At 40.6% G+C, this 144179-nt stretch overlaps 3 protein-coding genes across 5 annotated transcripts; 2 read left to right on the plus strand and 1 right to left on the minus strand.

Annotated features, from left to right (window-relative positions):
* Positions 1-17853: 17853 nt before the first annotated feature.
* LOC147613074 (serine carboxypeptidase-like 26) lies at positions 17854-56964 on the minus strand. Its single transcript, XM_086782372.1, has 10 exons — positions 56556-56964; positions 53223-53330; positions 52949-53044; positions 46293-46385; positions 46121-46209; positions 20504-20776; positions 20087-20217; positions 19260-19355; positions 19033-19138; positions 17854-18256 (listed from the first exon to the last, which is right to left on the minus strand). Exons 1-10 carry the CDS (start codon positions 56854-56856, stop codon positions 18104-18106), a joined length of 1446 nt encoding a protein of 481 aa, XP_086638498.1. The 5' UTR covers positions 56857-56964; the 3' UTR covers positions 17854-18103.
* Positions 56965-82539: 25575 nt separating this feature from the next.
* Positions 82540-87723, plus strand: LOC147613075 (putative inositol transporter 2). 2 transcript variants are annotated; one of them, XM_086782374.1, is made up of 8 exons: positions 82540-82562; positions 84622-84815; positions 85379-85449; positions 85535-85870; positions 85999-86106; positions 86189-86383; positions 86461-86856; positions 87065-87723. In XM_086782374.1, exons 2-8 carry the CDS (start codon positions 84668-84670, stop codon positions 87515-87517), a joined length of 1707 nt encoding a protein of 568 aa, XP_086638500.1. In that variant the 5' UTR covers positions 82540-82562; positions 84622-84667; the 3' UTR covers positions 87518-87723. The 2 variants fall into 2 exon arrangements, with proteins under 2 accessions (XP_086638500.1, XP_086638499.1); XM_086782373.1 differs by lacking the exon at positions 82540-82562 and adding an exon at positions 82864-83425.
* Positions 87724-127732: 40009 nt separating this feature from the next.
* LOC147613076 (V-type proton ATPase catalytic subunit A) lies at positions 127733-141154 on the plus strand. Of its 2 annotated transcripts, XM_086782376.1 has the most exons (21): positions 127733-128012; positions 128803-128929; positions 129013-129068; positions 129176-129232; positions 129403-129514; positions 129590-129627; positions 129722-129823; positions 129982-130038; positions 135537-135608; positions 135727-135828; positions 135950-136012; positions 136266-136398; positions 136791-136897; positions 137572-137766; positions 138007-138093; positions 138198-138302; positions 139101-139198; positions 139284-139362; positions 139514-139602; positions 139978-140113; positions 140506-141154. In XM_086782376.1, the coding sequence occupies exons 1-20, from the start codon at positions 127935-127937 to the stop codon at positions 140090-140092; spliced, it is 1872 nt and encodes a 623-aa protein (XP_086638502.1). In that variant the 5' UTR covers positions 127733-127934; the 3' UTR covers positions 140093-140113; positions 140506-141154. The 2 variants fall into 2 exon arrangements, with proteins under 2 accessions (XP_086638502.1, XP_086638501.1); XM_086782375.1 differs by lacking the exon at positions 140506-141154 and having other exon boundaries at positions 139978-140331.
* Positions 141155-144179: the final 3025 nt, after the last annotated feature.

Here is a 144179-nt window from a genome sequence, read left to right on the forward strand (position 1 = left end):
ATTCACTTATAAAAATCCAGATGGAATCTCTGTTGAAGATTAGCAAGATCAACCAACAGATCCATATAAAAGAGCCATGGACTCATCCGTTGAGGACCAGCAAGGTCAATCAACCAAATCCATGCGCGGTTTCAGAAAACAACTCTTAGTCCTTGTTCCAATATCTTCTCGACGCACGTGTGGGTATCTTCAGTATCTTCCTCGACGCGCGTGTGGGTATCTTCAGTGACCCAAAGCCCGAGCACCGTATGGTCAGCACCCTCTAAGATCCTTCTTCGCAGGTCACCTATCTCGTCACTCATAGGCTGCTTCCTTGGTCCCTCATCCACCGTACCAGAAGCTCACCATTTAAATCGAACCGAGGTTGGTCGAGACCTTGCTACGCAAGACGTCCTCCGTTGACTCTCTGTCAACTGTTGTAACTTTATCAGTTAGGTCTCCATGACCTCATTCACAAGACGGTCAAAATGCTTCCCCGGCATTCTTGACATAAGACAGTCATTTAAAAACAGGTCATAAATATAGTTTCTATAACGAACTCTCGCGATCAAAATGCTTCCCCAGCATTCTTGACATAAGACAGTCATTTAAAAACAGGTCATAAATATAGTTTCTATAACGAACTCTCTTCTTTCCACATCGTTCGACATCAATCCACATTCATTTCATATGTATTCCCATTCTCATCACATCATTTTCCATCTCATCACATCTTTCTTCATTTATCCTCATCAGATCTCATCCACTCGCATCTACCCATATCCACATCTCATCACATCATATTTATTCACATCACATATCATCCATTCACATCTATCCCAATTTACATCACATCTCATCATATCCGTTTCACATCACATCTCATTCATTCACATCCCGATTCACATCACATCACATCACATCTCATCCATTCACATCCTGATTCACATGACATCACATCTTATTCATTCACATCCCGATTCACATCACATCACATCTATTCACATCCATCACATTCATTTACATCACATCCATTTACATCCATCACATCACGTTCATTCATATCCATCACATTCATTCTCATCACCATCCCATCCCATACATTCTATCCACATTACATCACATCACATCTATGCACATCATGTCTCATTCATACACATCTCATCTCATTCATCCACATCCATCCAATCGTTCACATGTACGACTACCCACATCTATCCATACACATCCACATCCACATCCATTCTTTCACATACACATCCACATCCCTTTATATCACATCACATCCTTTCACATACACATCCACATCCATTCTTTCACATACACATCCACATCCCTTCTTTCGCATACATACCCACATCTATTCTTTTACATACACATCCACATCCATTCTTTCACATACACATCTACATCCGCATCCACATCCACATTCACATCCATTTACTTCACATCTCTCCCTTTCACATATCCTCTGAGCTCATTCTCATCTCATCATTCTCATCCACATCCATTTACTTCACATCTCATCCCCATTCATTTTCATCACACCACATCCTATCACATCCCATTCACATCTTATCGCATCTTATTTTCATCTTATCACATCCATTCTCATCCTATCGCATCCCATTTACATCTTATCACATCCATTCACATCCTATCGCATCCCATTTACATCTTATCAACATCCATTCACATCCTATTCCCATTTAGAAGTTTTTACTACTTTGATACTGATAATGGGACTTTTTCTAAATTTCTACCAATTGCTTGGCCTAGATAACGGTTCTTTTTCTCGATGACTATTTCCATATTCTTTCTCAATTTCTCAAATGAATTATATTCAATATTCCTCTTTTGGAATAGAAGAATTCATGGGATTTACAAAAATCAATTCTACCCATATTTCCACTTTTGATAAATAATCATAAATTGAATTATACTAAAAATTTCTCTTTTTCTCATTTAATTTCTTGGACCTCAATTATCATGGGAATTTCTCTTTTTGCATTTGATTATTTGCATTCCAATATCATGGGAATTTCTCTTTTATCATCAAATATTTCTCATAAAATAAATTCATCAAAAATATCCATTAACTCAATATGCTAGGAATTTCTCTTTTCCCATCTAAATGATTGAATTCCAAATGTCATAGGAATTCCTCTTTTACCATTTAAATATTTCTCATAGATAAAATAAATTTATCTAAAATTCATCTTTGAATTTAAATAAAATATCCAATAATTCCAATATGCTAGGAATTTCTCTTTTCCCATCTAAATGATTGAATTCCAATTGTCATAGGAATTCCTCTTTTACCATTTAAATATTTCTCATAGATAAAATGAATTTATCTAAAATTCATCTTTGAATTTAACTAATATATCCAATAATTCCAATATGCTAAGAATTTCTTTTTTCCCATCTAAATGATTGAATTCCAATTGTCATAGGAATTTCTCTTTTATCATTAAATATAATTACCATAATTTTTCTCATTTCTTAATTATTTAATTACACATAAATTTAAAAATTAGTTTTCCATTGAATGTGACAAAAACCATTCTTTGAACCTAGGATATTCAATCCTAGAATATGATAGGAACTCCTCTTTTCACGTTATGCATAAGAATGAATTATGCATCAATTTCTTAAGAATTTTACCATAGCTTCGCTGCCTGCTATTACTGGTGATTTTTAATTTTTATGAAAAGAATAAGACATAGTAAAATAATTATGATAGTATAACTATCTTTTAGCATTAAATATAATTTATGGATTTATCCCATAATATTACCATATTTTTCAAGCATATAAGTATAAAAACCATTTTCTTAAACCTCTAGCTTCACAAGCCTAGAGTTTGATTTGTGAATAGAGAATTTCTCCATGAGAAGCATTAATTGAATTTAGAATAGGTCATAGGAATGACCATTCTTTGGGGGGGAGAGAGATATGCTTAAAAAATATTTTAATTTAAGCATAGATGAAAACTTTATGTGTTTAATCACTAAAATCCATTAGAGAGCTTCAATTGCATTAAAGAGCCATTCAATTGAATACTTCTCAAGCTTGAGAGGGGTTGAGAAGTGAATCATTTAGAGATTAAGAAAAAGACCATAAATCACACTTTACCTCTTATTTTGCTTGATTCTTTAGTCTAAGGAGAGGCTCCCAACCAATCAATTGGTTTAGTATATTGATGAAGACTCCAAAGAAGGTTGAAGAGAGAGAGAGAAACTCCATTCTCTCCAAATTATAGAGGATTTTTAGAGGATAATAGAAAATATCATTATTTCAGTATAATACTGCCATGGTATAGTTCACATATTTTTTTACAAAGGTCTAAGGATCTATTTATAGGTGAGGGAGGCCTCTAACCAAGTCCAACTAGTTTTTAGAATTTTCCACGTTCAGTTTGGCTGAATTTGGACAAGATTTGGACCAGTTTGGCTCCCTTTTTGATTTGGTTTGATCCCAGGAGAGAGGAGAGATAAAAATATCTTATTATTTTTGAGTTTAAAACTCCTCTACACGTGAAATAGGTGCCTCCTTGAAGAGCCCCCTTCTCCTTATACCAAGGTGTCAAAAATGTATCATTATACCCAAAATATCTCTTTTTTTAAAAGTAATATTCATAGTTTTTTACTAATAAATCTTGTACTCAGTCAACTCTTCATCTTATATGGGCATTTACTCATTTTTGGGTATTTTTTTTCTAAATTGGATTTATCTCCTCCCCACACGTGGATTGATCTTATTGGCCCATAGGAAACTTAATTGGACCATAATCCAAAAATTTCTCAAAATCTAAACCCTTAGGCTAAGGTCCTTTATACCTATTTTCAATTAATTCCAATTGCACATTGGAAAGTTCTTTTTGAATTTCTGTTTCAGGAGAAACCATTTTAGACACTAGGAGGATTTTTATATCCAAAAATATCTCAATTTTGGATTACCTCCCTCTAGAAATTTTCTCTCTCCAAGCCAAAACAGGGTAAAAACAAGATCTTTCTTTTATTTCAGAGAGGGGAATAATTATAAGATCAGAAGTGGAGGTTCTTACACTTGTACACCTCAAAAGCTGGAGGGAGGAATCTTACAGTAGTGTAGGTTTAGGTGATGTTATCGAAGGTCACTTTATTTGATGATCTGGCATCCCTCATGTCCCTCATTCTCTAGGTATGTCTTCTTGTGCATGCCTGATTGCTCTCTGGCAGCTTGCCTCCCATGCCCATATGAGAGGTTCTTGAAGCCATCTATCAAAGAGTAAAGATTATTTTTTTTTACATGCTTCCATTACCTTTTTTGGAGGTAGATGCATGCTCATAAGCAAAGTAATCACATTTAATGTGATTTTTAACTTGTGAGGTTGTGGCAATGTGCTTGTGTGTGGCATGGAGAGAGGATTTTCACAGGGTGTGAGACTACTTGACTCTGAACCCATAGGTAGTATTTGTATGTTCCCACCACTAGAATTAGGTAGGTCTTAGTGTGAAGCCATTGTTGGCTTGTTTTGAGTTCACAAGGTTTCCTTTTGGGGTTCCAAGTTACTAATATTGAATTTGGATTGTTGTAGTCTCTCTATTAGAAAGTCTGTGAGAATATGACATATATTGAAATATTTGAGCTATGAGAAGATGTCCTTAGGAACCCATACTTGATGTGTTCACTTCAAGTTTGGTTCATAAGTTCCAATTGGGTTCTTTTGACTAAAAACACAATTTCTTTTGGTTTGGCTTTTGTGGGAAATTTATTGAGGTCGGCCTAGGTTTGTTAGCTTTGGGTGCCCAAATCAAATCATTAGGATGATAGATTTAGACTAAGTTGTTAGGTAGCCAAATCAAATCATTAGGAGGATAAATTTGAGCTATAAGAAGTTGTTTGGGTAGCCAACATTGCGATTTTTGAGCCTAGGGCTACCTATAGCCTTGCCTCATCTAGCTTTTCCAGCTCTACCAATTGTTTAGATAGATCATGTCCATCAAGATTGCCCTTAATGTAGGGACTAATTAGTTAATAAGCATGAGATCATCTAGGCCATAAATAAGGTAGAAAGATGTTAAGCTATTTATAGTTTATAAGTTGTATGCAATAAGCCCAAAGAGTAGCTGAAAGATTTTGTTCCCAATCTATTCATGAGGCTTCAATTGTCTTTGTAAGGATTGAGAAAAGGACCTTGGTACTTTTAACTTGTCTATTTTCTTGTGGATAATAAGGTGATAACTTCTTAGGGATTACCATGAATTTGTCCAACATGAATGTTTACTTGTGGATTACCAGGAATGCCACCACCTCATTTAGGAAGTGCAAGCCTCGATCACTAACAATATCTAACGGACTGCCAAATCTGGTGATGATATTTTCGTACAACAATTTGGTTACTGATCTGGCATCAACTTTCATTGTTGCCTTGGATTTTTCCCATTTGGTACAATAGCATGTGCCCACAATGATGTGGTGACAAGACTAATGATTCCTACTATCCCATTCAGCAAAAGGCTATAAGGACATAATAAAAGTCATAGGCATACAATCTCTATTTTGAATCACTAAAAATCTATGGCACACATCACATCTTTTGACAAATTTTACTACATCGCCCCAAAGTGGGTAGGCCACCACATACTAGCCTGTAAAATCCTTCATTCTATAATTTCTATAGTAAAGTGGCCTTTAAAGATCTATGCATGGGCTTCCTCTCTAAGATCTTTATATAACAATCTTCATGGATGCAAAGCCTCAAAATGTTATCCTTACCTTGCTTATATAAGTTGCTAACTATAAGAGTACATAGAGTGGTTGCCTTAATCAACTAGCGGGCATGATCAAGAGTGATTTCTTTGTCCAAGGGAAAACCTGTCGATAAAAAATTATCTATCTCATGACTCCAATTTAGTAATACGCTTAAGTGAAATAAATAGGCATTAGGCAAGCCATCTTCCATGGAAACCTATAGGAGGCTTACCATTAGGAATTCAGGACAGGTGGTCAGCCAAAACATGCTGGAGCCAAAACCATTAGGAATTTAGGACACAAGTGGTTAGCCAAAACATGCTAGAGCCCTTCTAACCATGATCGTAAACTCAAACTCCAATAAAATCAATAACCATCAAAGGTGATACGGCCTATGATGATGCAAGGTTTGTTTACCAAATATAAGACGGATTGGTGATCCATGAAGAACATAAATTTCTTGGCTAGAAGGTAGTGTTTAAATTTCTTTACTCCTTGGACCATAGCCAGACCATAGCCAAACATTGTCTTTTTGTGGTTGTGTAATTTGTTGGTGAGAAGGTAGTGTGTAAATTTCTTCACTATGTAGACCATAGCTAAACCTTATCTTTCCGTGGTTGTGTAAATTTTCTCTGCATCATTGAGTTGTCTTCTTGCATAGAACACATGAAAATTGTTGGAATTAGGGTTAGGGTTGCAACAATGCACACACACAAGATAGAGAAGCTTAAGAGCACACAAACTCATTAGATTAGAGTGAACAAATGTGTGCCAAATACAAAAGATAAGTACACGTCCCAAAATGAGTAGATAAGAGGGTGTACATACGCACGGGGAAAAAACCTCCTAGTGAGGGAAAACGTACCCCAATGGTCCTAAGTGTGTTTACACACATCACTACCATATAATGCTACAAATCCTCCTTGGAGTGATGATGTGAACATGTACATGGTATGGCCGATCAATCCTGAAAAGGCAGTACGCCCAAAGCTTTATGAAAAGCTTCACACTTTTCATGAGGAAGAGCCTTCATGATAAATCTGCCATGTTGTCATGTGTAGGCCCATAGACCAAGCCGATCTCTGCTGTAGAGAGTCTTTCCCTGACATAGTGGTAATGCACCTCAATGTTCTTAATGCGAGCATGAAACAATGGGTTTCTCGCAAACAACTGCTAATGCGCTCTGGCTGTCAGTGAAAATCATAGTGTTAGACGACTGTCCAACACCCAAATCAGTCCCATAAGATGTCTGAGCCACACACACTCAACTGCAGCTATAAAAGCTGCCATGTACTCAGCTTCACAGCTAGAAGTGGCCACTGTAGGCTACTTCTTACTAAGCTATGATATACATGAATCACTAAGGCGAAAGCAAAACCCACTAGTGGACACTCGTGTGTCATAACATCCAGCCCAATCTAAATCACTAAAAGCATGCAGATGTGACTCACCCCCCTTTGGATAAAATAATCCAAAATACTAAGTGCCCCGTAAAAATAGTGAAAAACTCGCTTAATAGCCTGCCAATGCTTTGTACCTGAGCTATGCATAAATCTGCTCAATTGTGAGACCGCATACTGTATATTTGGCCTCATGTTGCACACATAAACAAGGGATCCAATGGCCTACTGATACAAACTAGCATCAAAAGAGTCTCTTGCATCTTGAAGACTAAGTTGAGTACCTGTCTCCATAGGTGTAGCCACAGGTTTACAGTCTTCAAGATTAAACCTCTTTAATAGCTTCTATATATATTTAGACTGCAACATAACAATGACATCATTGCGCTGCATAAATTGAATCCCCAAATAGTAATGCAAGGGCCCCAGATTTGACATCTCAAATGATGATTGCAAATCATCCTTAAAGGCTGAAATATGATCTATATCGGGTCCCGTGAGCAGCATGTCATCAACGTATAGTACGATGACCAAAAATGTGTCCTTACTCCTCTTCATAGGGTACTCTCTGTTGGACTGTTGCAAAAATCATTTGCAACCAAGTATGTATGAATCTTCTCATACCATGCTCTAGGAGCTTGCTTAAGGCCATAAAGAGCCTTTTTCAACTTGCATACTTTAGACTCTTCTCCCTTTCACAACAAAACCAGGAGGCTACAATACCTACACCTCCTCGTGTAAATCACCATTCAAGAATGTAGTCTTAATGTCCAATTGATGTACATTCCACCCATGATGTGCTGCCAAAGCAATGAGACACCTAATGGTAGTCATACGAGATGTGGGTACAAAGGTCTCATCATAATCAATACCCTTTTGCTTGGCATACCCCTTTGCAACAAGTTTGGACTTGTAGCGATCAATGATACCATTTGTTTTGCGTTTTAACTTGTAAACCCACTTAGTACCAATGGCCTTCTTGCCATGCGGTAGATCTGTCAAATACCAAGTGTTATTCTTGAGTATAGAATTATACTCATCCTGCATAGCATGCATCCAATGATCATCATCCTATGCTTCCTCAAAGGAAACAAGTTCCTCCTCATTACATAAAGTAGAAATGAGAACATGATCCACATGAGAATAATCTGCATGATGAGAACCTGCACAAGTTCTGCTAGGTAAAGAAGCTGCCAACTTGCTATTCCTCAATGTCTGCACAAGCCATTTTGGCATACGCCTAGATTCTTCTATGGCTGCTCTCTCCTCGTCCACTACATCCTCAATAATTGCCTCATAAAAAGGCTACTTTGCAGGCTGATTTTGCACCTACAAAGGTTGAATTTCAGCACTTGATTGAGCATTCAATTGCTCTACATATGGTTGCCCTCCATTAAACAAAGGTAGGAGCGAATCAAACATGTCCTGTAAGCATACATTCTACTGTTTTTTGTATGAAAGCATGGGCTGAACTGAGTTTTCGACAAAGACAACATCTCTACTTACCAAAATCCGCTTTCAGGCCGGATATCCCTTGCTTTCTGAAATGTATCCAACAAATATGCATTTAACTGCCTTATCATCAAGCTTACTGCATTGTTGCTTAGGAACAAGAGCATACGCAAGACAACCAAAAACACGCAAATGAGCCACATAAGGCTTCGTGCCATGCCAAGCTTCATAAGGAGTTTTAGACTGCAACGCCTTGTTGGTAGGGCATTTGTTCAACACATAGTTTGCGCACATAGTTGCCTCTAACCAAAAACCATGAGGTAAATCTTGGGCTTTCACCATACATCGTGCCATCTCCATGAGAGACATGTTCTTCCTCTTAGCCACACCATTTTGTTGAGGTGTGTATGGCACTGTGTACGTTGATACCTTATGCCTTTTTCAGCCATATATGCATGAAATTCCTTGGACATATACTCCCCCCCTCGATCTGAACGAACGGTGCCAACTTCACATTCACATGCATTTTTAGCCATGGATACAAAGTGCCTAAAGCATATAAAGACCTCTAACTTTTGCTTTAATGGATACACCCAACTATATCTGGAGTAATCATCAATAAAAGTGATGAAGTCGAGATATCCCCCAATAAATGGTGTCCTCAGAACCACATACATCACTATGTATAAGCTGTAATTTCTTAACAGCTCTCACAGATCCATCCTTTGGAAGTGATTCCCGATGCATTTTACCAAGAATACACCCCTCACATACACGTCTAGCAGGGGTCTCAAGAGTTGGCAACTCAGACACCATATCATGCCTTTGAAGGCGTAACAAACTGCCATAATTCAGATGGCCAAATTGTGCATGCCATCACTACTGCCAACCATGACTGTCTACCAAATGCAAGGTCTTTCAACACACTCCAAGTACTCAGTATTCACTAAATGCAACCCTGGATGGCTGCCAACTAACTTAATCACCTGCAAAGTGTATGAAAATAACACAAAGTAGAGAATAGAGTGTTATTGGTGAAAGTATGATGGTTGATGTTGTTGAAGACACTGTAGATGCTGCTGCACACCAAATCTTTGCCCGCTGCATAGCCCACCCAAAATCAAGTAGAACCAATCCAAAATGACATCTCTCTAGAACGTTTGCAGAAACCTTGCGGTGCCCAAAATGTGTCCGAATCATGTCGCTCGCGGACCCCAAAAATTCTCCTAAGAGGGTATCTCAATCGGAGACACAAAAACATGGTCGTGAGGAGGGAGGCAGACTACTAGATCAAGTCTCAAGGAAGCTAGCTCTGATACCAATTATTGGAATTAGGGTTAGGGTTGCAACAATGCACACACACAAGATAGAGAAGTTTCAGAGCACACAAACTCACTAGATTAGAGTGAACAAATGTGTGCCAGATACAAAAGATAAGTACACACCCCAAAATGAGTAGATAAGAGGGTGTACATACGTACGTGGGAAAAAATCTCCTAGTGAGGGAAAAAGTGCCTTAGAAACCCTAAGTGTGTTCACACACATCACTACCATATAATGCTACAGAAATACATATTGCATAGAAAAAATAAAAATCCATATTGCTCTTACATAGTTGTGCGAGGATACATCCTATGGAACATAGAGGCGTCAATGTGCACATGAAAAATTACTTCCCATCTTGGTGGTGGTGGCCTAAGAATGGGAGATGAAGCTAATGATTTTATTAGCTTCTTGAATGACTCCTCACATTCGTTAGTCCACACAAAAATAATTAGTAACTTGTAGTATCCACAGTGACCCAGAAATCTTTGGACACCCTTGAAGCTTAAGAATGACCTTGATCTTACCCTCATCAGCAGGAAATACCATTCCTAGATATAATTTTTCCAAGGATTATACTATGGCACACCATGAATTGTTTTTTTTTTTGGGTTAAGAGAGATCTGATACAGCCTGCATAGCTCAAGGACTTTTCTTAAGCAATCTATATGTTCTTTTCGGGGGGGATTCACATAGACAGTCCATGAGCACTTCTAAAAATTTCCAAAGGAGATCCTTCAAAGTTGTGCTCATAAGTCTTTGAAAAATGGCAAAGCATTAGTAAGTCCCAAGGGCATGACTTTGTAAGTAAAAAAGTCCATTTGATGAATTGAATGATGTAAAAAGAAAAATGATGTTCACAATATGCTTTTAAAATTCACACCTTTGTGATTATGCATGTTTGATGTGAATACCTTGAGACATAGGCAACTCAAACATGTTGATTAGAATTCTAGATTTTTAAGGATTGCACCCATCCCCACCAAGAAATCTAAGCATTGGGTTAACTTGTTATTTTTTTTAAAGTTTTTCCTTAGATTGTGAACTATATACTCACCATTGAAGTTTTTCAAGTTACTATCCATAACAATCTCTCTTTAATATATGATAAAGATTAATGATTATCATTTGTAAGCATATTAAAAAATTATGGAGATGATTTAGCACTAACCTTGTACTTGGCATTTTTATAAAGATCAAGGGAAGATGACATTCATGAGGGAAGATGAGATTCATCCTTGTGTTTTGTTTCTATCGAGAAAATGGGAAGATGGTATTCATCCTTGTTATGTTCTATTTTCTATCTAGAAAAAGATCAAGGGAAGATGATAATCATGAGGAACATTAACATAGAATCTTCCTCCAAGCACTATAAAAGCAATCATGGAACATGTAACTACATAATGAAAAAAAAACTCCATGAAAATATATAATTAATAGTATTCTCTTTCTCCATGAATACTAGAACATGGTGCAAAATTTTAAAACAACATAAGGAAGACAAGGATGCCCAAAATGATTAGGGTGAAAAGGCAATGCATGATGTTGATTTTCTAGGTCAAAATATAAAAAGTTATATTTCTTAAGTTCCCAAGCAAGGCTAGAATAAGATAAAGAATCTATCTTGGGTAAGGAAAACTCCAAGAAAACTTGCAACTAGAAATCAAACTACTTGAAAAAGAAGATGCAATAACCTTTGGTGAAACCATGGTAAGGTGGACCAAAAAACAATGTCCTAGACAGAACTGCTATTTAGTAGTAAAGCACTCTTAATTTGAATTTATAATACTATCTATACAAATTAAATGGAAATAATCTTTAAAAATGTATTATTTTCCTAAAATTACATCCTTAATACACAAAATGTGTTATTTAATCATAAATATTAAGTGTTTTATGAGTGCTATTTATGACAGCTAGAAGCACAAAAAGTAGTCCACCTTACCATGCTTTCATCCATAAGCATTATAACATATGCTACAAAAATAAAATAGGTTTGTGGTAAATTGGTAAAGAAATAACAACTCAAAATGAAATCATTACAATGATCAGTTTTATGGTTTGGTGTAGGATATGTGAGCTTAGCTTGACTCGAGAAATAGTGATACATAGGATTAAACCCTCCTTTTTTTGAGTTGTTATTTCTTTACCAAACCATAAGTGATCATTATAATGATCACTTATGGTTTGGTGTAGGATATGTGAGCTTAGCTTGACTTAAGAAATAGTGATACATAGGATTAATCCCTCCTTTTTTTGAGTTGCATTGAATCATCATTGATGAGGATGAAGAAAAAAAAGAAACCCAATTAAGGAAAGGTAAAACACATGATCAAGTCATATTTTAGAAAGTTTAGTTTAATGAGATGAGAGGGAAGACTCTCATACATGATGCCTCACAAAGTAGAATAAATGCAACAACTCAAGGCAATGGTGAAAATTGATATGAGCACAAGTTATATAAAAAATGTAAATTTTATGCCTTCTATAACAAAAATACCTATTTTGAGCTACTGTTATAGTCAAAAGCATTACAAAATAGAGTATGAATGAAATGGGTGCCTCATAAAAAATAGAAGATGAGGTTATCATGTTGTTCCAAAAAATAATCAAAAAGGAAAAAAATTCCCAAGTTGGATGTTGTATTAGATAATTTATAAAATAGAAATGGAAGAACAAAAGCAAATGTCTTCTCTTAAGTTTAGATAAAAAGAAGTTATGGACACCTTGATTTCTAAAGGTCTCTTAACATACATTTTCATGGGGATTTGAGCTTTGCATAATCATTTGGTTATGTAAACCTTGGTGATTTCATAAATAAGCTAGGCAAAGGTTCAATAGATCTCAACATTAGGAACCTTGGATCTCATATTGGGGGGGCCAACTCAAGTATCTTAAGTTTAGATAAGAAAGTTAAGGACACCTTGATTTTTAAGTTTTTCTTATTTTGACATAAAATTTCATGGGGACTTGAGCTTTGCATAATCATTTTGGTTATGTAAAGCTTGGTGATTTTGTAAATGAGCTAGGCAAAGGTTCAATATATCTCATACATTGGGAACCTTGGATATCATAATGGGGGCTAGCTCAAATCCCTTCTTTGAAAACTTCAATATGTTTAGTGACTTTTATTTATTATTCCTCTTACGTGGGCATACTTTCAAAAAGGGAAATATGAAGTATTTGAATTTTAAGAATGTAAAGCCATGGTTAAATATAAATTATTCCTCTTGCATGGGCAGCTTAAATCCCTTCTTTGAAAACCTCAATATGTTTTGTGACTTTTATTTATTATTCCTCTTACATGGGCATACTTTCAAAAAGGAAAATATGAAGTATTTGAATTTTAAGAATGTAAAGCCATGGTTAAATATGAATTATTCCTCTTACATGGGCATCTTAAATCTCTTCTTTGAAAAGTTCAATATTTTTTGTGACTTTTATTTATTATTCCTCTTACATGGGCATACTTTCAAAAAGGAAAATGTGAAGTATTTGAATTTTAAGAATGTAAAGCCATAGTTGAAAGTATCTTAATTAGAGAGATAAATTAATGTATCTCAATTAGAGATAAAACATATGCAAAAAACACATCCATTAGAACACCTCATCAAATAGAGCAAATGCATATGTTAAGGGTTCAAGGACTTGACATTATAGTTTACTTACAAAAAAGCACACCAACACATATGCCTTGAGAGTACTTGAAAGTACATGTGACCCTTTTTGAGAAGATTTCAAAGGCCATAAGCCCACAATGGGCCACTTATATTTGGGAGCATTGCATATTCTCATGTAGCAAATGACTTAACACAAAACATAACATTGACTCTAAATGAGCATTGCAAAACATTTGCCACATGAGCATTGTTATGCTCATGTGGCAAATAACTTAAAACAAAACATAACATTGACTTCTAAATAAGATGCACTCCTATGGGTTATATTGATTTTAGAAAGAGTTACAAGTTGTAAAACCTTGTTAAAAGATAAATACTTGCATCTAGAGATGTTATTGTTGTTGATGACTATGGTGGCTAGAAAGATCTTTCATCTAAATAGAAAAAGATCATAGCAAAAGATTGTCTTACCAATGTCTACCATTGTTTCCATGATATTGAAGCCACAAGTAATATGGAAGCATATACTTTTAACAGTCATGCAACAAAATGAACCAAATATGTATGAAGATGACAATGGGTAAAAAGAATAGAAGCATGTTAAGGAGGATAAAATGCATGAACTAAACAAAAATTGAACTTGAGAGCTACATGATCTCTTGAAAGGAAATAAAGCTAATAGATTTACATGGTATACAAAATCAAGTATAATAAAGAAGAAGAAAAATTGGGGATCTAATGCAAGACCTGAAGAGGTAAATTGCTTTCTTAAAAAATTGCCATTGACTATGAGGAAAACCTATGCTCATGCTTGCAAAAATGATCGTTAGGCTTCTCATTTAAATGGATGGATGTTAAAAATGCATAGGTAAAAGAGAGTGACTCTTTTATATATAAAAAAAGCATAACCTAAGATAGATTATAAATAACCACATAAAGTTAAGGGAGAATTTCATTTGAAAAGGCCATGCACTTTTAAACTTTTCACATTCAAATATCTAAAGATGCTTTTTGGTGCACCCCACTAAAAACTAACATTGTACCAAACTATTCACATCATTTCAAACAAGAAAAATCAACATATATTTAACTTTTACATTTGGTAGATTTACTCCCTCTTAACTTCAAATACTACTCCCTCTTACCTTTAAAGAGATTGGAATTTACTTTTGTATATACTTTAACATGGTAGCAAAAGATCATATGTAGAATTTTAAAAAAGCATAAGCAAGTTACTTTTGTTGTGAGATGAAAATGGAAGTGCTTGTTTTATAAAGATAAACTTTAATAAATAATGCAGTGAATCCAAATCCTTCATTTTAATTCTATTATGAGAGTTGTTCTTTCATTTGAAATACGATATTAGATAATCCATTTATCATGTAGAAAAAGTCATATTCGAAGGTAGACTTATTACCACATAAAGTTTAAGGGAGAATCTAAATCAAAATGACTATGAAAATTTTCATGATTTAATCATAATCAAGGCCTTGATATTTTGTAATATTCGAATATCTAAGCACACTTTCTCGTACAACTCCAATGGGGCAATTTAGGAGACCCCATACATTATTCCAAACTCTAACAAGAATCCCACATCAATTCAATATTTAAGAAAATCATCATGACCCAAACGTCTACATTTGGTAGCTTCAAATAATTCTCCCTCTCATCTTAAAGGAGGTTGAGATTTGATTCCATAAGCAACAAATGGTCATATGCAGTACTTTTGTTTGTGAGATGACAATAAGGGTGTTTGTCTTTGAAAATATAATTTCCAAGAAATAATGCAATGAACCCAACTCCTTCACTTCAGTTTATTATCAGAGTTGTTCTTCCATTTCATCAATTAAGCTTTCTCTACTACCATATTAGATCATCCATATATAAGAGCACTAAACTATATCATGTTTGCATACATTATAGTAGATGTGTATTGCTTACATTGACTCTTCTTACACTGACTGCTAAAAAATGTTTCTTAATCATTCCATGCTATAATCTAGTATTTATTTAACACTGAAAAACAAGTCAAATTATATTTTCCTTCTACTATATAGCATGGGAATTGGACCCACTCTTCATCTAATTTTTTATTTACAATAGAAAAAATAAGTAATAAAGTCTTATAACTTTAGCTTGTGGAGATCTATGCGGATGATTCTTGATTGAGCTATTGTCATGAATCTTAAGTCACATCTCTCTTGTGATAACATAGTATTAAGAGTTTAAATTTAAGTATTAATAATTTTATTCTCTTAGTCCTCTTAAACATCTTTAAATGCCTTACATTGCCATAAAGTACATCTTAACATTTGGAAATACTAAAGAGAAAACACTTTATCTTTAGTATTAGGAAAACACCATTTAAATGCCAAATATCTGTTGAAAAAGAATTTTCTCAATACTTTACCCTCGTGTTGTTACTATGGGTGACGGATGTACTTGATTTTGTAAGCCCCCTATACGAGGAGTAGTCGTTGTAGTGAGCACAGACAATGGATGGTGGCTAAATGTGACCACATGGTTAGGAGACGGCTTATCTAGACTTGGCACTGTGCCATGTAGGATGCATGCTTGTGTGGATTATGTGACCACAATAGTGAGTGCTAGATAGCAAACCGAGGCCAACGACACATTGTTCTTGGGTTGTGAGATCTATCAGAGGGTCTAGATTATCTCAAATGGTCGTGGAAATTGTGCTAAGTATCTATTGGATGATGTTGTAGTTTAATATGGTCCTATTCAGATGATATGGTGGGTTGGTAATTTTTCAAACCAAGTTGTCATGGGTTGGTTGACATGGCCAACCTACGTCTAGCACTCTTGTAAGCAAGGCATTCTCCATCTCAATTCTCTCTAATAAACCACCATCAATGCCTCCTTACCTAGAGCACACAAGTGCATGAACAGCCATTAATTTAAACAATGTTTGCAAGTAGTAATGTTGTTTACTCTTCACTTCTTTTTGCAATTCAATGTTTTGTATTGTGAAGATCTTGCTATCGCTATTGTGTTTTCTCACAACAACCTTGTGAAGTTAGTCCTCCTTGTTTTTCACTCTTCCAACAAAGTTCTTGTAACATAGGGTACATGCACATCCCACATGTTTAGTGTCATTAATTAATAAAGATCATTCTAAATTTGAAATTGGATAGACATTGAAGATCATGATGACACATGTACCAACATCACTCTTTCAAACGCTTCTTAGTATAGGGGGTGAAAAGTCGGTACTCTCTTACTTCCAACTTCATAAAATCCAAGGACTATTTCTTCCCTTCTCACATAAGTTGGTATCCTTTATATACCATAAAATACATGGAGACCTAAGTTTTTCAAATGCCAATAATTTTATCCCTTGAATGAGGGAGTTTCTATTCAAGTACAAAAGCAAAGCAATTTAGATGCTAAGTATCCTTGCTTGTTTTTAGTTTTTCAACACAATTCTCCATTTCATAGGGTGCCTGCACACCTCACATAATTAGAACCACAAATTAAAAATGAAAAAAGATAACACCCAAACAAGATCAATATAGAGGAAATTAATGTGGTCAATGTGTCAATATCAAACTTTCAAATGCTTGTCTATAAATACATGACAATGGTTAGGGATGGGCGGCTGGTGTGTTTGCTCTTGAACTTCATAGAATCCTAGAATGGACCCTTTTCTTCTATAATTTGAGCAACTAACTTTAAGAGCAACACTTCTGTAACTAGTAGCTTCCACATTATTGCAAAGAATATCTTAAGAACGCAATAAAACATCGCATGTGTTTTGATTCTAAAAGCGTGTTTAGGTTTAATTCAATGATTAGTCCCTACCATCAAGTGGGGATCTCTTGACCTAGAACTATGTGGAGCATGCATTGCCTCGTAACTCCTTAAAATATTTCTACACAATGTTTTGTTACAACCTTCCATGATGGTATTTTCTAAATGCTTTGCAAGCATAATGCAAAGTAGATCCAAAAAAAAGGGGGATTTGCTTAACATTAGCCTTGATTTGCAAGCAATTACCATTTTTGACGGTGGATGCCGTCATTTACTTGAAATCCTGGATTTTTTGGTGGGTTTGTGATGATGTGTTAAAAGTGGTAACATAAAACACCTACTGTACTTGAAATCCTGGATTTTTTTTGGTGGGTTCATTACTTAGTATGTTTACAAGTCATTTCAAACATAAACAAAATCAAAATTGGAAGCAGTGGTGCAGATGCTTCGATGTTTGCATGCATAGAAAAAGCTTCTAGACACATAGCAGTGCTGCTAAATACATAAAATCAAAACTGGAAACTAAGTTAATTTGAGCTCTAGTGTCCACAAGGGCATGAGACATGTTGACTAATCTCAGATGGAGCATTGCCTTGCAGCTAGCGTAAACCTCGCTATAATTGCCCCCTGAAATATTATTGAATACTTTTGAGTTACAACAAATTGATGTCCAATGAATGAATGCCCCCTGCAGTACTGAAAAGCAATGGGTGCAGCACAATGCATTAATTTTGTACTATCAACTATCCGTACATGACATTTAAAACTATGAGCATTAATTTTATACAGGGCTGCTTCATTTGGGACACAAGAGTTTTATTTTCTTGGCAAAAGTGGCTCGTCCTCGCTTGCCAAATAGGACTTAATCAATACAAACCCTCTTTCAGGCTGAGTGTAGGGAACTTCATGTCCTGCATTCCTTATGGTCACCAAGGAAAGCCCATAATAGGCTTGGCAACGACCCCCAACCTGCCATTGTGAGAGTGAAAAATGACAGCAGCATAAAAGGATAACAAATGTGTGTGTGTGTGTGTGTGTGTGTGTGTGTGTGTGTGTGTACGGATCCTAATGAAGTCTGGGCCATCGGAGTCCATGGAGGATAGCCCCTGCTCGCAAGTCAGATGTCTACATCCCAACTTGATAGCTAGTCTTGCCTCCCCGTCCAGCTAACAACTGGTACATTCTAGATGGGGAAGGAGGCCCTCTCATGTAATTACTAAGGAGACCTGTGTGTGTGAGCGTGGTGGGTGAATGGATGGGTGTGTGTGGGGGGGTGTGAGCGACTAAGTGGGAGGGGGTGAGTGTGTGTGAGCGAGTAAGTGGGTGGGTGGGTGTGCACGCTTACTCTCTCTCTCTCTCTCTCTCTCTCTCTCTCTCTCTCTTTGCACTAGTGTTCCTACGAGAGAGTGTGCATGTGTAGTAGAGCAGGGGCACCTTGGCCAGAAGAAGGCCAAGTAGAATGCCAAAGAAAGTGGGATAATATATGCTAGGTGGGATGCACTAGGCTGGGTTAGAATGAAGAGTGTAGTTTAGGGGGATGCTGTGTGTGTGGGCTGCGAGAACGTGTGCACATCTGTGTGCATGTGTCAATAAGTATGCTCATTGCTTACATGCCTAGATACTATGTATAAACCTATATACTATATGTAATTACTTGAATTTACATGCACATATTTAATGTGATTATGCATGTATGCATGTCTATAATCAAAGTCTCACAGCTGTAAACAGATTCGATTACTTACTTGGCCATCAACATACCATGCGAACCACTTTTCTTTCTTCTTAAGATAGAGATGCTCAACTCCATATCTAGTTCCTGTTACCGGCACCACCGCATCCACATCCCCACTGCATCCAAATAATTACAGAGGGTACCATTTGAAAGAGCACAGTGAAATAGAACTGCAAAGCAATCATTAGTTGGTAAAAACTTCTTGGTCCTGCAAAATCCAAGAGTAAAGCCAGTTACCTGAAGAGCCATATCTTAAAGCCAGCTGATATGAGCTCCTTATACACTGGACGCACAGAATATGCTGAATCTTGCCAGTTGTCAAAAAGGACATTGCTGTACATACAGAAAGGGTAGCTCATCAATCTCCACACACAATCCTAACACAAGAAACCCTCTTGAGCGATATTAGATTTTTGTACTCACAAATTTAAAAGATCTATTGAAACTAATGACTCTCTGAAGACAATGAATGACTTAAAGTGGTGACCTTTTAGGGAATGAAATTTATGTCAACTCCAGGCATATGAAAGTTATGTTACCTCCATGGCAAGGAAGCCATGAACCATAATCCTATAAAAATCTGGGTTACTAGTAGGCAGTGGGCCTATATCCAAGAATAACTAAGTGACAAGCCTGGATCTGGATATAATCTAGCCCTTTGATTTATGAATACTAAGGTGGTTACTGTGCATGCAGTGGGATGCAGCTGGTGGATGCCCACAAGCAAGATAGTCTAATATCTAGAGGCGTCATACTCTGAAGTTACATCCAATCTAGCTCTCCTATGCTCGAAGGTGGACCAAAACTGCTGAGAGGGTGTTGGGTTGGTGGTGACTTGCCAACTGCTTTCTGTATGTCTCCGGAGTTTACTATTCAAGAACCTGTATATCACATATATTTATATATGGTATTTTATAAAACCCCTTGAAAATCTTGGCTTCTATAAAATAATTTCTTTTCCTTCACAAACTTCCAAGTTAGAAAAAAATTGAGTGAGAGTAGACAAATTCAATTGAGAGAGTACTCCATAAAAATCCAAGAACCATGGCAACAACACGAGGTACCTGCATCCAGTCCAATTATATGAGATCCCTGTTGTATTCGCATGAAGAGCTTTTTGTACATCTGGATGGTTGAAATAGATCTCCGCATAATTCTCAGAACACGGATCATATCCAGCCGCATGGCGTACCGACTGCACTAGGTAGGGCAATATCAGATATGATGACACACACACACACACTATGATGACAAGACACGTAAAGACTTAGAGCATGTGCACGCACACAGATAGAGCATGACGGGACAGATTAAAGTCCTCAAACAAAAACTACTCAAACAAAGGCTTGCATGGTTCTATACAGGGTTACTCTTCGATCTCCTAGCTGCAAGTTTTCGCACGCATGCAGATAGAGCATGACGGGACAGATTAAAGTCCTCAAACAAAAACTACTCAAACAAAGGCTTGCATGGTTCTATACAGGATTACTCTTCGATCTCCTAGCTGCAAGTCTTCGGCTCTGCGTGTTGGTTTTACAAACGGGAGTGTAAATGCTGTACGGGTCGATGTCTCCAAAATCGACGTTGAAAGCATCGTCTTCGAGACGAATACACAATGCCGACAAATTTTCCTTATGAAAGTCACAAGCTGCATGAATGGCACGGTATAAGGTGTCTGATATCAATGCATGATCCCACCAATACTCAATAAGCCCCACGTTATCATAGTAGCCGTCCATCACTCCATTTCCCACCTGCAAATAGCAGAGGCTGTTAGCTGGAAGCATGCAAAACAAGACCACCCACCTAACAAGGACATGCTTGAATTTAAACTTGGTATGCATGGATGCATGAAGGTATGGGTGCAGTATACCATGTTACATGCATGAAATTAACATGGGTTCAACATGGATACAAGATGGCTTTGCATGCTGTGTTGACATGCATATCCTAAAAGTTACAAAAGTCCAATGAGCAAATAAACTTGTGAAGAGGCATCCACTTGTAGTTTGAAAAGTTCATCAATCTTAAGCAAGATTTATGGGGCGAATTGATCCACGTCCAAGCTTGTCAACCCAATGCTAATAACCAACCAAAGATGATTGTGTGGCTAGAAAAACAGTTGAGAAAGCTCCAAACCTTCATCGAGCAGAGCAGGGTTGCACTCAAAGATGGGGTAACTGAGTGGTTGAGGTTGTAGGTGTAGACCATCTAATTGGACCATCTTACCATGGTACCCTCTTTGGAGCCCGCCTTAATGGATGAGCCGTCCTCATTAAGTAGTGCTAGCCCCACATTTATGGAGACCAAGCAATTGCACCCCAGCTGTCCAGAGAGAGCTGGGCTCCAAGGTGAACAGGTAGAGGATCCTCCTGCGCCTTGGGAGCGATGTCAGATGCACATTGTAGTGGGTGCCACATGGACATGCTTCTACTTTATTTGGGGGAGGTTTTGGGGCTGCTAATCAGCCCAAATTCAACTTGGATGATTCACTTTGGATGTATTGGGAGAACGAGTTGGTAGATTGTTAGAGAGACATGAAAGCCCTAGAAGCGCTTTGGCAACAGCAGATTATCACCATTTGGTCCTGACACCCTGATCCTAACCAGTGTCCAGAGAGGCTGGACAACCAAGTGAATAAGTGCAAGCTAAGTGAAAGGGAGACTATCCAAAGCATTTTATTGCATGGCACACCTGCAAGCCTTGAACTTTGTTTGCATGAAATGTTTTATTACCTGCAAGATGTCAGAATATGCAGCGGAAATGATAACCAAACTTGGGTAGACAAGAGCAAGTAGACTGCAGAAAATAAACAGCACAAGAAACACAGAGAGATAGGTGTGTAAACTCTTCTCTATACACAAGATCCCGGAAAAACTGAATATAGACAGGAGATGACTTCTAACACCCCCTCTCAGCTCCTGGCTGTGAAACCTACCCAAGGGAGCTGGAGTGCCGCCTGAGAGTAGCCTGAGGTAGAGACTTCGTGAAGAGGTCCGCCGCATTGTCCTCCGTCGAACAATAAAGTAGCAAGATGTCACCAGCCAAGATCTTCTCACGTACAAAGTGATACTGTATCTCTATATGCTTGGTCCGGGCATGGAAAACCGGGTTCCGAGCAATAGCTATACAACTCTCGTTATCGCACTGGATGACTATGGACTCCCTCTGAGGAAACCCAATCTCGCCTAGCAGCCTCCGCAGCCATACAACCTCACAAGCAGCACCACAAGCAGCCCGATACTCTGCCTCTGTCGAAGAAAGGGCAATAGTTGGCTGCCTCTTGCTGCTCCAAGAAACTGCTCCTGAGCCGAGGGTAAAACTGTATCCTGAAGTAGATCTCCTCGTGTCTGGATCTCCTCCCCAATCTGAGTCACTCCATCCTTGGAGCTTGACTCCATTCCCTCACGTGTAAAAGAGTCCCAGATCCTTTGTACTCTGCAGATACCGCAAGATCCGCAATCCTGCGTCCCAATGAGTCTTCAATGGCGTCTGCATAAAAGAGCTCAACAGCCCCACGGAGAAGCTCAAGTCCAATCTGGTGTTCAGCAACCAGATCAATGAACCAACCAACTTCCGGTACTGCGAGGCATCAACTGGCTCACAAGGATCTGTAACGGTTAACTTTGTGTTCGGGTCCATCGGCGAAGTAATAGGCTTGCAGTTCTCCATCCCAAAGGCCTCAAGCAACTCATGAACATACCGCTGCTGAGAGACGAAAAACCCCCTCTGGGTCTGCCAGATCTCCAATCCCAAGAAGAAGTGGAGTAAGCCTAAGTCGGTCATCTCAAACTCCTTTGACAAGGCAGCCTTCGTCACTCCAATGTGCTCCACATGACCGCCGGTGAGAATGAGATCATCCACATAAAGGATGATAAGTGTGACCATGCCGCGTTCCCGAAAGAGATACAGGTTCGGATCTGCAACCGATCTCTGAAATCCAGTCCAAATAAAGAAGGAATCAATCTTCTGATTCCAAGCCCTGGGAGCCTGCTTAAGACCATACAAGGCCTTACGTAACCTGTAAACCATCCCCTCCGATCCTGGAACAATAAAGCCGGGAGGCTGCTCAACGTACACCTCCTCCTGCAGCAGGTCACCATTAAGGAACGCAGATTTTACATCCATCTGATACACGGGCCACCTGTGAAAAGAAGCAAGGGCAAGAACGGTCCGAATCGTGGTCGTCCGCGCTGTTGGTGCAAAGGTATCCTCGTAGTCGATGCCTGGCCGCTGAGCATAACCTTTAGCCACAAGCCTGGCTTTGTGTTTGTCCACCGACCCATCAGACGCGTATTTGGTCTTAAAGACCCATTTGACACCAATGACTGACCGCTTCGACGGCCTCGGTACCAACTCCCAAGTGTTGTTCTTCTCGATGGCATCAAGTTCCACCTGCATGGCTTTCCTCCAAGTATCTTGTGAAAGGGCTTCCTTTACGGAAGTGGGCTCTTTGTCCCGCATGATACGAGACATCAAGGCATAGTTCACCTGAAGAAGCTCCGCCGTGTTGCTTTTATCTCGGACTCGATGTGATCTTCGAGGGCCGTCCTCTGTGGTCCACTCGGAGGGTAGCTCCGTGACACCTGACTCCCGAAGGGTGTCTAACAACCACCTAGGTACTCGAACAGATCGTGGAGCCTCCTGTGGTTGCGGGGGCTCAACTCCAGCTGCGGGCTCAACCTCCTGTGATGACTGAGGTGGATCAACTGGAATGAAAGACTGGGAATCATCATCAGACTCCCCTGGATCTCCAAGAAGTGGCGGCTCCTCGACAGTGGATGCTGGAACATGCTCGTCAAAGACCACATCCCGGCTGACAACAATCTCATTCCTCTCTGGATCATACAACCTGTATCCCTTGGAAAGAGAGTTATACCCCACAAATACCAGCTTGCGGGACTTGGAGTCAAGCTTCCCCCTCTGCTTCTTCGGAATATGTACATACGCGTCACTCCCAAAGACACGGAAGTGCGAGACATCGGGTTTCCTGCCAAAATATGCCTCAAATGGAGTCATATGGGGTACAGAAGTCGTCGCAAAGCGGTTAATGGTATGGACAGCCGTTGCCACAGCCTCACCCCAAAGTGGACGAGGAAGATCACGATGCTCCAGCATGGTCCTCGCCATCTCCACCACAGTCCTGTTCTTACGTTCAACAACTCCATTCTCCGAAGGCGATCCGGTATTGGCCAATTCCCTTTTGATGCCATGATCTGCACAAAACCTGAAAAATACAGTCGAGGAGAATTCACCTCCTTTATCAGCCCTAAGAGTCTTAACCTGATATCCAGACTCTTTCTCCACCATCACGTGCCAATCCTTGAACTGAGCAAAAGCCTGGTCTTTCTGGGAAAGAAAGTAGACCCACGTGAATCTGGTACAATCATCAACAAGCAGCATGAAGTAGAGAGATCCTCCCAAGGATGGTATCTGCTGTGGTCCACACAAGTCAGTGTGAATCAACTCCAATGGTTTGGAAGCCCGCCTGGAAGCCTGCTTCGGAAAGGATTCCCTGTGTTGCTTACCACGTATGCAAGAACTGCAGCGTCCTTGCCTATTACCCACATCTGGCAAGCCAACCACCATCTGGTCCCGGAAGGCGCGCCGCAAAGCATCCACATTTAAGTGGCCAAAACGAAAGTGCCACAAATCTCCGACCTGAGAGCCTGTCAATGAGGAGAGTGCAGAGAGCTTGTAGATGCCATTCTCCACACCGCCTTCCCAAACAACTTTGCCTGTCTCACGGTCCCTTAGAGCAACTAAATGCTCCTCAAATTCCACCCGAAAGCCAGTCTTGCATACCTCATGCACTGACAGAAGATGAAAACCCAGAGCAGGGACATAAAGAACACGGGAAGCATGCTTGCCCCCCTTGCTGTCGGGAATAATCTCCATCCGGCCCTCACTATGTATCGGAATAGTGGAGTTATCGCCAATAAAGATACGACCTGACTGCCGTTTCAGATCCAGAAAGAAGTCACGGGATGGAGTCATGTGCCTGGAAGCACCACTGTCGAGAATCCATTCCCGGGTATCCTTCGCGGTGAAGCCAACTGCCTCCTCGCTCGAAGATGATGAAGCATCGGAGTCCACCATCTCTAAGTGCACAAATGCCGGAGTCTTTGCAGCTGAGGCTGAGGAATCAGCACTCTTCCCTGTCCGCTTAGGGCACTTCCTCCAGTAGTGGCCTTTCTCGCCACAATCATTACAAGATCTTTCGGCCTTCAGCTTCTCTCGTTCTGGATCAGGCTTCTTCTCAGAAGACTTCTCCGGTGAAGCCTTCCCTTTGCCCTTGTTGGAATTCCGGCCTTTCGACCGTTGGCCAGTTAAGGCCTCCGAACCTCCGCCGTGAGGAGGGTTCGTGAAACGTTCCTCCTGGTCCAAGACCATTGGCACAAGCTCCTCCCAAGTAATGGTGCTGAGCCTGCCACTCGTGATCAACAAGGAATAGAAAGCAGAATACTGACCAGGCAAGTGGGAAAGCAAAGTGATGGCCATATCTTCAGATGATATCTCTTTCCCAGAAGCTTGTAGGACTTCCTGCTGAAGGGCTTGCAGCTTGTTAATGTGTTCCTGCATCGTCGAAGACTTTGCAGGGTTCATAACCCGCATCTGCACTTCCAAGGAGATCCGCTTCATGGGTGACACCCTGTTATACAAAGAAGCCAAGTGCTCCCATATGCCTCTCGCCAGCGTCATGTGCTTCACATGATTGATCACTTGTGGTGTTGTGCAATTGAGGAAAATAAACGACCGGACCCTGGCGTTGACACGGTCCCACATATGTGCATGTGCCTCTCGGTCCTTCCTCGTCGAGAGTAACTCCCCTTCCTCAGCTTCCGGCCGTGGCACCCCAATGATGATAAAATCAGCAAGGTCATATGACTCCAGCACTGACTCCATCATGACCTTCCACATGCCGTAATTGGACCCGTCCAACTCATGATCCACTGGGAACGTGGGGAGAGTCGGAATCTTCACGTGCTTCTCAGCCATCTCTAGTAAATCTGCCATCGCGGAGAGTAACCTGAAAGGGTGGGTGGGTCGGAAAAAAAAATCTGAAAATCTGCAAGTGGCTGTCCAGCATCTTAGCCCGCCTTCCTCTTGCACCTTCTCTTCCCGTTCAGCCCAAAACAGTCCACCAATCAGCACCCTAACGCTCCCCCTCTTGCTCAGAAAAACGCCCAAGATCTGTTTAGAGCCTAGGGCTCTGATACCATGTCAGAATATGCAGCGGAAATGATAACCAAACTTGGGTAGACAAGAGCAAGTAGACTGCAGAAAATAAACAGCACAAGAAACACAGAGAGATAGGTGTGTAAACTCTTCTCTATACACAAGATCCCGGAAAAACTGAATATAGACAGGAGATGACTTCTAACAGATCTGTATGTCTAGTTTACAGGTAGGGGACGAACTATGCAGGTGAATCTGTTTTCTAACCTTGCTTGTGGGCTGTAGTCAAGCGGTAGGTATGACTCTAAACTCTTTTTATACTGTTTTGCAAGTTCAAACTTCATTAAAGTGTGGGCAGACAGTATATAAGTGGGTTTGGGCCGGCCATGCAATTAAACAGGGGCCCCCTTTTAATTAATGATGGTGTGAGCACCTAAATGGGCACCCTCTCACTTATGGAACGGTGTGGCCTCATGTGAGGTGGACCAATTGGACACCACCTTCCTTATGAGCCTCACGACTCTCTCTCTCATTGACAGTTGTACATTGATTTGTCTCATAGGTCGAGTTCGGCCTCTAGTAGACGTTAATACACCTTTCTTTCTTTCTTTCTCTCTCTCTCTCTCTCTCTCTCGGGCATGCGCGTGACACATTATTATTGATAATCCATGGTTGCTGGCTATTTATGACAAGATGGTTATTTATAGCGGAAGTAGTCACTATATAAGTGACTTATGGGTTATTGTGTTTATGAGACTATCATACTTGATAGTTGGTCTCTGCCTGGACCAAACTAGTCTTACTCTTGCCAAGGACATGGCGGTTCACGGGCGGTCTTGCAGAGGGTCCCTTAGGACAGACTCTGGTGATATGGGACATCAAGGCTGACTGTCTTGGCCTGTGGGAGTGGAACCTTAGCCCCTTGACTTGGGGGAGATTCCGGATGGAATCTACACTTGGGAGGTGTGAGATGGCCAAAGGACGAAAGGACCAGATGTATGAGAGATCAAAGCAAAACAACCCAGCATGAAATAGGTGAGTGAGTCTATATATAATGGTGAATGAACATATGTACAAGAGTCCTCTGATGTGAGGTGACTCTGAGTAGAAAGACCAGTGCAGAAGCAGAGATGATGATGGAGCTGAAGCACGGTCGATGATGAAGACTCGCGTCGATGTGAGGCAAAGCCCTCCGAGAGGTGGTCGGTGTCGAAGGCTCGCGTCGGTGGATGCAGAGGCACTCCGAGGTGGTAGTGGCAGCGAAAGATGAGGTGATGCAGGCTCTGGTGACAAGGGTGCTGCGGTATCTGAGGTGGTAGATGAAAAGCAGAGAGGGCTGCCGTCCCCAGTGGTGTGAGATGGTGAGCAGACAGTGGGCTGCTGTCCCAAGGTAAACTGTAGAAGACAAGCGATGATGAATTGTAGCAGAGAGTGGGCTGCTGTCCCAAAATATGTACTGATGATAAAACGCTGAGGTGCTATACTGTGTAGCAGAGAGGGCTGCTGTCCCATGAACTGAAGATAAAAACGCTGAGGTGCTGTATGTAGCAAAGAGGGCTGCTATCCCTGAGGTAAAACGATGGTATGCTCTATTGTAGCAGAGAGGGCTGCTGTCCCCATGAACTGATATGAAACGCTGATGTGCTGGAGCTGACAGTCGAGGATGATGAATCAGATGCAGTGTAGGCGCCTGCAGCAGATCAACTAGTAGTACCTGATATGGTCAATGGAGTGGTACCATCTGATGTGGTGAAGAGGCAAAACTATATATGGTATGTGGGGTTTTTGGTCGGCCAGGCGAGGGGCTGTCGCGGCCAGCAGAAAGACCCACAAAATACAAAATAAAACCAATAAAATCCAGAATAATCCCCTTTTTAGGGCTGGACGAAAACCGTTTTCACACAAGGTGAGTTTGTCTGCACCCTTCTATGTGTTCTAACCTTGTGCGTTAAGCTTGGGTATCAGGTGATATTATGGAGGGAGCTTCACACCCCTCTCCCCCCCACTCCCCCCGGGTTCTCCACATGCTTCCATTTAATAGCCCGCAGCTTGGACTCAGTGGACTGAGTGTACCTCAGAGAAGAACCAACTGTAAAATTCAGCTCCATTTGAGCTTAACAAAAACTGAGCTTCTGTTTTTTTGGCACAATCTCTTTGCAGATAGTGGTCTTCTCTTGACAGTACCAGGGCCGGGTATTTACATGCTCCTACACAGCTCTGAGTAGAGCTAAATCTCAATGGAAATGAACTCAACCTTGATCTCAGTACCCAGCTCAAAGGCGGCCATTTTGTAGTAGGTTCTGGTTCAAACTGCAGCATCTTGGTGGTCCTCCCTTGGCACAGAACAGACGGTCTTTCTTATAAGCTAAGGGCAGCTCTGAGTGAACTGAAAGCAATCAACAGAGAGCTCACTAGTTGAGCTGAGTCTTCAGCTCATACTTCACCTCTGTGTGAACCTCATCTTCAGCATGAACAGGCGGGTTCAGCTCAATCTGGCGCATTTCTGAAGCTCCACGACTGCTGGTTTGCACTCGTGTACCTGCAGTTTGCTGCCTTTCTGTCAAAGCCTTGAATGCTTCTCCTTGGTGGAAGCTAGAGCTCAAATCTCAACCAGAGATTCAAAGGCAGCAGCTGCAACGTGCAGATTTGCAGAGAAAACATCTCTTCTTGGGTGGCCTGCAACAGCAGCAAGTGGGCTGCCTATTTTCATCGCTGAGTAGGTGCAGAGAATCCAAAGTCTTCCCCCCTTTTTTGCCTCCTTGAAAAGAGGGAAGTAAGGATCATCTACACCTTGTGTTTCAAACTTTATGAACTTTGTGATATTTTGGGCATTTAAACCTTTGCGTAGTGCTTAATTTTTTGTGAACATCAAATACCTTGCGATATCATCTTTGTGAAGATCAAGCTCCTTTGTAATATCCTAAAATTATGAAGGGCTCTCCCGTTGTGTATGCTCAAAACCTTTGTTACTTGTGGCATTTATACTTGGTGGTGTTTACCTTTGCGAGTTCCATGGTGACCTTGTCCCTTTCATGTGTGAGATGGAGTTACACTTGTCACCATCATCAAACCTTTGTGAAGACGTTTTGTGGATCCTTTCCTATGTGCAACACTATGTGTGACCTCAAATGCATGGTGGTATTTCTTGGCTCTAATGAGAGCACATACATACATTCTTGGTGGACCTTATCTTCATTGGCATGAGTAGCTACATGTCGGCTGAGGATGTATCATCAACCTCTGGGCTTGTTTATTGTCGACTGAGGATGTATCATCAATCTATGGGCTTGTGAGTGTAACTTGGTTGAACACAATTTGGTTGAACACAATGCTAATCAATACACTTAAATACACTAAGATTTGATGGACACTTGCTCAAATACAAGAAGTAATTTGCTGAATTGACAAGAGACACACAATGAGCCGGAACGGCCGACCCCTCCCTCAAATAAAGTATATGTATCTTGGGAGACACAAGTACATAGTGTCATGGGCATTTCTGACCAGATTTCCATACCAATGCATATGAATACAGTATTGGGAGACACAAGTACATAGTGTCATGGGCATTTCTGACCAGATTTCCATACCAATGCATATGAATACAGTATTGCAAACAAGTGGTGGTCGATGTAGACTTGCAATCCACACTACCCTCTCAAGTGCCCATGTTCCCTACCATCTGCTCTCTATTGTTCCACCAACACATGGTAGCAACAATCTGCAAGAGAGCACGTAGGACAAGAGAACACTACACAGGGTATGTGATCTTGTAATCCGGTTCCTCCCTTCTGCTACTTGCTTCCATATTTAAGCATTAACGCTTACCAATTGCAAGTAGAGTCGATGACAGCGGAAGTCTTCGCGATGGAAGTCCTTGGAGTGAAGAGATCTTCGATTTGTCGCATTTCTTCCCGACAAAAGTCTTCAAGAGGATGAAGGGAACCTTGGGAAAGCTTCCCCTATGGTTCAACTTGAGAAAGGAGGGCTGAAATTAGGGTTTTCAGTAAAAAGACCAGAAATTACAGTAATAAAGAGAGCTGTTTTGCTAAATTTCAGTCATTGGGAGTGTGTAGGAGAATGATTAGCATCTGGAAACACTCTTGGAAGCTTGAGAAACACCTTAGCAAGCTTGGAAATGGAGTTGGGAAGGAGAAAAGTGCAGAAAATGCAGCCCAACAGTCCTCATGAAGGAGGTGCCAATCTCTAGAGAGAGGAGGAGGAGTGAGGTGGTGAGTTGTCCAGTGTAGGTGGCAGGCAGGTGCTTTGTGGAGCAAGCTAGAGTGGACACATGGCTGGTTACTCCCTTTGTACAAAGGGGTAAGGTCTGGGCGGTGGACATTGGGTTATGTCCACCTCAGTGTGTGTGAACATCGGGCTGGTCATAATTTATAAGTGAGTTTTGGTCGCCCAAAACTTAATGAAGTGTGTACACACTCATCTGTAAATTAGTGCTAACTCCTAAGGCTAGGTTTATGACCAATACTTACCACATGTCACATGCCACATAACCATGTCAGCAGATAGTTTCACACGCACGGTTCGCGGGCAGGTGTCCCCTTACCCAGAACTACACATTGGTCAAGCAAGCATGAAAACAACATGCACTTTCAATTGCAAGCAAGCACATAAAGATGCTATGCAATGCAGCATTGGTATGGACAATCCCCGTTCATGAGACTATACCAAAATAGACGTGCTCCAGGCAAATACACGAGGTACCAAACTCAATGGAACACCAATTCCACCAGGCATTTCCGGGCATGTACACAGCGGTACAAGTCCCAACGGAAAGCCAAGTCCACAGTATCACATGAGTGGCATCAATCCCTGGCATATACAACTACCATGGACACTAGTCCAATGTACATACATGATGAGAAAGCATGGGTGCACCAATTGGGTGGCCAAATGGTGACAGTGAGTATACACACATCCCCAATTCCATTGGTGATACCACTTGGTGGGTTTCTACTCTTGGTGGCTTTTATTCTTGGTGATTTCTTCATTGAGAGAGCATGGGTGGCAACATGGCTTATCCCAAGATCTATGTGATTATTTCCTTGACATGGCATGGGAGGTAACAAGTCATTGAGGTTCTATGTGGGTTTATTCATTGACTTAGAGAAGTGAACACATTCACTAAGTCACAGATTCACTAAGTCTACTAAATATTAACTCAATGAATGAATATTTACAATGACAGCTCGAATCTGGACTAGATTTGGGCTCTTGAAAGATGTGCGTTAACCTAATGCATGCTCTTGTGAGCATGCTATACACGGTAGATACACTCTGTGCACATGACACTATGTATATATGCATCCATAGGGTTGGTTAGCTTGTCGATGGTCGGTTGTGGCTGGTCAATTGTGCCAACTGGCCAACTCTTTCCATGCTTGGACACTTGGCCTTGGGATGCTCTTCGGCTTTTTGAATGGTGTGACTACCCAGCCTCTAATCTTACCCTTAAACTTGCTGACCATGTCCACGTGGCACTCATGTAGCACGTGACAAGCAATCCCCAAGGCAATGGCGATGTGTCTCCTGAGAAGTGCCACATCGGCCGCAAGAAGCTGGCTGAGTCACAATGGCCAACCATAACGTGCCTAAGGCTAGGCTCCTGCATGGTGATAACAACCAACAACCAATTTCTTTCTTCTCCATGTTTACCAGACACGATATCCTCGCGGCGGCGGTCCATGGAGTAGATGAGGACAGTGGTCTGCTCACTTTTTCTATTGGTTCCCAAGGCAGACTAGAGAGATCAGAGCTTCCCTTGGAGGATTTCAAAGGCTGCACCTTGCAGAGGGTAAGGGTGATTGGCACATAGATCTGGCACTAGAGAGAGATCAAAGCTTCCCTTGGAGGATTCCAGAGATTGCACCTTGCACAGGGTGAGGGTGATTGGCAAAGAGATTAGAGCTTCCCTTGGAGGATTTCAGAGGAGGCTCCACCTTGAAGAGGGTGAGGGTGATTGGTTTTCGGACACAAGAATGGCACATAGATCCAGCACTAGCAAAGGTGGCCAGGGAGAGACTATGGCGGCTATGGATTTGGGAGTGCCAACCTCTCATGCGGCTGCAATGGGACCCAGGAGAGTGGACTTGGAATGATCTTGTGGATCGGGAGGAGACTCTGGATGCCCCCTTCTTTGCATGTATAGTGTGGCTAGGCCGCAAGATCTAGATGCCTGAGATAGATGGCACACTGGCAACAACAGCACATTGGTAGTCACAGGGCCTATCACAGCGCTTCCTTTCAGATTTCTGCAAGAGGCTTTGGGACAGCTTTCGGCCTAGAAAGATCACACCCTTTCTTTGGCTGATGGCACACTGGAGTTTGGCGGTCGGTACTTGGCTAGCAATTGGAGGTCGGTCAGCAGCTTGTCCGCGGTGCGGCCACCATCAGGAGTCTCAGCGACATTGCCTTTGGGATTGCCCGAAGGCTCAACAGATTTTGCAGCGGATGTCACCAACCTGGACAATTTCCAGTATGAAAGAAGTCTAGTGGACTCCAGGATGTCTAAATATTTGGAAAGTACAAGCTTTGGGATAGGTGGTATTGGACATAGGTTGCCTTTATAACATTAGGCGTACAAGGTTTAGGAATATAGGTGTTGTTACATTGAGATTTAAAACAATTTCTCATTGGAGTTAGAGACTGATGCAAAGTTAGCCTCTGACTCTTTGTTAGGACATTTAGAAGTGATATGCCCCGTTTGTTTACACTTGTTACATTTCATCTTGTTGGGATATTTGATCCAACAATTATTTGCCAAATGACCTACCTTTTTGCAATGGGTACACCTTACTTTGCTCACTTGATGTGACAAAGCTTGTTCGATATTCAATGAAGTCGATGCATTTGAAGATTCAGCTCCTCCCTTTGGCCTCTTTTCTTCATCAAGGCAAGATTGAATGACTCCTTCAAGGGTAGAATTAGGTATGTTCTTCAGGGTGGTGACTAAGGTGGGGTACACCTTCTTGACTGCTTTTAGCAAAACAGCCACTGCATCATCTTCATCCATTCTCGCATTCACTGATGCAAGTTGAACCATAAGGTCCTTCAAGTGTGAGATAAAGGCTCCAATACCATTAGTGTTTAAGAAACACTATTAGTACTTAAGAGCACCTTTTTTTAGTGTCAAATGACACTTTCATTGGTGATTAGCTTGTTGATGTCGAGGCCTATGAACCAATCAATGGTGAATGCCCCATCACTTCAAAACATTGACCAAAAGCTTAGAAAGGCTTGAGAAGAAAATGTATGGATGATTAACACTGATTAAGAAGAATATTAGTGTTAAACAACACTATTTTGAAGCTTACAAATGGCTTCAATGGCATACACCCCGGGATTTGTTTGATTCACTTCTTCTTGGCTTGAAGAAGTTCTGCTCCTCAGCCTCAAAAAGAATGCCTTTGAAGATTATTGCATAGAGATAGTGTTTAATAACACTTTAGTGCTTTAAAAAAACACTAATTTTGAAGCTTTTATAAAAGCTACCATGGAAAGCACAGACCCAGGCCTGGTCTTTTGGCTCTAGCCCTCGCGTCGGTGGATCATTAGGACTGAGACTTGAGTAGAAGGGCCTTCACACCATGGGCTTCAAAAGCCCTAAGGTCTTGGGGCTTATGATTCCACGCACAAGAAGAATGACGATACGGAATCGACGGCAGCCAGAAATCTGTGCCGGTTTGAACCAGTAGCAATGGTGTGGCTCCAAGAAGCGAACCCCACTAATTAGTGGTACGAATCAGACCGCCATGATGTCCTTAACACTTCCTCTGTTGAAGGATCGCAACGATTCGGCTTCCACAGGATGCTAGAGCTCCTCCACTCGCAGGGGGTTCTTCTCCACAAAAAATGAAAAGTGGATAACCTAGTCTACACCAACCAAAATGTGACCAAATCTACCCAAGCTCTAGATACCATGTTAGAATTCGTGGTGCTCATGCTAGATTCAAACATGTGGAGGAGAGAGACCCTAAAATACAAGAAGAGATCTTGCTTATTAAGTTGCTTAGAAATACAACTTGGCTTTTGCACCCCTTGCCAAATGCCTTCTAGCTTCACCTTTAAATAGGTGAGCTAGTGGACCATAAGTCCATTCACACACACACCCTTCTCCTACCCTTTTACATGACCTTAGTCTTTTAATAAATCTGGCGTCTCCCGTGGGGAGAGTAAGGCTCTCAAAGCTTGTACATGATATTATTCTCCTTGGATAATAAAATACTCCAAGGGGGGGGTCGGCCCATTCTGGCCTCTATGCGGTGTCACTCGTGCAAGCTCCATTTTCAGCATTTGTGGATGTTTTGTCCAGCTTTATGTTTTATGCAAAGTGATGATGGATATGTGTTAAGGCTATGGCCATGTTTAAATGTTTTAATATGCATTGATGGTATCAACAAGTGTGTCAAATGTCAAATCCCCACGGATCTTCCCTCGTGATCGATCTTGGTTCGAAACTCGAATCCTGCAAACAAACGAACAAACAAACAAGCAAGGGGGTGCAGGCCTGACTCACCTCCCAACCATGACAGCCGTGGGTAAGCCCACAATCTTGGCTGTCCCCACCGAGCCACGAGCTGAGCTAACTAGGATGACGTACCGACCAATCTCCTCCTCGCGACGTCCCATACCGCCGCGAAGCTGCCCTCGCGGGCCTCGAGATTGCTGCCGGCCTTGGCTGCATAAAGCAGGTGCACGTCTGCACTAGATCCAGGCTCCAAGACCATAGAGCTCTCACAAACTCGCGAGACTCTCTATCATACAATAACTAACCTTGGCCACCCTTTTATAGGCTCTTGGCCGGTCATCGGGCGTCCACACTTGGCCGCCCACCCGTCCATACTTGGGTGCCCACCCGTTAGTATTTCCCTAACTCAGCTCGTCAATCAGCCTGCCTAGTTCCAAGCTTCCCCAAGCCTCGAAACTAGTCTTGCATGCGTATAGCACACGGTTGTTACCCACTGTGCACATGACATACTCCCCTTCCTCTAACAGCTCACTCCTGAGCTCACTAAAAAGCCAGGGTAATCTCTCTGAAGAGAAGTCAATGTCTCCCATGTAGCGTCCTCCTCAACACGATCCTTCCACTTGATCTTGTATTCCGTGATAAGCGTATGACGCAATCTTCGTTCACGAAAGCCAAGAATCTTTTCAGGTTCGTGCGGAACAAATGTCATGTCCTGGACATCTATAATTTCTTGAGGAGTAACTAACTGATCTGCTCCACCCAGCACTTCCTTAAGTCTACTGACATGAAATACAAGATGAACTTTCACATGAGAAGGCAAATCCAATTCATATGCAACTGAACCAATCCGTCGTGTAACACGAAATGGTCCACAGTATCTAGGGGATAATTTCGGAGATCTACCTGTCCGTAAAGTCTCGGAATCTTTCGGAACTCGCAAATACACCATCGTTCCTTCAGAGAACTCTCTAGGTGAACGATGTCTATTAGAATAAAACCTGTCTCGGTCTTGAGCACTTCTAATAGATTCCTTTGCAACTTGTAACATTTCCTGCATATCTTGCAAGAAATTACGTGCTGCATCATGCTGAAGTCCTGAGAATCCTACTGTAACAGGTGATCTTGGTTGAAAACCGTACATAAGCATGAAAGGACTAAACCCTGTACTCGTATGCTTAGTACTGTTATATGCAAATTCTAACATAGGAAGATAATCCTCCCATGAACTTTGTCTTTTGGATACATATGCTCGAAGCATATCCTCCAAAATCTGATTCACTCTTTCAGTCTGGCCATCAGATTGAGGATGATCTGAGGAACTCAAATTCAAAGTTGTTTCCAACTTCTCGAAAACAAGTTTCCAAAAGTCACTCGTAAACTTAGAGTCCCTATCACTGACTATGTCCTGCGGTAACCCGTACAGTCTAAACAATTGCTCGATAAACTGCCGAGCTAATTGCGTAGCTGTAATAGTCTTCCGGGTCGGTAAAAATCTAGCCATTTTTGTCAAGCGATCTACCACAACCCAAATAGAATCGTAGCCTTGATGTGTTCTTGGCAATCCGGTAATAAAATCCATGGAAATACTTTCCCATTTATTACCTGGGATTTGCAAAGGATGCAACAACCCAGCCTGTCTAAAGCGTTCAGCTTTATTTGCCTGACAAATCTAACACTTGAGAACATAATCTTCTACATACCCTTTCATCTTCGGCCAATAAAAAGTGTGTTTCACTAATGATAGTGTCCTATGTACCCCAGGGTGTCCAGCAGAAGGGGCGTCATGACACTCCCTCAGAATCTTGGACCTAATGTCCGGGATCTGTGGTACACAAATTTTGTCATTACGGAATAGTAAACCATTCCGAATCATCCACTGACCTCCTGCAGCCTGAATAGTAGACTGCTCAGTCACCGAGTCTTGGTCAATCAATGAGCTCCCGTCCTGGATCTTCTGCCAAAATGGACCAAAATAACTATCAGTCCTGCAAAGCCCTCTCAATGACTGAAATAAGTCAGTAGAAATCTCGGTGAACGACAAAGTATTCACCTCTCTAATCCGACTAAGCGCATCTGCAATATTATTCATGGACCCTTTCCGATAACGGATCTCAAAATCAAAATCTTGCATTAACTCTGCCCAACGAGCTTTCCTTCCTCTCAAATCATCCGCATCACACACATACTTGATTGACTGATGATCAGTCAATACCACAAACTTAGAGCCATATAAATAATGTCTCCAAACCTTGAGAGCATGAATCACAGCATAAAGCTCCTTCTCAAATTGGCCAACGAGATTGAGTGTCATCTAGCTTTTTACTTTCAAAAGCAACCGGTCTACCATCTTGAAATAAAGCAGCCCCGATAGCATAGTCACTGGCATCAGTTTCAAGAACATAAGGCCGACTAGGGTCAGGCAATGCTAAGATAGGTGCTTCCTTGACTTTATCTTTCAAAAGTCTGAAGGCCATATCCAAATCGTTATTCCAAGTGATAGGCTGATTGGACTTACGTCCACGACCTTTCAATAAGTCGGTCATCGGTAGTGTGAGCTGAGAGTACTCCCGTACAGACTTCCTAAGAAAAACTACAAAACCGAGAAAAGAACGAAGTTGTTTCACTGTTCGTGGTATGGGCCAGTCCAAAACCTTCTGAACTCGGTCATAGTCAATGCTCAATCCATCTCTAGTGATCTTGTGTCCCAAGTAAATGATGTCGGTCATAAAGAACTCACATTTACTGAATTTAGCATATAGTCGATTCTGTCTTAAAATAGATAAGACAATCGTGAGGTGTCTGACATGATCCTCAAGAGTACGACTATATATCAAAATATCATCCAGGAACACCACCACAAATTTTCCCAAATGTTCACGAAAAAGATCGTTCATCATTTGCTGGAAAGTGGCTGGAGCATTGGTTAACCCAAAAGGTAATACGAGAAACTCGTAATGGCCATACCTAGTCCGAAAGGCGGTTCTTTCGACATGCCCTTCATGAATACGTATCTGGTGGTAGCCAGTACGCAAATCTATCTTCGTGAAATATTTCGCTCCTGCTAACCGGTCAATTAGGTCATCTGATCTAGGGAGAGGATAACGGTTCTTAATTGTCAACTTGTTCAATCTTTTGTAATCTATACACATTCTCCAAGTATTGTCCTTCTTTCTCCTAAGCAACACAGGTGCACCCCAAGGTGATTTACTTGGACGGATCTGGCCCATCCTTAAATAATCTTCGAGTTGTTTAGCCAACTCATCTTCCTCAGCTTGGCTCATCCTATAAGGTGGAATACTCACAGGATGAGCACCAGGGATCAAGTCAATACGATGATCTACTGCCCGTTCAGGTGGTAAACCCGATGGCAATTCCTTAGGAAATACATCTTGAAACGAATCAAGTATCTTCTGTAATTCTTTGCTTTCAAACACACTTAATTCATTCACATCCAATGAAGGGATGAGAAAAGAAGAAAGTGGAATCAATACACAATGGAAAGCGGTGTACAAAGAAGAATTCATTATATTTCCAAAATCAATTGTATTTACAAGAGGTCCCTGAGAGGGATGGATACAATCACCTAAAATACTATACTTGGTGTCCCTATGCTGAAAAGAAAAAATATGACTAGACCAATCTATCTGGACATCAAGAGTCTTAAACCACTCAATCCCTAATAACAAGTCTACATTTTCCAGATGCATGACATAGCATTCCAGAGTATCTTTGTAGTCCTGAATCTGGATTGGAAGCATCTCGACCTTGCGATCCCAAACTTGTCTGCCCGCAGGTAGACGTACCTCATAGGTATGGTCGCTGAGTGTCGTGTCAAGACTCAATTTCTGCACAAGTTTGTAGTTAACAAAATTATGCGAACTGCCAGGGTCTAAAAGAATGTGAATTTTATGGCCATTCACTTCTCCATAAACTCGGAGAAGATCATGCATGCCAAATACCTTAGAATTAAACAGACAATCAGAACAAGTACTAGGGCGAGAAAGTACAGTAATTGACGTACCTGTCAAAGACAACTGGTTAGCTGTCTTTGGCTTGGGTCCTGCGTTTGACTTGGTACCCTTTTGCTTCGGGCACTCATTACGCATGTGTCCTTTTTCTTCGCAGATAAAACAACGTCCTTCCTTCTTGAGCTTCAAAGCCCTAAGAAGTCGTTTCTTCTTCGCTGGTGTCGAACTGGAATTCTTCGAAGGTTGGTCCGAAGACTTGCCTTCAGTCGTGTTAGCCATAGGTGCGGAGAACTTTCTTTTATGCTTGTTCCCCTGCTCGGTAACGGGTTTTGACTTGGAAGAGACCATCGTATCATCATAGATACGAGCTGAATGAATGGCCTCGTCCAATGTTTTACATTTGTTATTTTTAACCTGTAATCGGTACGAGTCGGGTAAACCAGCTACGAAAAACCCCAAAAGAGTAGTGGGATCCATCTTTGTAGCCTTCATCTGCAAGTCACGAAACTTCTGGAGGTAGATCTCATAAGTGAGGTGCTGCGAGGTCATGGTCAAAGCTGAAAACCGGGCAACAACATCGTAGTCATCCTCTTTCTTGAGGAATTCTTTCTTGAAAATATCTTCAAATTGCGCCCAAGTCATTGGCTTTGGGTTCAGTTCCTTCCACCAAAGCAAAGCTTTGCCGGACAGGAAACCTGCTGCTAACTGTATCTTCTTTCCATCATCATATGGATGAAACTGAAAGTGAACTTGCCACTTGTGTAGCCAAGTGTCCACAATCTCCTTGGTTCGCTGCTTTTGCTCGCCCCCGAACGGTTCCGGAGTAATATTGGGGCCTAAAGCAGAAGCAAAGGTATCCATTCCCGAGAAAGTAGAGAGGGTAGTGGTTAATAGAGCGATGGAGTTCTGCAAAGCCTGCATCTGGGCTGCGATTTGTGCCTGACGTTCCGCTGAAGAAGCTTCGAGAGCTACTTTGAACTCTTGGAAATCTGATTTTGACACAAACTCGTCAAAAAGATCGGCGTCAGTGCCTTCCGTAGCCGGCAAGCCTTCGCGTTCCACGAGGGGCTCCAACTCTGATTCTTGGGTCGACATCGTGAAGAGGGTACGCGGAGAGAAAATTTGGTCTTTGCACAACAAAAGTGCGAGCGAACTTGAGAGCTTGAGAGCTTGAAAACTTGAGAACTTGAGAACTCGAGAACTCGAGAGATGTGTGGCAAGAAGCCCACTAGAGGGGTTTATAAAGGTTTCCCAAAGCCAAAAAAAACTCGAAAAGCTAGGCTTAGCTTTTGCTTTAGCTTTTGTGTTTTTTTTTTTGAATAAATATATATATATATATATTTTTTAATATATATATATGGATATATATATTTGCTTTTCTTAAAAAAAATAAACATCTTGAAACCTTTGGAACCCTTGAAACCTTGGAGGAATCTTTTAAAACTTTGAAAGTTTTAAATTCTAAAAAAAAACGAAGGCTAAAAAAAACGTAGCTTTTCTTCTTTTTTTTTTTTCTCCTCCCTGGATTCGACCGCCGGCGTGCTAGCTGCCGTCGCATGTGCTTTCTTGCGCCAACCTTCGCCTGCACCTGCGCCTGTATAGACCAGGGATCATGGCTAGAGCGCCGGCCTGGGCTGGTCTAGGCGCTGGCCTGCGTGGGCGCTAGCCTGCTGGCGTGAGCGCTAGCCTGGGCCGCCTGCGCTAAGGCCTGGCTGGGCGCCGCCTGGGCTGGCTGCGCTAGCCTAGCTGCCTGGCGTAGGCGCTCTAGCGCTGCCTGGGCTGGCTGCGCAAGCTGCCTTGGCCGCCTGGCTGCGCAGGCCTAAGGTGCCTGCAGCCGCCTATGGCCCAACGCCAGCGACACCTGTCCCAACCTGCCAGCGTGCAAATCCCGCCAACATGCCACCTTCTCAAACGCTGCTCTCCTTCGCTCACGTGCTCAAAAAAGCAACGAAATCAACATGCTTTTTCGCTCTTTTTTTTCTGTTTTCTCTCCCTGCAAGTTATGCGACTGCACAACAAAACAGGCTCTTCTTTGCAAAAGCAATCAACCCTATTCAACCTACCATCTCCCATCAACATGGGGTTCTTTGATGAAGAAAAAACACATACAAAACTCTGAAAACTGCAGTATGTACAGAAAAAACAGCAAGCTTTTTTAACACATACCGTACTTCGACCTCTTCTTCTCTACCTACCGACTTGCTCGTTCACGAGGTATGCTCTGATACCACTGTCAAATCCCCACGGATCTTCCCTCGTGATCGATCTTGGTTCGAAACTCGAATCCTGCAAACAAACGAACAAACAAACAAGCAAGGGGGTGCAGGCCTGACTCACCTCCCAACCATGACAGCCGTGGGCAAGCCCACAATCTTGGCTGTCCCCACCGAGCCACGAGCTGAGCTAACTAGGATGACGTACCGACCAATCTCCTCCTCGCGACGTCCCATACCGCCGCGAAGCTGCCCTCGCGGGCCTCGAGATTGCTGCCGGCCTTGGCTGCATAAAGCAGGTGCACGTCTGCACTAGATCCAGGCTCCAAGACCATAGAGCTCTCACAAACTCGCGAGACTCTCTATCATACAATAACTAACCTTGGCCACCCTTTTATAGGCTCTTGGCCGGTCATCGGGCGTCCACACTTGGCCGCCCACCCGTCCATACTTGGCCGCCCACCCGTTAGTATTTCCCTAACTCAGCTCGTCAATCAGCCTGCCTAGTTCCAAGCTTCCCCAAGCCTCGAAACTAGTCTTGCATGCGTATAGCACACGGTAGATACCCACTGTGCACATGACATAAAGGCCCTAGTCCCCTGGGCACCGCTGCCGCAAGTTACATTGGTATCAGAGCATAGGCTTTCTTGGAAGCAGAGGCTTCTTTCTATCAATAAGGAGGAGAAAAGATCTCAAGTGGGGACCACACTTACCATCATTGCTATTAAGCATGGCCAGCCACTTCAGAGCCTCTGAAGCAAGAGCATGAGCAATAGACAGCTTGGTCTAAGGATTTATGAATTCACAAAATTTATCTTGGAAGTATGGAGTTGGCTTTATGTGCACACGTTTAGCACTCTTTCCATATGGATATTGTGGATTATATTATCAAGCTTACAGGCGAGCTATATGGAGATATATCTTAGGATATCTTAAGGATATGGTGACAAGATATTTCTTCTGGCTTCATGACCAACCTGGCAAAGAAAAGCTAAGTATACTTTGAGTTTGCAAAGTTAGTGCTTTTGCTATGAAGTGTTTTTGATGTTCACTAACCCTTGTATAGCTATGCAAGGAGAAAGGTATTGTTGTTTGCCTTGAGATGGTTTCAGGGAAACATTGTTTATGGCTCCCTTTAATGGGATGAATTCTTTTCATGGCTCCCTTTATTGGGATGGATTATATCTATGGAGATTTCTTTCTTGGACGAGATTTATATAGATATTGGGCTTCACAAGCAATTTCTATGGATGAATCTATCCGAGTTTATAGAGAAGAAATCTTTGGATATCTCATGGATATGATGCTTTTATGAATAAAGTCCACCTCTACTCCAAGGTGTGTGGTAACTGGTTAGCACGGAGTATGTGGTAAGAGTTATGGTATACAAGGATCATGGTATCCAGGTCTATGGATTCCTGGACTTCTTTTCTAGGGATTTGGATCCATCCTCAGGTTTATGGATTATTCTTTTTGGCTCCCTTTATTTGGGATGCATTGGACTTATGCAACTCATGGTTCACATACCCTGTGTAGTGTTCTCTTGTCCTACGTGCTCTTCATAAGATTGTTTCTACCATGTGAGGGTGGAACAACAGAGAGCAGATGGAAGGGAACATGGGCACTTCAAAGGGTAGTGACAAGCACAACATACCTTGTGTAGTGTTCTCTTGTCCTACGTGCTCTCTTGAAGATTGTTTCTACCATGTGTGGGTGGAACAATAGAGAGCAGATGGGCACTTAAGAGGGTAGAGTGAGTTGGTGGCTGAAATGCCTATAAACTATGTGTAGCAGAAATGCTTCTGGAACACCAGGCTATTTATGCCTGCGAGTGATTATTTTATCTTGTTACTTGAGCCCACCTCTCATCCAAGGTGTGTGGTCAGAGTGCCAACAACGGAGTGCAAGTGGTAAAGTGGACATGAGACCTGGTTGGCAAGGGACTTATGTGTACGCCAAGGGTCATGTGGATTGGCACATGTTTGTGTGCTTTGAGCTTGGATTATGATATCTGGACTTATGGAACTGTTTTGTCTCGCCCATTTATTTGGGACATGGATTTATTTATCTTTATGCCATATTAGAATCACTATCTCCCCATACAGAGACCAAGAGGTTCATTGTTCATCTCACCATGCATGTGGATTCATGTTGGGATTGTGAGAGGGCAAGTCAATGAACACTCCACCATACACATGGATTCGTGTTGCGATTGTGGAGTGAGTGTTTCATTGTTTCCACACCATGCTTGTTGATCAGAGTTGGGATTGTATGGGAGAACATGGGAACTGTTGGGATTGGGAGAAAGGATTGCTAGAACTATGGAGAATCAGCTTTTCTGTCGCTATGGTTTGTGCTCTTGAATGGCACCACTTTGTGTGCATAGTACATGTTTCTGTGTGAGGCACTAGTTTCATGCGCATGGTACTTATTTAAGTGTCTTAGCACCTGGTTGGTGATTTTCATTGGCATTGATTATCTCATTGATATTGGTGATTGAGACACAATTGGCTCTTGTGCCTGTGTCTAGCATATCTTCCATGGAATTCTCGCCCATTTATTTTGGGACATGATTTTGATATTGGTATTATGGAGACTTATTTAGTCTCACCCATTTCTTTGGGACATGGATTCTTCAATTATATTGGATTTTTGAGACTATCTTGTCTCGCCCACTTATGGGACATGATTATATCTTGGATATATGGCTTCAAGCTTAAAGTTGCGGACAACTTTTAAGAAGTTGGGGAGTGTCACCAGCCTGGACATTTTCCAGTATGAAAGAAGTCTGGTGGACTCTAGGATGCCTAAATATTTGGAAAGTACAAGCTTTGGGAATGGGGGATTATCCTAGAGTACAAAGGACCACACTCCTAAAATTTAGGAGAGTTGCTATTTTTGGCCTGACTCCGATGGAAATTCTGTTCGCGTCACTACATCTGGAATTGAGCAGATACCAACAGTTGGCAAAGTGCCTATGACAAAATGTCTACCAGTTGGGATATTTTTAGAGGTAAAGATTATGGAAGGACCCATCTCTTAGATTGGGACATGTGGCAAGAAAGTGGACCAAAGTGAGACAAGTGGCTTGACACTTGTTATAAAGTGGATCAAAGTGAGACAAGTGGCCTCACACTTGTCACTTCAGTTATTGTGTGGCTCTCCACTTGTCATTGTAGCCTTCTCTTGCCATTTTAGCTCATGGGAGGCCCAAATCTATAAATTGGAGTCCTCTCTCTTCATTAATAGAGGCTCTCTTGCAGCACACTAGCCTCTACCACCATTACAGGCTGCCCTAATGATGGCTACTCTCTTTCTCTCTCTCTTGAAGGCTGCCCATGAAGAATACCGGCTGTTGGGGACTGTTTTGGAGGCTTCCATCGCGAAGAAATACTGAAGGCAAGGGTATTCAATCATTCATTATGATTTCTAGCCATTGTACTTGTTGTACCGGCATTTGTACTTGCTGTACCAACCATTGTACCGGCTGTACCAACCATTGTACCGGCTGTACCAGCCATTGTACTGGCTGTACCAGCCACTGTACCTGCTGTACTAGTCACTGTACATGCTGTACCAGCATTTGTACTTGATGTACCTACTGTACCAACCACCGTACCGGCTGTACCAACCACTGTACTTGCTGTACCAGCCACTGTACCAGCTGTACCAACCATTGTACTTGCCATACCGGCTGAATGGAGAGTTGTACTCCCGTGGTTTTTGGGGAAGAATCAGTACCCACACGGAGATATATGGATTATATTATTGGCTCGGCATTTCTACAGCCTTGGTTGCCTCGTGTTGGTTTGTATATGGATAATCCGGCATCTCCCGTGGGGAGAGTAAGGCCCTCAAAGCTTGTACATGATATTATTCTCCTTGGGTAATAAAGTACTCCAAGGGGGGGGGGGTCGGCCCATCCCGGCCTCTATGCGGTGTCACTCGTGCAAGCTCCATTTTCACCATTTTCGGATGTTTTGTCCAGCTTTATGTTTTATGCAAAGTGATGATGGATATGTGTTAAGTATGTGTTAAGGCTGTGGCCATGTTTAAATGTTTTAATATGTATTGATGGTATCAACAAGTGTGTCAAAGGCCCTAGTCCCCCGGGCACCGCCGCTACGAGTTACAGCGGATTCTCCACATCTTCCCTATGGACAGGGCATCGACCCGAATCATCACTTGGGGCACTGTTGCTTGGGTCACAGAGGCTGGAGCAATCAGGGCTTATGAGGAGGATGGGGGAGGACTAGCCCTTCCAGTCTATCACCATCGTATTGTAGCAGTACTAGTCACAGCTCCTCCTAGAGGTGACTGGCGGCCAGGTCCATGCCAGAGATGGGAAATTTGTAGTAGCAGCGCAGACTAGCACATTTGGCGTGCTAGGCCATCGAGGATACCCACACTCCGCCGGTTGAGACCATCAAGAGCATATGGCTTGATATCATTCACACCCTCCGCGGTCAGTGGGGGAAGTTACAGGGAGGTTCTGACCACATGCGGAAGCGGCGGATAGCCTTCTTGAGATTTTGGAGGCCTAGCCCTTTCCTCACAAATAGAGGCGGTAACCCATTTGGCATTACAAACCACCTGTGTGGTTGTTCCCCGCCCCCTCCCCCTGTATGAGATAGCCTTCTCCTCACAGAGTGGCCAGCCTGAGGAGAAGCATCTCTTCCCCTTATGATCACTTGTTTCTCGGCCTTATATGAGGCAAGTTTGTATTAGCCCTTTGTGGTTGTACTTAGCCCTTTGTGGCTGTTTTTCTTTAACTAATAGAAGGATATTTTTCTTTAACTAATAGAAGGATCTTTTTCCCGAAAAAAGAAAAAGAAAAAGAAAAAAGCATGTAGATTATATCACCCTAGTAGACAAATCTTTATAGATAAACCGTCAAACTAAGTTTCTATCACTTCTCCATAGGTGAAGGGAAAACTCAGCCATGATGAAGGCTAGCACTAAAGTGAACACACATACACACGTGCACGCGCACACAGAGTAGCTGTTTGGGCAAATTGCACCACTTTGGATAGAAAGAATTAATATAAACACAGCTGGCTGCAACTTGGATGAAGACCTCAAAAGAATTTGCATGTCTGCTTTGGGCTATTTCCAAAACTTCACAAAAACCAAAATGCAACCTTGATTCCATGAGAATCTACTTACAAAGCTTCAAATCATAACCCCATCATGCATAGCATAGACAAATCCCTTTCCTTCACTTTTTTTTGAAGAGACTAATTGGACACATACCATGAGACCCTTGAGATTAATGTTCGGGTCCTTTACTCCTTTCACATTGCGTTCATACACCAATTTCGCAAGCTGTGGTACATAATGTCCTGTTTTGGAAAACTAATAAAAAATCGAGGCTTATTTAGCAAGCTCACACAAAAGATTCATCAAATTTTTAGATTGCTCTTACCTGCATAGCTTTCCCCCATGATGTAAAACACCCTGCCCTTGTATTGCGGAAATCTCTCAAACCATTTTACTACAAAGGTGTGAGCATCTTCAGCTGCACCCAAGCATATAAAAGAATCAAATTAAAGTAAAATAAGGTGAGAAAAAAAAGAACCTACAGGGCATGTTTTTGGTTGCTTTGATACATGCAAGAAGCACCATTCTTCTATAAAGACATTAATCAATATGCCAAAGATTCTCTTATGACACCCCTCCTTTGCACATCCCCTCATGTTGTGTCATCACGGAGTCATCATGCAGGAGATAGGGGCTCCCATTTACAATGAGTATCTGTGGTCCCTCCCCTATCGTGTTTAAGCTTGGACTAAACGCAAAAGCTCCTCCCAAAAGGTTAAACAAAAAATACACGGATGAGCAAGTTTGTTACTGATTCAAGGTGATGTTTTTACATTTTGCACTCTTTTGAGTATGTAATTTTCCTTCTCCCACCACAAAGAAGGATTTTGAGCAAACTTACCTTTTCTCAAACGATGGTCTCCTTGTTACATCATAGGGATGTAGTACTGAGACAACATACTAAGAGTCAAACCTAGCATGATACTTCTTAGAAGGCCATTACAGATTTCTTTAGCCTACATGCATACATCAAAGCCCACCACCCGGAATAATGGCCGCACCTGTGCTGCCAAAGAGGGGTCCTCAGTGATAGAGCTTGATCTATTTTGCAAGCCTGATGCCCCGGGCCCAGAGCATCACGACCCTCCACCCTTCTTCAATGCCATGACATGCTTCCACCATAGAGGCCTGATATTCTCTTGGCCATCAGGTCGGTATTGGCTGAGACGGGTGTCATGTGCACAGTGTGTATCTACCGTGTGCTACACGCACACAAGACTAGCTTCGAGGTTTGGGGAAGCTTGGAGCTAGGCAAGCTGACTGGCGAGCTAAGTTAGGGATAGACTAACGGGCGGGCACCCAAGTGTGGACGCCCGATGACCGACCAAGAGCCTATAAAAGGGTGGCCAAGGTTAGTCATTAGTTATATAGTGTCTCGCGTGTCTTTGTGAGAGCTCTATGGTCAGGAGCCTGGATCTAGTGCAGACGTGCACCTGCTTTATGCAGTCGAGGCCGGCAACAGTCTCAAGACCCACAAGGGTAGCTTCGTGGCGGTATGGGACGTCACGAGGTAGAGATTGGTCGGTACGTTCATCTAGTTAGCTCAGCTCGTGGCTCGGTGGGGACAGCCAAGACTTGTGGGCTTGCCCACGGCTGTCAAGGTTGGGAGGTGAGTCAGGTCTGCACCCCCGTCATGTTTGTTGGTTTCGAGTCATGTACCAGGAGCGTTCCACGAGGAGATCCTATGGGGATTTGATAGTGGTATCAGAGCAAGCCTTGTGAACGAGCAAGTCAGTAGGTAGAGAAAAAGAAGAAGAAGAAAAGGTATGAGTTCAAGAAGCTTGCTGTTTTTCTGAGTATACTGTTGTTTTTCAATTTCAGCATGTTGCTTTTGCATCGTAGGAACCCGTGGTGAAGGGCTGGTCTAGTATGGGTTGTTTGCTTTGCAAAGAAGAAGGCTAGATGTGTTTTCAACTGTGTAAACAGTTTGAAGAGAGAGAAAAGTAGAAAAACCAGTTTGTTGTATGCAAGAGAGAGAGAGAGAGAGAGAGAGAAGTAGCGCATGTGAGGTTGTAGCGCAGCCTTATGTGCAAAGAAGCCAGCCTGTACACGCAGCCAGGCGAGTAAAACATGTGCACGTGGGCTGCTATGCACAGCTAGGCGTAGGCGGTCACCAGTATGCGTAGGCAGGTGCAGTCGGCTAGGTATATGCGCAGGCGAGTGCAGGCGTGTTTGTGCACGCAGACGAGTACACGTAGGCAGGCGGGTACCCGTTGTGCGCAGACATGTGAAGCATCCCTGCAAGGCGACTCTTGCACTCGATCTAGTACGTGCAAGCCAGCGCAGGTGCACCGGGTGTACACAGGCGCAGGTGCGCAAGTACAGGTGACAACGTGTCACAGGCGCACGTCAGCACGCGGCCAGGTACAATTGCAGGCGGCCAGGTACGTGTGCAGGCGGCGCATGTGTAGGCAGGCGAATAGCTGGTGTAGAAAATAGCGAAAAGCATAGTCGGGTGTTTTTTTTTGCTTTTGTTTTTTTTATAAACAAAAAAAAAACCACCTTTGCTTTTGTTTTTTTTTTAACATGTGCCTAAAGGTTTTTTCTTAACCCACACTTAGAAGAGGGGTTTTAAAAACCCATACTTTGCTTTATTTTTTTTTTTAATTTAAAGAAAACAACTATATATATATATATATATATATATATATATATATATATATATATATATATATATATATATATATATAATATTTTAAAAAAAACACAAAAGCAAAAGGTAAGTTAGCTTTTAAGGAAGCCTATATATTCCTCTTAAGCAGGCTTCTTGCCACACATCTCTCAAGCTCTCAAGCTCTCAAGCTCTCTAGCACTCTCCTTGTGCAAGATAAATATTTTCTCTCCTCTTGCCCTCTTCAAGATGTCGACCCAAGAATCCGAGTTGGAGCCTCTTCCCAAACGTGAAGACCTGCCAGCCTACAGAAGCCACCGATGGCGATCTTTTCAACAATTTTGTTTCAAAATCAAATTTCCAAGAGTTTAAAGTTGCTCTCGAAGCTTCTTCCTCGGAACGTCAAGCACAAATCGCCGTGCAGATGCAGGCTTTACAGAACTCCATCTCTTTGTTGGACACTACCATATCTACTCTTTCGGATATGGATACCTTGGCATCTGCTTTAGGCCCCAATATTACTCCGAAACAGTTTGGGGGTGAGCAAAAGCAGCGTACCAAGGAGATGGTGGACACTTGGCTACAGAAGTGGCAAGTCCATTTTCAGTTTCATCCATATGACGATGGAAAAAAGATCCAATTAGCAGCAGGTTTCCTCTCAGGCAAAGCTTTGCTTTGGTGGAAAGAACTCAACCCTAAACCAACGACTTGGACACAGTTCGAAGACGTCTTCAAGAAAGAATTCCTCAAGAAAGAGGATGACTATGATGTTGTTGCCCGGTTTACTACTTTGACCATGACCTCGTAGAACCTCACTTATGAGGTCTATCTCCAGAAATTTAGGGACTTGCAGGGCAGATGAAAGCTACGAAGATGGATTCCACAACTCTTTTGGGTTTCTTTGTAGCAGGTTTACCCGACTCATACCGTTACAGGTTAAAAACAACAAATGCAAAACTTTGGACAAAGCCATTCATTCCGCTCGTATCTATGATGATACAATGATCTCTTCCAAGTCTAAACCCATTATCGAGCAGGGGAACAAGCACAAAAGGAAGTTCTCCGCACCGAGGACTAGCACGACAGAGGAAAAATCTTCGGACCAACCTTCGAAGAATTCGACTTCGACCCCAGCGAAGAAAAAACGACTTCATAATTTTTTGCAAGATATGCAAGAAATGTTACAAGTTGCGAAGTAATCTATTAGAAGTGCTCAAGACTGAGACAGATTTTATTCTAATAGACATGGTTCACCTAGAGAGTTCTCTGAAGGAACGATGGTGTATTTACAAGTTCTGAAAGATTCCGAGACTTTACAGACAAGTCGATCTCCGAAATTATCCCCTAGATATTGTGGACCATTTCATATTACATGACGGATTGGTTCAGTCACATATGAATTGGATTTGCCTTCTCATGTGAAAGTTCATCCTGTATTTCATGTCAGTAGACTTAAGGAAGTACTGGGTGGAACAGACCAGTTAGTTACTCCTCAAGAAATCATAGATGTCGAGGACATGACATTTGTTCCACACGAACCTGAAAAGATTCTTGGATTTCGTGAAAGAAGATTGCGTAATACGCTTATCACGGATACAAGATCAAGTGGAAGGATCGTGTTGAGGAGGACGCTACATGGGAGACATTGACTACTCTTCAGAGAGATTACCCTGGCTTTTTAGAGAGCTCAGGAGTGAGCTCTTAGAGGAAGGGGAGTATGTCATGTGCACAGTGTGTATCTACTGTGTGTGCTACACGCACACAAGACTAGCTTCGAGGTTTGGGGAAGCTTGGAGCTAGGTAGGCTGATTGGTGAGCTGAGTTAGAAATAGACTAACAGGCAGGCACCCAAGTATGGACAGGCGGGCACCCAAGTGTGGATGCCCGATGACCGGCCAAGAGCCTATAAAAGGGTGGCCAAGGTTAGTCATTAGTTATATAGAGTCTCGCGTGTCTTTGTGAGAGCTCTATGAACAGGAGCCTGGATCTAGTGCAGACGTGTACCTGCTTTATGCAGCCGAGGCCGGCAGCAGTCTCAAGGCCCACAAGGGTAGCTTCGTGGTGGCAGTCACAAGGTTGGGAGGTGAGTCAAGCTTGCACCCCCATCATGTTTGTTGGTTTGTTTGCAGGTTTCGAGTCATGTACCAGGAGCGTTCCACGAGGAGATCCTATGGGGATTTGATAGTGGGTATTACCATTAGTTGATCATGGCTAGTTTACCTCATACACAGGGCAGCATACAATGATATCATATGTATGTACACTAGCGATACTTGCTATTCATTTTCTTTCAGTTGCTTTTTCCATGGCTTAATATACCCATGGTATCATTGTATCACTCATGGTCTCACAAACCCTTGGACTCCTTTGTAGACATTAGATGGCCAGAATCTAGAGGAATCACATGCTTTCCACACACACAGCAGGAAGTAGTACAGTGGACTACCTGATGGGCTCTCCGGCCTTTACCCCTTACATACGAGATTTCATCATACCCCCTCCCCCAATCGGAGCTTATAAGCTTTTCTGCTTTATTTATGAGCTTTTAGCCATTATTAGCCCTAGGCTATTTATTATAGCTCTTGGCCAATCTAGACCTCATCTTGCTAGTGCCCTTAGCCCATGTGTGAACCCTCAGTCCCCACACCCTAGCTAGGCCCTAACCCTAATCTTGGGTTAGCACACATCCCTAGCCCCGGGTTAACCTAACCCTAGGCCGATCGGGACGTAACATACTTCTCTCCTTTTGTTCAATTCACGTCCCTGTGAATGCATAAGGAGACAAGCCTATGTAAGCGAATCCCCGAATCCGGGCATCCGTCCATAGCATCTACTCAAGTCTACTGCCTCTTACCGAGGCTAGTGTAATGCGTGCTTGCTAGAACACTAGAATTAGCGTTAGTCTAATTATCATTAATTTTCTCTAGTCAGTTTTGCTTTAGCATTAATCATCATTCGCTTCCACACACATGTTACAAGTGTCATAGACTCAGAACACAGAATCCACATCCAAGCTAGGAGAAAAAACACACAAGAGAAGAACCCAAAGCTGCCAGCATGCACCAACTAGGTGATAGCTCAAGTGGTAGAGGTGTTTGTCTAGGACCAAGAGGTCCTAGGTTCAAAACCCCACATTGTGATTCCTTGGCGGTAGGCGATCTTCTAGAAGCAGGTTACATTGGTATCAAAGCATCAAATTAACCTTCTGCCGAGATTCTTGCGTTAGGCACATTGTGAGGCATTTGCCAGGAAAGTTGTGCTAGGGTTTCCTCGCAGCCATGTGTGTAGGTCCTTGCATAGCGTTTCACAACAAATCCTGGGGCGTTTGGCAGGAAAGTTGTGTTAGGGTTTCCTCGCAGCCATGTGTGTAGATTTTTGCATAGTGTTAGGGTTTCCTCGCAGCCATGTGTGTAGATTTTTGCATAGTGTTTATGCGTGAGTAGGAGAGGAGTTTTGCATGCAGTGAGAGTCTAGATCTGGTTGACAAGTCAACGTTTGCTCTTCATGGAGTCAACCTATGAGTTGCACATGCAAATTCTTACTATCCCATGAGGAGCAGTACCGATGGGAAGATGAACGCAAAGCCTAATACAAACGGCAAAAGGAAGAACTCAAAGCAAGATCAAGAACACAGGAAGAGAAGAAGCGCAAGGTCTGGAAGGATGCACTGACAGGTTTCGTAAAAGATGAGGCAGTGTTCGGATGCTTTGCAATGGCAATCATGCTCGTGGTTGAAACAAAGCAAGCAGGAGGGAAAGTGTCCTCACAAGTCAGAGAGCTTCAAAAACCCACATTATCCATGAGTTTGAACTGGTGAAGAGCCATGAAGAAGTGTTCACAACACGGTTTGCCGAGCCAATGCAAGAGCCGGAGCCCGAGTTGGTGGCAACACAACGACCCCAACTCCTGCCAGTACAGAGTTCATTCTCAAGGGAGATGCAGAGAGTTCCAGCTCTGAAACATGTGCCGTGACCAATCTCCCAAAGAATGTAGCAAAGCCAGGGCCATCAGAGGAAGAAGAGCTGGAAGAGCACAAGTTGCGCCTATGGTCAGACACAAAGGTGCACACATGTACAAACCCTTCTGCACAAACAAGCAAACCCATCCAAGGAACACTCTGCATTGACAATGCACACAAAATAGCCAACACCATTCTATACCAAGGTATGGAAAGCCATCCCATCCTAGAAAAAGAAGTGGCAGGCCTGTAGTGTTTCCTACACTTGATAGATGCATGAAGGGTGTGAGGAAATTGGAATCTAAAATACCCAATTCAAACTGGTGGAAATTAAAGTGCCCAGATTTTCGTTAATCAATAAAAAGCTGACAACTTAGAGTCGTCTTTACTTAAAGGTGGTTTGGAGAGAAACCGGTTCGCTGATCGCCTGAGGTTTTGAGGTCTGAGGAAGTGTTTGTGTAGGAGAACCCCACACCAGCAGGAGACTCCAGAAACAGAAGATTAGCAACTGCAAAGCAGATAATCAAATGCATAATTACTCAAATTGCCCAATTCCTGAGAATTATACTGGAAAAATGAACTAGGAAAGTGAAAAAAACAAAAGGGTTTTGTGTGTGTGTGTGTGTGTGTGTGTGTGTGTGTGTGAGTGAGAGAGAGAGAGAGAGAGAGAGAGAGAGAGGGGATACCTTTGTTCCACGAATACGCGTTTCTGAACAGGCCGCTTGCGTTTGGGAAAATCCTGAAAGGGCCAATCTCCTCCATGGCTCCAAATGCAATGGATGAGCAGCCAGGACCTGTGCAAAATATTTGCCCATTTGAGCGCAGCAAACTTTGAGTCAAGATGTTAAGAAAACAAAGAGGAACATCCTAAAAATAATTGCTTTGTTACAACCCAAAAAAAAAAAATGAATCTTCTATAGGCACAAGGAGAAAAAAAAAGAAAAAAAGAAATCCCCCATTTCTAAAAAATAAGAGAGAAAAATGCCTTCCATTCACCCTTTGTATTCAAAAAAGAAATCTTGGATTTCTAAAAAATAAGAGGAAAAAATCCCTTTCATTGACTCTTTGTATTCTGATGATTGACCTTTTGTATTCCGATTGACCCTTTGTATTCCATTCCTAGGTTTCGCTTCTTAATGTCTTTTACATACCGTAGCAACGCGCTGGTTGAGTACTAGTATATATTGTTCTTTCACCTTTTTTTCTCTCTCATCTCGAAAATTTTAAGAATTCCCTAATTTGGGATAACTTAACAAGCCTAAAAGAACTATTGCTGAGACCTATAACATCATTGCTAAGCAATTTTATTCCAATAAGAAAAAAATGCTAATTATAAATCCAATGGTCTAACTACATATGCAATCTTTCTCTATTTCCACTAGATTACTTATCCTAGAGCTTTTGAGGGGATCAATCTCAATTTCCAAGTAAAGTTTTGTGAAAACATCTCTTTTCTTATCTTTTAAAAAAAGGTTGTTACATTATTATATTAGATTAAGTGTCTAATTGAACTAAGCTCATGTTGAAACTTGAGAACTTTCTTGATCCATATAACCATAACTTGTGCTTTTTTTTTGGAATCAATAATTACATATATATATATATATATAAACTAGCAGAAAACCTTAACATCAAAATATCTTACCCCCACATTTGTTTATACTAAACATTTACAGTTTCATATCCTATTCAAGAGATCACATTGGTTAAAGTGTGGTCCAAGAAGGTTTTTCGGGATAACTTGTGCTTTTAATGTACAAAATTTTGCAAGTAGTAAGATTAAAGCTTCAAGGATTACCGCACCGTAGTCTAGCATTTCAAATCATTTGCAAATTACAAAGCCTCAAAATCTAAAGGATCATAAACTTTTCTCATCCTTAGCAACTGTTATGTAAGCTTAGATGTTTTTTTGTACATGATCGCCATTTATCACCCCCACAGTCACCATCACAAAAATGAAAAAAAGTGTTCTCTCTTTATGGTCAAAGCTCATGTGTGCACTCAATATATGCAAAGAGCCTTTTGTAGTTTCAAATGCAAACCCCACACTCTACACACCTTTTCATCAATTAATGCCTTTTCTTTTGTAACTTAGAGTATACACTGGTAACAAAAACTTGCATTGAAAAACTCTAGCATAAAACAAAAAATACCATAATTTTGTGGTGAGCTAAGTCCATTATTAGATGTCCTTGAGAGTAGAAATGCCCCACATTGAATCTCTTGGTGTTTCATAATTACTCATAACTATTATCACTGTTCTAGGTTCAAACAACATCCTGTAAAGGTTTTGAATGACATGGATACCAACTTGAAGTAAATACTAAACAAGTAAAAGTTTTTAATTCACTTTGTGTTTTGCAGTATCTTTTACTTCTTCTCTCACATTTCCAAGTCACCTCAAGGTCTTGAGATTGCGATTTGCAATATCTTTTACTTCTCCTCTCACATTTCCAAGTCTCCTTAAGGTCTTGTAACTTGGGAGATTCATTGATGCCTAAGGCCACCATGCATATTTCTCATTAATTTGTAGTTTAGAGATGTCCATTTCTAAGTAACTTAGATGTCCATTTGACTATCTAAGTTACTCATGGGATCATAGCCACTCAAATTGTTTTAACATTTGAAAAACAAGGAGTTAATAACACTTGAGTTTATGTCTCATATTTGACTAACTTACAATCATTAAACTTACAATACTAATGTGCTTATATCACTTTCAAGCCCAACCTTTCAATAAATTCTAGTGATGCAAATTAAAAGAAAATGACATGAGAATGGAAATGTAAGAGCCCATGATTATTGGGCTAAACAACCATAGATTCTTATCAAGCACTTCATATTCAAGTTCAAGTTTAACTAAGCTCAAGTTTAGCTAAGCTCAAGTTTATTCATATTGCATGCATTAGTACCATGAATATAGGGACCATTTAGAACAAATCCTCTAAAGATTAGCACTAGTAACTAACGTATGATCCCAACAATGGTTGGGAAATCTATGCTTAGTGCTTGGTCAATGTAATATAATGTTATTCTTGGAAAATCCATGCTTAGTGCTTGGTCAATGTAATGTAATGTTATTCTTGAAACTTGAATCAAGGTAAGGCATTCATGGCCTAGGGCAAGGGCAAGGGGACTATTACTGTGCCACAAAGAAAACTCTACTATCTCATATTACTTGAGATTTGTGTGAGTGAAGAGGTTGTACTATTTGATTATATTTATTTTCTTTTTTGCAACAGGGTTCTTTTCTTTAATCGCACCCCTTCTGCGGGCGGTGAGAGGGAGGGAGGGATGGAGGAAGGGAGGGGAGGGGAGGGAGATGAGTTACAAACCCACAGCGGCCACCTTGTAGAGCACAAACGCTCTACCACTAGGCTAAACCCCCCTCCTGATTACAATATTATTGAATGCGAAGTGCTTGGTTGAACCAACGTCAGAGGCATTGATGAGGTTAGGGGGGACCAATTATTGTTGGACCCTGAGGCATTGACGAGGTTGGGGGGACCAATTATTGTCGAGGTTGGGGGGACCAATTATTGTTGAACTGTGCACGAATTGTGTTATAATAATAGAGTGGTTGTGACCCTTATATTGATTATTATTGGCATGGTCCTATGTGGTGACCCTTATATTAATTATTATTGGCATGACTTTGAAGGAAACTTCTCCACACAATCATTATCTTATGATAAATGGGCAATAATTTTACATTATTACATAAATATCAACAAAAACAAACTATTCACCAATCAATTCTCAACCTTTAGAAAAAGCAACGATTGGGGACTGGATTATTTCATATTAACGTTATTAAAAAAATGGTCTCTTCTGATACTTCACAAGCCTGCAAAATTGTACAAAATTAATTAATAATAAGAGGAGGGGCTTTTCTCCAAGGTCTATATAAGAGGAGGACTTATGGAAAAAATAATAAAAATTAAGGAACGGCTAAAAATACAAAAAAAAAAAGAAAAGAAAAAGAGAGAGAGAGTAAGCAAGTGGATTAGAGAACTAACCTCCATTTAGCCAGAGGATTAGGGGCTTGGATTCGGGCTGGCTTTCTGCCTCTGTGAGCCAGTAGAAGAGGGCCCTTCCGGAGCTCTCGCTAACTGTAATGTAGCCTGCATATTGCTTGAAATCCACATCAGGCTGGCCCGGAAGACGAGTGATTAAGTCATAATCCTGCCATCTTTGCCACTCACTATCACTAATCTGCTGATGATTAGACAGATCTCTCTGGAATGAGAGTGATGGGAGACCAGCTAATCCAGCTGCCAACAGCATTAAGCACCAAAGCATCTTGCTGGCAGCTGGCATTGTGAAGGAGACCAAGATTAATCACAATGATTAGTTTGTGATTAAGCTAATGGTTTGCATAATTTGAAGGTCTTCTACTGTGGCAGTAGAAGGGAAGCTTGTGAACAGTTTTGGTTCCCTGGGTTGACCTTATATATGCGTATGATAAGGTTTAAAAAAATAAAAAAAATAAAAAGATTAAAATAATAATAATTGATCTGTCCAATTATTAATTGTATGATATAAAGTACAAATAAACAAAAAAATAGCAGCATCCATCGTGCATGGCTTTGATGATGGAGACAAGGAAAAGACCATTTTTTAACCCTTTATTTTACTTGCTTTTTTCAAAAATATTTTGCATTTCTATTCTCTCCTTCCACTAAATCCCCCCCCCCCCCAAAAAAAAAAACTATCATCCCATAAAAAATATTTTTTACAACCTTGCTTTTCTCCAATTTTTAAATTCGATGTTCTCGAGGACAAGCTAAATTTATTATTGGTATTTTTAGATTTGGGGGAGCATTTTATTTTATTTTTCTCTTATGGCCGGCAATCTCGCTACCCATGATAAAATAAAGACGAGTTCAAATTTGTTTCGTGGGATCCGACAGAAAGAGGATTTATTGGAAAATTATTAATTTATATACAAAAGAGTTAAGAATATATATTTTATAGTGATTTTAGAATAAAATGCCCCACACACCAACGTGCGGATTTCCCTTTTTTGAAAGATAGCAATTGAATAAAAAGTGGTCATGGATTTTACGTGTGTCACAATTTTTATCCCTTCATTTGCCAAAAAGTCAAATAAACTTTAAATATTAATATCCTTTCCATTTAAAAAAATGTAATATCCAACCTTCTAAACATTTGGTAGGTATACCATGCAATTTACGTGTGGGGGCAATTATGTGAGCTTTGAAATTCTCCAAAAAAAAAGTAAAAAATTTTACCAAGAGTTCTAGATTTTCCCTTGGATCCCTTCTCCCTGACTTCCCTTCCAAGCTCAAAGAGTATTGAGTAGCCCGACTACCTTTTCTGGTCCAACCCGAAGAAAAGTGATGGGGTTCCTCCTGTCAACACTCCCCATGCAAAAGCCTAAAGATACCCTTATTTTTGTGGCTTGCTTTCCTCAGTGGTCCCAACCACATAAGCCTTGCCCATCAATGATTCAAGGCATGAGTCGAAACTCGCATGTGCAAGATTGTCCACTACCCATCAATGATTAAGGGCACAAGTCTGAATCTCACATATGCGAGATTATCCACCATCCATGGCTAATCTCTCTCTCTCTCTCTCTCTCTCTCTCTCTCTCTCTCTCTCTCTCTCTCTCTCTCTCTCTCTCCCCCCAACCACATAGGCCTTGCCCATCAATGATTCAAGGCATGAGTCGAAACTCGCATGTGCAAGATTGTCCACTACCCATCAATGATTAAGGGCACAAGTCTGAATCTCACATATGCGAGATTATCCACCATCCATGGCTAATCTCTCTCTCTCTCTCTCTCTCTCTCTCTCTCTCTCTCCCCCAAGAGTGATAAAAAAACAAGATTCCTCACATGAAAGCATTGCAAGTTTATGAGAAACACCTTATGGTGGATCATTAGTTGTTGACATCTAGCACAAAGACAAGAAAGTGTACTCAACATATCTTTTTCTCAAAATGAGAGAGGGGGAAGAGCCATGTGTTACAACCCACACAATCACACACGTACATTAGGGAGACATCCCTTTGTCAGTATCACATACCTACAAGGTTGTAGAAAATCTTGTAGAAGTTGTCTAAAGTTGCTTGAGAAAGAGAACAATAGATGGCACAACCACCACATACTCCAAGCTATGTAAAGTTAAAGGGAGGCCTTTGTGAAATTGGAGGGGTATGCCTTCTATATTGAAGGTCAAAGCAATCATATCATCACAAGCAAAAGGGAAGGACCATAAGATAGATAGCAAACAAAAGAAGAAAATAGACAAAAGGCTATGTTATCATGCATACAACACTTTCATGCAAGGCTTGCAAGTGTGTGCACACATGTGTAAGTGTGCATGCGCTACTACACACACACACATGTGTGTGTGTGTGTGTGTGTGTGTGTGTGTGTGTGTTGAGAGAGAGAGAGAGAGGAGCAATTCTTTGTTTTGTTCCTCTCAAAACCATATTGTTGTACTACTGAGGAACGATGGAAAGAAGTCCAAGCAACGACAAAGGACAATGCTCTAGTAATTTTATTAATCTATGTCATTATTTCCTCATTTATCGTTGTTATTGCCCTTTAACAACATGGATGTGATGGCAATATGGAAGTAGAAAGATGTTCCATAAAAGTAAAGGTGTCAAACTCATTTGGTGAGTCATGACAATACACCAAAAGGTCATTAAAAAAAACTTCTCTTTATAAAATACCGTAAAATAATCATAGGTCAAAGTTGATTTTGACTAACATGTACAAAAAGCATTGTTTTCCATCCCCCTCTCCATATTCTTGCCAAGGTAAGAATAAGAAAGATAGGCATTTTATGCTTTGCTTTCTTTGTACATTATTATGATTTCAACTAACATGTACAAAAAACATTGTTTTCCATCCCTCTCCCATATTCTTGCTAAGGCAAGGATAAGAAAGATAGGTGTTCTATGCTTTGCTTTCTTTGTACATTATTATGATGTGTACTTAAAGGATAGAACCAAAGCTCTTATTTGATTATAATGAGTTAGAAAGACAAAAATCACATTAGAAAAAAGAAAAGTAAAGCTGGAGCATTATTTTAATCATGTTTTGGGGCACAATCTATTTTAAAACCAATTAATGCCTACCATGATATCTATTTTAAAACCAATTAATGCCTACCATGATATCTATTTTTATCATGCTTTAGGACACAATCTATTTTGAAACCAATTAATGCCTACCATGATATCTCATCTTGTGAATTTAAAGGAAAGGTGAATAATGTGAATGCATTGAATTGAAAATGCTATGGTATCTCAATATGCATTTGTGAATCTAGTGCATGGAATGTGATGTAAAACTTAGAATATGGAAAGAAGGATTATATAAAGGAAAAGACACATTTAAAGTACATTTGAAAGAGGAGAAAAGTGTAATTTCAATGCTCAATTGGAACGAGAGAGAGAGAGAGAGAGAGAGAGAGAGAGAGAGAGAGAGAGAGAGAGAGAAAACCTTCTAAGGCATTTATATTTTTTTATTACTTGTAGGGTATGAGAGAGTTAGCTCATGGAATAAGAAAATTTTATATATTGGAATTAAGCATAGGGAATGAGAGAGTTAACTCATACATTAGGGGAATTTCAAAAAAGGCCACTCTAACTAATTACTAAAAACATAATGGGCTAGCTAATGAGAGTGCTACGATTCCAAATCCATGTAACATATATCTTTTTGGTAGATTTGGCTTTAGACCCAAATCTCTCAAGGTCAAGCAAGTGGAATATAATATTTAAAAAAAATAAAGAGACGTCAGATTCAGCCCCAAATCTCTCAAGATCAAGCAAGTGGAATATAATATTGGAGCCCCATATTAAAAAAATAAAGAGATGTCATATACATTGTGGTCCTCAAAAAAAGTCACATGGAAGTTCAAATTACGAATTTTATTTCATCTCCATTTTTCAATGCTCAACTTTTGACTTTCCCCACTTTTGTATTTCTCCCCTTCTACGTCTTTTTTCTTTCCCTACCAAAATTTATAAGTAGCTTCATCTCTACCATAGCTATCGTGTGATAAAGTTTCATTCCATTTGGACAAAACTCGTGTGAGTTATGACCATTTTTACATTTTGTCCATGTAGTTACTCTTTCTGTTACTTTCTAAGGGAAAGTTTTAGAGATAGCTTTCTCTCTATTGTCTTGATCTTCTTGTAGATTTTCATCTCATTTAGATAAAACTCTAATGAGTTCTTGTTGATTTGTCATGGCATCCATGAGTTTTACTGGTTATAAATCTTGGTTCTTAATGCTCTTCTATATCCAAAAAATTTATGTTGCATATTGTGGGTTATAATGCATTTTTGTTGATTATTTTGTTAATTGTGTTGAATCAGAGCATTTCATTAGTTTATGCTTGGTAATAGGAAATAAATTTTTTAATTTTATTGTTATGTTGAAATTTACTATTTATAGATGCTTCTATTATTTGTTGTGTTGATTTCTAATGCATTGTTGTTGATTATGTTGTAGGTTAGAGTGTTTATTAGTTTAGAGTTTGCAATAAAATTTTCCATTTTATTGTTGTGTTATAATTTTATAGTTTATAGATGCTTTTATTGTTATATTCGGTTCTAATGCATTATTGTTGATTATGTTGTAGGATATGTTCAATCATATTAATTCAAATGTTCCATTAGTTTAGGGTTGGTAATAGATAATAAAAGTTTTTATTTTGTTGTTATGAATATTACTATTTGTAAATACTTAGTTGTTTGCAAGTTTTTATTTTGTTATTATGTCATAATTTAATTGTTTTTATATGCTTAGTCACAAGTTGTATTAAATCTAAATAGTGTTGTATTGGTGTAGGGTTGGTAGTTAGGATTGTTATTTTGGTTTAATGTTATCAAGACTTTTAATTATTAATTGATCATATGCTAGTTTGCTATATGGAGACTGATCTTTGCTTTGTGTTTTGTGCTTGTAGATGGCTAACAGATGAAGGGCAATAAGTAGTATATAGTCCATGGAGGCTGTCAATAGGACAAATGATCAAGGGAGATGGGTTAAAGATCTTTACTGTAAGTATGGATGGGTGCTAATGTATCCAAGCACCAAAGGAGAATTCAAAGTCCAAACTAAGGACATAGAAAATTGGAATTGGAAGGGAAGGATAGTGGATTTTAGACGGCATACTAGTGGAACAAAGGTACTTATTGATCTATAATAATATATATGACTACATCCTCCCCTGTCAAGATCCCTAAAGCACATGCCAAATAGTGAGTGTGTGCTTTGATGTTGATCTACAATATAATTAATATAATTGGTGTTTATCTATAATAAGATACATGAGTGCATCCTCCCGTCAATGTCCCTAAGCACATGCCAAATGGTGAGTGTGTGATTTGATGTTAATTCCTAAGCACATGCCAAATGGTGAGTGTGTGATTTGATGTTGATTCCTAAGCACATGCCAAATGGTGAGTGTGTGTTTTGATTTTGATCTACAATAAGATATTAGTGTGCATCCTCCCGTCAAGATCCCTAAGCACAAGCCAAATGGTGAGTGTGTGATTTGATTTTGATCTACAATATAATTAAACCATGTGCCTTCTTTAATTTTTTGTTTCATTTTGATATCTTTATCATGGTACACTTTTCCCAAATTTGAATCCATCAAGATTTAAAGAACGGCGTGCCTCAGTGGAAAAGTAAATTTTTGTTATTTTGAAATTGGGGTGTTGTTATTTGAGAATAAGAATACCAGCTCTTTGGTGGCCAAACGGATCTCCTTTTATGATTTTGTGTATGTTGTGATGTCCTTAATGATATATATGGCATGTTAGATCCCATAGTCCCATCCTTGTCTTCTTTACAATGGCCAACACATAGCATGGACCTAATAGAATATTGGGTGAAGCTTGCAAATGATGTGCAAGCTTCTATAAAACTTATCTTCTTTACAATGGCCAACACATAGCATGGACCTGATAGAATCTTGTAGGGTGAAGCTTGCAAATGATGTGCAAGATTCTATTAAACTAGTTATTACTAGCTCAAAAGATGTTCACTTGAGCTAGTTTATTCATGTTGCCATATATATAGGCAGTGATGTGTGTGAACACACTTAGGACCGCCGGGGCACTTTTTTTCCCTCCTTAGGAGGTTTTTTCCCCCGGCTTGTATATACGCCCATCATTCTAGGGCTAACTTATCTTTGTACATTGACACAATCTAATACATTGTGTGTTGTGTGCATTCTTGCTTCTTCTTCTCCAAGCTTTGTGTGCTTTCCTGCAACCCTAATTCCAACAATTGGTATAAGAGCAGGCATCGGCTAACTTATCTTTGTACATTGACACAATCTAATACATTGTGTGTTGTGTGCATTCTTGCTTCTTCTTCTCCAAGCTTTGTGTGCTTTCCTGCAACCCTAATTCCAACAATTGGTATAAGAGCAGGCATCGGCTCCTAGGGCTACGCCGCTAGCACCCTCCGACTCACGTTCTCCGATTGAGGTGAGCGTTCACGAGCACTTGTAGCGGTGTTGAAGGCATAGTTCTCTTAGGTGGAATGTTGCTAAGTCGGATATTTAGTGAGTCGGATATGTGCTAAGTCGGAATTATAAGGTGGTAGGAATGTCTGATGAATGTCTTGGGATCTTGGAAGTCAAGATATGTAACTGTTATTCAAGAGTAACATTTTGGGGAAAGGAGTAATGTTTTTTGGGCAAGGTAGAAAAGAAGGGAAGTAATGTAATGTGAGAGGAGAGAATGAAGCAGATTTCAAGGTTTTATCTATCTCTTGTGTGAGTTTACTCTGTCGAATTTCTGTCTGCATATTAAGTTTCTGCTGTGTCTGAATTTTTGTTTTCGCCTATTCAACATGTTTCTTGTGGAGAAATTGTGTCTGCTTGTTGTATTCATGTTTGTGTTTATGAACCCTAACACAATTGGCAATTCCTCTGCTATGTTTTCAACCTTGTTAGGCTGCGATCTACGTGGTCGCTTGGAGCGGGCCCAACGATGGTGCAATTTAAGCCATTCCAAAAATCAAAGTTCCACCTCTGAACCTGCTGCAAACTGCTTTGAACCTGTTGCAAACTGCTCTGATCTTGCAACAGCAGACTACTCAGAACCTGCAGGTGGAGCAGAATTAGAATCTGCAAGTGCAGCAGAATTAGAATTTGTAGGTGCAGCAGAATCAGAATCTGCATATCCTTGGATGGGATGGTGGAATTCCTCATTCAAAGTGCTACTTCACATTGGAGGTTGACGTGTTCCAAGTAAGCCATCATTCAGATTTTGCATAATAAACACCTCAAATTCTGATTTTAGAAAGTTTTTAGCAATGTTTGAGCACCTATTTGTCATGAGTGGGGTGGATCTCCGTATAGCACCGCAGCTCTCCATTCCAAGCATACATATGGGCTCTATTTGGTGTGGTGCATTGAATATGAGAGCTCACATAGCTATCTAATTTCTAACTTCAAATATGGGTAAAAAGAAGAAAAAGAAGTGTTTGATTTGCATGAGGCATAACCATGCCACAAATGAATGCTCATACATGTGTGAGCCATGTTCAAAAGGAGATCAATGCATGAAATTTTTCATGGTTGGTTTGAGCGCCAAACTTCACAAAATCATTTCAAAGTTCAAATATGCATCCAAAAATGGGTCTTGTGAGAAGATGGAGAGAGCTAGAGAGAAGCTAGAAGCCTTTGAAGAGGTTCTTGATGATGCATATGTATATTGTGAAAAGCATGAGGGTAGGAAGAAGAGAACTTGTTCAAGCCTTAAGCGGGTAGCTAGATTGCAAAAAGCATGTGAAGCATTGCATGAGAGTTATGAAGATGAGTTTGAGAGTGAATCAAGTGATGATGAGTGGGGATACCCAATGGGAGTGTCGATGATTGAGGGAAAGGGAGTACAAGTGGGAGTGAGCCAAAGATGCCACCAAGAACCCATAGATACCCCCAAGCCAACATCAGGCATTCAACCAAATGGGAAAATTCTTCACCACGCGCATCCCAACAACCAACATGATGATGAAATCATGTGCATGAGCAATGTTTTTGCATCACAAAACTCCAACTCTGAATTTTCAAAAATGGAATCAAATCAGATTTCAGTTCAAAGCTCTCAAAGAGAGTACTTTGAATTTAAGAATTCCATGTTTTTTGCAAGTTTCCTTCACCTAGTGCTGCAAGGTGAAGGGCAGGTCTCAAATGATGCCCAAGATCATGAAGATGGGGCTGAAATGCATCAAAGTTCAAATCAAAGAAGTAACTATGAATGTCCCAGAATTCAAATTTTATGCAAATCAACAGATCATGACAAGGTGGATGTGCATGTTGATGAAGTGTTTGATGTTGTTTTTGATGTTGAGGTTGATGTTCATGATGAAGATGATGTCATACATAGTTTTCTTCATTTTTGTGATGATGTTGATACCAAAAGTGGGTATCTTGTTCATGATGATAATCATATGCATCAAATGCATGATTGTGATGAGCATGATGACATTAAGAAGTTTTTACTTTCAATTGATGAGGGATGTGATGATCTCTTTGATGTTGGAGAGCCCTCTAATGTTGCAAAACCCATCCTTTTTGTGGATGACTTTTCAGTTTTTGGCAAGAAAGATTTGCATTTGCTGCATTTGAAGTCATGTTTGAAGAGATGTAGACAGTTCAGAATGGCACTGAATCCTTACAAGAGTGTCATAGCTGTTAGAAGTGGGGTACTACTTGGTCATGTGGTTTCGAGTGAAGGGATGGCCATTGATGTAAAGAAGATTGAAGCAATCCAATCTGCAAAGGCTCCAGTCACAATGTTAAAGAGTTGATGAGATATGTGGGTCAAATTAAGTGGCATTCAAGGTATCTCAGATATTAATGTGTGTTTACCACTAACACACTTAACTAAGAAAGAAGTGGCTTTTGTTTGGACTGATCCTCAGGAAAGATCATTCCAACTTTTAAAGAAGATGATCTCTATTGCGCCAGTTCTACAGTCTCCGAATTGGTCTTTGCCTTTTCATGTCTTTGTGGATGCATCGGATGTGGCCATAGGAGCAGTGTTGATGCAGGAAAAAGTCAGAGGTTAGTTTAGGCCAGTGTATTATGCAAGCAGAGTACTCACATCAGCTGAGAGGAATTATGCTGTTCACTCAAAGAGAAGCATTGGGCATGGTATATGCTTTGAACAAATTTAGGCACTATTTGTTGGGAAATAGGGTAATTTTCCATGTTGACCACCAAGCTTTGTTGTACCTAATCAAGAAGCCATTGCTGAGACAGGAAGATTGGCTAGGTGGATGTTGTTATTACAGGAGTTTGATTTTGTTATTGTTCATACTCCAGGAAAGAACATGCCATTGTTGATTACTTGAGTAGAGACAGGTGAAGAACCAGTGGGAGTGAATGATGATTTACCAGATGCTTCATTATTTGAAGTTCAGGCTGTTGTGTCGGATTCTTGGTATGACCAATTATTGACATTTCTGACTGACGGCACTATCCCAGGTGAGTTTACTGCTGCAGATCGAGGAGGAAGTTTGCTTTGAAGAGTAGACCTTTTTTGGTAATTGCAGGGGCATTATATAGGAAGGGCATTGATCAAGTCATCAGAAGGTGTGTTCCAGATTTTGAACAGAATGCTGTTATTCAAGAAGCACATTCTGGTGCAGCAAGTGGACATTTCTCAAGAGATATAATAGGAAAGAAGATTCTCCAGGCTGGATTGTGATGGCCCACAGTTTTGAATGATGCACATGAGTATACTAAGAGGTGTGTCATATGTCACAAGGTTGGTCAGCCAGATAATAAGGATAGAATGTCAGATCATCCTATTCTGCCACTAGAGCCTTTCCAGAAGTGGGGGATGGATTTTGTGGGACTTGTTAAGCCTACAACAAGGAAAGGATGCAAGTATATCTTGGTTGCAACAAACTATTGTACTAAATGGGTAGAAGCTGTAGCTTTGAAGGATAATAAAGCTTCAAGTGTTGCAAGGTTCTTGTATCACAACATAATGACCAGGTTTGGGTGTCCTGTGGAGCTTGTGAGTGATAGGGGATCTCATTTCTTAAATGAGGTGATAGTTGAATTGACTAAAACCCATATGATTATGCACAAAAAGTCTACAGCTTACCATCCTCAGGCTAATGGGCCGGCTGAAAGTACTAACAAAACATTGGTTAAAATTTTGAAGAAGATAGTGCAGACAATCATAAGGATTGGGATGACAAATTGGACTCAACATTATGGTCTTTTAGAACAGCCTTTAAGGTAACAACAAGGATGACACCATTTAGATTAGTGTATGGATTAGAAGTGGGGGATGGATTTAATGAGGATATAGTTGAATTGCAAGGTTCTTGTATCACAACATAATGACCAGGTTTGGGTGTCCCTGTGGAGCTTGTGAGTGATAGGGGATCTCATTTCTTAAATGAGGTGATAGTTGAATTGACTAAAACCCATATGATTATGCACAAAAAGTCTACAGCTTACCATCCTCAGGCTAATGGGCAGGCTGAAAGTACTAACAAAACATTGGTTAGAATTTTGAAGAAGATAGTGCAGACAATCATAAGGATTGATTGGACTCAGCATTATGGTCTTTTAGAACAGCCTTTAAGGTAACAACAAGGATGACACCATTTAGATTAGTGTATGGATTAGAAGCTGTGGTGCCTATCGAGTTTGTGGTGCCAAGTCTCAGAATCACAGCTGAGAAGATGTCTCCTAAATTGTCAGTTCAGCACAAGAGTAAATATCTGATGCAGTTGGAAGAAGATAGGTTGGTCAGTTCATATATCACTGAGGTGATCCAGAAGAGATGACATGCATGGGTGAGTATGAATGTCAAATTTAAAGTGTTTCAGGTTGGTGACTGGGTGATGGTGTACAACTCTTGATTGGGACCTCATCCAGGGAAGTTGACACTTAGATATAAAGGACCTTATCAGATTGTGGAGGATTTGGGTCAAGGAAACTTTATTGTGGAACAAGGGTAGAGAAGCCAATCAATGGTTTTAGGCTGAAGAAGTTTCAAGGGAAACCACCACATCTTGATTGGCCAGTTTCAGCTTTGGTGCATGTTGAGGACATCAAAGCCGACTCACCAGAAGTTAACACAGCACAGAGATGGATATTCTTAAGGCAGAACATAGGTGTTGAGATGATGGTGGCAAGAAGCTTAATTGTTGGCACAAGGTGTTTTGATCAGTTGTTGCAGAGAAGGAAATTTGCTGAAGCTTTTGTCAGGGTTGGTTTGACTGAATTGTGCTGTGTTGGAAGTTGCTTAGTCGAACTTTACTGGCTCAGAGTTTTAAAATTAATATTTTTTCCAAAAGACTCGAGTTGGGGACTGCATGCCCAGTAAGAGTGATGATTACTTTATGGAGGTGTGTGTGGATATCTTATGTTGGGGGATTTGTCACGAGTGTGAGCTATCGCGTCTTCTTTTCCCTTATGCATCGCCCTTTATGGTTTTCGTCTATGTTTTCAGACCACCTTCAGTCTCCCATGCCTAAGGCGAAACCTCTTGCCACCATGCGACCTCTTCAAGATGATGAATCGCCAGAAGTGCTGAAGACGAGGCTGCGCCGCAAGTGAGCTAGTGTGCGGGTGGATGTGACTACCTCTGAGGAAGACTTGGAGGGTTCGGCGGATGAAGAAGCTAGTATACCTACAGCTATGTCAGCTTTGGCAAGATGATGCAGCCCTTAATGGACCCATTCATGGACTTCAAGGTGGAGATTGATATTTAGGCAGATAGGAATGCCACATGGTTGCAGAAAATTGGATTGCACGAATTTGCTACTTTGCTATGGGATGAATGGAGGAATAATCTCTATGCAAAGTCACAGGTGGAGATTTTGAGGAAGACAAAAGGAAGGATTTCTTCAAAGGTGGTATTAACTCCTGAAATTGTTGCTGAAGTGTTTAAGTTGCCCTGTTTTTCACAAGGTTCGGAGCATCATACACTTGAAATGGTACAGGTGAAGAGGTCTTTGGGAATGTTCAAGGAATGGACACAAAAGCTCGGAAGAGAAGGTTGGTTTTGAAATGCAACAGTTGACCCAAAGGAATATAGAGTTACAAGTTCATAATGATGTGATGAACTTGAGGTTGCAACCATTGCAGATTATGGAGAGGCAGATACTAGCTCAAGAGGAGTTGGACATTAGTGGAGTTCTGATGGGTGGTGCAGAAGGTGATGTGACAGTGCTGAAGCAACAGTTGACTTCCAATATGCAAGATATGTGGAGGATAATTCAAGAAAGACTATCTTTTGTGTTAAAGTATCCTTATGATGTGTTGAAGTCAGGTTTTATTATAGAACATAAAGCAATATTAGTGGAATAGATTGCTCGATTGAAGAAGGAAAAGGAATTTTGGATGCAGAAAGTGCAGGACCTGGAGAAGAACCAGAGTTTCAAGACACAAGTTGCAGATTTGCTCTGCTTCTGCTAGGCAGAATCAGTTGAGATAGTTGCAGACCAAGTGCCTGATGTAGAGATGCATGGTGTAGAGCAGATACAGGTTGTTGAGCAGTTCAAGGAACCAGTTTCATTACAAAGTGTGTAGCAGCAACAACAGACAAGGATGTTCAGGTTGTTGAACCTGATGTTATGAAGGAGGTGGACCAGACTATTTGATGAAGCAGCATGATTTTACTTTTGTCTGACATTTTGAGCTAATCAAGGGATATCTGGATCCGAGTCAGATATCTTTGAAATCTACCACTGGGACGTGCCATGTGTTGAAGGCATAGTTCTCTTAGGTTGAATGTTGCTAAGTCGGTTATTTAGTGAGTCGGATATATGCTAAGTCGAAATTATAAGGTGGTAGGAATGTCTAATGAATGTCTTGGGATCTTGGAAGTTAACAATGTCTTGGGATCTTGGAAGTCAAGATATGTAATTGTTATTCAAGAGTAACGTTTTGGGAAAAGGAGTAACGTTTTTTGGGCAAGGTAGAAAAGAAGGGAAGTAATGTAATGTGAGAGGAGAGAATGAAGCAGATTTCAAGGTTTTATCTATCTCTTGTGTGAGTTTGCTCTGTCGAATTTCTGTCTACATATTAAGTTTCTGTTGTGTCTGAATTTGTGTTTTCACCTATTCAACATGTTTCTTGTGGTGGAGAAACTGCTTGTTGTATTCGTGTTTGTGTTGATGAACCCCAACAGCAGGTACCTATACTCTGCAAATAAGCCCATAGGGCTTAGCGTTCTCAGAAATTGCATCTGAGGTCGTTTCGGGCTCCGTTTTTGCATTACAAGTTCTGTACAGGTGTTTTCGTCATTTTGTACAAAAATTTTGACAGTGCAGTTTTCTGCAAAACAAGTATACGTATTCTATTGTGGACCGTGCTACATAGCATGAGTTATTTTCTATTCAGTCTTTGCTTCATTACAAGTAGCTTTTGCAGCATTAGTTTCAGCCAGTGGGCCATGGCTGATAACAGCAATGATGTATTTCGCATGTTGTCTCTGCTGATGACAAATTGGATGGAGACAGCAACTACCTAGTTTGGGCATACAAAAAGGAGTGTGGAACATTGTGCAGGGTATGGATGTACATCCAGGTTTTGTGGATGTAGGATCTGTTGATAAGGATGTTGCAGGTTCTAGCAGCTCTACTGTTTGCTGCTGTTTAACCCACTGCTGAACAAGCTCATTGGGATGGTAAAGATGCATAGGCTCATGCCTTGATTGCACTTTCTGTCAAACGTAACATCACTCCACATATTCGTTCAGCTAAAACAGCAAAACAGGCTTGGGATATTCTAGCTGGTTTGTATTGCAGGTCGTAAACGAGGGAAAAATCTCTTACCGGCATAAAGAGCTAGAATCGAAGATTATGCAGGAAGATGATGACATGAATGTTTTTCTTGCTGAGATTAAAGATCTCAAGGAACAATTGATTTCTGCAGGTGAGATTATTCCTGATCATTCTCTTGTGCAGACTGTTCTTGATGCTTTACCTGAGTCATATCAGACTTTTGCTTCCACATGGAGACTTGTTACTGAGAGGACAGACCTGATGTTGTCAAGTATGATACTTTAGTCAACAAGCTCTTGCAAAGAAGCACAGTCCAGGCAAAATAGGGCTAGACAGCGTGTAGTTAATCAGCCATTTGTTGTTGTGCCTAGTAGAGAAGAAGTGGTAAGGCAGCCCCTTCCACTGTTTCTTCTCCTATTAGTAGGTCTGCAACTTCTTCTCCTTCCACAGGTAGCAACAATAGGTCTGAGAAGGCTCTTGATAAAGGCAAGAAAAAAATCAGGTGCAACTATTGTAAGGCAACTGATCCTATCATTAAGAATTGCCCTAAGCTAAAGGCTAAAGAGGCAAAGAAGAAAGAGTCAAATGCAGCCACAATAGCGGATGCTTCTACAAATGCAGATTCTGCAAATGTTGTGCAGGATATAGAATGGGCGTTTAGCGTGTATTGCCAGTATGATCCATCTGTACATGATGCATGTTTGGCAGTTTCTGTTGACTCTGATGTATGGTATTTTGACAGTGGTGCTACAAAGCACATTACCTCACATCGTGATATGTTCACTTGTCTTGAGGCTATCCCTAATGGGAATACTATCACATGTGCCAATAATGCTTCTTACCCGGTGAGGGCATTGGTAAAATTATGCTTACTGCTGCAAATGGTAGCACTTTCACACTTTCAGATGCTTTGTATGTGCCAGGGATAAAGAAGAATCTATTGTCTGTCTCTACGCTTACTAGACTTGGTGGACTTGTAGTCAAATTTGTGGTGGTGGCTGACAGATGTACTGTTCCATGATTTGACTTCTGGTGATACGATTATTGCATCTGGCACCTTGTTTCGTGGGCTGTGTATAGACTCAATTCTTATGACAAGTGTGTGGAAGATTCAGCAAATGTAGTTTCTGATGAAAAGGCAGTTTCAGGTGCAAAACTATGGCATTCTCATTTTGGTCATCTGAACTTTGCTAGTTTGCTACGTTTACAGAAATTTGATATGGCTGCTTCTTTGCCCCCTCTTGAGGCACCATTAAAACATGTTTGTGAAGGCTGTATTTTGGGCAAAATGCAGTGTTCTGCATTTCCAAAGGATGGTTCTGTGCAGGCCACTCGCAAATTGCAACTTGTACATAGTGATGTATGTGGGCCTATGCAAACTCCATCATTTGGTAAACACTTGTACTTCGTGACTTTCATTGATGATTACTCAAGGCATGCATGGGTATATCCACTGAAGGCAAAGTTCGAAGTCTTTTTGTGCTTCAAACAGTTTTTGCTTATGGTTGAAAATGTATCCAATTGTACTGTGGGCACCCTCCATTCTGATCAAGGGGGGGAGTACATGTCTAAAGAGTTTGATGCATTTCTGGCTAGTCGTGGGATAAAACACCAATGTACAGTGCCGTATACCCCTTAGCAAAATGGTGTTGCTGAGAGGAAAAACATGTCACTTATGGAGATGGCATGATGTATGGTCAAGAACCAAGCTTTGCCACATGCGTTTTGGCTTGAGGCTATCATGTGTGCTGCATATGTACTCAATAGGTGTCCCACTAAGGCCTTGCAGTCTGTTACTCCATATGAAGGCCTTGCAGTCTGTTACTCCATACGAAGCTTGGCATGGCAGGAAGCCTTCTATTGGTCACTTGCGTGTCTTTGGTTACTTGGCCTATGCTTTAGTGCGTGTGCAACAACGTAGAAAATTGGATGATAAGGCTGTCAAATGCATTTTTGTTGGTTACAGTGCTGAGAGCAAGGGTTACAGATTGTATCATCCGCAGTCAAAGCGTATCTTGATTAGTCGAGATGTTGTTTTTACGGAAGATGCTGTGCAGCCTTTGTTATCATGTACCAAAGAGACAGGTAGTATGAGCTCACGGGATGTATTTGATACATTGTTGCCTCTGTTTTACAAGTGGGAATTCAAATGTAAGTCCTAATGAGGTAAATATTCAGCCTATGCATATTTCAAACGACATCATAGATTAGCCTATTTCTAATGCAGATTTACAAGATGTAATTTATGAGGATAGGGCTGAAAATGAGCAGGCTAGAGGTATGCCTAAATGGCTGGTGCAAACCTTGCATAATAGTAAAATTGATGCACTTATCAAGAATAAATGATCCGCCCTACACACACCATCGACGACTCTTCGCTTGCTTACTTTTTGCGCTTAGAGAAGAAGAACTTCCCCTAAGACGACTGTGAGCTTCACACACACATAGTCGACTCCAAAATCGATGGTGATCCTCTTTGCTACACTAGTTAGAAGAGAGAGAGTATAGCTGTTTGCTTCCTCTCCACCACACACCCAATCATATTGCTCTATAGATAATGTGGTTTTTCTCCACCACACCTCAAAAATAAATCTTGATAAGGTTGATAACCTTTGCTGTGCGACCCCTCTTCATGCGGTGAAGAGACGACAACCCAAGTTCTGATACCAATGTCACGCTATGGTAGCGGCAACGCATTGAGGACAGAGGAGGAGAGCTTTCACCACCCAGCCATACGGGGAATAAGGATAGGGATCCTCACCAAACATATGTAGTGGCCTGCCTACCCACACATGTCCAACCACTCAAAGACTATGCCCGAGTCCCCTCTCCTTTGAACCCCGGCTTGCTCACTATGCCCACGCTCTGGTGATAGTCTCAGAGGCCAGTCGAGCTCCCCATGCTATGATCTACGTAACATGATAAATATGTTGATAATGTGACATTAATGTGTTACCCTATGATATGTGATATGGACATATGAAATTATGCATATTGTATGATGTTATGTTTTTCTTTTATGAAAGGATTATTTTCAAAGCAGTGTGTGTGGGTAAAGCTATGTAAGCGATGTGTGTGGGTAAAGCAGTGTGTGTGGGTAAAGCGTTGTAAGCGATGTGTGTGAGTAAAGTGGTAATTTTAATTATGGGTGCATGAGTTTATTGGCTTCATAGGTCTAATGGTGGGTGGAGGGTGGAAGGCTAGACCCATGGGACTAGACGAAGCTAGGCTGAGCCTATGGATCTGGTCTGAGTAGAAAAGGATCAAATATGGACATCAAGGTGGACTCGAGTTGCAAGGGTACTTTCCAAAAACAAAAAATTTGTATTATAGAACGAAGAACTTAGGATTGATTAGTTTAGCCCAATCATAAATAAGGATAGAGAGATTGCCTTCATAATCAAGAGTCACATCTTGTTGGATCCTCAAGGAGCTGCTTGACGTGACTTGCTTGTGAGAATTATAAAGGGGAAACACTTGGAGGAGTCATTCACCTTTCCTTACACAAGGATTGTTCGATTTGATAGAGTAGCCAAGCATTAGGACATGATGAAATGAGGCCCCGAGTGAGTTTCTCTACCATTATTGTGATTCCACTACTACCATATTATTGAATAGATACAGAAGTAGGGGTCTCACAAACAGCTTGTATCAGAGTTGAACCAGGTTTAAACGTGAGGTTACGAGCGATGTTAGACATGATTTTATCATTATCATGTGGTGTGCAGCCTAAAACTAAAACTTATAGTATTTTATCGGGTTTCTCTTTTAGATGGAGAAATAGATGGTGAGGTCTCATAATTATGAGGATTCCATGAACAATCTATAGAGGATGACATGATAGCCTTTGCCTTCAAGCCTCTTCTTTCTTTGGCTCATTGTGTAGATTGGGTCACCTAACACTTTGAGAACCTCTACTTTCTGACCTATCTAATCAAAGACATAGGTGATACTTGGGGCAACAGATCATGTAGACAAGATAAGAGGTTGACAAGAACATTTCCTTCGCGATGATTCTCATTCGGGTGGATGTTTGTGAGAGGGATAGTTCTCTGTGGTGGGACCACTTTGGCATGATCTCATAGTCCATCATTTGATGTATAAAACTCTTAGGAACTATATTCCTCATCATAGGATCTCAATTGCTAGCCGAGCCCCTAATTGTGTTTATTATGGCATGCCCAATCGTCTCTGTATTCCTCATCATAGGATCTCCATTGCTAGCTAAGCATCACACCTCGAATATGAGCTTAGCTATGGAAAGTTTGGATTTTGTAAACGAATATAGGATTTGTGGTATATCTAGCCAGGCTTAATCATTTCTATCGTTATCTCCCAAAAAATTTGTAATTATAAGCCAGTATCATCATTTCCATCTTTTGGATCCTAGGATTGAGACTCTTTCTTGGAGATTCAAGATACGATGTAATAGAAATTTGTAATTATAAGCCAGTATCGTCATTTCCATCTTTTGGATCCTAGGATTGAGACTCTTTCTTGGTGATGTAATAGAAATTTGTAATTATAGGCAAGTATCGTTGTTTCCAACTTTTCGGATTCTAGGATTAAGACTTTTTCCTAGTGAAATAATGTTCTTATCTTCAAGTAATATTGTTAGTCAATTTTGTAAATATTTTGATTTTTAAAAAAATCTTTTCTTTCATAAGAAATCATGATGCAACATGGACGTCCAGTGCAAAATGTTTTATTTGAAGTAGAGGCATTAGATAATTATGTCAAAGAGGATTCTTACCCCAAGATGCCAATAGAATTACAATTAGAATTACAATTTTAGCTCAGGAAGAAGCACAAATATTTCAAAGGCTAGCAACCAGGTCACTTGATGAATTAACTGAATACACTTGTTGTTGTTACCTTTCTAACTTCTTCTACCTTAGCATCCCAGTAGACTTATGATTTCAATATAGAGAAATCAAGGACTCTTATCTTAGAACTGGAGAAATAAGAGGAGGCAAGCTCTAGCCCAATTAGTAGCATCTCTAATACCATTATAATAGCTAACCAAGAGGAAGAAGAAAGAGGCAGAATTCATACCATCATAGACCATCAAGGCTAGATGCAACAGTTTTTAGTAACTCAAATTTACAAAGGTAAAGATTCTAAGCTTTTGGTTGATTCAAGAAGTACTCATTCATCCATTTTGCCTGGAAGCTTGCATAAATTAGTAATCAACTAGAAGAAGGATAAACCAATACAAGTGGAATTGGCTAGTGGAAAGATTATTTTCACATCCCATGAGACGAATGTGATTTAGTTCTCCCTAGATGGAAACTTAACCGAATGGGGGGAATTTTTTGGCGAGCATTTTCCAGCGAATAATTCCTCCAAAATGGCACGCTTTTCTCTCTCTCTACTCTCTCCCTCACTCTCGCACTCTCTCCCTAAGACCCTCTTTCATTCTCTCTCTCGATCTCACTCTTACATCCATGCTCTCCCTCTCTCTTTAAACCCCCCTGTCTTATTTTCTATCTCTTTACACCCCATATGCTAACTCCTTATCTCTTGATATGCAACTCAAAATTACTATACAAGGTACAAGATACACCCCTTCCCTCTCTCTCTCCCTCTCTCCATGCATGAAACAATTACAATATATTATGTCATGCAAATTACAATTGATGATTCAAAATATCAATTTAAACCCTCAATCTAAAACAATTACACTAGACAATGTCATGCAAACTACAATTGATGATTCAAAATATCAATATAAACCCTCTATTACTGAGCCATTACTAGAGTCTCATTCATACAATGTCAAAAGAATATGCCATGAGAATCATAGTTCAAAAGTAGATGCCATGCGAATATAGTTCAAAATAACAAAATAAAACCTCCATTAATAGAGTCATTCATAAATAATAAAAGAAGATGTCATGAGAATTGTAGTGCCAAAAAAACCTCCATTCCTAGAGTCATTCAAGTATGTGGAGGCATACTCGAGCTCCTGGTTCTGTTATGTTGCCCTTGAGAAGGAAGGAGCTGTGATGGTGCTATCCAATTTGGAAGATATGTTGGGATTGGCATAAAACGTGGAGGAACATGGTAAGGAAATGGTGCATTAGATGGCAGTGGATAAAATGGAGGTGGCATAGATGGGGAGGGATGTGCATATGTCCTAAGACCTTGATTCCATGGTGGAAAAGGTCGCGGAGTTGCCATCATAGGTTCCACTTGTGCCCTTTGCAATGCCTCTATCTCCTTGCCAATGAATTTATTCTCACCGAGGTGTTCAGGCATGTATTCAAGCCCTCCCAACTCAATTTCATGGCATAGCAAATCATCCTCAATGCTTATACAATGTCAGAGCATCTGCTTGCATGACTTTGCCATGCTACCTGTCCCTGCAAAAGCAATCAAGAACTAGGTCCCCCTCCATGGTGAAAGTTCCAAGCAAACACCTACAAAGTGAAAAAAATTAGATACATTCCCTACCATCTTGAACATGATTTCACAAATTCAAATTATAAAAAATCTCTTTCTTGTTTCATATCTTGCAGTAATCACTAATCTCTCAGCTGGACCTCGTAGAGGCTTACAGTCCCTACCCATTATGAGATTGGGTTCTTTCCTGTTGTAGTTATTCACACTCTGAAATAGTAATGGAATGTGGCCCAAAACCTTTCCCATCCACTGCATTATTTCCATTCTCTCAGAGATATGTTGGGCTATATCTACTTGGTGGATTGCGTACAAACACTTCAATAAGTATAATGGGCACCTACCCCACAATTACAAGTTAGACATTTTTGTTTAAACCATTGATAAAACTATTATATAATTATATGTAAACATAGTTTGTGTAGGTCAACTCCTCAGTTCCATCATCATCAATTTGATGGTAAACTCCTTGCATCTCTAGATACAGTGTCTCGGAGAGAGAGATTGTGAGATTTTGCAACCTCCACAATGGTTGGAAGATGATTAGGATTGCTTGCTATGACAAATGTCCCGTTATCTTTTAAAAAATAATTGGCTAACACACATGTTGCAACCACAAGCTCCTTCATCCAAGCATTCCATCTAGGCACAATGGGATAATCCGGATCCATAGTTAATGATGTTGGGAAATCCGCCCACACTAAAGAGTATTTCTAACTGCCAAGGCCGAATGAACAATACTCCCATACTTGTTGAGACCCCTAATAAACCTTGCCATATGTGTGGCCCTCCTATAAACAATCATGAATTGTCAAGGTCAACTGTTATCAGTTTCAGAAGACACAAAAGCGAATGATCTATTTGTTTGAATAATTCATACACTCAGAAATGAACTAGATCCTCCAAGAATTGTGTCGGCCACATACATTATGCTTTCTTCTCACCATATGTCGTGTGGATGAATATCTTGAGATGCTATTTTAAATCAAAATCGAATATTAAAAACCTAAGAAAAGAGTGTTGCATATGAAACTTGCAATGATTAAAATATTCTTAGAAAGAGAATGACTTACTAGGTGGAGGACCATCAAAACTAGTTGTATCCCTATTGGAGTGCGATGCTCGAGATCTCGATTGTCTTTTTGTTGAATGCCTAGATTTGGATTGCACTTCATCTCCCTTCTTGATGGGCCAAATTCTGATGGAGACTCCTCTCTCTCTTCTTCACTGCTTGACTCCCCTTGTTGTCCTTTCCGCTTCTTCTTTTGAGTTTTTACCTTTTTTGTTGGAGGTCTCTTACCCTTTTGGAGATTTTTTGGTGCTTGCTCTTTGTCTTTTCCTTGTGTTACACGTGCTTTTGCTTTATGTTTGGAGCTTTTACTTCCATGAAGCCCTATGCCAATACTTATCATTATTATATGATGTCAATATGCATTGTAAAGAAATGAATACTACTTGCATTGCTTTTTGTAATTAGTAATTAAATTATGGTTGCGATGGTACCTACACATGCTGACGTGGCCATAAGCTACCACGTCAGATTGTCGAGCATCGACAATCTGACGTGTTAGAAGCAAGTTGAATATATACAATCTGACGTGGTCGGCGCGCTGAGCCCACGGCGAAGTAATTTCTTGATTAGGGTTTTTTAATTGCTAGAGTATTGCGCATGCGTGGGTATAAGCTGCCACATCAAATTGCCAAGCATCGCCAATCTGATTAGGGTTTTTTAATTGCTAGAGTATTGCGCATGCGTGGGTATAAGCTGCCACATCAAATTGCCAAGCATCGCCAATCTGACGTGGCAGAGGTAAGATGAATCTGGCGTGGCACTTGTTATATCACTCTAGTACAATGTTTAAGAACAACAGTAGTGGTTCTTGTAACCATTGCTCTTAATGCATTGTAACCATTGTTATATCACTCTAGTACAATGTTTAAGAACAACAGTAGTGGTTCTTGTAACCATTGTTCTTAATGCAAGTTTTTAATGCATTGCAAGTTTTGTCATAAATAGAATCACATCTCAAATGGCACATTGATATTAATTATGTAATATAGTTTTGGAAAAAGCCTATATAGACTATAAAGCCTTGAGCTTTCTTACAGTGAATGTGAGTATATAGACTATAAAATCCTTGAGCTTTCTTGCACCGAATGTGAGTATAAGTAAACTTCTTGGTAGTCATTAAAAGATAATGGTGCGGATAATATTACCTAATTTACAATACATCCTTGAATGCGAGTATAAGTAAACTTCTTGCTAGCCATTAAGAAGATAATGGTGTAGATCATCTTACAATACATCCTTGAATGCGAGTATAAGTAAACTTCTTGCTAGCCATTAAGAAGATAATGGTGTAGATCATCTTACCTATTTTACAATACATCCTTCAATGCGAGTATAGTAAACTTCTTGCTAGTCATTAAAAGATAATGGTGTAGATCATCATCCCTATTTAGAATACACCCGCAATTGTATTCTTAAAGCTAAGTTGATAGCTCCTTTAGCATAGTGAACTTATGTGGAACTCTACATTACACCTTAGCATTGATAGAAAAAATAGGAGGAAATTGATAAGCCCATTGCTGCAGACTTTATCTATGAGATTGAACATAGGGATTGGTTGTCACCTATTGTTGTGATAATGCATTAAAATAATGGGAAACTGAGAGTATGTGTCGATCTTAAAAAAGTAAATGTGGCCACTTGGAAGGACCATTACCCATTACCTTATACTGAACATGTCTTGGAAAGAGTGGCTCTGGGAGGGAAGTGTACAGCTTCTTGGATGGGTTTTCTAGGTACAATCAGGTGTCCATAATAGCACCAGAAGACCAACATAAGACAGCCTTCAACACAATGTGGGGGACATTTGCTTACAAGGTTATTTTCTAATCTCACGAAGAGCCACAGTGCCAGGCTTCCACCTACACTTGTGATGTCTACTGGTGGTTGGAGGGGGATACTCCACGTCCCACCTTGGGGGGCCAAACTCTCCTAGCAGTTTGCTTGGTACAAGCCATGCTCTTGGAGGTGAGAGAGAGAAATGAAAGATGAGAGATGAGGTGAAATGAGGGTTACTTCCATAATTATAGATGAAAATTTATATATTTTCTAAATTAGCTTAGTACATAAATTTGATACTTTTTCATTTTCAAAAATAGTTTTTCTTATCAGAATGAGCTCTAATTTTATGTGTACATATAAGTATCATGGAACACCTCCTAGATAAAATATCAACCCCATCAGAGGTCTATAGGGCCCTTGTCCGAAGGCTCGCATGTATAGACCTAGTATTAAAAAAAGAAGGCCTCTATACGCGAGCCTTCGGACAAGGACCCTATAGGCCTTTGATAGGGGTGATATTTTATCTAAGACATGTAAACTATATGATCTATCTGCATCTATCCCCCATTGCTCCAATCAGGGATAGCCATGTGTAGTTTTTTCCATGCTTCGTACTTCTTTGGTTGTTTTATAGGCAACTTACCCATCTTCATCTTTTGGTGGAGATAAGAATTTCCTAGCCTTCAATGAATTTTAAAAAATGAATTTAAAATTTCCATTTGCCCTCTTTATGCAGCTTGCATATTGTGTAGGACCCATCAAGTGTGAGTAGTAGTATAGCTCTCAAACTTTGCAAGTTGCCTCCCCATCTAAGCATGGTTTTACATAACGTCAAGATGGGCCCCTTTGGAAAAATAAAGACTCGTGGCCTTCATTAGTAGTCAAGTTTTGTCAGAAGACTTTTTAAGCTCCCCATAGTTTCCATGAGAGTAGTTGTCAAGGTTTTGTCCTCATAGAGAAAATCTTTATTGAAATGATATGCATTCTGAGTGTGACAATACACCACATTATGAAATTTTTAATTTAAAAAATAGAATGATTCTTTTGAAGACTTGAATATTTTAAACTCTTTGAAAGTTACACACTTCAAATTTTTCTTAAAAGGTGGACCCAAATAGATTCATGGTTCCTTTTTTTTGGGAACATAATTATAATTTATTAACTGCCTACATACATATACAATAGCCTACTTTTTACAAAAGCCACGATAATGGGATATGAGATTCATGAATCTATAAATCAATGAAAGAAGTTTTCTTTATACCTCTACCATGTGTGTTTCTTAAAATTCTAACAAGTTATGCCCCTGATGTTGTAGTGGGTTAGTAAGGGGATCTACTTCCATTTGTTTGTAATGGGTTTGACACTTGTACTCTTTAATAATGAATAGGTAAGAATATATAGAATATAATTGAACTCACAAAAACATTTCTAAAAAGTTATTCAGCCCCTCTTGCACATATATATTAATTAATGGTTTTGTACTCTTTAGAAATCTTTGAAGATGAAATGTATAGTAGGGATGTATCATTTGAAGATGAAATGTATAGTAGTGATATACCATTTGAAAGATGAAATGTATAGTAGTGATATATCCTTTGAAAGATCAAACACATGGAATGATATACTCTAGGAATTGAAGCATGGGAAATGGGATGTAAATTTAAGTATAACAAGAAGCATGTTGCACATCTCTTCTCTATATTATATTAAGGAAGAGTTTAACAAAACTACCATGTGGCAAGAATTTGGAGGTTTGGGAAGGGGACGAGGAGGTTTGGGTAGAATTTGAATTTGGAGTCTCAAAAGACGTGCAAAGCACGGGTTGCCCACTAGGATTTATAAAAGCACATATCTATTTTTTCTTCTTCATTACTTTAATAATATTTGAAGATGGTGTTGTGGCTTAAGCCTGAGGGTAAGAGGGTGTTATCTTCTTGTGTAAGAAAACACCCATCATTAGATGTCATCTCTCTCTATAAGACCCACCTCATGAAAGGGGACCCAGCCTGACTAGGCACAAGTCCCTATAGATAAAGAAATAAAGAAAGATTGATGGGTCCCTTTGGATAAAGAAAGATTGATGGGTCCCTTTGGATAAAGAAATAGCCTTCATTAGTCTTAGAAGTTAGAGGTAGTCAAGTTTTGACAATCTTTTGGAAAGGAGTTGTCAAGTTTTTGTCCTCACGTAGAGAAATGATATGCATTATGAGTGTGACAACATACAAACACACTATGACATTTTAAAAATAGAAAATGTAATTATGCTTTTGAAGCTTAGGATATTTTCAACTCTATTTAAGTTACACGTTTTAAATGCTCTTAGAGTCTATCATGGACCCTTTTAGATGCGTAGCCATATGAATCAATGAAAGAAGATTTCTTTGTGCACTTCTACCATGGGTGTTTCTTGAAGTTATGACATGTTATTTCCCTAGAGTTAGTGGGTTGGTAAGGGGTAAAGCTTGTTTGTTGAAGGTTCAACCATTACCGTTTACATCAAAGGACATGTAGTAATAATAGAATATAATTAGACTCACACAAAATTCTACCAAGTTCTTCAACCTCACCAAGCTTGGTGTCAAAGGTTCGACCATTACCATTTACATCGATGGACATGTATTAATAATAGAATATAATTAGACTCACAACAAAACTCTACCAAGTTCTTCAACCCCCTCTAGCACATATTTAAACGATGGCACAACATGCCCCATATAGCTCTTTGTTTGCAAACTGAGAGAAAGCCACATATTATACAATCAAACCCAAAAATCTATCACTTGAGAAGAGAGAGGTTTCTTGATAGGCAAGCCAGAGAGATTGATTGCGTGTATTTTGAGATAGAGAGATGAGATTAGGAGAGGTGTCATCATCCCCCATAACCTCAATTCACAAGGTTTTCTAACCTCTACTAATGTCTAGCCTCAAGTTGATTGCGTGTATTTTGAGATAGAGAGATGAGATTAGGAGAGGTGTCATCATCCCCCATAACCTCAATTCACAAGGTTTTCTAACCTCTACTAATGTCTAGCCTCAAGTTGGTTAATGATTTTTTCAAATTTTAACAAATGTTTCCCTTAAATTGAATGGGTTTTTTAAAAAATTAATCACCATAGAAACCGTTGAAAGGTGAAATGTGTGGTAGTGATTACACCAGAATGTTGGTTTGCTATTAATTAATTAGTAGTGATCACTGATATATATATATATCCTTTGAAAGATCAAATGTGTGGTAGTGACATTATATATTCTAGGAATCGAAGCGCGGGAATGGGATATAAATTTTAAGTATTATAATTTGGGCGTACACAACAGCGACAACAGCAAGAAGCTTGTTGCAGCTGGTGTCTGTAGCCTGAGCCTGGAGGGCACGAGGGGGGTTGTCTTCTTCTGCAACTAAAAGCCCATCATCAGATGTCATCCCTTTACCAAACCCAACTCACAGAAGAGGGACCCATCCCGGCCTGCACCAGAATAACGCAAGCTTTTCTGAGTGCTCAGCTCTCCTCTGTGTGTTTCTGCATGACATGTGTTATCTTCTTGTCTTTTGCTTGGCAGCTTAGGAGGACCGGCCTCTGAAGGAGATTTTCAGGTCCAACTCCCGGAAAGAATCTCTGCCATAAAGAAGATAATCTCTATTTCCTACAGTCTCCAAACCCTCCCACTAACTGCTGCTAACCCTCCCATTACGTGCTGTAAAACCCTACCAATCTCGGCCGTATATCCTATCATCTCCTGCTTTCCCAAAACCCTACTGTTTCTTGTCGCAAACCCTGGAATCTCTATCTCAACAACAGTTTTTCCTGCTCCTAGGGTTTCCTTCATCCGTTCAAGATGCACACAGCTCTCTGTCCTTGAGGAATTCAAGGTACTATTGCTCTTTAATGAAATGAGTTAGTTGCTTTTAGATGAACTAAGCAAGTTGAGAAAATGATCTCTTTGCTGTGGAGCTATGTTGAGTTTCATGATTCCTCTATGGGCGGGTTCAGAAGGTTCCGCCTTGGAAATTGCCGCACTTTTATGACATAGTTCATGCATAGAATCTCGAAAAGGCTGTGCCATCCTCCTGACATCAAATGGGTAGGAGCCGATTTGTATGCGGTCAGGTGATCTGGGCAAGGATTCCTGAATTCTGCATGCTAGGTAGGGTATCTAATCCTATGTACGGCATCAGGTGAGAGAGCCTAATTTTTGCAATTCCAGAGGTATCGATCATCTATACAGCATTTCCATCGTCTGAGGGCATCTCCGGATGAGGGTAGCAGGGCATCTTGAGTATTGGGATTACACTCAGTTTTCACATGTGACATAGGTACAAATATGCAGAATTGTCCAATAGATACATGCTGTGGAAGCGCCATGGAATTTCAATAGAGGGGTTTATCTTTGTCCTGTCAAGAAACTACTATTTTGGCATATTGAAAATATTAATCAACTGTTAATCACTTCTTTTGAGAGCTTATTTTAGTTGATACCCTCGTTTCTGTTGGCTGTCTTGTCTATTCCATGATGTGTCTTTGCGTTTTAGGATGATGAAGTGCCTTTTGATTTGTTGATAAAGTCCACCAGAGTGGCAAAAAGACATATTTATTGAGGTGGACATATGTCTTTTATACTATGTGGCCTAAACTATGCATGATGAAGTTGTGGTCTTGAGTAGGCTCTCATGAGTTGAAGATTGCATTCCCTTCCTTTTAAGGTTTATGCACACACAAATGCATATACACAAAGGTATGGAAGTATCTACACACATATCATGTATGCATATACACGTGTGGTCAATCATATTTACATATATATGTGTGCCTGTGGCATGTATACATTCACACATTCCGTACACATGCATGTCCAATCACGTGTGCATATATGTGTATGCGTGCTTGTTTGTCTGCAGCAAAGTTAAGGCTTGCTTTTTTTTTGGCTACTCCATAGCTTCTTGAAAGCGTCATATGTGGCAGCAAAGCACATCCAATAGAAAACATGATTGATGCTTTTACTAAAACCACCTTCTTCCTGGGGATTGAAGATTCACATAGTGTCAGTTCTCGTCTCTCTTTTCTGCAGAAAAGTTATATAAGGGCTTCAACATACTATAGCAAAAAACCTTCCAATGGAGATGAGCTACGAGAAGGGTGTGGGGAATTCTGGAATATGCAAAGACTTGTCAGCGCTTTGGAAGGACCTTTGGGGGAACAAATACTTGCTACTCCTGACAACCGTAGCTGGGCTTGGAGGACTTCTTTTTGGATATGACACAGGTGACAGTTTCACATGATTATTTATCATGGAAATATCCCTTCCCATAGTTTTTCTTTTGATGAAACACACGTGCTTGTTTTTGAAGCTTCTTGTCTACTAGAGCAATGAAAGATTGCTGCCAGTATCCCTCCCACACCCACACCCACACCCACACCCACACCCCCCAGCAGAGTCGATCTGGCCCATCTGGTCAGATATCATTCATACCCTCCATGGTCAGTGGGGGAAACTTCAGGGAGATTTGGGCCGCATGCAGAGATGTCGAGAGGCCTTCCTCTACACCTGGCAGCAGGGTCCCTTCCTCTCCAACAAAGACAGCGACCTTACCTGGCATTACAGTCCCCCAGTGTGGCTCCCCCCCCCCCCTCCCACCACTTGTATGAAATCGTTCCCTCTGAGAGCGGCCAGCACCCTCCCCAGTATTTTCTTTCTTTTAGAGGTTCTTGCATGTACTTCAGCCTGTTGGCTGGTTTTTCAGATAGCTAATAGAAGGATCTTTTTCTCAGGGAAAAAAAAAGATTGCTGCCAGTAAAACTCATCTTCTATATGGCACTGTTTGCAGGGGTCATATCAGGAGCCTTGCTCTACATTCGGGATGACTTCAAATCAGTAGATGATAGCAAGTTTCTACAGGTTAGTGTACATCATATATTTCACTCCTTTCTTTGCAAGATCCATGTAAAAGATGCCTGAGAGATCATTACCTGAACATGAACAGGAGACTATAGTGAGTATGGCTGTTGCTGGTGCCATCTTTGGGGCTGCAGCCGGAGGCTGGGTGAATGATAAGTTTGGGAGAAAGCTAGCAATTCTTGTAGCAGATGCATTATTCTTCATTGGAGCATTGCTGATGGCTGCTGCACGGCACCCGTCCGTTCTTATTGTTGGTCGAGTGTTCGTGGGGTTTGGAGTTGGCATTGCCTCAATGACTGCTCCCCTTTACATTGCAGAAGCATCGCCTGCCAGATATAGGGGGGCCTTAGTGAGTACAAATGTGCTTTTCATCACTAGTGGACAATTCTTTTCATATGCCATTAACTTGGCCTTCACAAAGGTGAGCATGGCACACTCGTAGTTTAACTTGAGTCTTTAACCATACAGTACAAGGACCAAGAGATTTATTAAAGGTTTGTAAGCTCAGGTGTAACCACACACCTCTTAGCTTTAAAGTATTCTTTGCAGGCCCCAGGTACTTGGAGATGGATGCTTGGAGTAGCAGGCGTGCCAGCTGCTGTTCAGTTCTTTCTTATGATTTTCCTACCGGAGTCTCCTCGCTGGCTATATCGGAACGTATGCTCATCGTCTATCTGTATAGAATATGCTTCTTTTCTGGTATATGTTCAACTTTTGTATCTGAAGCTTCACCTTGCAGGAGAGAGTTGAAAAAGCATGCCATATCCTCCGAAAGATCTACCCTTCAGATGAAGTGCAAAGTGAAATTGAGGAGCTCAAGAACTCAATTGAACAAGAGATCAAAGAGAAGGGATCGGTTAGGGGGGTGACATACTCGGACCTCTTCAAAGTCAAAGAGATCAGGCTGGCCCTAACAGCAGGTGTTGGCCTTCAGGTAACTCAAAGGTTCAGAAGCTTTGTGATACTTCTAGAGAACAATGATTTTGAACTCAATTCACCTCATGGTGGCAGGTGTTTCAACAATTTGTTGGTATAAACACTGTGATGTACTATAGCCCATCGATTGTTCAGATGGCTGGATATGCATCCAACAGGGTAGCTTTAATGCTTTCCTTGGTAGTAGCTGGTGCAAATGCCCTGGGAACTGTCGCTGGTATGTATTTTATCGAGCGTGTAGGAAGGCGCCCCCTAGTGATAAGCAGTTTGGTTGGGGTGATCATGGCACTTGTGGTTTTAACTGCGGCCTTTCATGTGACATCACACGATTCGCCTCCCATAAGTAAGGATCTTTCTATTCAGAACTCAAGCTACACTTGTCCTGACTTCAGAAAGTCCATTGGTTCTTCGTGGGATTGTACACATTGTCTCAAGTCACATTGTGGCTTTTGTGCTGCCCCAGTGGATCAGGTATGTAGCAACTTCTCCAATGATAACATGAGTTCAAGCTCAGCATATGCATGATGGAATTGATGTTGAAGCTATGCATATATATGATGGAGCTGGCTCTCACAAAGTCAAGGCTGCAATTTTGTCCTGTCTAATTACATGAACCATACATTAATGATATCTCAATATCTCAATATCTCACACATGGCATGTGTATGATATGTTGCAGAATTTGCCTGGGGCTTGTCTCATTTCAAACAAGATTTGTACTACACAATCTAGGGCTTGGTTTACCCAAGGTTGTCCAAGCCATTATGGCTGGCTTGCCTTGATTGGACTATCCCTTTACATAGTGTGTTTTTCTCCGGGTATGGGCCCTGTCCCATGGGCTGTTAACTCAGAGATATACCCTTTGAAATTCAGGGGCATGTGTGGAGGTATAGCTGCAACAGCAAATTGGGTTTCAAATTTTATAGTCTCATTGACCTTCCTCTCACTTACAAATGCATTGGGCACCTCAATGACCTTTTTGCTCTTTGGTGTAATATCAGTCTGTGCTCTTGTATTTGTTATCTTCTTTGTACCTGAAACAAGAGGTCTTTCTTTTGAGGAGGTTGAAAATATGTGGAAAAGGAGAGCTGGGAAAGATGTCCCCTATAAAGAGGTTCCAACAGAGTTGTAGGTGGTTTTGAGGGGAAATTTTTCTCTGTAGCTGTATATCGTAAATATGGTATCAGGATTCGCATTTTAGACCCAAAAAATGATACCAATCTTCTTCATAAAATTTAAGGTGCTATTGACATAGTAAGTTGGTGAATCCGGAGCTCGGAGAACCATGGTGGATCCTATTTTTATCGTTCTCAACTTTTTAAAAGTTTTCTTTTGCAAGTGCAATCTTTACTACTTTTTTTGAGTCTATTTCCAAATTTTAAATGATTATAAAACATGATCTACATACTGTGCAAATTTTTTGAGTCTATTTTCCAATCAGCACAGCTTGGTCAGATTAACCTGCCACACTATGCTTTTGCTTGTATCTTCAAATGAACTTACAAAGCTCACACACCAGAAGTGAGGGTTTTCTTCTTCATATACCTCCTGGACTTGACTCCATCCAACATGGGCTTTTCTTTAGTGTGCAGTCAGTTGGCCCTTCTACACACCCCTAGGCCCCTGCTCAATGGCTGCCATCCTCCTCTGTGTTTCATGTGATGATACTAATGGGCTTGTTGCATATCATTTTTCCTTCACCACGCTTCAACCATCAGCTAAGAGTCTGCTCCCCATGTTGAGAGAGCTGTTGCTATTGGCTTGTCAATGACACCGAGGGTCAGCCTTGACGATAATTTGTATGATCTAGGGTTTCTGTGGGGTTGTTTCTTCATGGTAGAATGATGGAGGCGCATTGACGAGAACAACAATTGGAAAAGTAGCAGAATAGGAAAATGTACATGTGGGCGGAAAACGGCTTCGTGTGCTTCCTCCGCCCATGTTTCGCCAGCTCCGTTGAAGTTTTGTTTACACCAAAACCTCATAGAGGGGTGTTCTCATGGATCTTTTGTACATGATGTGTAAGGGTGTGTCCACACGACCGATGTGCCACTTTAAGGTGGTGTATGCGGTTAGATCTGTGTCCTGGTAACGCATGTAGTGCATGCACTGTAAAAGAGGTAAAAAAAAAGGGTTAGAGGCATCCCACGAGCTTTAGTTGAGGGCAATTTTCTGTTGCACTGGCCTATTATTAGATAGTGTAATTGTTAGAAAGTGATTGGTGGAAAGCTCTCATGCGTTGCTAAATCTTAGAAATTTCAAGACTTTTACAATGCACAGAGAGCGCGCTACAAGTGTTGCACTTGTGACTATGGGACATTGGCACTCTGGAGCGAACAAGCCCCCCTATGCACTGCAAGTGCATAGTGAGGCGTAGCTCTTAGAATCAAGTATGTCACATAGCTTTATGTCACATTTTTTCATTTCTTATCTATGGGCACGTGGGCTCATAGGCCATATGTTCATCTCTCTAATGGGCTTTCACACTTCTTATGCTCATCTTGCATAGAGGTGTGTGTGAGAGTTACCATTGTCGTGTGTATCTAGTGGCTCATTAATGGGACACTCTAGAACAAGGGCAATCCATGTGCAACTAAGGAACATTCAAACTACAAAACTATGCCTCTTAATCCTCACATAGGCTTAACTATCCTAGGTGAAAGTGATATAAGTGCTTTATCTCACAACCTTTTCCTTCTCACATTGGTTTCGCATGGGGAGCATTGGGGACTATCTATAAGTCCTCTAGATTCTTCCACCGCTATAGGAATCTCAAAACAGAGGACATGTAACACTTTATCCTTGTAAAAAATAATTGTATTCTCTTATATTGTAAAACCTCTTCTTTGAACTACTTACTATTTCCCAAGTTGAACTTTTCTCTTGCTTATCATTTCACTCAATTAGATATTCTAAGTACTTTAACATGCTAGGCTTAACATGTCCTTGCAATTCAATCTTCTTTGTTTTATGTGAGACTAGGTGATTTGATAATTTCACCAAATATATCATCTACCGAGTTTCTTAATATTATTTGTTGCCTAATTTCCTTCTTAAGTGAGTGACATAAAACATTGGATAGGCTCTACATAAAACATTGGATGTGACTTATAGGTTCAATTTTTAAGCAACTTCACATATTTTTCTCAACATTATAAATACCTAGGAGATAGCTTCACTGCACAATTATAGTTTTAAGGTTTCACAAGAATTAGGCACTTTCAAAAAGACACTTGCTCCCTCAATAAACTCCACCAATCTTTGCATAACTTGATATTTCTTGAGCCTTCTTAATGTTGTGGTTAGTTTTACTTGTCCCTATTCCTTCCCTTGTCTCACAATGTTGCCTTTTCTCCAAGCTATATATAATCATTAGGTGAAGTTTGGCACTATTGTAATCAAATTTCGACATTGGAAAATACTTGTCCCATTAGTTTGCCAATTGTTCACATATGCATGAAGCAATCCTCAATGAGCAAATCAATTGACCCTACATGTTTATCCATTGTTATAAGAAGCTTATCTAGAACCTTGTATCCAACTTCTAATAGACTCTCCCTTCAAAGATGAGTTTCAAACTTATTACCATGGTCACTAGCAATCTTGGTTGGTAGTCCATAAAATACTTAAGCTGGGGAGTATTCACATCCTTTACCACAGAATAGAATGTGTTGTTTTTAACAACTCCACAATCCATAGAGAGCCAAATCCCCTCTATGTCTTAGGTTCCGTAGTAAAATCCATCAATGTTGCCTTTAGATTATTTGCCTTCATCACTTGACATTTCTAGCACTTATTGTGGACATTCTTACTCATAAGTCTTTTTAATCCATAGGTATTTAGCTTTTGGGCTATGTAGCATATTTAATGAATTTCACGCCTAATGTCATGATCTTCTAGTATAAATTCTCTACCTTGTAAAGCAAATACCTATCCTCAATCTTTTACTTCTTCCACATGAGTCCTTCCACTTGGCCTTAGGGAATCCTCATGGAAGAAAGCATCTTCATTTGCCCCCACATGAGATGAAACTTTAGTAAAGAATAGCGTCCATCCTTGATGCTTAACGTATGGGGCCCATATTTATAACCGCTTTCTAAACCTTAAACCTTATGGAAGAGCAATTGTAATAAGTCATTATCAAATTTAGTAAACATTCAATTAGTTTATCATGTGATTAAGTCTTCTTGGCATAAAGGTTTGAACGATTACATATCTAGTTGACACTTTCATGATCAACTAGGATTTTAAAAATCTACAACATATAAACATTGTTGCCATTTGTTCAAATTATAAACCATGAAAAAAATTCTTCACTTCATAAGGATAATACATTATAGTTAAAAGTACTACCTTTCAAAAGAAATCCATTTATCTCTTAGCTTTGCTACACGGTCCTAAATCCTTTTTTTGAGAGGTTATGCCCCTGCCCCTTGCTCTAGCACGTCGCGTAAGCGTAGTGAGCGAACATCAAACCCAGGTGCCTCTCGAATGCAAATGCTCTACCAATTCAACTACAGCCTCATTGACATCTTTGCATAATCCTTAACAAACATCTTATGGTACATCCACACAAATAATGTTTGTAGTTTGTTAACATTGTTGGGATATGACTTGTTCTAGATAACCTCCACCTTCTTAATTGACAATGTGGATTTAAAAAAGAGAGGATATAATATGCCTTAATTCTTCTCCTCGTTTCGCAATGAAGTCCAACACTAGACTTTGCAAATATTGAATGTTCCATTAAACCATCTTTCTTAGTTCCTCTCAATGTGCCCTCATTCTATGATACACTTTAAGTAGATACCACAAAACTCTTTAAATATAGTCTCAGAACATTGTTCACGATGTCATACATGTGGTTAGGGAATTGGTCAAACTAAAAGGCATAAGTTTTAAACTTAAAATTGGCTATTCAAGTTTCAGGTGATGCTTTGGGTTTTGTCTCGGGGCTCAATGCATACATTGGTGATCTTGTCTTTGTTAAGAAGTACTTAGCTCCCCAAAGATCATTAAATAGCTAAACAATATAGAAATTAGATACTTGTTCTTATATATCATCTTACTTAATACATGGTAGGTTTGGCCTTTCATGACATTTTTTTCTCTCTTGTTCAAACCTTACAAAGACTCTAAGCACTTATAAATATTCTTAGAAATAGGCACACTATGAGGAATCACATCTACAAATCGGTCCATTCTATGCATAGGAGGTAAAACACCAAGCAAGTCTCTTTAAATTCACACATCAAATTTTAAAACCAAGGATTTTTTTTTTGGGGTTTTTAAGGAAAAAAACAAGAAAACACCACAGCAAATGAGGACATAAATGTACTTTATATTCCCTACTATCTATAAACACCATAATAAAGGAGGACATATATGTACTTTATATCCCTAGTATCTATAAACACCATAATAAAGGAGGAAATAAATGTACTTTATAGTCCCCAGTACCCATAAAGCATTTGTGTTCCCTTAAAACATTTCAGTAGTAAATTTGAAGCATCATGCTCGTTTTAGAGTTGAAACACTTTCCCAATGTGCTAGAAATTTGTTGAGTTATTTAAATAGTTGCCTTGAAAAGAAGACCTAGCCCTTAAAGCCAATCCAAACCGACCCTTGATTATTTAACTCCAATGTCCAAGGTTTTTTTAAAAAAACTTGTGAACTTCCACCTCAATGCCATTTACCTTCATAACCTATACTTTTCTATCGCTAACATATGTACTTTTGAGCACTTGGAATATCTAATAACCTCATCTTCTTGACTCATGCACAATTTATGAATTTGGGTATTGTGTTATTATCTACTATGATCCTTACACTATGACTCTAAATATTGTTATGAATCTTTATCAAAACATGGAGTCCAAATGTGTGTTTCTAAATGGCATATTTGGGGCCACATAGCGAGTGATTAATACCACATAGAAATGTTATCCTTTTTTAAATGACCTTGTACCTAGCTATTCCTTGGCTCACTCAAGCAAGAGGTGGAAGAAGGAAGCTCATGCAAGGAGGAAGCGCACAAATCAATCCCAAACAATTAAGCATCCATCAAGTTAAGCATGAATCGATACAAAGAATGTAAGAGAGTTAGGAGGAGAAGAAGAGGGTTCACACACTATGTACTTGTATTGCTTAATTCATTAGGGCCAATATGGGTTAAAAATGGGCTACATTTTAAGCAGTCATTAGTACTAATCTAATCAAGCCCTGAGGTGGGCAAATAGAAAAATGCTATTTTCACACCAATGTGACATTGGTGGTCTCCTCTATTCACTCCTCTCCTATTTTCCTATTTGCTAGAGGTTGGGGTCACTACTAAAGTTATCCTAAGTTACTATGCTCCTCTTTTTAGAGATTGGGGCCACTACTAAAGTTATCCTAAGTTACTATGCTCTTTTTAGAGGGGCTACCTCAAAAAGTGGTCCACTCCTCCCCACTTGCAAAATTCATAGCCTAGTGGGGCCCAAAATTTGAAGTTATGGCTTCCCTCCCAAAAAGTCAAATATCTCTCAAAAAAGGTATCTTTTAATGCATACATCCACTTTTCTCACTTTTTTCCCTCATTTAGGCTTTCTGCATGCTTTTTAGTCTCCTCCAACATATACCTTTCTCTTCTCCCTCATCTTGCTTGTGCGCTCTTGAGAGCTTCTTACTCCTGGAGCCTCCAACATGCAAAATTATCTTCTCTCTCTTTTTTCATATGGCTTCTTATTCTTAGAGCTTATAACCTGCATCTTTTATTTTCTTCACCCTATTTTGAGAGATCTTGCACTTGGAACCTGTAACTTCCTACTTTTTCCTCTCTAATCTTTTTCAACCAACCCTAGAGCTTCATTTTTAATGGTAAGCTCAAGATCAAGCTCTAGAAATCTATGTCCTCATGTATTCTAAATAATACTAGAGAGGAAGGTGTGGAGACCCTTGCACTTTAAGGTGAATGATTGGATCACAATGCAACCCTCATGTAGAGGCCCTCACAGGATGAAGAAGTAAAGAAGAGGCTTGGTACAATTATAAGGATCTTTGTACAACTTGAAGAATTAATCCCTCACAACAACGTATCAAGAGAAATAAACCTTTTACTTAAAACAAATTGACATGTTCAAGCATAGCATAAAGATAGAAATCAAAGTAGACATCACCATCGACAAGTATTGGGTTGATCAGGAGCCATTAATAGCGTATCTTTTCCAAAAGTGGGCTTATTTACACAAAAATAGATGGACTAACCATAAACCTTAGTACAACTAATAAACTAATATGTGAACCCAAAAATGCTAGCACATGTATACAAAATTTTGGGCACACAGCCATAGTCCAAATTTTTTTTAAATGATATGAAACACTCAAAATAGATGCTCAATAAATAGAACCATGTGACACATGCATATACCATAAATGCGGGGAGACTAACTCAATCATGCATAGATCATCATCCACCGGAGACACACTTCAACTGTGTGCTAGCATCAATGGGAGACACTCTACAACCATGTGAATATTCGATGCTCATACACTTACTTAAAATAAACAATACTGTTAGTTGGCGATACATGTAAATAATCCTGTGACAAATGCAAATAGCTAGGCCATGGTCCAAATCATGTCATTTTGACTAGCTGTGTTACTAGTGATGAAATCCATAGAAATTTATTCCCATGGTTGTGCTATACTTACGCTCAGCAGGTTTGAGTTTTCTACTTTTATAAGCTATCGAATGATTATCTTGAGTAAGTACTGCACATATTCCTTCTCCACACTAACATCAGTAACAACTACAAAGAATGGTCGAGTTAAATCTGGTAGTTGTAAAACTAGTGCATGTAAGAGCTTGAAAATATTTTTCTTGTTTTTAAGTCCATTGAAAGTTTTTAGCTTTCTTTAGAAGTTCTATGAGGTAATGTGCTTTATAAGCAAAATCCCTTACAAAACTCCTATAGTATCTACATAATCCTAAAAAGGATCGTAATTCATGAATGTCTTTAGTTCTGGGCCATGTGATTATACTTTCTATATTTTTTAGGTCAAGACGGATTCCTTCATAGCTGAAACTATGTGGCCGAGGTACTCAATCGCTGATGGGAAAATACCGATCTCAGGATTGAGATAGAGTTCATTCTTCTTTAAAAGATCTCAAGGTGTTTCTTATGTTCTTGTATGTCTTTGCTAAAAACTAAAGGTCATCAAAGAAAACAAGCACAAAGTTTTGATGTTTGAGAAAGATAGTTCATCATATGACTAAATGTTGCTAGAGCCTTAGTGAGCCCAAAGGACATCACTAAAACCTCATAATTTCATGTATGTGTACAGAAAGAAAATTTTGTATACATGTTCTTCCACCATTCTCACTTGACGGTAGCCAACTTTGAGGTTAATCTTACTTACTAAAACCTTAGTACCTCTTAGCCTATCTAACAAGTCATCAACTCAAGGAATCGAATATCTATTTTTCATAGTGATCTTGTTAAGGGCTTGATAGTCTACACACATGATCGGTGCCGTTCTTCTTTTTGACTAGAAGTACAAGCACTACGTATGGTGAGCTATTGGGTCTAATGAGTTTTCTAGCTAAAAGATCCTCTATTTCAGCTTGAATCTCTCTTTGCTCAATTTGATTTACCCTATAAGGAGCCTTGCAACAAGGAGGCATCCTACTAGGAATAAGGTCAATTTTATGATCCTCGGGTCTAGAACTAGGTAGCCTAGGAGGAAGGTCATTCAAGAAACAATATGAGAATTGTGAAAGAAAAGATTGATGAGAGGGTTCATTGGGAGTAGGTTTTGAAGCTATAAGCGTATTACCCAACCAAGACTAAATAAGTCTTTTCCCTCTTCCCCAAAGCCTGTTTGTCTTGTGTATGGCTAAGTAATGGAGTACTCTCTCCTTTGATCAAATCCTTAAGATATAGTTGTTTTCCTTCATGAAAAATATGCGATGAGTGAGAATCATAATAAATTTGAAGATTAAACTGGTGTCTCCATGGCGTGCCTAAAATAGTATTAACTCCTTACAATGGTGCTTCCAAAAGTTTCTGTTTTCTTCATCTTGTACTTCCTTAGTGTAGTTATACTTTGTGTTAGTGAAAGTAGCTTTACCTTTATATTGTGATCGTGTGATATTTAAATTAAGTGCTCTTACCAACTTTTTAGAAATGAAATCATGTGTGCTGTCATCATCATGAATTACAAGCAGTTCCTTTCCTTTTACTTTACCGTTCATCTTCAAAAGAGTATGAAATTTCAATTTACCTTATGAGTCACAAAGATTATCTTCAGATTTACACTCTTGATCGAGAAGATAATCGTCATCATCAAATTCTTCATCTTTGATCATATTCACCTTGGCGAAGATGAAAGGCTTATTCTTCTCCATCAGGGCAATTGGGAGCAATATGACCTCTTTGGTTGCACCTATATATCTAACATCATCTTTGTTGGTCAGAGTTGAGAATTAATTCTTCTTATTGCCATCTTAATTATTGTTGTTGATGTCAAGAACTTTATTGAAGTGAGACTTGTCAAATCTTTTAGAAAAAGAACCATACCTTTGATAGTTAGAAGTACAAGTGTCATAAGATCCAGCCTCCTTAGGAATTCCATTCTTCTTCTCACAGCTCAAAGCTAAGGAAATAGTAGAAGCCAGAGAGTGGGGATGGAACATGTTCACTTCATGTCAAAAGATAGTCTCGAGTCCTGCTATAAGCTTTCTCTTTTGGTTCTTTTCACACACCTTTTCTATGGCTTGTAATTGAATAAGGGTTTGCCAAAATTTATCTAAATATATTTGAACGGTCTCCTTCTTCAATTGTTGAAGATTATCCCATTGCCTAGCCCTAGCCTTATACTATAGTGGTAAGAAATTCTTTGTAATGAGATTTTGAAATGACTTCCAAGTTTCGGGTCTATGATGGCCTTCTTAGTAGCATTCCACCATAATGCTGCATTATCATGTGCACTTGATTTTTTCTTTCTCACAAAACTTCTCTCCTCCTAAGAAATAATCATTAAGTTGGCTTAGCTAGGATAAAATAGTGCATGCATCCTTTTTCTCACAAAATTTTGAAATTGAAAATCTTTTTGGCTAATACAGGATTCCTCTCTGGAAGTTTGAGATTTAAGGGTGGCCGCTAGAGTTCTCCGAATTTGATCATCCTTAGAAAATACAAAATCTTCACTTCTACTCCTCTTTCTATGGTTCCTTCTCATCTCCCTTGCTATGGCTATTTGGGTTTGAAGTGCCAGGAGATATTCTTGAACAGAAGGGAGTTGAGGATTCATGGTGAAGAAGATATGTAGATAGATTTTAAAGAAAAAGTGTGAACTTTATATGTGTTATCGACTTCCACACCTCCAAGAGGGAACTCTACACATTCACCTAATGGATGAGCAATAGAACACAATTGTCATAGGGTACTTACCAATGCTTCGATCTCGAGTCCCTTGAGGCCTCCAAGCTCGCTTGTCAAGCTCCAAATTCCAAGCTCCACCTCCACACTGTCGCCGTGGAGTCGCTCACACCATCACATAGACCAATCACATTGTCTCTCACTCTCTCACACAAGCATGAAAGAGGCACAATTCGAGAATGTTCTCACTCCTCACACTCTCTCAAGTCACAAGGGGATAGCTCTCAATAGCACAAAGGGGATTGTGTCCTTTTCATTATGAGAAAATGCCTTATATACATTGGCCCTTATTCACACTTGGGTGCCCAAAACTTACTAACTAGGCCTTGGGTGGCCAATATCTCATAATGTACAACCTTTGTAGTGCCTTTGCATGACACTTTATTAATGTCCTCAATTGAGGATCATGTTGTTAATCCAAATGGGATTAACATTCCCCCCTTCTTGATGTAGGTTCTGTCCTCATAACCTGTTACCGAGGTCGGAAGACTTGGTCACCAAACTCATGTCAGTAGAAGTTGCGTTTGGACTGGAGCTTCTGAAGAGTGTAACGAAATGCTGAGTGTGACTTCCAAAATCCAGTGTCTATCGTGTCTTCAAATGTAAGATGCATATAGGCTGGAAGACATCATAAGCGGTGGTAATAATACATTATTCCTCTGTCTGAAGGCCCTTGGTTCATGTCCGAACTGCAGGTGTGCTGTGCTTCAAAGCCATCATATGGTTCTTTAGGTTGATCTATTAGTATCACCAATAATTTCATAAACCTAACACTGCCCACAATGGCAAGATCAGGTATTCTACGCCACGCTTTGATCCAGGTCAGTAGTTGTTGTCTTTGTTCTTGAATATGGCCAAATGTTGCTGGTGTGAAGATGGGAAAGTTATAACAAACATGGGAGTCCCTGTTTTTGGCCTCTTGGAATTTCAACGGCATCCACCTTCTCTTCATAGGCATGTACAATGGATCTACCTGTAGCGTTGGTGGCACGCTCATGTATATTTTGATGTATTCTGGAACTGTTAGAAACTCCTGCCTCCATGTGGGTTGGATTCCAAAATCTATCAATTGTTGTGGCTCTTCCTCATTTGTGTGGATGGTGGTGTATCCACCTCTTGTGTGCACAGGATGTCACTTTCTCCATCTTCTATAACAGTAGCTGATCATGAATGTGACAAGTCGAATTTCGAGCAAGTCAGCTAAATGAGGGTTGGCGAGCCTTGTGTGTTTTGCGACATTTGCCCACAATGTTCCTTCTCTTGCCAAAGGGAGGAATTCCTCTAAGTCTGGACGTGGGGCATAGAGAGGGTATGGAACATAATTTTACCTTGTGGGTGTGACTGCAGAGTATACTTCTAGCATGATCTGTCGACGGGTAGGATCGAATGGAGTAATTTGCATCAGGACTTGGAACATGAGCTTCGGCTTTAAAAGTGGATTGCTTACTTGAATAAACTCCTCGTACTCTGAAGCTGTCAAAGAATCCAAGACATTTCTTTCAGTGAAAGGCATAATATTATCATGTGGAGTCAGATCACGTACCTCCTAAGGTTGTCATGGAGGAGATGGGTTAGGTGCCAATACCTCCTCGGGGGCGAGAGTGTTAGTAGGAAAATCTAATTCTGGGCGGGCGGAGAGAAGGAAGAGTAGATACAGTCAGCTTGGGAAGATGTAGTAGGTGGCACACTAGGATAAGGATTGAGAAGCTTACTGGCGATATTAGAATAAACAGGGTAAGTGTATTTGGAAACTGAAGAGGGACCTTCTTCTTCACCTTGACCAGTGCTAGGGGGTGGGTGGCTAGGCTTATGAGCTTTAAAAAAGTTCTGAATTTCAGGAATTTCTTCATTATCTCAATATCCAGGTAATTTATGTGAGTGGCATCAAAATTATATCTGACATTGGTGAGCATAGCCTCTAAATGCTTGTGGATATTAGTATAGAGTTTAAGGATTCCGACAGGGTGATATAATGTGGACTCACAAAGATTCAAATGTTGGTGAAGTATTGTATACTTCTAGCCACCCATGACTAATAACCCATTGATAAGTATTTGCAACCACCTCGTAGTTGGCTGGCATCTCTGGTATGCCATTTGGAACAAACAGATTGAGTTTGTCGACACACTGTTGTCCAAGATGTCAAAATTTTGGAGCACGCGGCACTAACTATAGAGGTTTAGCACTATAGGATGCAAGGGATAGAAGAAGATGTCTTGAGGGTTAGTTAATATAAGGTCCCCCCTCAAAATGCCCATGATGATTGTTGGGTTAGCATCCCTTTTAGTATTTTGTTTAATTAGGGTTAATTCACCTAGGCCTATATCTTCAGCTAAGTTGATATCATACTAAAGTAATGAGAGTGTTAGTATAGATAAGAACAAAGTAAGAGTATGAGGAGGCGCCCGAGGAGTTACTGGTAGTTGTCCCAACTCCGAGGCGCGCTCAAGGAGGATATGCGGATCATCTGTCAGCTCTCCGGGCATAGACTCCTTTCTTGTGCCGCTAGGTGGCGAGCTAGATCCTACATGCGAGCGTCGGCATTGCTGAGTTGGTTGGAGATGGTTGTTTCTCGGATCATTCTTTCAACATCCATCTCCTCAAATCTTCTTGTTGCATCTTCTTGTGCTCTCCTGGTAGTGGCTTCCCTTTCTTGTGCTTCAGTAATCTAATTGAGCATTTGTGCTGCCAATCTTTGTCTGTCTTGTAATTGTACTGTCAGTTGTGATATGGTCTCTTGATTCCTTTGCGCCTCTGCTTGGTTGTGCTGATGGTTTCGTTAAGGGCCTTGATCTTTTCTATATGTGCTTTGTTTGCCTGTTCTCTTTCTTGTTGCATCTCTTGCACTTTTTCTTGTTCTGCCTTGAGTTGGGGGCTGTTAGTAGCTCTATTTGTTGTTGAAGCATATCTTCATTAGTCTTTGCAGTGTCTTGGCACTCCTTTATTTGCCTGGCATGCATAGTTGTGAGGCTCTATGTGTGGGCTATCTCTTTTTGAAGTTACTCTTTTGCCTGCTCCAGCCTTGCGTTTAAGTCAGTGTTTTCGTTGATCTTCTGTACAATTGTCTGACTTAAAAAACGAGATTATTACTTTCCAAGGCATTGTATCTATTTTCCTGTTGTTCTGCAGCCTTTAAGCTCTTCATGATCACTTCTTTGTGAGTTGACTCTGCTGCCGCAAGAGTTGTTTTTACACTTTGTACTTGTGCATTAGCATCTTTCAGCTGCTTCTAGAGGTTGGCATTCCTGTCATGTAACATGTGCATTGTTAATAGGTGGCAACGCCACACCTTTTACTCCTGTTCCCGGTGTGTACTAGTCTTAGCATCCTTTTTTGTAAGTGGATCGTGTAGGAGTGCATCTAGGCCTTCCACGGTTTCCTAGATGAAGCGTTGAGAATCCATGTTTTTTAAGGATTCGAGCTGCTGCGACAGTTGCTCCGTATCATCCAACCTTCTCCTTTTGCTTGGACTCGAAGGATCTGGTGACCGTTGTCTCTTACTAGACTCTGAGGGAGCCTCCAGTTCTTGTGTTGTGAGTGGTACTTCTTCGACTACTTGTCCCTCCAGAGCTTGGTCCTTCTGTGCTTGTTCCTTAGCTACCTCTGTTGGTGTATCTGTTAGGCATGAATCCTTGAGAGGAGAGAGGTCTTCGAAGATGAGTTGTGTGGGGCTTGCTGGAGGGGTGAGCTGTTGTTGTTATTCTTGCACAGTGGGGCTAAGTAGCTTTTCCTGCAGGGCCTCTTGGTATGTTTGAATTTTAGTTGCCACTACCTCTTCCAGTTGTCGGGATTTTGTTGTGACATCTACAAGTATCCCTCTCATCTTTTTCTCTGTCTTCTTTCGTCGGTCCTTTTTGATTGTCTTGATGAGCTCCTGTGTTTCCATTAACACTGCCTGCCCCTCTTCTATCCTTCCATTAGCTTCTTTAGGTTGGTTGGGGATGATAGCTACCTGCATGTTCTCCTCTGGTTCAGGCTCTTTTAAAGGCTTCTTTGCCACATGGTTAAGTACCTGAGTTAGGAGGTAAGGATTGTTGATCTTTGATTGATGGGATTTTAGGTAATTCTCCATCTCCTTAAGCATATAAAAGGCCTAGTCCTCCTCCTCTTTAGGTTGGTTGGGGATGATAGCTCCCTGCATGTTCTCCTCTGGTTCAGGCTCTTTTAAAGGCTTCTTTGCCACATGGTTAAGTACCTGAGTTAGGAGGTAAGGATTGTTGATCTTTGATTGATGGGCTTTTAGGTAATTCTCCATCTCCTTATGCATATAAAAGGCCTAGTCCTCCTCCTTCTCCTCATAAGCTTTAGCTATCTTGTTTAAGCCCACCCTATTGTACCTATCAACCAGCTATATTTGCATCATAGGTGATATTGCTCTGCATGCTTTTTCGGTGGCGTCATCTCTGATGTTTTTGTATTCTGCTCCATTTGAGTTGAAAGAATTTATCTTTAGCATTTCATTGATTGGCATTGTATCAATGTTGTGCCTGTGGGCTTTAGCTGGGAGTTGTAAAGATTCTCTGATTAAATCTTATGTGATGAGTAGCTCTTCTATGGTGCCATCCACCTTTGTAATCCTTCCTCTCTTTGTCTACTTGTCGTATGTTTTTAGGTACTCGTGGCGCAGAGGTCGGTGTCAACTACGTGTGGTAGTACCTCTGCCATTTTGCCGAGGCCGACTTTGTCAAGCTTAGCTTTGACTTCAGCATCCTCTAATAGATGGAGGCACTCTGGGCTGTGGCATTGGAGAGTCACCTTCCCATGGTGTGTGGTGACTTCCTTTTTGATGAGGGTTCCCTGGAATGACTGGGCATAAGGGCCCAAGAAGTTGGTCTTTAATTTGCTTGCACCTTGTAGTCGATGACTCGTTGGGGACCCCGTAGAACTGCTTGCTTGCGTTGTTAATGGTTGCTCACATGCTTTGGATTCTGAAACCGACATCTGTACCATCATATATAGTCAGTCGAACGACTGGTGGGAAGTTACTTTTTCTTTTTTTTCTTTTTTTAAAATAGTAATTTAGTGTTAATATGTTAATTTGTGAGTTTATAGTATGTTAATGAGATGAGTTACGAGGCGTGAAAATGACATGAATTTACAAGATGTGAAAGACCAGACGTGAATGGTCAGGAAAGTGAGCCATCATGACGTGAATGAGTAGATGTGAAAATGACATAAATTTACAAGACGTGAAAAACCATGACGTGAATGATGAAGACGTGAAAGAGGAGACGTGAAAAGACCATGACATGAATTGTCATGACGTGAATGATAAGGATGTGAAAGAGCAGATGTGAAAGTCCAAGACGTGAATGATGAAGATGTGAAAGAGCAGACGTGAAAGTCCAAGACGTAAGTGAGCAGATGTGAATTATCAGACATGAAGGACTAAGACGTGAAGCACCAAGACGTGAAACATATGACGTGAATTGTCATGACGTGAAAAATGAAGACGGGAAAGAGCATACGTGAAAGTCCAAGACGTGAGTGAGCAGACGTGAATTATCAGATGTGAAGGACCAAGACGTGAGTGAGCAGATGTGAATTATCAGATGTGAAGGACCAAGACGTGAGTGAGCAGACGTGAATTATCAGATGTGAAGGACCAAGACGTGAAACATATGACGTGAAAGTCCAAGACATGAAAAATGAAGACATGAAAGAGTAGACGTGAAAGTCCAAGACGTGAATGATGAAGACGTGAAAGAGCATATGTGAGACTGTAGCAGGGAACATGAATCTACAGTCGTGGTTTATGGAGTTTTTTAATTTTATTTGAAACACGTCAAGTATTGAATGCATTCAATGGATTTATATGCAACCCAAAAATGGCAGGCACTCAATCAATTGACTCTAACGTAGATAAATATTTTAGACTTTACACAATCAATTGACATCATCATAGATAAAAGATAGAAAAAAGGAAAGCAAAGAAAAAGAAAAAAGCAAAAAGGTTAAGCTCCCACCTCGACGACAGGCCTGGGTTAGAGGTTGAAGGAGGTTGAAAGCAAGCGCGTGATGCACGAAAGTCAATCGAAGATGAAGAAGACACGAATTCACATGGAGGTTGAAGGAGGTTGAAAGCAAGCGCGTGATGCACGAAAGTCGATCGAAGATGAAGAAGACACGAATTCACATGGTGCAAAGTAACGAAATGAAGACAAAAATTCGATTTTATAGCATAGCCGTCGCGAACAAGGCGGCTACATTTAATGAAGGAGCTATGTGTCATTTTATAATTGGTTGCGCAGTTCTTACCATTTCACGATGTGAAACTCTTCGCACTCTGTCATAGCGTGAAACACCAAACAATGGTTCATGACGTAAACGACTGTAGGGTGGTTCACGGCGTGAACCATTTTTCTACAGTTTCATGTGGAGTTTATAAGATCGAATTTTTATCTTTCATGCTCAAACACTCACACATGCATGTGATGATGGATTGCTTACCTTGTCCCTTTAATTTTACAATGAAAACCAAGGGTTCACCTGGTTGATCCTTGAGTTGATTCTTGAGCACCCATTTATGTGTGCCCTTGTATGTTGGGTATTGTATAGGCAAATTTGACACAATGGGTGCAAATTCTATTTTTTGAGGTATTGCCTCTGCAGTGATTTGTTTCCCTTGATTTGCCGAGTTCCATAATGGTATGGACATAACCTTCTCACCGATGCTCAGCGATGATGTTCTTTCTTCCCATTGGATATTGCAACTATTGGCACACAGATCCAGGATTGTCCTAGGATCATCTCTTCTTCCATTGTACCTACAGGCATCACAAACACCTTTCCAACCAAGGAATTATTACTGATGAAAATATTAACATTTAAATACCCCTCGACCTTTGTGGTTGTTAGGTGCACACTACGAACTTACGCATTTGTTGGTTCAAGGTATGGTCTTTCTAAGGCTATCCAAGTATCATATGAGATTAAGTTGTGGCTGGACCCTGTGTCTATTAATGCAATACTTGTTACAACGCCCTTACCTGTTATGAGTCCCAACTTGAGTCATGCTGGCTCAATGTTTAGATCCTCTTCATCCACAAGGGTTACGGATGCCATGTTGACATGAATTAGGCCTTTCTGCATTTTAGCTTTGACTTGCCTAGCCTTAGCTTCGTCGTCTTGCGCTTGCTAGATCTTTTCTTTTGCCAGCTGTTTCTGTTGTTTTAAGAGGTGTTCTTTTACAAGAGCATCTCTTGGGTTAATGGTCCAAAATATTTTTTCAGTTTACTCCCATTGACATAGCCCTCCATTTGGATGCCGTCAATCGTTTCTATTCAGACAGACCCTTGAGGTGTGATTTTCGATACTCGGAATGGTCCCAGGCCTCGGTATTTAAGTTTCTTTTTCCTGGCGTTTCCCACACCATACATGAGGACAAGGTCCCCCGTTTTTAGTTCTTTTGCTTGAGGTATCTATCAAACTAATGTTTCCTGTGTAACTTTTCGACCATGAGCCCATGTGATGCTATCAATCAGGTCTCATCCAGTTTTTCCAAGTCAATTAGCCTTTCAGCTAATGCATTCTCAGTTAGACGCTCCTCTACAGCAATCCTTAAGGTTTGGGAGGACTAGGTATTCCATGGGCATAACCGCTTCAACACCATAAGCTAGACGAAAAGGAGTATGTCCTGTCGCTACCTTATATGATGTGCAATAGGCCCAAAGAGCTGCTATCAGCTTATGCTCCCAATCTGTTCGATTTGCTTCCACAATGTTTTTGTCAAGATGGTACACAAAATCTTGTTGGTACTTTCTACTTGGCCATTGGCTTGTGGGTAGTAAGGTGATGATTTTCGATGGATCACTAAGAATCTTGCAAGTAAATGATTAATCACCTCATTGATGAAATGTGAGCCGCGATCACTCACTACTTCTAATGGGTAGCCGAACCTTGATATGATTTGCTCATATACAAATTTTGGTAGTTGTTCGACGCATTAGGTTTCTTTGAAGCTCTGGCTTCCGCCCACTTCGTGAAATAGTCCGTGGCCACGATTATGTAGCGGGCTTGGGATGGACGTGCCACTGGACTAATCGGCCCCATAAAATCTATTCCCCATTTCTCAAATGGTTGCCTTACGACGATGATGGGGGTTAGTGGCATCTTGTCTCTTTGTTGTGGAACAACGAAACATTGGCATTGCATCTTTTGATGAACTCTATGGCATCCCCGAATAACGTAGGCCACCAGAGTCTAGCTTGAAGCACTTTTCGAGCTGTAATTTCTCTAGCAAAATGCCCGCCTGCTATCCCTGAATGAGATTCTTCCAGTACGGTCATGAATTCATCCTCTCTTATGCACCGTCTTAGCACATTGTCTTTGCCTAGCCTATATAATTCTCTAGCAATCAATTGATATGGTGCCACAAGCTTGATAAGCCGATGCATCTTATCCTTGTTCAACCTATGGAAAACCATAAGCTAGATACTCAATGATATCTTTGCTCCACTCAGGGACCATATCCAACTTGATTAAAAATGCATCAGGAAGTCTCGACACCAGTTGCTGGTTCTCCATTCGAAATTTCGGACAGGTGGTCGGCCAACACATTCTGTGTTCCCTTCCTTACCGTCGTGATAGTAAAGTCAAATTCCAACAACAATAGCAGCCAACGGGTTATTCTTCCCGTAGTGCAAGGTTTATTCACTAGATATAGCAAAGCTTGATGGTCTACAAAAAATATGAATTTGTTGGCCAAGAGATAATGTCGATATTTCTTGACTACATAGACCATAGCCAATCCTTCTCTCTCTCTCTGTTGTGGTGTAGTTCACCTCTGCATCAATTGACAACTAGTGAAGCAAACTGGATAGTCCAATTTGACTTCACCACGTTGGCGCAACCAATAGCAAAATTTGACACATCGATGTGTACATGAAATATGAGATCCCAATTGGGGTGTCGCAAAATAGGTGCGCTTGCTAAGGCTTGCTTCAGGCGATCATAAGCCTCTTGAAACTCCTCGGTCCACTCAAAGACAATGAGAAGTTTGTACAAGGGTCTGGCTACCTTAGCATAAAATATGATGAAGCATCAATAATACCCCAGATGACCCATAAACCTTTGCATTCCTTTGTAGTTGGTAGGCGGTGGTAGCCCAAGATCAGTTTGACCTTACTATCATCAATGGATATACCATTTTTTGAGACTATGTGTCTTAGTATCACACCATGCTTGACCCAGAATTGGCACTTCAAGGGGTTTAATGATATCCGATATAATCGGCAACGTTTAAACACCTTCCTTAGGCAGGTCAAATGATCTTCCCATCGGGAATGTGCAAATAGATCATCAATAAACACTTCCAACTACTTTTGCAAGTTGCAATAGAGAAACACTTCCTTAAAAGCTGTGCACATCAATTGTTGAAAGGTTGCCGGGGCATTTGTGAGACGGAACGGCATCACCTTGCAAGCAAATGTCCCCCACATTGTGTTAAAGGCTGTCTTATGTTGGTCTTCTGGTGCTATAGACACATGATTGTACCCGGAAAACCCATCCAAGAAACTGTACGCTTCCCTCCCAACCACTCTTTCCAAGACATGTTCAGGAAAAGGTAATGGGTCATGGTCCTTTCGAGTGGCCGCATTTACTTTTTTAAGATCAACACATACTCTCAGTTTCCTATTCTTTTTGGGCACTATCACAATAGGTGACAACCAATCCGTATGTTCGATCTCATAGATAAAGTCTGCAGCAATGAGCTTATCAATTTCCTCCTTTACAATTGTTGCATACTTTGGATTCATCTGGTATGGTTTCTGCCTGGTTGGTCTCGAGCCTTCCATGATTGGAATCATATGTTGTACCACCTTCGATGATGGCACCCTTTCATTTCCTTATAATTCAAGGCGAAACAATCCTTATATTCCTTGAGGAGAGCAATGAGTTCTTCTTCCTCTGCAGAAGTCAAATCTTTAGTAATGTATACGGGCCATGTTTCTTCCCCTGGTCCCATAATATCAACCTCCTTGACTTCTACTGCCGAGCCATCGTATGATGCCGACAGCCCCTCCTCTTTTACCCTTGTAGCTGTCAGCCGAACCACTCTCCGATCATCTACCGTATAGTTTTTGAAATGGTTGAGTACTGAAAGCAAGTCTCGTTTGTCCTCATTGTCCTTTTTGGCTTTTGCAAAATGATCTTCTTGGCTCACGTTCTGCCTTTGCTAAGGCCTTGTTGCGTTTTTGGCATTCGGCTTTTGTAAGCTTGGGTGTATCAGTTTCTTGAAGGGTGATTTTCTCTTGGTGCCTCCCTATTTTGCTCAACTCCCTGCCCCATTCCTTTGAGAATTCATCATGTACCTTTGTAGCCGCAAGGTATCTCAACCATTGGGCATCTGTAGGTCTGCTCTGTAGCAAGGCGTTTTGTCAGGCTAGGTACCATTTCTGTCTCTGCCATCGTCTGAGGCGTTGAGCACTAGTATGGCTTTGTGCCATAGTACCTTCTGTACTTGATGTTTCTCCCCCTGATTCCTCATCCATGGTTTGCCAATTAAGCATGCAAATAAAAGTTGTGGGGATGGTCCTAGATTCCAAATACTGGGTTCTCTTAGGTTGCATTACATCAATGGTAGCCAACACATGCATCCAATTTTCACTGAAGTCCGAGGGAGGTAGTGACGCATACATTCTCGTTTCCTCCTCATCCTCCTTGGTTTTCCCCTCTATAGGTTGGTATATCTGTATGGATGTGGTTTGCTCCATTGTGACCGAATCATTACCAAACAATTGCCCTTCCATGGAGTGTGCTTTCCATGCTCTTAGATCAATCTTGAAGATTTGTGAGTCCCTGCATACATACACATGATCCAAAGCCCAATCATGCACCAATTTGGATTCTCTCATGAAAGGTCGTCCCAATATTATGTCATATGTATCAGGTTGGCGTAGGAAGTCCATGACCACAAATGTATGACGATAGCGAAACGTAAAAAGTTTGAATTTAACATTCTTCAAGAGCCCAATGGGTCTCAAAGATGTTCCATCAACCATTTTGACGATTAGATCAGCTTTTTAGATTAGGTTTCCCCTAGTTTTCCTAGCAACATTTGGTAATGATGCTAACCCCTGTCCCACCATCCAGGATAGCCAATGCCTAGTATCTATTATGATGAATCGGAATGGTAGCGTTCGTGTTGTCGCTTTCATAGTAGCATCCCACTTGGTTAACTGGTATCTTAACGACTCGGGTTTCCTTTGTAAGGTTCTTTCTATGAGTCTCATCTATATTATTGGTTGGCTCCCTTGACCCATTCTTTTACATCTGTCCATATGGTGGGTGAATTGCGTAACGGGTTACCCCAAGGGAATCTGGACATGTGTGGATAGTATAGCCGCGAGGCTTCCTATATCCCTCTGTTCCTTAGATATAGAGGGTTCTTCCCATGTAGGTGTCTCGTATTCTTCCATGGGGAAGGAATGAATAGATCCCCCCAACTCATTTTCCTCAAACATTCTAGACATTGTGTTTGTTTGTGAGTCCTCTTCTGTTTCTTCTGGAATTGGTGTTGGCATGTTCAAGACCCTATTTCAGGGTAGTTCATCTCGTGGATAGATGGTATCACTTACTCGACTGGCACTTGGCTTAGTTTCATGAAGTTGGTACTCTTCGACTAAGACCTTGGCGTCTTCTAGCTTCCTTATTTCTTTGTCGACATTGGGATATTCACCAACCCCCTTTGGAGTTGCTGGATGTTCTCCTTGCTTTCCCTCGTCTAATCCTCCAAGGTTGATCCCTTGACCCCCTTCTTCCTTTTATTGTGTGGATCCGGTATCAATTGTATCTTCTTTGGATCCATCTTGGATTGTAACCCATGTGTCCCCCTTTCCTAATTTCTTCACTCTTCTCCTGCGGCCAGATCTGGAAATAGTCGCATCTGCCCGGTTCCTTCCCTTATCTCCTAATTACTTCGAGTTCCAATTTCTTGGTGACTCAAGACACGTGAAGTCATGGTTGCTACAGATGTTTTAACACCTTCAGGTTGTGGCAATTCTAACATATTATCTTTATATTCGATTGCCAATTTGCAGCATGTATCAAGAGTAGCTGGCTGGGCTAATACCAAGTAATCATGCATTTTATGGTCCCTAACCCCTCTCTTGAAACAAGGTAACAATTGATCATCTGTAAACCTTTGTCGAAGTTTGCATCTTGAATTTAAGTGCTTCAGGCAAGAGACATAGTCTCTCATCGACTCGTCTTCCTTTTATTTGATGTTATGTAGTTCGGGCAAAACGGGCACAAAAACATTTTCTTTAACCTTGTGAAGTTAACCTTGTCCTCGGGCTGAAGGGTTCAAAACCATTGGTGAGCTTTTCCCTCTAAGGTCAGCGAGAAGGCGTGCATCATGGTCACATCACTGATCGGTCCATAGGTTTCACATGTAGATTCAAAAATCTCTACATGTTGGATAAGATCCCCATCCACAGAGAACTTTTGGACAAGTTTTGAAATGATATGGGGTTTCACCTGGGAAGGTCGGGGTTTTAGAGTAGAGCCTAGCTCCCTTACCATCCCCCTACCCATCTCTGCTGCTATATTTAACAAGTCTGTCCTTTGTAGCCACATTAAGGTCCATAGCTCAATCGTTTCTAGGTCTTTGGGGAATTGCCCCCCCCCTCCTAGACCTCGTCCCCTACCTGTATTGGCTCTTCTAGGTATCTTGGGTTCATGGACTGGTCCAGTTGTGGTACCTTGGTGGAATTCCCCATTAGTCATCTCTATGCGTCTTTGTGTAATTAAGAGCTTTATGTCTTGTAAGAATGTAGGGTTATTGATCATTGGCTCAATATCCTTCTTGGTATAGAGTCGGTCCTCTACTTCTACAGCCAAGTTAGCTATGTTACTCTCTTCTTCTCTGGTTATAAACCCTTCCTCCATTCTGGATTCCTCATTGATGGGTTCCAAGTTCGGAATTTCTCCATCACTTCTACCTGTAGCAATTTCAGGTTCTTTCCCTCGTGATTGGTGTTGGTTAACACTTCTCGTCTCCTTTCTCTCAGCTCTTGCCCTACGAGTATCAAGCTCTTGTTTCCTTAAGCTCAATTCTCAGAGTTGTCATTCTATCTCACTTCGTTGGAGGTCCAATTCTACTTCCTCGGTGGTGGGAAAGAAGATTTGACCCATCCTAGCTGCACTTTCCACATCTCGTCTAGTTTGAGGGGTGCCAATATTTGACAGCCTAGAATTCAACACTTGGAATGGCACTTCTTGTCTTGGACCGAGTTCAGCACTAGTTGACGGACCCATGCCCATAGATTGTGCTTTTTCATCATGACTAGTTTGGAGACCAAAAAATCCTTGAGCGATATCAATGATCCCACTGGACTTGGTTGGGGAGTGTGGTTTAGCTTCTTCCCCAAGCCCAGTGTATCTCAGCCCTTCTTCCATGGATTCTTCACTACCGGTTTTCGCGGTGATTAGGTTTCTCAAAACACTCAAGTGTGTGCTTGCGGAATGTCCTGATCCCACACTTCTTTGGTAGGAAGTTTCTGGATGATTTGATGCACTATCTCAGGTGTAAGATCGTCTCCGATGAGTTTTCTAGATCTTAAGTGCATGTATGTATGATTTGATAAGCTATTAATTTTATCGCTCTATTCAGGAGGTGTGAATTAGCAGAGAATGTTTCACGTTGTGAAACTACAGGAAAATGGCTCACGTCATGAATGGTTTTCCTGCACTTTCACGTGCTCAACAATTTTCCTCCTTAGGGTTAAATTCCCTCTTTCAGTCAAATTCCCTTTTCTAGGCCAACCCTCACAGCCTTAGTACTGTCAATCTGTCAGTTTGGCCTTCACATGAACCTGCAAGGTTTCTTTCATGTTGTGAAACAATAAGTGTTTCACACCATGAACCGCTTCAGAAATGGTTCACGTCGTGAATGGTTTTCCTCCACTTTCACGTCGTGAATGGTTTTCCTCCACTTTCACGGGCTCCAAATTTTGGCGGGTTGCACCGTTTCAGAGGTGTTAGGATAAGGGTTTCTATTTTTGGAATGTAATACCGTGACTTTCGGTGAAAATCTCGACACTGATTTTGTGAGTGATTCGCGGGCGTGAAACTGCAGGGAAATAGTTCACATCGTGAACAACTTTCTTGCACTTTCACGTGGAATTTTTTGCATCAGCAATTTGTGGTTTTGGATGCATAATACTTATCCAAATCATGAAAATTAGATTGCTAAGGAATGAAATGCAAGTTCTTGGCTCAATCAATGGTCCCTTATGTTTTTTATTTTTATGATTTTTTTTGAAAAAAGAAGAAAACACACCCAACTTGCTTCTTCACGTTGGTGTTTTTTTGTGATGCTAACTTCAAAATTATCAAGAGTAACCAATGAATCCTTTCGTGAACTACTCTCCACAACGTTCACAGCTTCAAAACTATAACTTTTTTCTCAACCACACACACCTTATCCCTTCATTTTCCACACAATGCACTACTATAATGCAAAGGCAATAATGAATACTATGCAATGGGAGCTGAAACTCAAAGAGTATGGAAGAAACAAAGGTGTTTCCCTGGAAGCGGCGCCAAAAATGTTATAGACTTCCACACCTCCAAGAGGAAACTTTACACATTCACCTAATGGATGAGCAATAGAACACAACCGTCGTGGGGTACTTACCAATGCTTTGATCTCGAGTCCCTTGCGACCTCCAAGCTCACTTGTCAAACTCCAAACTCTAAGCTCCACCTCCACACTATCATCGTAGAGTCGCTCACACCATCACATAGACCAATCACACTCTCTCTCACTCTCTCATACAAGCATAGACACACAAGCGTGAAAGAGGCACAGTGCTAGAATGCTCTCAATCCTCACTCTCTCTCAAGTCACAAGGGGAGAGCTCTCAATAGCACAAAGGGGATTGTGTCCTTTTCATTATGAGAAAATGCCTTATATACAATTGGCCCTTATTCAGACTTGGGCACCCAAAACTTACTAACTAGGCCTTGGGTGGCCAATATCTCATAATGTATAACCTTTATAGTGCCTTTGCATGACACTTATTAATGTCCTCAATTGAGGATCATGTTGTTAATCCGAATGGGATTAACAATATGCAAATAGATGGAATTAAAATTTTCTCAAATTATGGTAATACTTATCGCTTTTACTCACAATTTGTAAGAAGTCATCAGCTTGTTCAAGTGTGCAACAAGAAGAATAACCCCTGGTTTGTTCCCGTAGTCCCTCTCTTGGGGGGGCTGGATGTCATGGATCTAGGTCATCCGTAAGAAAGGAACGACTTTCACGAAGCATGCGATTTTTCGAAGAAATATTCAGATTTTCATCTTTTGAATGGTCTTTTCTGGAGCTTCTTTTTGGAAGAGGAGAACCCCAGAATTAGGTCGGCCAAATTCCCAAATTTCCTTGTTTTCCATGATTTTGTCAAAAGCCTCTCTTTTATTCGCAAGCATTACAAAATATTCCATCGAGTAGTATCAAAGTGGGTACGTACTTGCCACAAGGAACCAGAGAAACTCTAGTTTTGAGGTCTTCGGAGAAGCCGAAGTTAATTGGCCCCAAATTCTAAAATTTGGTTTGCTACTTATAGCTTAAAATGTGTTCTTAAATTTTGCCTTGTTGAAGATATGAAAGGCCATTAGTATGGTTTTTTCGACTTAAGGTCAAAGGCCTTAAATCCTTATAGTTTAGGCTTGGCTTAGCTAATTTTGTGGAAGAAATGGCGTTACTCCGAATTTCAGCGTAAGGAGAAAAAACAAGAGAGAAGGCCACAACCACCAAATCACTAAGAAGATTTTTTAAAACATAAGCATGGTATTTGAGAGTGGGATTAGGGGTTTCAAGGCATGAGAATCACATTGATGGCTTTTGATGTGAAGGAGAGGCGCTGAAGAGAAAAGTGGTTTTCAACCATGAAGCATGGTTTTTCCATGAGCAGAGGTAGTTTTTGTTCAAAAGGTGACATTGACTCCTTGCCCCTGATCAAAGGTTCAATCTTGTGGTGCAAAAAAAAATCACCCAAACCACCCATCCTTTGTCCAAAGTCTTCATGTCATTGCCCTCCTTACCCTTTGGATTTTTGTGATATTCTTCAAGTACTTGTATCCCATTGCCATGATATCAGTGTCAAGATCTTTATACAACTTGAAGAATTAATCCCCCACAACAACATATCAATAAAACTAAACCTTTCATTAAAAACAAATTGACAATAGCAAGTATAGCATAATATTGGGTTGAATCTCCCCTCTACGTAAGTGGCTCCTCCTTCCATACAAGAGTATTTTAATTATGTAGTGGAAAAAATAGCCAAAGAAGCCTTAATAGCGTACCTAAAAACATGCATAGCATTAAGATAGAAATAAAAGTAGACATCAGCATCAACAAGTATTCCCCCTCTACATAAGTGGATCCTCCTTCCGTACGCGAGTATTTTAATCATGTATTGGTAAAAATAGCCCAAGAAGCCATTAATAGTGTACCTTTTCCAAAAGTGGGCTTGTTTACACAAAAATAGATGGACTAACCACAAAACTTTGTGCAACTATAAACTAATGTGTGAACCTAAAAATAATGGCTAGCTCATATGTACAATGCCAGCACATGTACACACGGCCATAGTCCAAAATAATCAAAATTGTGGTATGAACCACTCAAAATAAATGCTCAATAAATAGAGCCATGCGACACATTGGTAGCTAGCCAAGGTGCAACATATGTACAAAATAGACCATAATTGGGACACATTTTGGAGTTCAAAATAGGCCGTGATTGGGTGGCTAGCCAAGGTGCAACATATGTACATGGTTAGGGAATTTGGATCCTTTTATGCCAGCATCCATAATCCAAGTACATTATAAGCTATTTCTATCTAATGGATTCATTGTATTGGTTTTTTTTATATAGATGTTCTATTCTTGTAAATAAACTAATTGTGCTATATTTTATCATAGTTTCATATGTCTACCCTATTAGTTTCACAATGGAGTTAAACTCACACACACCCAATGCTTAAGGGTGTAGAGTGTGAGAAGAACACAAGGGTGTAGAGTGTGAGAGAGAATAGCTAGGGGAGAGAGATGAAGCTCTTTGAAAGTACAAAGGAGAAATTATTAATGAGTAGAAACCCTAAACAATGGATGAAGCTCTTTGAAAGTACAAAGGAGAAATTATTAATGAGTAGAAACCGTAAACAATGGATGTGGTTGCTTATATACTAGGTAACTCAAAGGTGTCCATTCACACGTGGATGGCCATGGGAAAAACCCCGGTGGTATAAAAATGCCCATGGCATTAGTATATGGCCTCACTCTAGTACTACCATAAATATCTAACAAACCCTCTTGTAGTACAAATGTGAGGTTTATAGAAATTGCATATTATTCTCTGATAGGGATGAGATCCAAAGCTTTGTGGAAGGCCTCAAACTTTTATGAAGCTCTCTATAAGTACAAAGGAGAAAGTACAAATGAATAGAAACCCTAAATAGTGGATGTGGTTGCTTATACCGAAGGTGTTGATTCACACCTGGATGGCCATGGAAAAAACCCCAGTGGTATAAAAATGTCCATGGCATTAGTATATGGCCTCACTCTAGTACTACCATAAATATCTAACAAACTCTCTTGTAGTACAAATGTGAGGTTTACACAAATTGCATATTAGTCTTTGAAAGGGATGAGACCCAAAGCTTTGTGGAAGGCCTCAAACTTTTCACGTGATAAGGTTTTAGTGAAAAGATCTACCAAATTGTCATGTGTGCTATAATAGATCAAATTGATCTCATCTGCATGGAGTCTCTCTTTGACATATTGGTCTCTCTAACATAGTGTAGTGCACTTCAAGGTGCTTGGCCCTGGCATGAAAGACACGATTCTTGGCTGCAACTACACTTTGACTGTCATCACTGAGAGTTGGAGGAGAGTTGTCTATTAGACACAAAGATCCTCAATCAATCTTCTCAACCATACACATTCAATTGTCACAATGAATACTGCTTTGTATTTAGCTTCATAGGATGAGGTTACATAGTTGGTTGCTTTTGGCTTAGCTAGAAGATACATGAGTGTTCATCAAGGAAGAAGAAATTTCTAGGTGTGGATTGTCGTGTATCATAGCCACTTGAACAGTCCGAATCAAAGAATGCCTAGAGTTCTAAAACCCCCTTGGCATAGAACAATCCAATGTCTTGAGGACCTTGTAAGTATCTAAAGATATGTTTAACTGCCTGCCAATGCTTAGTGCTTAGGAAATACATAAACTTTGAAAGCTGTAACATACCAAACTGAATGTTTAGCTGTGAGTTGTATAAATATATAAAGCATCCAACAACTTCATCAGAAGTGGTTGTGTCGAATGGTTCTCTCGGATCTTGCAGAGACTGAGCTTTACACTAGGTTCCATTGGTATGGAGATTGGTTTGTAACTTTTAATAATAATATTGAACCTTTTAAGAAGTGCCTTGATGTACTTGGACTACTAATGACTATACCTCATCTTAAGACAAAGATCTGACATCTCAAAATTTGAGACCATAAGTTGTAATCAAATCATCATTGGTTCTTGTTAAGAGCATATCATCAACATAGAGAATAACAATAAGAAAATTTTGCTTGTCTCTTTTTGAAATATAAAGTGCTTTCTCTAGGACTTTAAAATCCTTGTCTAGTCAATAGGCATGAATCTTTTGGTACCAAGCCCTAGGGGCTTGTTTCGAACTATATAAAGCTTTCTTAAGCTTGCATATCTTCCGTTCTCTTGAATAGGTTGGGAAAATCCAATGGGTTGACTCACATAAACTTCTTCCTGCAAGTCAACATTCAATAATGTTGTTTTGATGTCCAATTGGTGCACTTTCCATCCATGGTGCGCTGCTAAAGCAGTAATAAATATGATAGTGGTCATATGGGAAGTGGGGTAAAGGTTTTAGCTAGTCAATTCCTTTTTACTGGGCATAACGTTTTGCAATAAGTCTGGCCTTAAATCTGTCCATAAATTCATCAGCCTTTCTCTTTACTTTGTAAACCCACTTGGTACCAATGGATTTCTTGCCAAGGGGTAGATCCACTAAATCCCAAGTATCATTTTTTTGAATGACTTGAATTTCATCCTTTATGGCTTTAACCCAATTTCATCCTTTATGGCTTTAACCCAATTTGGATCTTCGAGCCTCTTCAAAAAACTCAAGTTCATTCACATCATGTAGAGAACTAAGAAATAAAAACTCATTAAATATCTGCTAAAGAGATAGTTTTACCATCGGATCTAGTTCCAATCTACAAAGGAGTAGAAAATTTGCTATTCTACAAGGTGCTTCTAACCCATCTAGTCACAAGGCTAGATTTATTTATTCTTGATCTTTTAGAATTTACTGCCTCTACGAGTTGATCAGAAGTTGGTGCATTAGTTTCTTGAGCATTCCCCCCTTACAACAACAAATGAGGATCAGTAAAGGCAAAATCTATTGAGTATCAATAGACACTGGCATTGGAAAACAAACCATCAATTTGGCATAGGTATGCTTATTGAATTCTATTGTAAGATAGACATAATCCTCAACAAAAAGAGCATCCCTATACTGATAATGTGTTTCTTGATAAGAGGATTGTAGAGACGATAACCTTTGATTTTTGCCTTATAGCCAATAAAATTACATTTCATTGCCTTGATATCAAGCTTAGTATTGCTTTGAGCTAGTACATGGGCATATGCCAAACAACCAAAAACTTAGTCTTGCTTTGTGCACGTGGGCATTTCATTGCCTTGTCATCAAGCTTAGTTCTACTTTATGGTGGCACATGGAAATATAACAAATAACCAAAAACATGCACATGTTCATCTTTTTAAGATCTCACAAGATCAAAGAACACACACACACACACACACACACACACACACACACACAGAGTGGAGTAAAGGGGTGTAGAATGGCTAGCTCAAAGTGGAGAGAGATGAAGCTCTCTACAAGTACAAAGGAGCAGTAACCCTAAACAATGAATATGGTTGCTTATATACTAGCTAACTCTAAAGTGTCTCGCTGTTCACACCTAGATCACCACATGGAAAAAAATCGAGTGGGACAAAAGTGCCACTTCTTGCTGATCCAGGATGTAATTCTAGACCCAATAAGAAAATAGTAACCAAAAACAAATTTCTTACTATCACAATCTTCTGCCCAAATCTCGTGTCCAATCTGAGTCTCAAAATCTAGTTAAGGAATTGCCTGATTTGTAAGTGATGCCATACCCAATGGTACCTTTGATGTATTTCAACACCCACATCCTAGCCTTCCAATGGTTCTCTTGGTGTTGATTTGAGAACATGCTAAGGATACTAACTACAAAGTTGATGTCAGGCCATGTATTGCATAGGAAGATCAAACTCCCCAACTTCCTATACTACTTCATATCCATATGTGGAGAGTATCTTTGCATCAACCTCCATAGGTGTAACCCACTGACTTGCACTCAACCATGCTGAATTCCTTTAGAATTTCTCCTACATACTTTTGCTAAGAAATAAAGATTCCATCTAAATCTTGCTAGATAACTATCCCTAAATAGAAATGCATAAGCCCAAGATCTGTCATATCAAACTCTGAACTCAACATCTCTTATGTATGTTAGATCTTTTCTTCATGGTGGTTACCTATCATAATAAAGTCATCCATATATAGTACAATGATCATGTACTAATATATAAATTTATATCTGTTTTGATGGACATTTAGAAAGACCAATACTAAAAAAGAAAGAATCTATTCGTTGTATGCCCATTCATACAATGTCTTTCAAAGTTTGCACACTCTTTTTTTGAAATGGGAATCTCAAACCTGTATGGCTGTGCCACATAAACCTCCTTCTTGAGATGGCTATTTATATAAGGTGAGTTCACATTCATTTGCAATATTGGCCACTTCCCATGAGTGACCAAGGCACATATGAATAGTGTTCAATCTAGCTGTGGGGACAAATGTCTCCTAAAAGTTGAACCCTTCAACATGTGCGAAATTCTTTGCCATGTGCCTTGCCTTGTACTTATCCAATGTATCATCATACTAGTACTTGGCCTTCCAAATCCACTTGGTGCCAATAACCTCCCATTTTGCAGGATGATCCATAAGATCCCAAGTGTGGTTTCTCAAAATTGAGTCAAACTTTGACTCCGTGATCCCCCTCTAGTTTATATTTACTAATGCTTCCTCCAAGTTGGCTCGATCTTGTACTTTCATTATCATAGCCATCAAGCCTGTATTGATAATGTGAGTAGAGGCCCTCTTGTGTTCCTCTATTCTCTTGGATTTGCGAGGAGCTGTTGGCTCTTCTATGATTGGCCATGGAGCTTTTCCATCCAAAAGCTACTTCACCCATTTAGGATATGGCCCCTTATGAGGTGTTACATCTGATGAATCCACCGCCTGTTGTGGAGTTGGTATTGTCACTGGTGGTCATGTCTGTTGGGCTACTTCTTCGTTAAAGAATAGTGTAGATAGAGCCCTCTCCTCCACTTGAAGAGGTTGTTCCTTAATGAACACCATATCATGGTGGGGATAACAATTATTTTCTTTGCCTCCAGGTCGTATAGTCAATAACCCTTTCACTCTATACTGTACCACAAGAAGATACACTTTCTGCTCTTGGAATCGCACTCGATTTTAGATGAGTCTAAACCATGCACAAAATAGTCACATCCAAATATCATAAAATATACAACTAAGGGTTTCTCACCTAAATAAGCTTCTTAAGGAGTCATGCTCATATGCTTTGACCCTGTGACCAGGCTTGTCATCGCAATAGAAACACTTTACCTTGGATTTCTTCTTCTTTTCTCAGAAGTATTAGGATTACCATAGGCCTTCCCCTTGCCTTTCTTTTTGTTTGCGCGGATAATTTCATGTTGCTACCATCTTTAGCTTTGAAACACATCTCCTCCTCCACCACCGTTACGCTGAACTCATCAAAAGTAAGAGGCAAGTTATGCACCTATGTATTCAATGAGGTCACCAAACTATCATACTTTGGGGCTAACACTTTGATGTACCTACATGCTAGTTCTTCACTGATCTTAGTGATCCCCATCACTACCATCATCTGATCTTGTAGATTCTTTATCTACAGTATGAATTGCTCTGCTGCTTCTTGTAGGAATACATGGTTGCAGGCCCAAGAGGAGTGAGAGAGGAAGCAGAGATGAAGAGATCAAGCCATAGTGTGTGGGAGCATAGACATGGATGGATGGAAGAGAGAGAGAGAGAGAGAGAGAGAGAGAGAGAGAGAGAGAGAGAGAGAAGATACAAGATTAAACAACTCAAGTGATACTCATTACTTGTGATTATAATGAAATACAACCAAGTATATGCTTTTATAGGAACTAGGGCTCTATTGTTTGTTTCTTAATAAGAGGTGGTTCACACCTAATGTATTCACACCAAAAGACCTAAATGACTTTTCACACCACTGAGACTCCGACTATACCAACACCCCCCCTTGGAGTGAAGATGGCGAGACCTGAACACAAAAGAAGCACCTAACCTCCAACCACATCACATCATTGTAGTACAGAGGAGACCTAGCCATGCACACCTCCCATGCTATTCCGTTAATCAGCTTATGAACCAAAGCTGAGATCAATGCCAAAGTGACTCCAAATAGCTTCCAATTGCACTAGGTCATCCTCCCTTGCATCATAAGCATACTAAGCATTCCAAAGAACATTATAATCAACATATTTTCCTTCAATCCCTTACGTGCATAGAATTTTGGGAAAATTTTAACATGTTCTCCTTTGTAATTGGAGCCAAATCTCAATTTTCCTATTGCATCCAATCCAATATCCAATTAATCACTTACACTTGCCCACGTTACATACATCTTTTCTCCTTCATAAAGTAAGCATACTAAGCATTCCAAAGCACATTATAATCAACATATTTTCCTTCAATCCCTTATGTGCATAGAATTTTGGGAAAATTTTAACATGGTCTCCTTTGTAATTGGAGCCAAATCTCAATTTTCCTATTGCATCCAATCCAATATCCAATCAATCACTTACACTTGCCCACGTTACATACATCTTTTCTCCTTCATAAAGTAAACCCACGCTTTTCTAGTGTGATTATCAATGAATGTAACATAGTGGCTATAACTTGAAATTGTTATAATCTTGGTCAATCCTCCCCATATATCAAAATGTTACCATCCAATCGCCTTGCAGTGACATGCTTTTTATATGGAAAAGCATGTTTGGCTTGCTTACTAAGCTGGCAAGGCATTGCTCAAAAGGTTCAATATGGAAAGTTGCAAACCAATCTCTACACCGAATTGTACCTGGTGTAAAGAGATCTTGGAGAATCATTCGACATTACCACTTGTGATCAAGATGTTGGATGCCTAATCTATTTATGTAACTCACGGCTAGACATCTACTATGGTGTGCTACAACTTTCAAAATTCATACATTGACAAAGCATCAAACATTAGCAGGTAGTTAAACGTATCTTTTGATACTTGCAAGGCACTTAAGACCTTGGATTGTTCTATGCCAAGGGGTTTATTTACAACTGCATGTCTTTAATGATTCAGAATTGGTAAGTGATTATGATACATCTAGATTATGATTATGATTATGATTCAAAATGGGCAGGTGATTACAATTATGATTATGATACACGATAGTCCACATCTAGAAACAAATTTTATTGGCAACTCATGCATAACTTGGCTAAGCAAGAAGCAACCACCTATGGTAACATCGTCTTGTGAAGCTGAATATAGAGCATCATTCAAATTGAATATGTATGGTTGAGAAGATCGATGGAGGATCCTTGTGTCCCTTTAGACACTCCTACTTCTATTAGTGTAATGGCTATTTTGCAAAGAATCATGTCTTTCAGGCTAGGACCAAGCACATTGAAGTACACTACCATTATGTTAGAGAGAGACTCCATGCAGGTGAGATCAATCTAATCTATTACAGTACACATGACCTTGTGGTAGACCTTTTCACTAAAGCCTTATCATGTGAAAAGTTTGAGGCATTCTACAAAGCTTTAGGCCTCATCCCCTTTAGAGACTAATCTATAATCTTTATATGCCTCATCCCCTTCAGAGACCGATCTACAATCTTTGTAAACCTCATGTTTGTACTACACAAGGGTTTGTCACAGTAGCACTACATGTGAGGCCACCCATGTCCTTCATCAGGGACACCTCTTTCCCACCACTGGGTTTTTCTCCCTAGACATCTCGGTGTGAATGGACACCCCAAGGTCAATTAGTATATAAGAAACCTCTCACCTTGTTCAAGGGTGCTGCTCGTTTATGCTAGTTGAGAGCCTCACATCTCTCTCTCCTATATTGAGCTAGCCATTCTACACACCTCCACCCCTTTGCTCCACTACATGTGTGTGTGTGTATGTGTGTGTGTGTGTTCTTTAATCTTGTCAAATCTTACAATTAGTGCACTTGCATGGGCTAGCATAGTTTTTTTCATCCTTGTCTCTAGAATAAATCCCCCTCTAGTTAACCATGCCACTTCACGTGTGTATGCGAGTGAGCGCGTGTGTTGGTTCTTTGATCTTGTCAGATCAAACAATTAGTGAATGTACATGGGCTAGAAAAGTTTATGGCATCCTTGTCTCTAGCTTAAATCCTATGCTAGTTAACCATGCCACTTTATCCATAGTTAGGTTCATGCCCTCTCACCCATTTTGTCACTAGAGTGATGTTATGGTTAGGTTTCCATGTGTGTGTGTGTGTGTGTGTGTGTGTGACCACATCATTTGGACTCCTCCTTGATGGGAGATTTAGAGTAAAAGCATGGCACTCCTTCTACTCCCTTTGTATAGTTTTTGATGATACGGTCACACTTGACTTTGATATTTGCTAGAGTAATTTGAATGGACTAGAATGTCTTATGCATCTCCCACTCCACCACATATAGTCCATTTCCTTGTGGTTTTATATATCCATTACCTTGTTGTGACTCCCCACAATGAGCTCTATCAGGCAATGAAAATGGAGTTATCTTAGTCTCTTTCTTGGTCAACAATCCATGTATTGCACATTGTAGTCCACATCTTCCACTATATCTACTCAATTCACCAACCCTCCTTGTATGTTGAGAAGCCTCCTTGTCCCCTTCAAGTGTTCTTAGTGCATTATACATGGGGGTTACTAATGTCCAGCTACATGGAAGGAGGGTGTTATAAGTGGCTCAATTAAAAAACTTGGTGGGTGTGATCATGGCACTTGTAGTCTTAACTACTACTGAAAGCAAGGATTTTTTTCTTGAAAACTCTTGTTACACCCCTTGATACTGGTGTAAATAATTAATGAATCTATTGTGGTGAAGCATGGCAAGTGGAAAGGGATTTCTTGCATGGATAATCTCTTCTCACTTGCCCCATTTAAATGCAAAGCAACTCTCATTTCTCCTTATTGGTGTCGATTCTGGCTAATTCGTCTTATCCAAAGATACACCTTGAAGTGCCCTAGGTGACCCTAAGAGCTTGGGCTAAATGGTTGGGAGAATGAGGAATTCTAAGTGATTCAAGTCTAGCCACAATTTTCTACAATGGATAAGGTTTCCTAAAAGTATTTTGGGGGTAAGAATCACATGGTCTCATTAGATGTTTGATACATCTATGGGTCTTGCATAAGAGAGTAACCTATTTTTTTTGGGATGATAAGATTTACTATTTTGTGGGAAATTTGATGCCCTAGGAATGACATTGTATATAGGGTTTGGTGTCACCAATGTATAGATATTATGACCAAGTGTAAACAAAATTGTGAGACGTTGGTATAAATAAATGACTTGTGTGATCCTAGTTTGATGGTTCAGTTGTATTTTCTCTCAAGAAGGGTTGCATATATTCTATAATTGATGCTGTTGATATGGTTTTCTTATGCACGAGATAATTGGTGTAGTTTTCTTATGCACAAGATAATTGGTGTAGTTTTCTTATGCACAAGTTAAGCAAGTTTGGTACTTGGTACGGTTGCATGTACTCCAGAGCTCTTATTGGTAATCTTGCTAGTGATATGGTTTTATTAGGCATAAGCTAAGCAGGTGTAGTACTTGGCAGGGTTACATGTACTCTATAGCTAATAAGGTTTGGTACTTGGTAGGGTTGCACAAGTGAAGCATGTGTGTGTACTTGGTAGGGTTGCATGTACTCTATAGCTCTTATTGGTAATCTTTCTAGTGATATGGTTTTATTAGGGATAGGTTAAGCAGGTGTGGTACTTGGCAGAATTACATGTACTCTATAGCTTATATACTTTTTAGCTTAAGCACGTGTGGTACTCGGCAAGCATAAGAAGATATATAGTCAAGATAGTGATGACCAAGAGGATGATTCTCAAGAGGATGCTGCTTCACGATGGTAGAGGCTAACTTGCAGAAGACAGTTCTCACTATTAGCCTATATGATAGGGTTGTCTAACAAATATGGTGGTTTCATGTGAAGCTTGGATACATAGTGCTTCTTTTTAATGGATACACTGAGGTTGGATTATGGTTGCATTTACAATACAAAGATTCCTAGGTTCCCCTTGTGAGGAGAAAAGAGGTGCTTTCTCTCCTCTCTTCACGGAGTCTGCTCTCAGCTAGGACTAGAGTTTAGTTGGGAAGGTTAGTCTGATAGGTTTGTTTGTTGGGAAACTCTCTCCAGATGGGGATGCCAACTTATGGCTCTTATTTATTATAGCTTTGTGCACGTACATACATACATACACACATACACACACACCTAAGACTAGAGTTTAATTAGGAAGGTTTGTTTGTTGGGCAATTGTCTCTAGCTAGGGTGCTAGCTTATGGTTCTTATCTATTGTACCTTTGCTCGCGTGCATGCACACACCCACATGCATGTATGCACAGACATCTTCTCTTGAGAAAAAGAGAAAGACTAAGATAAGAAGATGAGAGAGAGAGAGAGAGAGAGAGAGAGAGAGAGAGAGAGAGAGAGAGTTAGCAAAGTTATAAACTTATTAGAAGAGGGAGAATAAGAGGAGCATGAAAAAATGAAAATTATAAAGACAAGAGAGAGGAGGAGGATGAGGAACAAAGCAAGAGGGTGTGTAAAAGTAGGAGGAGGATGAATAAAAGCAAGAGGGTGTGCAAGAGGAGGAGGAGGAGGAACAAAGCAAGAGGGTGTGCAAGAGCAGTAGTAGGAACATTAAAGATAGAGAAGTAAAGGATGAGCAGAAGAAGTAGGAAGACAATGATGAATAATAAAACAATAGTAAGAGGAGGAGGAGTAGGACCATGAGAAGTAGTAGTAATAGCGGTAGAGCAATAAAGTCCATTTTAGTTTGTGCATGATGGTATGCCTATGAGGTATGTGCATTATATGCTTGGTATGAGGAAGGGGAGGAGTAAGACAACAAGCAAGAGACATAGAGGAGGGGGGGTACTAACAACACAAATTATAGATAAGGAGGAATAAGACAACGTGCATGGTATGCCCATATTTTCTTCGTATGGCCATGATGTGTTTGGTATGCCCATGTATGCCCATGCTTTGTATGGTAAGTCCATATGGTAATGTTGATATATGTAAGATATTTCCATAATGTGCTTAGTGTCTCCATACTTTCCATGTAGCGTGTTGATTAAGACACTACATTATTACATCAGCAACCCTTGAAACACAAGCTTGCCCCAAAAAAAAGGCGCATCATCAAATGCTCACCAAAAAAATAACCATATAAAAAAGGTAGCACAGTGGCAAAGAGATTAGCAAGGTGGCATTGGTTTTCTTTTATAGTAGTAAAGAGATTGACACAGTGGCCATTCGAGGTTGTCCATGTGACAAGATCTCAACCTTTGATGCTACATGGATTAATCGAGAAATTATTCCAAATTTCAGAGGCTTTAATCCTTCATCTTGTCCATCTTAGCTGGAGGTTACATAGTGGCTAGACTATTCCTTTTCTACATCTTCATTGCTCCTAATCCAGAAATTCCAATCAATCTAATGCCCAAATCCAATTATTCACAAAATTATGTAGGCAATTATTATAAGGCTAATCAAGTCTCAATTAATTTTAATTAAAAGATTAGTTAAATTTCAATTAAGATAATTAATCATTTTTCACATGAGCTTAATCTCGTTAATCTTCTTGCAAAATCCATCTCATGGAATTAATTCATAATGCGCTAATAACTATAGTTGGGTTAGCAATTTCCACCAATTTTACACAAAACAACCATGTTTTATATGGAAACATATGATCCATACATTTTTCTTTTCCATAATATTAAACACATTCTTGAATATAGACATTTTAAAATTCTATGTATAATCTAAAAGCCTCGTGCATATACATTAGAACCAAACCAGTCTTGCTTTTGAGAGCCAAGCTAGCTTGGTACGTTCTATCACACATGCTCAGATAGGTAAGTGCTAGGTTTACATAGCTTGGTACATTCTATCACACTCACACATGCTTAGATAGGTAAGTGCTAGGTTTGCATTAATGTTTCCTTGGTGCTACAATGGAGATCCACATAACAAAAATAACATTTTGGGACCCTTTTTCCTTGTGGTATAGGAGAAAATAGATTCCTTGGAATGCTTTATAAAAAATAAATGGAAGAGTGTAGTTCCTTTACCTTCAAAAGAATAGTTCTTAAAAATGATTCGTAACATTATTTATCAATAATTGGGCTTGATGGACATCCATTGATATATATTATTGGCTGCAAAAAGATAAACTATACTTGAAGGTTATGTCTATTTCTATAACTTTGTGAAATAGCACTTGACATGAGATTGTACATGGTACCCACACTGACATGTAAGGTAACACTATACTTGCACGTTGCACTTTCTAAAAGCAATAAAGTTCTCAATGTATTATGTCACTTTCTAAAAGCAATAAAGTTCTCAATGTATTATGTCACTTTAAACATAAGGCTTAAACATTCATAGTACATTTTCTACAATAGAGTTCTCAATGTATTATGTCACTTTAAACATAAGGCTTAAACATTTATAATACATTTTCTACAATGAAAAGTTAATATTCTCTTCCATGTCCTAAGTTTCTTAAAATTAGCATGCTATATTAACAATAGATTTTTAGTTAATAAGTGGTGATGCTTGGAATCACAAATGATGTGATGGGAAAATAGTGACCTAGATTCACTTTTGAAAATATGGTTGTTTAAGTTTCATGAGCTCAATGTGAGACACTTTTTGGAAACATTATCATGTAAATGTCCCAACAATATCTCAATTGACCTTTTTTTTAAACTTGTTTAGTGGACTAACATTGTATCAACTAACAAACTCAAAACAATTTCAACTAGATGATGAACATCACATAGTGAAGTAACTAGGCTAGAAGAAGGGCTTATTTTTGGTTGACATGGATGTGAAATGAAGCTTGTTAAAGTTTTTATGAGAGGTTAAGTGTTGCCAACATAGATCACTATTATTTATTGCTCATACTAAATTGGCGGGGGTTGTATTACTTTATATGAGTTGTGTGACGAGAGTACTATAGTAGGTCTTACTAAGCTCTAGCATTGTGGATACTAATTTTCAACTATTAATAATCATTACGCTACAAAAGTGTGCAAAGCTTTACATATGTATGACCTTAACTGAGAACTCAATGATAAACTTTCTCCAAGCATGATAATGGAAACCATGATTGTTGGTGGTGGGTGTTTCATAGCTCATAAACGAATCTAAGCCATCCATCATAATATTGTTCAAAGATAATTTTGATTTGACATTGTTCCCTAATTATATTTGGAGAATTTATAGACAACCAATATTCACCAATCATTAGAACTGGCTTCAAAGGAAACATATGGTTCCATTTGGAGAATTTATAGACAACCAATATTCACCAATCATTACACTAAAACGACTGGCTTCAAAGGAAATACATGCCTCTGATAGTGACGAAATGGAAGATCTTAACCCTTCTCATTCCTTGAAACAAGGTTATAATCCAACAAGGTTATGTGGCTCCCTACTCCATATTTGTGCTGCATGGAAATCCTTGAATCATCAATGGGTGCTTATAGGTGTTTGAGATGCCTTGTGATGTCTCCATATATAGGATATTGCGCGGAGCTCTAGTTTAGTGCTCTCTTGAAATAATTGTTGCATGCTTGCCTTACATGTTAATATGGGTTTGGACTTCTCATAGATGTATGAGGGCTTCACACATTCCCACCCTACTTTTGTAGGGTTTTGTACATGGATGAACATATGACTTACCTATGGATGAAGCACATAACAAATGCACCAAATTTCACTTTTCTCAACATGGGTCTAATGGTGAGTGAGTTCACAATGCTTGTCACCTTCATTGCTCTTAGGTTGGCAAGCACATTTAAGAGTTGGGCGGCCTCAAATGGTCGATGAAGTGGTAGAAGCCCCATGAATTTTATGCTCTTAAACTTGGTTACTTTTTCCCCTACACCCAATTCTTTCACATTGCCTTATGATTTAGTGGTTTGGAGTGTATGCAAAAATCTTGCGTCAGTAGTGAACGTGCGACACAATTTGTGATGGTGGTAGAGAAGCGATATACTTTGACATGTGAAAAGGTTTTTAGATATAGTGGTCGACAAAAACAGCAACTCAGCATATTTTTACCGGTTAGAATCATGAATAAAACGTTTAAGAATTTCATCCTTTATTTTAAAGATTGATTTATTATAAATTTTAGTTATAAAACCGACATATAATACATACATTTTTGGGAACTAAAACCGGGTAGATTGAGGAGGAGTTGTTATTTTGATTGGTTGAAAAAAATGTTTGTATGGGGCACTCAAGTCTTAGTTAGATGGCTAGCACTTCAAGATCTTAAGATGCTCAGTGCTCAATTTATGAAGGTACTAAGAAGGTACATGAGAGGATAAAGAAAACATAAATTGAAAGAAAGCTGGGAAAAAGAAAATTTTAATTTAAAAAGTGGGGTCAATGTAAACAGCAGGAACACACAAGACAACTCCACAAGCTTCTTCCGTTCTTCTACTGGCTCGCATGGAAACCCTACCCTCAACCCTAATTTGTGGATCTTGATCTGTTCCTATTGTGACTGGAAACCCTAACCCTAACCGTAGCCCTGGTTTCGATCTGTGCTAGCTCGGATCGGTTACCTTTCATCATGCCTGGCCTTTCCGGTGATGGCCTGGCGACCTTCGAGGACTTCGAGAAGGAAAGCGAGTACGGCTATGTCCGCAAGGTGCTGCTGAGAAGATCCTTTCTTTACCCTTTTCTCTCTTGCTTATGTCTGTTCCACTACGGCACATTCTACTGTGATTATGGTTTTTCGTCAGCCGATCAAATCGGAGGGATTATTGATGATTAGCGATGCCTTACAAGTTTTTTTGGCCAGAATTTTGCACCATAAGCCTCAGTATGCTTTCTGCCATCCGTGGTTTAAAGTGGGCACCTGTTTTCTTGGAATTAAATAAAGTGGGCACCACTTTTGTCCGTTTGGCCAAATGAAATGGCCATAATTGAGTGATTAAGCTGCTATTTTGTGTTGATTAGCAATGTCCTATCTGTGGTAATATTATCTCTCTCGTTGTTTTGGATGGTTTTCGATCTGGAAGTCATGTCCACGTTGTCAGACATACTTGCATTGCATTCATTTGATGTCCTTGTGCTTTCTATTGAGCTATCATTGCATCGTACCGGCTTCCTGTTTAAACAAGAATGCAATGGAATTCAACAGAGCTAATTGCTATCGTAGAGACAAACGCAATGGCATTCACCAGAGTAGTTTTCCTTGCATTGGGTGGGTATATCATGTTAAGAAAACGGTCAAAAGTTGATTTTGATTTGGCATCGATTTAGGTACCTGCCTTGCTCTCAAGCACTCCCCCCCCCACAGTATCTCTCACATAAAGATCAGAAAGTTGAGGACACGAAGCATCACCATCTTTGTGTGGATGGCGCTGATACCTTTTTCCACCTCTTTCACTCTTTGGTGTGACCAACAATGAAATGATATTTTGACGGGGGTGCAGGTTTCTGGCCCAGTTGTGGTGGCTGATGGCATGGGAGGTGCAGCCATGTATGAACTTGTAAGAGTTGGGTATGACAATTTGATTGGCGAGATAATTCGATTGGAAGGTGACTCTGCTACCATACAAGGTATGTAACCAAGCCTCATGATGCACATCAATATTGAAGAATGTACACATGAGCGCCAACTCAAATCCTCATTGTTTTGCCAGTCTATGAAGAAACAGCTGGTTTGATGGTCAATGACCCCGTGTTGCGTACACACAAGGTGTGGCTGAAAGAGTTGGGTCTTTTGTGGGCCTTTTTGCACTCAAAAGCCAGACAGTTGCTTTATTATGTTACTAATGCTTCATATATCAATACATTCAAGTGCAGCCACTCTCTGTGGAGCTTGGACCTGGAATCCTTGGGAATATTTTTGATGGAATTCAGGTCTTGCAGATAAGACCTTATATCTAATTTAAAAAATCCCAAATATGAAAATTTGGCATGATTATCGAAATCTATTAATCTCGAAACTCTTAATCTCAAGTACCTTGTATTGATTGGTCTATGTGGTCACTTGCCCTGGTTTCTAATGCTTTTGTATAAACCTCTTGCAGCGGCCACTCAAAGCTATTGCTATAAAATCCGGAGACGTTTACATCCCCCGTGGAGTTGCCGTCCCCGCCCTAGACAAGGATGCTTTATGGGAATTTGAGCCAAAAAAATTGGGTAAATGTGTAGAGTGTTTTTTCTTTCCCTAGCATGTTTTGTTTAGGTCTCTCATATCTCTCTATTCGGATGCAGCTATTGGAGATGCTGTTACTGGGGGAGATTTTTATGCAGTAAGTTTCTTGCTCAAAATCTGGTGCTGCTGTCAATCAATGTTGATGTGACTTGAGACACCCAATTGTGGCTGACTGCAAATTTTGGTAATAGACGGTGTTTGAAAACAGTCTCATGACTCATCACATTGCCGTACCACCGGGCGCAATGGGAAAAGTCACTTACGTTGCACCAGCAGGCCAGTACACAATCAAGGTCTATGCCTTTCATATGTATATATGAGATATGTAGTTGTCATGCATCATTCATTATGGGGTTGAACTAACACTAGTATCTAAAGCTCTTAAGTAGTGCCGATTTTGCCCCCCGAGTTGTGATTTTTCCTTTTGCTGAGGATTTGATCTATTCTTCAGGATACAGTACTTGAGCTTGAGTTCCAGGGCATCAAGAAATCCATAACTATGCTTCAGGTGATTTTTATAACCTTGAACCCTCCCCAACAAGAAAAAGAATCTCCACATGTAGAGAACAAGAAAGAGAACGTTATATTAATGTTTTATGAGACAAAATGCATCGCACTACATCCATGAGGTAGAGAACATCTTTATTATGGAAAAGAAAACATCAAACCAAACTAATAAAATCCCAGTGTTGGTCTATTATGCCACTAGGAGCTGCAACCGTTACAATCTTAGGAGGCTGGGGGTTCTGTGTCGACAACAGTCACCACTTGAGAGACAGTTGGTTTTGGTTTGCAAAATTTTTGGATGATGGCTTTTTTCATCTCTGAAAACGGCCTGTTTGCCTTTTCTGTGTGCCGCTCTAACTTTGGTAGGCTCGGTGCCTTTTTGCTTCAATTGTGCTGGGATGAGCTGCTCTGCAATCCACACAGTGGTGCCTTTCAGTTTCCTTGACTTTCAAGGATGTCCACCCTGTTAAGTCTGGTGTGATAGGTGAAGGCCGCAAGATTGCCAACTAATTCAAACTTTTCACCGCTGACGTGTTCCACTAAAGTTGTCTTATCCAATCCCTCCAAATATTTAAATTCCTTATACCATCCCTTCAGTAATCCTCTGAATTTTATTTCGAGGGCCACTGACCCGGTTGTTTGTTTTCTTCGATCTCGGTGGTGACCACTGTTTTGATGTTATCAACCGCTCGTGGAGGTCTTCTTTTATCTCTTCTTTCACTTTGGTGATAATTTCTTGTGTATCTTGGGTCTCAAATAAGGGGTTCAGTTTGTTATCTAAAGTTGCAATGCAAACTTCGAGTTGACAAGCCTGCCCCTCTTGTTGTTCTATCACTTGTCCATACAAACCTCCTCTTCAAATGGAAGGAGAAGGTTTACTCACATAGAATTTACTCACTGTTAGTGGCTTTGTTGATTCTGCTTGGGAGTGACTGTTGGCGAAGGTCACACCAACTGCTATGTGTCTCTTCTGTCCACCTGGTGTACTGTAGGCTACATGGGAAACCCGGCTTATGGAGGGTTGAATTTTTTTATTGCTTTAAGAAAAAGGTGTACTCACTGGTTTGTGTAGGGGAAGGTGGGTGCAACTGGAGCTTGCAGTCAAGCTGCTTGGACCTGCAGTTGAGCCTAGGGTTGGAGAGAGAGAGAGAGAGAGAGGTGATTAGTCTTCTGAAGGCCAAAATGACCTATTAGACAAAGTACATATCACAAAAACACAAAGACCATGTCCGTATTATATGGTAAATCCATGGTCTAGCAAAGAGAAAAGAAAGAGAGAACATCCTATGAATCAACTTGTAACATGCGAAAGCTTGACGAGTAGAATTGGTAACTTCAATGGACAGAATTTAGCAATCTTTTGTGACGAAGATAATGCTCAACATAGAGAGAGAGAGAGAGAGTATTGGTCCCGAATACCCTTTGTAGGGCCCCCACCAAGAATGGTGTATTTGCTTTATTAGAATGATGCAAATCTGCAAATAAAATCTGGTTCTTGACCTTTCACCTTCACCTTGGCTGAGAACTCCCGTTGGCTGTCCTCGCCCTTGGAATTCAGCAACCCCTTGTGAATGTTCAAATAGATGACTGATTTTCTTGCCTATGCTTTTATAGGCTAGGTGCTGGTTGGCTGGTATAAGCAGGGTCGGCCTGTTGATAAATACCCCACGACCTGCTCTGATGCCTTTAAATTATGTGCTCACAGCATGCCCTTTTGGCCACCTTGTGTTCTGTCCTGACTCGCTGCAGGCAGCCACTATGGCCTGGCCGCCTTGCTGGGCTGATCTCCATGGCTGCCCAAGGCCAGGCTGCCCACGCAACGGATACTCGGGAGTGGATTCTCGATAGTGGTGCTTCCAGGCACATGACTCCTTCCCGTTCTGGTTTACAGGATCTCTGCAGGTGTGCTGGTCACATTCTTACTGGGGATACGTCCACTATCCCAGTTCACAGTGAGGGCAGGATGGAGATAGTTCCCGATGGCAAAGGGGGGAAGCATTCCTCCCAGGTGTTGTATGTTCCGGCACTTGGTTTTCATCTGTTGTCAGTGCATCAGGTTTGCAAGACTGGCGTACGGGTGGAGTTTGATGAGCATTTTGTTGCTCTCCGGGACGAAGCAACAGGCAAGGTGGTTTGGGAAGGCGGAGTGGAGAATGGAGTTTACAAGCTTTCAGCACTCTCTCTCCCAGGTCCTCAGGGTTGTGATGAGTGGCAGTCTGGTAATGGCCACTTAAGTGTGGATACGCTGTAGGTACAGGCTTTCCGGGACCAGATGGTGGATAGCTTGCCAGTAGATGGCAGCAGTTGGCAGGAACTTTCCAGTACTGATATTGGTAGTTCTTGTGTTCGTGAGTCAGAGGAAACTGAACAGGTCACTTATGCTCTGATGTCTCGTCGTGTTCGGGACAACGAACCTCCAGTAGATGAGGATGTTCTTTCCACGGGGACCTTTCGGAAAGCCAGGCAGGTGGCAGTTGATTACTTGCAGAAGGAGGTGCTTACTCCAGGCTTTGTGGTTCCGGATTCAGAGGGGGTGGTTGACAGGTTTCAGAAGGCCTTGTGTGGTCTTCATCAGGTTTCCAGGACTTGTTTTTGCACCGTAACAGGTGTTGATCCTTGTGAGCAGTGTGATGTCTCTTTGACTCAGAAGCAGAATGGTTCATTGATCTGGTTGATGGACACCAGATTGGACGGGAGCTTCCTGATGAGGCAGTTGAGCTCATGGTTGCAGATGACTCTTTGGGAGACAGGATTACGTTTCCTGTGGTTTCTGCGGCATGCGAAGGATCATGGACTCTTGTACACAGGAGGGGGATTGTTGGATGGAGTCCGACTCCACGGTTGGAGTGACTCAGTTTGGGGAGGAGATCCGGACACGAGGAGATCTACTTTATGTCCAGGAGCAGTTTTTCGGAGCTGTAAGAGGCAGTCATCTTTTGCCTTGTCGCGGACAGAGGCAGAGTACCGGGCTGCTTGTGATGCTGCTTGTGAGGTGGTGAGGATGCAGAGGTTGCATTGCAGGTTTGGGCTTCCACTGGAGGAACCCATGGTCCAGAGGCACTTTGTTCGTGAATAGATCGTTGCTGATGACATCTTGCTAGAGTTCTGTTCGACGGAGGACATTACGGTGGACCTCTTCACGAAGTTGCTCTCTCAGGATTTGCTCAGGCGGCACCCCAGCTCCCTGTGGTTGGTTTCACAGCCAGGAGCTGAGAGGGGGTGTTAGAAGTCATCTCCTGTCCAGTTTTATACACCAGGGCCTTTGTTGTGGGTGTGCCCGCCCTTATGAGGTGTTTTATCATTTTTCCCCACACTCCGCATTTTTCCCCTATTTTTCCCATTTTTTCTGTGGCTTGGGAGGCAGCCCTGAGTTGGTAGGAGGATCCATTTGCTGGCCGACTACATCAGGATGTGTGTACTGGAGCTGGCCGACTGTACTTGACCAGTCGTGGATCCTCAGTGCTGGCCGATTGGCTGCATATTGCTGGCTGACTTGATGCAGTCGTGGAGTGCCTTTTTCAGCAGGCCGACTGCTCATATGGGGGCATATAAATAGGCCCCCAGCCCCATACCACTTGTGTATCATACCCGGGATTTTCTTGTGTATATATAGCAGAGTTACACGCCTACATCTCTCTCTCTTGTGCTGTATTTTTTCTGCAGGCATTTTGCTCGTGTTCCCAGATCTGGTCATCATCTCCGCTGCATATTCTGACACTATCAACTACTTACTTGCTGTACTAATTCTTTCTATTTGCTACTCCCCTTAGTGCTAGGCTTCATTATGCTTGAGTCTGCCCTACATCTCCGGAGGTTTGACAGAAACTTGGTACGAAGGCTTTTGTGTGAATATATGCTCTTATGTGTGTGTGTGTGTGTGTGTGGAGTGCGTGTGTGAGAGCATATCTTGATACAGATTTCTACACCCACGATTGGGCACTGATGACGTTAGTGGGGATGTCGTAGTATCTAGTCCATACTATGCATAATGGATTTTATAGTTATATAGTCGTGTGGGTTGACTACCATGAGTGTATAACATGCACGTTCCTAAAAGGTGAATTTGGGCGTGTTCCTGGATTCATCTAGGTATATATATAGCCTTGTGGGTTGACTACCATGAGTATATAACATGCACGTTCCTAAAAGGTGAATTTGGGCATGTTCCTGGATTCATCTAGGTATATATATATTTGATTCAGGCTTTCAAAAATCTGCAATGAGAGCTCTTCCTTCACGGTAGATTGCCCCCTTGCATGCTTGCCGAGCTGCTTTGACTTTGGCCAGTTCTACATTCTTTTGCTTGAGTTGCATTGGGGTTAATCCCTTTGCAATCCACATCTTTGTGCCTTTAAATTTGATTGGTTGTTTAAAAACCCCAATTTTGTCAGATTTAGTGCAATATGTAGTTATTGCTGCACGATCACACTGTGGTGAGTACTAGGTCCATGTTGATCATCGGTCCAGCTTCATGTAGTTGAGTATTTAAATCTCTCTCCATTATCCTTCAGGTAAACCGCTTACATGGATCCGAAGTGACTTTGACTGCCTCAATACATTTTTTTGGACTTTGGCTGTGACTGTTGACTTGATATGTTCTTTCAGAGCTTTTCTTGACCACCTTTTGGATGCTCTAACTGTTTCATGTAAATCTTCCTTCATCTCTTCTTTCACTTTGGTGCTGAGCTCGGTTTGTTCTCTGAGTTTGCGACTCGGTATCTGAGTTTGTGAACCCGTTCTTTCAGCCATGTGATTTACTCTAACAGGTATGTGGTTATCTCATTTGAACAAGTGACGGGGAGCTTTCTTGGTGGTGCCAAAGCGGCAAAGCTCAGCTTCTTCGGCATGCGTAACTCTTGCCCATATGAACAACCTAATCGTAAGGACAAAAGCTTAGAGATCAGATTTATTTTTAAACCAAAAAAGTCACTGGTTTTTCTGTGGTAGCTGTGTGATGTAGCTATTTCACCGTTGTGAGCTCTGGGAAAAGACGTGGAGTTCTCTGCAACTGTGTTTTGCCTGCAGTGTGCTGGTTGAGCTAGGTGAAGGCAGTGGAGCCGCATGTGCTGTAGCTGTTCCACCACCGTGAGCTTTGGGCGAAGACATGGAGCTGTCTGCAGCCACCTTTTGCTTGCTGTGGTCGTTGTACTGCTGTGCGCCTGGGCAATGTTGAGCTGAGCAACTGTGTTGTGCTGGGCGAAGTGGTGGAGCTGGTGGACGGCGACGATGGCTGTGTAACTGAGCGGAGATTTGTTGGCAAATCAGAGTCGCTGAAGCTCTATGTTCTCTTCCCCACATGCTGAGACCTAACCCCTCAGCTGGGCAGTGGGGATTAGCCAGAATGAGAAACCTATGCTGAAAACGGAAACCCTAAATGGGAGCTGAGAGAGAGAGAGAGAGAGAGAGAGAGAGAGAGGAATTCTTTTCTTTCATTTGCTGAATTTTTGCATTGTGATTTGAGTAGAAAGTTTTCATTTGAATAGTATTTTGCTCATATAGACATGGCCAGTAAGAACTCCAAGGCCGGTGGCAGCAAAGCTGGCAGCTGACACCCCATTATTGACAGGGCAGGTGGGATCACATCACCCTGAACATCAATATTACGTCACTGTTAAATATCAATAGCCCATTCATTTACCATGGGAATTCTACTACGGCTAATGTTCTACTGTGTATGTGTTTAAAATAGAGAGTTCTGGATGCACTTTTTCCATCAGTCCTGGGAGGCACTTGTGCAATTCCTGGTGCTTTTGGCTGTGGAAAGACTGTGATCAGTCAAGCTCTCTCAAAGGTTGATTTTCAATAGTAATTGCTTTGTAATTATTTGGACTCTTACCTTCTAATAGTGAAGCATTTTCATCGGAATTCTCTGAGTAAAGTTTTTATTTTGCTTTTGGGAATGTTGTTTGCAGTACTCTAATTCGGATACAGTTGTGTATGTTGGATGCGGAGAGCGAGGAAACGAGATGGCTGAGGTAGTTTAGGAACACAAGTTTATTTAGGGCCTTTTCAGAAATGGGGAGCATGGGAGCTGGAACTCTAGGATGGAAGGCCAACATTACCCATCCAAGCCATAAAGTGCCCACCCGTGGCCAGATCTCTGACATTATTTTCATGGGCGGGCGTATTTGTAAAGGCCCTTAGCCTCAATTAGGCTTTGGTCACAACATTCGTTGGTACTTGATCTGCTGCCACTTATAGTTTTTTATGCGGTTTTTTGTTTTCCAGGTGCTAATGGATTTCCCACAGTTGACTATGACGTTACCGGATGGACGAGAGGAGTCTGTAATGAAACGAACCACTTTGGTGGCCAACACCTCGAACATGCCTGTGGCAGCTAGAGAGGCATCTATTTATACAGGTTTGTGCGCTTTATGGCAAGATTAGAGATGCACTTAAGCAAACCTCTCCTCAGCATCGGCAAAGGCTTCAAGACCAATGTCCAGCTTAATAAATCACAGTATGTCTAGTGTTAGATTGTGTGGCAAGTAGGCTATTGTTATGGGACTAGTGTGAGATGTAGACTTAACAAGCTCAATTAGGACCTCACTTGCATTGCATGTGCATATGAAACCCCCCGATCTGTACCATACTTTCCATATTGAACCCGATGCAAAATCTTCTCTGAGTTAAACCCATAATCGACAAACTGAAATGAAAGTTGGGCACTGCTGGTAGGCAAGATGGTATTGCTTTTGCCTTCTTGGACATGCTTGTAATGATATCCGTTATTGTTTTTCTGTTGAAAATCAGGTATTACTTTAGCAGAGTACTTCCGGGATATGGGCTATAATGTGAGTATGATGGCGGATTCCACCTCCCGGTGGGCAGAGGCTCTTCGCGAAATATCAGGCCGACTGGTATCTCTTCTCAACTTGTCTCATGTGAATTCCTCCTGTGTGGTGTCTGGATGGTTTTTATGTGCCATGCGCTTGTATCTATTCAGAGTCTGTAAAAAGGATGCATTTTGGATCTCTTTGATTGTTTATTTTTCAAGTGGATGGTATTTCTCAAATTCTTGTCTTGTTGGTCTGCATTGGTTCTTCCCAAATCTATCTCCTGCCCTTATGATCATTCACGGTGTGATGAACTGGGTCTTCGCGCTTGTTTTTCCTGTGAGCAATGACAGAATTGCCTAAAACAAAGAACATCCCAACTTTTTGTTAATTTGTGCTGCCAAAAAACAATCTCCTATATGTGGAATTCCTCCTCTTAATCCGTGGGTTGTAATTTCTTCATTCCTAATGTGGGGTCCTCTTGCTCTCTTCCAAAGGTCCATGGGCCCTTTTTGATCAAAGAGACCGCACGTTATCATGTGGCAATCAGGTGTAGGGACCACAGGGCTAGCCATAGAGCAGCCTAGTGTCAGTTGACAGTCCCTTTTTATGAGGGGTCCATTAAGGCTTTAGGTTGCAATAAACAACTTCTGTAAGAATTGTCTTGGCATTTGTTTCTTGGTTTATGATTTTTTTTTTAATTTTCATTTTTAAAAAAGTGATGAGATGTTGAAGTGCTGTAATTTTGGTCAATGTAGGCTGAAATGCCAGCAGATAGTGGTTACCCTGCATACTTGGCGGCTCGACTTGCGTCCTTCTATGAACGTGCCGGGAAGGTGAAGTGCCTTGGAAGTCCAGACCGTACGGGCAGTGTAACTATTGTTGGCGCAGTTTCTCCTCCAGGTGGAGACTTTTCGGATCCGGTGACTGCAGCCACCCTTAGTATTGTGCAAGTAAGTAGAGATTCACACCCCCCCCCCCCCCCCCCCCCCCCCCCCCCCCCCCCCCGTGTGCCCACCACCCCGCATGCGTTTGTTTGTTGTTAAATAAGTGCAATTATTCTCTCAATTTGTAGGGTTGGATTATTCCAATGATCAATCTTATATATAAAGAGTTTTTACCTTTATTACCTCTATATATCTTTATTGCCTCTCAAATTACCAAGATTATTATTGGCATGTTTATCTTGACAGGTGTTTTGGGGGCTTGATAAAAAGCTTGCACAGCGGAAGCATTTTCCCTCGGTTAACTGGCTTATATCTTACTCCAAATACTCCAAGGTTTTAGTTCTAAGCTATAGCGAAATCATTTTTGTTGGCTTTGCATCATCCTTCTACTGGGAATTTGGTTTCAATGTTTTCTCTGTTGCATGTGTCATGGGCAGGCACTCGAGTCATTTTATGAACGTTTTGATCCCGACTTTGTATCCATAAGGACGAAAGCTCGCGAGGTTTTGCAGCGGGAGGATGATCTGAACGAGATTGTACAGGTATATGCACCTAGTCGTGAACACCAAGAAGAAAGTTGTGAAAGATCAAAATTGGAACTAAATCAACATCATTAGTAAGCTTCAGAGAATTATGGGTGCCTGAAGACTTGACCACAGAAATGTCAGAGGAAAAGTTTCAGTTGTCGGCCTCTCTGAAACAGCTCTCTGTTTGGATCTTCATACAAGGCAGAAAGACATGAGTTTGCTTATTGCTAACGTGTTGAAACTATCAAACTTGTGGCTAAAGCAAACAAGTTTCAAGGTTGAACTGGCAGGCTGGAATCTTATGGAGCCCATATTGTGCACAGTTTTGTGTATGACCGCATAGTGTCCAAGGCTTCAGGCTGGACTGTTTCAGCCCAAAGGCGTCTGTGACATGGTGGGAATGGTGTTGTCCTTTCAGTGATGTCCAAGAGAAGAGTTTTCCATGAATATGTTTGCCACACAAGTGGCAAGGCACTGTGTCTGGGCAGATGTGTAAATTATGCCCAAACCTATTAAGAGGCATTCAAGCTCCACATTGCATGTGGTATTATTCAAGGAAAAGGCAAAGTCCCCCTCTAGTGAAAATGAATTGCTAACTGAAAGCCTTAGTGATGAGCCTTCTAAAAGTGATTCATACATGTAGATTTGAGCCATGCAATATAAGTGCAGAACCTGTGTTATAGTTTGAATATCCTTGGCTTCATCTTGTGCCTCTACTTATGTCGCACATGCACATTACCTGCTGGTTTTGATTTTGAATCTTGCTTTATCACCTTGCCTTACGTCTCTTATATGCAAATTACATGGATGCAGCTGGTAGGCAAAGATGCTTTAGCTGAAACAGATAAGATAACTCTGGAGGTTGCCAAGCTTCTGCGTGAGGATTATTTGGCACAAAATGCTTTTACTCCGTAAGCCTTCTCACTTAGAATTCTTTTAGTTTATTGCATTGAAAGTGCAGTAGTTGTGAGACAACTAAGCCTTGCCATTTTACAGGTACGACAGATTTTGTCCATTCTATAAATCTGTTTGGATGATGCGAAACATAATCCATTTCAATACACTTGCAAATCAGGTATGGCCAAGTTTCTTGTTATGTGAGGTAGTCTAAAATCATGGAGAGTTTTGTGCTGCATAAGAGCTTGTGCATTGAGATTAGATTAACCTTCAGACAAACACTAGCTTAGTTGCAATGATTGCACTAACTGGGGGATGATGGCATGCAGGCTGTAGAAAGAGGAGCTGGAGCAGATGGTCAAAAAGTAACTTACAATATCATCAAACAACGATTAGGGGATCTTATCTACAAATTGGTGTATGCCCCCTCTTCATATTTCTCTGAACGTAGACATGCCCATGGCAACAGAGTTTCACGTGTGCACTTGTGCTGTTGTTCTCTGCACGTGCACACCACACACACACACACACACACACACACACACACACACACACACACATGCGTGCAGTATACATTCATGCATGCATACATATACATGAACACATACGTACATACATGTATGGTTTTGATTTATCAAAATTTTATTTTTTTCTTCCTTGTTTTTTGGTCTTTCTGCTGTTTTTTGTACCTTTTTGTCTCCCAATGTCATTTTCATTTTTAGCATGTTGGTGTCTGCATATTCTTTTTTAATGATGCTTTATGTTGCTTCTGTTATGTGCCATTCTGTTTCAGGTCACAGAAGTTTGAAGACCCTTCAGAAGGTGAACCTGCTTTAGTTGGGAAGTACAAGAAACTGTATGATGACTTGTCAAATGGATTTAGAAACCTGGAAGATGATTACCGCTAACTTCATCAGGGACTTGAAAAAGTATGTTTGAAGAGTTGCTGTGCTTTTTGCAGTTGAACTTTGATTGCTAGTGTTTTTGCAGTAAAAGCCAGCACAAGTTTTTTCTGTTGAAGCAGCTCCATGATTTTGTTAAAGCTTGAAGCTTCCGAGTCTTTTTGAGTCGGGCTATTCTTTCATTCCTATAGAACCAAAGATACTGTGCAGTGATAAAGATGCAAATAAAATCTCTATTTTACACATTTGTTAAACTTCGGAGTGTTTGGTTTGTGTATGAGAGAGAGAGAGAGAGAGAGAGAGAGAGGGTATGGGAACCGATGGAGAGAGAAGGCATTGAGGATCCTCTGCAATATTTTAAGGAAAGAGAGGCCGATGGTGGTACCTCTCATTGACTTTTGTTTTGATGGATTATGAAGATTGCTCTTTGGACTATAAAAGGTGGGTGTGTCCAAGAATTATCACATGTGGCGTATTGCGTTTCAAGGTCAATGGGATATGTTTTGTGCCGTGGAGCATAAACAACATTCCATGGCTGGAGAAGTGTATGATTACAAGGAAGCTCGTGTGTTTTATAGTGGGCATCCCACTACACAATCAGGGGTCATGGTTGAAGTGAAGTCTCAGTTTAAGCCATCATTGGTTATGGAGGATGTCCGAGGGCGATTCATTGTTGTGGAAGTGGAGTTCATGATGAAACATTATGGCTTGTGGGGTTGTATGCGTCTAATGGTGTTCCACAGCGTCATCAGTTATGGGACAATTTATTGTGTTTGTGCAACGCTAAGCCTGGCTTTGTGTTGGGCGATTATAATGTATGTGAATTGCTGGAGCATGCTTTTATATCTCACTTCATTATGGATGGGCCGGAGAGACTCACCTGGAATATGCTTGCCGATCAAGTTTTGAAACAAGATATGTGGTCATGGCTACACTCGCATGAGAGAGGATTTACATGTCTCTCAATAGTACGTGGGTACAAGAGCTCGTCTGGACCAAATATATATTTTAGCATGATTTGTTTATGTGAGAGTAATTGTCCATGCAGGTGGAGTATAATCATATTTTGTTAGAGCATTTTCCTTTGGTATTGGAGATGCATAGCCATTCTGTGGATGCTTATAGACCATTATTGGGAAAGGCTTCTCTTAAGGTTAACTAGACTTTGTTGGAGTATACTGTTTTCCATCAGTTTATGTAGCAGGTGTTACAAAACTTTAATTTTCGAGGCCATGTAATCTCTGTTGGGGTGTGAGCTTGGGAGTGTTGTATGTTTAACATTCAAAAGCTTGCTCGTCAGTATGGGATTCATAATGCATCATATTTTAGGGAGAAGTTGTGGAACTTAGAATCGTTGTTGGTTGATTTGAACCAGGTAGTTCAAGAGGACGGTTCTTGCCTTGATATTGAGATAGCTATTGATTGGTTGTTCCATCAAGTTGTAGCATTGCACGAGAATCAATATGTGAGATATAAGTTTATGGCTCGAATGGATGTCCTAATGGATTCTAGTTGTCAGTCACGTACATTTTTTGATCGTTTGCAGTAAAAGCATGTACATGAGAATATTGTCAGGATGCAAGATAGGTAGATTACTGATCTTACTTGTGTTTTAGATATGTGTATGGACTTTTATTGCTATTTGTTGGGTCCGTAGGAGGTCATATCTCTTGATGTCATTGTAGCTAGAGAGTCCTTGTTTCACTTGGTTCGTCACCAGGTATCAGATGTGTCTACAAATGAATTGGAAAGAGAGATTTTTGCGGATGAAGGTTCCTCTCGCTTCTATTTTTCAAGGGGTGGAATACAGGTATCATGCTTGCGAGTTGGAAGATTAGGCTTGTACGTTTATTACCTAAAGTTTCATCCCTAGTTAATCTACGTCAGTGGAGACCAATCACATTGATGGGGACCATGTATAGGATATTTGCAAAGGTCTTGGCTAAAAGATTACAACGATTTCTTCCTATCTTGATTTATTCAAGGTAATATGGATTTATTAAATGTCGGAGTATTCTGCATAATATACTGAATGTATAAATTGGAATTGATTATGCAAGGGCTTCGAGGCAACAGCCATAGCCTTCTGAACATTATCTCTTTGAGCCTTAAGGAACATAAAAGAATCATCTGCCAATGCTTGGCCGACCATCTGCTCTCCGCTTGGAAGAGTAAGCTCTACAACTTCACTGTCCTCCACTAGCTTACCCAGTCGAGATAAGATTAGATGTGTAACAATTGCAAACAAGAGAGGGCTAAGTGGGCATCCTGCCTCACCGATCTCGTCAAACGAATGGGCTCAGTCACCCTATCATTAATCATAAGCCTAGCCAATACAAATTGGCTAATTGTATAAATCAAAGAAGACATGCGAGAGCCAAATCCCATAGCCTGTATAAGCTGTGAAAGAAAGGACCAACTAACGTGATCATTAGCCTTTTCAATATCTAGTTGAATCAAAAGCACGTCTCAGGATTATACATTAATATTCAAAAATCTGCTCTGATAAGCTGTACTGAGAGCGATTTGCTTGGTTTGGGATGGAATGGACAGGTTATACAAAGGAGATGCATCACATGCCACTTGGGTTATTTGATTGGAGTTGATGTTGATTCACAAGCTTTGGTGGTATGGATTTTTGCAAGGATAAATGATAAGTTTGTGTATTGGAAATCTCAGGGTTGGCCTATGCATGTTCGGCTCAAGTGGCACAATCCATTATGATTAGCATGATATCTTTTTTCTTGTGTTTATTGCCATGGACGAGCAAAGCTTTGCATCAGATACAACTGCCAATTAGATTTATGCTATGGAAAAGAGCAAGAAATAAGCTAGGGAAGACGTGGATTTCTTGGGAACATGTTATTACTCTGAAGAGGAGTGGAGGGGTAGCTCTATTAGATTTCAGATTACATATGGTTGCTAGCAAGATATGTGTATCTCAAGAGTCATGGGTGGTAATGGCTAGCGCCCTCATAGAGGAGGTCGCACTTGTGCATGGTAGTACCAGGATTGATGGTACATGGTGGGATGTAGTGAATGGTTCCCAACATGTTCAAGTGGTGGCTTCACCTCTCCTTTCTCATTTTATGATATCATGGAAGGAGGTGTTGGCACACACTAAATGGAAGCCTTCAGATCAGCGCGATTGTAGTTGAATTCTATGGCAGGTGAGGTGTTGGTTACTTCATGACTTTTGGAGTGGCTTGACAAACTTGCTGAGCGGCTAAAATTCAATAGAATGGCTCGATTGGGACTAGTGACAATTATGGATGCTTTGTTGCCACACGTAGAGGCCACTTATTGTCTTTTCGAAAAATCCGTCAATATTTTCGGGTTCCACATGGACCTGTACAGATATGGGAGAAGGTGAGGGCATGACTTACACTGTTTGGTGATATTCCTTAGTTGGAGGATCAGCAACCTTGGTTAGATTGGGCATTTCAAAAGCCTCAGGACATTGTCCAGCATACAACAAATCAAGTGTACCATATGCTGGTGGAAGATAAGCGCCGGATCACTGAGAAGGTTAATAGGATATGGAACATTAGGAAAAGTAGGGCTTGGTGGAAGGAAGTAATCTTATGGGATTGGTGGCCTAAGATTTCATATCAAGGGAATGTGTTTCTATGGCGCATTCTAGGTGGAGGCCTGCCATTGGGGGACTTGTTGCGAAAGCGGTGGATTGCTTTTGGTAATTTTGTGTTTTGTACTACATGCTTGGAAATATGCTCGCATCTTTTCATTTCATGTTCAATCGCAAATAAGGTGTGGGATTTCCTTTCTCGCATATGGATTACGTTGACGGATAGGTCTGTAAAGGTTAAAGATTGGATTTTCGGCAAGATTCTAAATGGGCAAGATAACCCAGAACATTAAATTTTCTTTCATTTTTTCAGGTGGACAAGTTTGTGGTATATCTGGTTAACTAAAAATGCCTTCATATTTGATGCAAAATTTGGTATTACAGCTCACATAGATCGTATAAAAGGACAACTATTGTGGCAAGGTTCGTATGCATTTAAAAGATGCCGCCTTGAATTCGTGGCTAAAAGTGGTACAAGATGGGACCGAGCCTACATCAGGGTCTAAA

This window comes from Cibotium barometz, chromosome 44, assembly GCF_041138505.1.
Source record: "Cibotium barometz isolate CiBa-2024 chromosome 44, ASM4113850v1, whole genome shotgun sequence".
In the NCBI taxonomy this organism is placed as follows: Eukaryota; Viridiplantae; Streptophyta; class Polypodiopsida; order Cyatheales; family Cibotiaceae; genus Cibotium; species Cibotium barometz.

Excerpts from the sequence above, each read along its gene's own strand:
- LOC147613074 (XM_086782372.1), bottom strand. The coding sequence starts at position 56,856 with ATGCCAGCTGCCAGCAAGATGCTTTGGTGCTTAATGCTGTTGGCAGCT. Across the intron at positions 46,386-52,948 it reads CTCAGGCGATCAGCGAACCG|CTGAAGATGCTCACACCTTT; the intron begins GTTTCTCTCCAA and ends GCTTGGGTGCAG. Across the intron at positions 18,257-19,032 it reads CATGGTATGTTGATGGCCAA|GTTGGGGGTCGTTGCCAAGC; the intron begins GTAAGTAATCGA and ends TCACAATGGCAG.
- LOC147613075 (XM_086782374.1), top strand. The coding sequence starts at position 84,668 with ATGGAGATGAGCTACGAGAAGGGTGTGGGGAATTCTGGAATATGCAAA. Across the intron at positions 85,871-85,998 it reads TTAACTTGGCCTTCACAAAG|GCCCCAGGTACTTGGAGATG; the intron begins GTGAGCATGGCA and ends TATTCTTTGCAG. Across the intron at positions 86,857-87,064 it reads GTGCTGCCCCAGTGGATCAG|AATTTGCCTGGGGCTTGTCT; the intron begins GTATGTAGCAAC and ends GATATGTTGCAG.
- LOC147613076 (XM_086782376.1), top strand. The coding sequence starts at position 127,935 with ATGCCTGGCCTTTCCGGTGATGGCCTGGCGACCTTCGAGGACTTCGAG. Across the intron at positions 128,930-129,012 it reads TGACTCTGCTACCATACAAG|TCTATGAAGAAACAGCTGGT; the intron begins GTATGTAACCAA and ends TTGTTTTGCCAG. Across the intron at positions 136,898-137,571 it reads GCGAAATATCAGGCCGACTG|GCTGAAATGCCAGCAGATAG; the intron begins GTATCTCTTCTC and ends TGGTCAATGTAG.